Source organism: Paroedura picta, chromosome 2, assembly GCF_049243985.1.
Source record: "Paroedura picta isolate Pp20150507F chromosome 2, Ppicta_v3.0, whole genome shotgun sequence".
Taxonomy (NCBI): domain Eukaryota; kingdom Metazoa; phylum Chordata; class Lepidosauria; order Squamata; family Gekkonidae; genus Paroedura; species Paroedura picta.
In genome coordinates this window covers 168,742,995-168,886,676 of record NC_135370.1, presented here as the reverse complement: position 1 = coordinate 168,886,676, position 143,682 = coordinate 168,742,995, and the positions used below count along the sequence as shown (strand labels likewise).

At 46.7% G+C, this 143,682-nt stretch overlaps 2 protein-coding genes across 7 annotated transcripts; both read right to left on the bottom strand.

Annotated features, from left to right (window-relative positions):
- Positions 1 to 2,421: 2,421 nt before the first annotated feature.
- On the bottom strand, positions 2,422 to 25,807 carry TNFAIP2 (TNF alpha induced protein 2). Of its 2 annotated transcripts, none has more exons than XM_077323756.1 (12): positions 25,663 to 25,807; positions 17,526 to 17,919; positions 15,328 to 15,949; positions 13,064 to 13,178; positions 12,125 to 12,247; positions 10,725 to 10,825; positions 10,243 to 10,341; positions 9,128 to 9,254; positions 8,010 to 8,132; positions 6,880 to 7,035; positions 5,556 to 5,677; positions 2,422 to 3,667 (listed from the first exon to the last, which is right to left on the bottom strand). In XM_077323756.1, exons 2-12 carry the CDS (start codon positions 17,902 to 17,904, stop codon positions 3,526 to 3,528), a joined length of 2,109 nt encoding a protein of 702 aa, XP_077179871.1. In that variant the 5' UTR covers positions 17,905 to 17,919; positions 25,663 to 25,807; the 3' UTR covers positions 2,422 to 3,525. The 2 variants fall into 2 exon arrangements, with proteins under 2 accessions (XP_077179871.1, XP_077179872.1); XM_077323757.1 differs by having other exon boundaries at positions 17,526 to 17,875; positions 25,663 to 25,804.
- Positions 25,808 to 62,038: 36,231 nt separating this feature from the next.
- Positions 62,039 to 125,835, bottom strand: EXOC3L4 (exocyst complex component 3 like 4). Of its 5 annotated transcripts, XM_077323753.1 has the most exons (14): positions 125,587 to 125,835; positions 125,193 to 125,266; positions 119,461 to 119,898; positions 117,344 to 117,688; positions 114,860 to 115,517; positions 110,510 to 110,627; positions 108,778 to 108,903; positions 108,135 to 108,235; positions 103,617 to 103,712; positions 83,637 to 83,751; positions 73,768 to 73,902; positions 72,374 to 72,529; positions 70,802 to 70,923; positions 62,039 to 65,295 (listed from the first exon to the last, which is right to left on the bottom strand). In XM_077323753.1, exons 3-14 carry the CDS (start codon positions 119,843 to 119,845, stop codon positions 65,133 to 65,135), a joined length of 2,520 nt encoding a protein of 839 aa, XP_077179868.1. In that variant the 5' UTR covers positions 119,846 to 119,898; positions 125,193 to 125,266; positions 125,587 to 125,835; the 3' UTR covers positions 62,039 to 65,132. The 5 variants fall into 5 exon arrangements, 4 of the variants coding, with proteins under 4 accessions (XP_077179868.1, XP_077179866.1, XP_077179870.1 ...); XM_077323751.1 differs by lacking the exon at positions 125,193 to 125,266; XM_077323755.1 differs by lacking the exon at positions 125,193 to 125,266 and having other exon boundaries at positions 72,374 to 72,526.
- Positions 125,836 to 143,682: the final 17,847 nt, after the last annotated feature.

Here is a 143,682-nt window from a genome sequence, read left to right as displayed (position 1 = left end):
GAAGAAGAAGAAGAAGAAGAAGAAGAAGAGTTGGTTCTTATATGCTGCTTTTCTCTACCCAAAGGAGTCTCAAAGCAGCTTCCAGTCGCCTTCCCTTCCTCTCCTTACAACAGACACACTGTGAGAGAGGTGAGGCTGAGAGAGCCCTAATATCACAGAAGAAGAAGAAGAAGAAGAAGAAGAAGAAGAAGAGTTGGTTCTTATATGCTGCTTTTCTCTACACGAAGGAGTCTCAAAGCGGCTTACAGACACCCTGTGAGGGATGTGGAGCTGAGAGATCCCTGAGATTACTGCTCAGTCAGAACAGCTTTATCTGTGCTGTGGCAAGCCCAAGGTCACCCAGCTGGCTAAATGTGGAGGAGGAGTGAGGAATCAAACCCGGCTTGCCAGACTAGTCCACATTCCTAACAACTGCACCAAGCTGGCACTTGGTGTAGTAATTAGAAGTCTGCACTCCTAACCACTACACCAAGCTGGCTCTTTTGGCAAAGGGTCCGTGAACTAATCTCGTTCCTGGGAATATTCTTCTAAACTTTGGCAAGCATATGAACGTTTGGCTGAAGTATTATTTATTTGTTTTGGGATTTATATGCTGCCCCTCTTGGAATGCCATCTCGGGGCAGTTAACACAATCCAAAACCATAATAAAACCCATAAAATCTAAAATTTGCGAGACTGCCATTAATCACTATTGCACCAGGCATTACGGAGGGTGATTTATAACCATACTGGCCCACCAGATGTTGAACTAGGGAGGAATCAGAGGGGGAATCGAAGGGCAGAAGGGGTGGGAGGGAGGCCCGAGATTTCATGTTATTGTTGTTAACCAGCTGGCCTCAACTATAGGCCTGGCAGAAGAGCTCCATCTTGCAGGCCCTGTGGTACTCAGAGAGCTCGGTGCATAAATTAGGAGCTAGGGCCGAATCAATGTCTGTCTCCAAGATGGTAAGCAAAGATACAAATTTATTTATTATCTTTCTTGCTCAAAGCAGGTTACAAAGTATAATGGTAGTATTGGGGGGGGGGAAGCATTTGATTGCTTGAATGACTTTATTTGGTATCTCACAATGTCCCTGGAGCCATCTATGTGAGGCCCAAGATACTCCGATGCCTCAGGAAACAAATCTAAATAGCTCCCTCTGGTAGTAAAAATGGAATCATAAATTAAAACCTATGCTTAAGTGGCACCCTCAGCTGGCTGTACCAGTCTGCCCGAGAGGAGGGAGAGCCTAAGGGCAAAAGATGCATACCCCTGTTCAAGCATCATTCCCCCCCCCTCTCTGTAGTCCTGTCTCCAGAGTCCAGCACCCATTACACGTAGCAGAATGTACCATTAATCTCTTTCTGCTTAAATTTGTTCCAGCACACGGGATGTGTGTAGCATATTCTTATCTCATCAGATCTCGGAAGCTAAATGGGGTTGGTTCTTGGACGCGAGAACACCGGCGGTCTTCAAGCAGCGGCTGGACAGGTACTTATCCTGGATGCTTGAGGCCGATCCTGCAATGAGCAGGGGGTTGGACTAGATGGCCTGTAGGGTCCTTTCCAACTCTTATGGTTATAGGGTTCTCAAGGAAGACTTTGCAGAGGAATATAAGAAGACCCCTGTGGGATCAGAGCAGTGGTCCGTCTAGCACTCTTTGGCCAACCAGTTTCTCTAGAGTAGGGTTTCCCATACACGGTGCCAAGGTACCATTTTGCAAAGGCCCCTCAGTGGTACCATGGCCTGTGGGTTTTCAAAATGGTGTTTGGGGAGAAATCTTCCAACCTTTGAAAGAAAAAGGGTTAAATTAAAAATAAAAACTACTCTTATTTGGGCAGGTTGACCTGCTCCCTCCCAAAGTGGCCAATGACGGGCCTGGATGGGATGGGAAGGGAGGGGGGTCCCGGCCACTTAAACCTTTGCTGCCCAAGGCTCCTCTCAGTTCTGGGGGGAGGGGCGTGGTAGAGAGGCGGGGCCAGCTGACATCACTTCCTGGTACCTCGAAGCCTGAAAAATATTTCAGAGGCTCCTTCACAGTCAAAAGGTTCAAAAAGTCTGCTCTAGAGGGCCTAAAAAAGAGCAGAGAGGCCAAGGCCTTCATCTGATGTTGCCTCTTGACTCTGGGAATCAGAGGTTGACTGCCTCTGATCATGGAGGATCCCTTGGGTCTGCATGGCTAGGAGAAGCTGGGAAGGCAACGGCAAACCACTTCTGCTCAATCGCTTGCCTTTAAATCCCTATGGGGTTTCCGTAAGTCAGCTGCAACTTGACAGCACATTAAACACACAGACCCAACGGAACCAAGCCCTTTAAACAGAACCAAACCCTTTAAACAGAACAAAGCCCTTATCTGATCCTTCAGGTGTGTGTATGTGTGTTGAGAGCTGTCTGATGGCAGTGCGCCAATTATCTCTCAAGACACATATTACGAGCGCATATACATTTTATAGAAAAGTGTTGTATTTATTTAAGCCGCCTTTCTAGAAGAACAACTCAAGGAGACTCAAGACAACAATTTGAACTACAAAACAACAATACAAATGGGTATCAAAACACAGACTGATCTGAAAAGCAGAAATTAAAATAGAGGATTATTTACTAACTTCATTTATACCATACCTTTCTTCCCACTGAGTGATAATTATTCTCCTGTCCTCCATTTCATACGCACAACAGTAGGTGAGGCTAAGAATGACTGACCGGACCAAGGTCACTCCGTAAGCTTCCAGAAAGAATGGAGATTCGAACCAGTTTCCTAAAATCCTAGCCTGACACTCCCACCGCCCCCTGCACTGGCGCAGAGAGGCGTGTTCGTATCTTGAAATGGTTTGAAAGACACTGACAATATGATTAACAACTGAATTTTTCTCCTGCTCCAAGCAGCTCAAGAAGGCCAATGCCACCAATGTCCCCACAACAACCCTGCGAGGTAGGTTAGGTCGTGACAGTGGCTCAAGATTACGCAGAGAGCTCTGTGGCTGAGGAAAGGAACCCAACACAGTAGTCCATTACATGGCACCCTCTTTTCATAGCCGCTTGCCTGTAGTTTAGGAGAGCTTGTCTTCTAAGGAAGAAGCCCTTCTGCAAGGAAATCTCAATGAGGACATATCTCATGCTTCTGCAGTCCCCACCCAGTTAAAACAAATTCTCTCTCCAAAGGAGAGATCTTATGCAAACGCTGAGGTTCTCCTGAAAGTGCTTTAACAAACCACACACAAATGAAAGCGCATCGTTATCAGTACCAACTATATGAAGGATTTGTGTCCATTTCCCAGATGGGAAAACTGAGGCAGCCGAGGACCAGCCCTGCCAGGAGGCCGATGGGACAATTCCTCTGTTTCACCCAGCGAACCACCAGATCATGTCCATCCCAGTTTTTCTCTCTCTGGGGTTGTTAAAGGACAGGCCCCGTCGATCCCTCCAACCTGGGCAATATGAAAGAACCCCCAGAGTTTGTTTGGAACGGAGCGCTTGTGCAGTTGCTCCCCGAACGGCACCGTGGCTCATCAAGTCCGTGGTATGGAAACGTGGCCGGCCCAAGTCTAGGAAAGCTTGATGTCTGAGAACAAGGATGTGGGAGGGAGCGTTGCGCTTAAATGGATGTCCAGCACGCTCAGGATGCCTCTGGTCTCACTGGTGGATAAGTTGCCCTTGAAATACAAGATGGCTGCCAGGTGCTTTTTGCTGGAACGCATAAAAACATCAAGCGTTAGAAACACATAAGAAGAGTTGGTATTTATATCCTGCTTTAATGCTGGCAGGGGCTCATGGGAATTGTAGTCCATGGACATATGGAGGACCACAGGTTAACTACCCCTGGCGTAGTGGTTAGGAGTGTGAGCTTCTAATCTGGCGAGCCGGGTTTGATTCCCCGCTCCCCCACATGCAGCCAGCTGGGTGACTTTGGGCTCATCACAGCCCTGATAAAGCTGTTCTGGCCGAGCAAGAATATCAGGGCTCTCTCAGCCTCACCCACCTCACAGGGTGTTTGTTGTGGGGAGAGGAAGGGAAGGCGATTGATAAGCCGCTTGGAGACTGGGTAGAGAAAAGCGGCATATAAGAACCAACTCTTCTTCTTTTAGTATGAATGTACACTTGGATTTTAATGAGGCTATATTTTAAGGCTTGGGTTTTTAATTTCAATCAATATTAATATTCAATTCTACAACATGCTTTCCCCTACAGAGGCTTGAGCACATTTTCCTTATTTTGACCCTTTTTTGGGGGGGGGGGTTTCTTAGGGTGCCTCTACATGGATCTCCTGGCTGTGAAAGTATCAGGGCGAGAGGTCAGGAGACAGAAAGGGGCTGGGATGGAGGGGAAAAGCCTCCGCTTGGCATGCAGACCTTCCCAGGTCCAATCTCTGGTTGAAAGGACCGGATCGGAGAGACCTCAACCTAACGCCCTGGAGGGCAGCTGCCACTCTGAGGGGACGACACTGACTTGGACAGACCAGGGGTCTGGCTCAGGATAAAGCAGCGTCACTTGTCCAGCCATTCGGCAGCCCTGCCCAAACTGCTAACCCACGAGGAGCTGTTGCAATAACTTTGGGGATCCCCCCACCCTCCCAGGGAATTGTGCAAAGCATTGCATCAGCAGTTTCCCAAATGCCCTGCGGAAAAGGGCTGCGCCGTTCCAGGAAACCTCTCTGCAGCGGTGAAGCCAGAACCTGCTCGGCTGTGTTTTCCTGTCCTGCCACTCTGGTGTGGGAGGAAGTCAAAGGCATGCTCACGAAAACAGGAAGCCTGCAGTGCAGACCGAGGCTCTTTGGGCTGCTGCCTGGCTATAGAGGCACTGCCTGGATGACAGTATTTATAACCAATGGCGTCAGGAATTGCTGTGTTCCATCCTCACTCACTTAAGGGCTACTTCTAGACAAGCCCTCCTGCTTTAGGATGCTTTGGGCTGATCCTGCGTTGAGCAGGGGGTTGGACTAGATGGCCTGTATGGCCCCTTCCAACTCTATGGTTCTAGGATTCTAAGCCAAATTAAAGAAACTCCTTTAGGATAAAAATAAGAATGTATCCTATTTTATTGCCAAATATGCAAGATTAGCTATTAAATGCAGAAGTGCCTGGTTAAATAAGAGCCTCTTGTGGTGCAGAGTAGTAAGGCAGCAGACATGCGGTCTGAAAGCTCTGCCCATGAGGCAGGGAGTTCGATCCCAGCAGCTGGCTCAAGGTGGACTCAGCCTTCCATCCTTCCGAGGTCGGTAAAATGAGTACCCAGCTTGCTGCTAGGGGGTAAACGGTAATGACTGGAGAAGGCACTGGCAAACCACCCCGTGTTGAGTCTGTCATGAAAACGCTGGAGGGCGTCACCCCAAGGGTCAGACATGACTCGGTGCTTGCACAGGGGATACCTTTACCTTTATTGAAGTATTTTGGAACTTTTTACCAATCTTATGTTTTACTGTTTTGTATTTTGTACTGGTCGCTGATTGAAATAAATTGATTTGATTTGACCGACATGGGATCGCTGTGCGCGCCTTCCGATTGGCCCCTTGGCCCCGGATTGACAATCGGAGAGGCCAATCACCGTCAAGCAACATCACAAAATTCCTGCTCCCCACCTGATATCCGGATACTGACTGGCCAGGCCGCCCACTTCGACCATGATGGCATCTGTATGTTGGAGACGGATGATTTCAGCCAGCCTCGGGAGTACGGGTTCTAGCCACCGGGCGTTGGATCCCTAGCAAGGGGGAAATTGACATAAGAGAGCGATTCAGTTAGATCATCCATCATAAAGACGATGCGTACCTCCATGTGCCTGCTCGAGCTTTGCCCTAACTCTGGGGTCCCCAGCCTTTCTGAACCTTTGGGCACCCATGGAATTTTGAGAGGGGATGGTGAGGTTCACCCCAAAGTGGTTGCTCCAGGGGATGAAGCCAAATGCAGGATCTCCGTCCCCGCTTGCAAATTCCGAAAAGCCTTTCCTTCAAATGAGGCGAGCCAAGGACAAGCCCTGTCTTACAGTGTCTCCCCGCATTTTTTTGGAAAGCTCACTGAGCACCAAGGGACGTTTTAGCAGGTACCGTGGCTCCCAGGGGCACCACTTTGGGGAATAAGTTTGGGTTGCTAGCTCTGGGTTGGGACAGACCTGGAAACTTTGGGGGTGGAGCCAGGAGTGGGCGGGATTTGGGGCAGGGAGGGACGTCAGTGGAGTATACTCCTATGATGTTTACCCTCCAAAGTAAATATTTATGTCTCTATTTATATACAGCCACTCATGACTGGTTGTCGCATGGCGGTTTGCAACAAATGTTAAAATTGCAATACAAAACCCCATAAATCCCACGCAACAAAACATGAAGCAGCAACAACCGATGGCAGCTTAATTAAAACCTAAACTCAACTATGCCCAGCCCCACTGTTCCAGCCAACGGACTCAGCTGAAGACCCCAAGCAAGATGACCCGAGGGTCTTGATCGTTAGGAATAGGAATAGGCATAGGGAATAGGGGGGAGCCACAGATCAAAACTCCGGTCACCACCCTGGCCTCAACAAACGCCTTTTCTCCAGGGGAACTGATCTCTGTCACCTGAAGATGACCTATAATTCCAGGGGATCCCCAGGTCCCACCTGCGGCCTGGCATACTTATTGGGGAAACCTGTCGCAAGGGGCTGGGGAGGAGCAGAATGCCCACATGGAGCATCCCGTGCTGAAATCAGCATTTTAAGAGGGAAAAGGCTGGGTTTTTTTTGTTTTTTGTTTAAACACAACACAATCCTTTCCCCTTTAGAACTGGTAATAAAAGTGAGCCAGGTAAGCTTGAAGGGTTAAGTTGCCTCCCCCCTTACCATGAGGCCCCCCCAGCCCTTCCTTTGGAATTATGATTTCAGGACAGGCAGCCTTTGGCTTCTGAAAAGCACACGGAGAGTGATCTGACTCACGTTTTCCGTGCAGAAAGCATGCAGAGTGGCGGCGTTTGTCTGGATGACCTGGGACAACTGGCCTTGCTGCTCAGCAGACCTCAAGCTGACTTTCTTCTTGACCAGCCGGGCAATGTGCTCCCGGACCAAGTGGAGGTGAATTTTCTCCACGATGGCCTGAAGGAAAGAAGGAGTTAGTCTTCAGAGATCAGAGGCCAGAGAGAAAGAGAATCTCAGAGCCATAAAGCTGTCCAGAGACTCTGCTAATTCATTTAGCTGCTTTCCCCCCTTAAGTCTCAGTAGTTCTGCAGCTTCTGCATGGACAATAAGAACATAAGAGAAGGAGAATTGGACTTATACCATGCTTTTCACTGCCTGAAGGAGTCTCAAAGTGGCTTACAATCGCCTCCCCTTCCTCTTCCTGCAACAGACACCCTGTGAGGTAGGTGAGGCTGAGAGAGCTCTGACAGAACTGCTCTATGAGAAGAGCTCTAACAGGATTATGACTAGCCCACTGTCACCCAACCGGCTGCACGTGGAGCAGCGGGGAATCAAACCCGGTGCTTTCAACCACTATACCACACTGGCTTCATGTCGAAAAAGAAGAAGAAGAGTTGGTTTTTATATGCCGCTTTTCCCTACCCGAAGGAGGCTCAAAGCGGCTTACAGTCGCCTTCCCATTCCTCTCCCCAAAACAGACACCCTGTGGGGTAGGTGAGGCTAAGAGAGCCCTGATATCACTGCCTGATCAGAACAGTTTTATCAGTGGCGAGCCCAAGGTCACCCAGCTGGCTGCATGTGGGGGAGTGCAGAATCGAACCTGGCATGCCAGATTAGAAGTCCACACTCCTAACCACTAGACCAAACTGGCTCTCATGGATCAGGCCAATGGCCATCTAGTCCAAAACTGTGTCACACAGTGACCAAAACCCCTGTGCCATCAGGAGGCCCACCTGTGGGTCCCAACCTCCAGAAGCCCTTCCTCTGTGCCCCTTTCCAAGCACCAAGAAACTCTGCCCTGATCTACAACACCAGTTCTCCACTGTGTCTACATCTGCCACAGGGGCTTCCAGTTAGACGCCCAGTTGTTAGATCCTAGGAGCAGAGCATTCCATTCGGACTGGAACTAAAGCATTTGAGGTTCACTTCACCTGTCGAAATGGCTCCTTAAGGGTCCGTAAGGTGGCCATGTGGTTGCTGGCACAGCCTATGATCTCATTCATGATGCTGCTGCAGGAGAGCCATGTCTTCTGGGTAAACTTCTTAAAAAGAGCCTGAGGGGAAGGAAAGGCAGGGAGGTCAGACTTCAGGAGGCAGATTCTGTAATTTAGGAAGATCCAAAAGACTTTTCACTAGGGTTCACTAGGCGATCACTGAAGCCCGAAGCATCGCATAGGAGGCCAGTGCTACGGCGTGGAGAGGAGGGGTGGCAGTGGTGTGCCAGCCGGCAGCCGCACGCAGGCGGAGAGCTCTGCGTCTGCATGTGGCTGCTGGCTTGCGCGCCACTGCCACCCCTCCTCTCCGCGCCGTGGTGCTGGTGGCCACCTTGAGCTTTGGTGAGAGCAGACGTGGCTGAACCGCACCAAAGTGCACTACCCTCTTTCACGCTGTAGTCCTGGGCAGAGTTATGCCCTTTGAAACCTATTAACCTCAACGGACTAGGAGGTTTTCTTAAGGCAGGGCTCTTAAGCTGCTCAAGGACAGCCAGCCTGGTCTAGAGCCTGGAGCTCTGAACTTGGAAGGCTGGAAAGGGCCGTCAGGTTGTAGCCGACTGATGGAGACCTTGTAGGGTTCTTTCAATGCAAGAGGCTAACAGAGGAGGTTTGCCATTGCTTGGCCCTCTGTAGCCATCCTGGGCTTCCTTGGTGGCCTCTGGCCCAGTCCTAATCAGGGCCAGCCCTGCTTTGTTCCGGAGAGCTGATGAGATCAGGCCAGACCAGGCCACGGACTGGGAGGGCCCACGTTCAAATCGCAAATCCAACTTCTTAACCACCGGCCACGAATCAACTTGTTCACCTGGGGCCAGCCCACCCTGCTCAGCCCACTCTACCTCACAGGGTTGTCCTCAGGATAAAAACGGAGGTGATGAGACCCTGGGCAGCAGAGAGGAAGGGTCGGATATGGCTGCGATGGACCGATTTTAGGTTCATAGGCGGGGGTGTGGGTCTAGGCCCATTCCGCTAATCTGCCTTCTCCCAGGCTTCCGTGGGGCAGAGAGAAGGAGGAAACGAAAGCCACGGCAGGGGAGAGGGAGCAAGCCAGCACTCACCTGCAGCTCTTGAAACAGGCCTTGCAGGAGCACTTCAAACCCTGCATTTTGAATTTCATGAAGCACCACAGAAATCTGGTGTTTGACAGCATTCTGACCCGGCATTGTGTTTTCTTCAGTGTGGGTTCTGAAATGAGGATATCATCATCATCACCACCCCCAAAGGCTCAGAGTGGGAAATAACAAATATATAAACAAGAAATATAATCATAAAATAATCATAGAATCCTAGAGCTGGAAGGGACCTCCAGGGTCATCTAGTCCAACCCCCTGCACAATGCAGGACATTCCCAACTACCTGCCCATCCACAGTGACCTCAATTCCACGGCCAGATTATTCACCTCTGCCAAAAAAACAAACAAACCCCAGAATCTGTAGCCAGTCTGGCCTGGAAGAGATTCGCCTCCAAAGTGGTGATTGGTATTTCCCATAAGTATCTCCTAAAGTAGAGCGTTCCACTGAATAACAGTGAGGTTGAATATACAAAGCTGTTTGACCCTTAGGGTCACCAGGCTGCCTTTCCAAACCTCTTATTCAGTGAGATTCATGGCTGTGGGGATTTGAGCTTTATCCACTGGACCACGCTGGCATTTGCTGGCATGAGGTCCCAGGATTTCGTTAGTATGCAAAGGTGTTACAGCTTCATTCCCTCTGGTCATAGCGGCTAAAGTCACTGTATAAATAACTGCACTAGAAAAACTTTCAGCCTGCTGGGAGCTGGATTTCACCGCCTGTGGATGAATCATTTCAGGCCAGTTCAACCACGGCTGTGATTGTCTAAGACAGGGGTAGTCAAACTGTGGCCCTCCAGATGTCCATGGACTACAATTCCCAGGAGCCGTTGCCAGCGTTCGCTGGCGAATGCTGGCAAGGGCTCCTGGGAATTGTAGTCCATGGACATCTGGAGGGCCACAGTTTGGCTACCCCTGGTCTAAGACAATACAGGAGAGGACTCTGGGCATGTGATTGAAGTCCCTTTAGGCAAATTGCTCTTCCGGCCTCAGCCTCCTCCCTTCTGCAGTGGTGAGTTGATGACAGAATGTATAAGGTGCTTTGACCATTGAAAGCGCTACATAAAGGCTAAGGGTCGGTTGAGCGATTGGCCCGTCCTTACCGAAAACTCAGACAGTTGTTGATATTCGCAATGACTGTCGCCTCGAAATGTTGGCGCTGTTTGTTGTCCTTCAGGAAACGCTCCAGTTCCTTCTTGTAACTGCGGAGACGGCAAAGGGGGAGAAAGAATGCTCAGAAGGTTTGCCCAGGAAGAGAAGCTTGGAAGGAGACGGGATGCATTTATCCGTGAGCTCTGCAGAGCCTGCAAAACTGAGCTGTTGCACCGGGCCTCTGGTTGAGGCCAGGCAATGATAGCAGGAGATGCTCACCTCCCCACTGGAAACCTCCAACAGGGACCCCTCCGAACCCTGACAACCCCCCCCCCCCCAAGGAGAGAATAATAGGAGACGTTTTTTAATGCAGGGCTGTTTGACTGTTTTATTGCTTGTGGCGTGTGTTTTTAAAATGCTGTCAACCGCCCCGGGCTAAGAGGCAGGGGGCGGTATACAAATAAAGTATTTATTTATTTGTGAATGATCCTACCTCTGCAGAAAGGTCAAGAGCTCCACCAGAAGCAATGGTGCGATCTGCTTGCCCAGATCCGGCGTGATGTCTTTCGCTCGCTTTTGTCCTCCGTACACAGCCTAAAGCGCAAATACATAACTGGGTGACTCCTCAGTAGTATCCCCGGACGGGCGTGGCCACACTGCGGGTCTCCAGATGTCCATGGACTACAATTCCCATGAGCCCCTGCAGGCATTGGCACAGTTTGGCCAGGGCGTCGTTTCAATTACTGCCGTCTTCAGCTAAAAGGATTTCGGGTAGCGGCTGCTTCCCTCCCTCAGACTTCCCTCCTTCCAACTAGGGCAGGAGTGGCCAAACCAGGGGTGGCCAAACTGCGGCCCTCCAGATGTCCATGGACTACAATTCCCATGAGCCCATCAACATATGGTGGCAGGGGCTCATGGGCATTGTAGTCTATGGACATCTGGAGAGCCAGGGGATGCTGAGCCAGATGAACTGAAAGTCTGACTTGGTATACAAAGCAGCATTCCAACACTCATTTCTGACTCTCAAATAACACGACTTCTTGACTGTAATTTGGCAATGTTTCACATCCATATGAAGTCCTTGCAGACTGGTAGCAGATCTCCAGGGTCCCTGCAGGGGTATTCCCCATCCCCTACTGTCATATTCTTTAACTGGAGATGCTGGGGTTTGAACCAGGGACCTTCTGCATGCCAAGCAGATGCTCTGCCACTGAACCATGGCACTGCCGTGTATTACTGGCATCTACATGTATCAACATGGTCCTGATGTTAGAAACCAGGACTTTCAGTTCCACCCATCTTCTATTGTCCTCGACTGACCACTGAGAACTGATACGTTTTTTTTAAAAAGTATTTAAAAATAGTTTTAAAATCCACGAAAGGTGTAATTGCACACGTGTGATTCAAATATTTAAGATATACTGTTGCGTGTTGAAATATTTATTTATGGATTGCTTGTAACAAGATTTTAATTATTATTATTATTATTATTATTATTATTATTATTATTATTATTATTATTATTATTATTATTATTATTATTATTATTATTATTATTATTATTCGATTTATTACCCGCCAGTCCCTTGCGGCTCGTGGCGGGTTACAACATTATAAACCCCAATAAAATCCATTAAAATCCATTAAAATCCATTAACAACCGCTACAGTTCCTTATTGGTTAGCAAGCTAACCTGGCAAGATCGGCTAACTAATCAACTTCCCTCTCCTCCTACTAGCAGGTGGGGAGGGGATACTGATGGTACCAATCCTCAATCCCAATCCCAGGTCCCAGGTCCCAGGTCCCGGAGGGTCTGGGACCTGGGATAGATGCTGGAAGTTAGCAAACGGAGAGAGGATGGAAGGAAGGAGGATTGACAGCACCGTGTATTACCTGGATGGCATCGATGGACAGTTCACTGTGAAAATGCCCGTCCAGCTTCTCTGGTTCTCTGCCCTGCGTCCACCTTGTGACTTCCATTTGCAAACACCTGGCCAGGCAGCGCTTCAGAGATTCCTTGACAGAATAAGGAGAAAACACCAACAGAGAGATAAGCAGCTGGAGTCACAGGGCAGGCAGTACCCTGAGGCTATCAGCCCATCCAGAATCTTTCCTTATCAATTTAACAAGGTAGACAAACTGGAGCTAGTTTGAAAGAGGGCAACCAGGACAGAGTCTGAAAAACTGAATCAGTCTGGAGAACAGAAGACGGAGAGAAGATCTTATTTTCGATAGATTGATTTGGGTTTGTTTTTAGTCGCCACCCACTCAAAGGGTCTTGTGGCGATTTATAACACTTAAATGACATCATGATAAATAAATTAACAATTAGCAAAAATCGGATAATATAAGATAGTAAGGGTTTTTCCCTTCCCAATGAGATGGCAGGGAAGACAGAAGCATGGACAACCCACAGGTTTCCCCCCCCTCCCTGTTCCTCAGGTTGTCAATCAACGCACACCACCAATCCCCTCACAGCTGTGGTTTAGGGGGACTTCCTCCCCACTGAGTCCCCGAATTAATTTTTAAAAAATACATTTCCACGTTGCTACGGGATTATGCCACAACAATAAAACATTTTTCAAGATTTCTTTTCCCGATTCTTTGTATAGTGGTCTCTCTTTATATTTGGGTAGATTTCCGATAGGCTAGTCCAGGGGTAGTCAACCTGTGGTCCTCGAGATGTCCATGAACTACAATTCCCTTGAGCCCCTGCCAGCGTTTGCTGGCAAACGCTGGCAGGGGCTCATGGGAATTGTAGTTCATGGACATCTCGAGGACCACAGGTTGACTATCCCTGAGCCGGCTGCTGGGATCTCTTTGTATACTTACCAACTCATTAATCAGGTAAGTCTCTTCGAGATGTTTGATCTGTTTCAAGGGCAAGAGGGTTCCGAGGTTGGCTTCTTCCAGCTCTTTCTCTAAGACACGATGCTTTTTTATTTCACTGAAACAGGAGGAAAAATCACATTTCAGCCATGTCAGTTCATTGGGCCCAGATTTATACCTTGCTTTTCTCTACCCAAAGCAGCTTACAAACACCTTTCCCTTCCTCCCCCCCCCCCCACAACAGACACCCTGCAAGGTAGGTGGGGCTGAGAGAGATCCAAGAGAACTGCTATGTGAGAAGAGCTCTAAGAGAGCTGTTACAATCCAAGGCCACCCAGCCGGCTGCATGTGGAGGAGTCAGAATCAAACCTGGTTGTCCAGATCAGAGGCCGCTGCTACACAAAGAAACCCAATGAAAAGCAGATGTGAAAGAACGCCAACCATAAGCGTGAGAGAATACTTAGATGAAATTTGACAACCGCTCAAAACTTGGATCCAGTTGTTTAAAAAAACATTTCTTGGCTTGTCCACTGCCTGGAAGAACTGATACTGACAAATTCCATAGTGAGAATGCAAGTATAGTGTTTCCTACGAGCTAGCAAAACAGCAGGACGAACAGGGAGTTAGAAAGCAGTTTTCTGTAGACAGCTGCCAGGAGCTGCTCACATATTAAGAGTTCAACTATTGGGGAATCGAGGACCGCTTTTCTTTATGGAAAAAAAAAACCCTCATCAATTATAAACCAATACTGACACTGGAATATCCATTTCTTGCCATTGTTCTCGCAAAAGCACTAACATACACCGCAAATGGCAAGCTATCCAGAGCCAGTGTGGTGTAGAGCATGGGTAGTCAACCTGTGGTCCTCTAGATGTTCATGGACTACAATTCCCATGAGCCCCTGCCAGCAAATGCTGGCAGGGGCTCATGGGAATTGTAGTCCATGAACATCTGGAGGACCACAGGTTGACTACCCCTCGTATACAGGTTAAGAGAGGCAGATTCTAATCTAGTGAGTCAGGTTTGATTCCCTGCTCCTCCACATGTAACCAATGGGGTGACCTTGGGCTCATCACAGCCCTGATACTGTTCTGACCAAGCAGTGCTGTCAGAGCTCTCTTAGCTCCACCGACTTCACAGAGTCTCTGTTGTGGGGAGAAGAAAGGGACGGCGATTGTAAACTACTTTGAGACTCTTTCGAGCAGTGAAAAGCGGGGGTATAAAAATCAACTTCTTCTTCTAAAGCAGGAAGGGGCGTTCCTTTATGCTTCCCTTTCCCAGTCATGCCCTTAGAACCAACATGGGCACTATGATTAATCCCCCTGGTACACACATGCCAAAATAAATCAAGATGGGTAGTCATGATAGTCTGTCTAAAGCAGCAGAAAAGAGCAAAAGTCCAGTAGCACCTTAAAGACATTTGGTTGAGACCAGGCTAAGGGAGTTCTCGGGCCCCTCCTCCAAGTACCAATGGGAAACATGGCAGATGAGGGGGTCTGTGTCCAATCCCTGGGGGGCCGTCAGTATGTTATAGTGGATTTAAGATGTCATAGTCCCATTGTATACGGCACTGGTCAGACCACACCTGGAGTACTGTGTGCAGTTCTGGAGGCCTCACTTCAAGAAGGACGTAGATAAAATTGAAAGGGTACAGAGGAGAGCGACGAGGATGATCTGGGGCCAAGGGACCAAGCCCTATGAAGATAGGTTGAGGGACTTGGGAATGTTCAGCCTGGAGAAAAGGAGGTTGAGAGGGGACATGATAGCCCTCTTTAAGTATTTGAAAGGTTGTCACTTGGAGGAGGGCAGGATGCTGTTTCTGCTAGCTGCAGAGGAGAGGACACGCAGTAATGGGTTTAAACTTCAAGTACAATGATATAGGCTAGATATCAGGAAAAAAAATTTTCACAGTCAGAGTAGTTCCGCAGTGGAATAGGCTGCCTAAGGAGGTGGTGAGCTCCCCCTCACTGGCAGTCTTCAAGCAAAGGTTGGATACACACTTTTCTTGGATGCTTTAGGATGCTTAGGGCTGATCCTGCGTTGAGCAGGGGGTTGGACTAGATGGCCTGTATGGCCCCTTCCAACCCTATGATTCTAGGATTCTACAAGGTTCTCACCATCATGCTACTGTTCTATTGTTCTTTTGTCATCCCCGTATTGTTACTGTTCCACTACTGAGTTATCTGCATTGTTCCTTGTTTTACCTAAACCGCACTGAGCCTCAGGGGAGGGTGGTCTATAAATAAAACAAACAAACAAACACTTACTTAGGATAAATGTTCTGCACCCAGGTGAGGAGGAGGGCGTTGTCCCCGCTGCCCAGTTCAAACTGAGCAATCCCCTCCAGCTGGGAAGAGAAGCACTGGTAGTAGCACTCAGCGTAAACGCAGCACACTCGGAAGTCATTGGGGTAATGCGGCTTGATGTGCTGCACCACTGTGATGAGGTCGTCCTTCATCGCCTTCCCCATGTGCAGGAAGCTGTGAGCGGTGGCAGAAAGGCCTTCGACACCATCGAATGGAGGCACCTGCATGCGCTCCGTCACAGATTCTTGAATCATCTCCTTCCAAGCCTCCTTCCATAGCCTGGGCCGGACACTCAAAACGTTTGCCTTTTCTAACGCGGCTGTCTTGTCCTCCTTCACTTGTTCGGCGATGGCTCTCACGGTGTTCTGAAGTAACTCTGGATTCACGGGTGCCATTCTGACGGAAGTCTTTATAACGCGGAGGGCCTCTTGCTTCAAAAGGCCGTAGGCAGCTTCGATCTCGCTCCGAGCTGCCCCTTTTCCTTCTTTGCTCTGTTCAGCATAGGACGCCTTCTCCATCATGAGGAGATGCTGGCCGGCTTCAAATAACTTTTTCTCGTGAATGAGCTCTCTGATTTGGTCGACTGGGAAAAGAAAAGCAAAATATTTAATAACAACGACACACGGACACATGAAGCTGCCTTTCACTGAATCAGCCCACTGGCCCATCAAGGCCAATGAAACCCCTGGGAAAGGGCAGGGTATAAACCCGGGGTACACCACGAAAAGAAAGGACGGTTCGAAATTAATGTAACAGAGGACAGAACCTATCCTGGGCTAAACAATTTCACAATAAATATCAATAGACGTTTCTTATCTCTTATCAATAGACGTTTCTTATCTCCCATTTGAAAACGGTTCAATCTAGAGGCCGTTCTGGTTGTTCTAATATACACATATATAAAAGAAGAGATAAGAAACGTCTATTGATATTTATTATAAACCAAGGGTAGTCAGACTGTGGCCCTCAAGATGTCCACCAGGGGTAGTCAAACTGCGGCCCTCCAGATGTCCATGGACTACAATTCCCAGGAGCCCCTGCCAGCGTTCACTGGCAGGGGGCTCCTGGGAATTGTAGTCCATGGACATCTGGAGGGCCGCAGTTTGACTACCCCTGATGTCCACAGACTACAATTCCCATGAGCCCCTGCCAGTTTGCTAGCAGGGGCTCATGGGAATTGTAGTCCATGGACATCTTGAGGGCCACGGTTTGACTACCCCTGGCATAAACCAACAAATGAACGAATAAACAAACAAACATACTCAGACAGGAAGCAGATTTCTAAGGTCTGCAATAGAGGTCTTTCACATTACCTACTGCCTGATCCTTTAACTGGAGTTGCCAGAATTTGAACCTGGGACCCTCTGCATACCAACCAGATGCTTTACTACTAAGTCATAGCCCCTCCCTAATAATTCACACCCACATAATCTGTCTGCTGGGAGACCCATGTTGCTTTGCACAGTGTAACTGTCAGCCACAAAAACTAGCCTGTTTCCAATTCCAGGGACCACCAATGCGCTGAATCCCATCAGAACCACCCTACAGGGCAAAACACTACAAGGAGACACAAGGCTGCCACTGTAAATGGCAGCCCTTCCTTCTCCTTCAAAGTCTCCAGTACTACTTTGCTTGTATTACTGTATATTTTCCTTTCCCCTGTTCATCAGCACTGGCTGCTGCCAGAGACAATTACGAGACGCCTGATATAACAACCTCAGGACATATGCTGAGTGCTGCTACTTATTACAGAAGAAAGGAAAGGCAACATGGAGCTGAAACAGTTCCGCAGGGCCTGCAAAAGGGAGCTCTTCCGCCAGGCATTTGGTTGAGACCAGGGGACCAGCAATGTCAACGGGGCCCCTGCTCCCTCCCTCCCAGAAATCCACCCATGTGTTCTGCTCTGGGCCTGTTTGCAGCGTTATATTCTGTTACCTCTGTTAGATTTTAATGTTAATGTTATTGTGAAAAGCTGAGTTCCGCGTACTGTTTTCTGCGTTTTATGTAAACCGCCCTGAGCCTCAGGGGAGGGCGGTATATAAATGGAACTGTGGAACATAAACAAACAAACAAACACGGGGCTACCATTTTCAGCAGCAGCCATGGGTTTAAGCATAATTCCCCTCTGCCACAGGATAGGCTGACAATTTAAACAGTACCTGTGATGGGCTTGCTTTCTTCCCGTTCCTCGTTTTTCTTCTTGTGTTTTATTTTAGCTTTTCCAACCGAAATGGGAGACAAGGCATTGATGATTTTGCCTCTAATTCCTCTGCGTTTGTTTGGCTCAGGGCCTGAGGTTCCTTTCCCATTGACCTCTGAGGGAGAATCTCGTAGGCCGGGAGCGTCTCTTTGGTTGTGAGTTCTCATGTCGTCTTTGGGCTGAGCTTCATCTGACGAGGATTCAATCGACACGGTGTCGGGTTCCGATTCGGAGGACGCCGAGGGCTTTGGGGTGGCTTCGCTCTCCCTCCTGAGATCTTTATTGCTGGGGCTCTGCTTGATGGGCGTGCTGTGGAAAAAGTGCATCATTTTTATCATCTTCCTTCTTTCAGCCTGCGGATTACATTAAAAAGTTGTCAGGGACTCGCATCCAGAAAACAAACGCACAAATCATCTAGCAGCTGAACCTGATGGTTAAGAAGCTTAAATAGCCGTCCTGAGCATTTCTCTAGAGCCGTTCAAGTATATGCACGGCTCTTTTCTACCGCTGCAGACAAATTTAACGTCTTAGGAGCTTTCCCTCTCTCCTTTGAGTGGATAGGCAAATACGTCCTCCCTTGTCATCTTCTTCAGACATCCACCGCAGCCTGCTCTGTGGGCAAAAATAGCCTTCTTGGCTGAACACCCACTTGTGGAAACCCTGCCAAATTACTATCCATTACCGGTTTGTCGAAACTGAAAGTAGAGTTGACGGACCTGCTCGGTCCTTAACCCAGGGCAGCCGTGCTGCTTCATGCCAACGAAAAAGCCAGGCATCTTGTGGCAATCGATTGAAAACGGCATGGTGAGATTTTGGGAACAAATCCCGTTTCATCAGATGCCTTCTTGGCCTCATTTGGCAAATATAAATCCAGGGTTGCCAGCTCTGTATTGGGAAATTCCTGGGGATTTGAGGGCAGAGGTGGAGAAGGCACAGATCTCAGTAGAATCCACACTCCAAAGCTGCCATTTTCCCCTGGGGAGCTGATTTCGGTCATATGGGCTGACTCCGCGTGGTGGCAGCTGCACCGGTCTGCCACCAGTGGAGTACTGTGGAACATTAACCTCTGCAGTGTACTGTGTCCCTAGGGGGGGCATATTTCCGCATTGGATCTGCTCTGGTACTGAAATGTGTCCCCCTGGGAAACAAAGAAGCAGTGGAATAGTTTTACTCTATATGTGCATGGGGGGTGGTGGATTATTTTGCAGGATTATCTTCCACCTTCCTGCAAAATAAAAAATATATGGCCTGGTCTGTTCTGCCTTGCGGTGTGGCAAAGCACCATGAAACCGACCAGGGCATTCTTTGCCCTCTCTGGGCCACCGTAGGCCCATCTCTTCCCTGTCCACATGGGCTTGCCACGGGACAGGTCCTGTTGGCTCCTGCAGTGGGGTACAGGAACTTGGAAGAATCCACAATTAGCCCAAGGCCACTGAGAGCCCAATTTGTGGCAGGCCCAGGAGGGGCCTGGCCAGTGGCTGTGCCATGTGTCCCCGCTTCCATATGACTCCCCTCTTGGCCTATTCCGCCCATGTGGCATCGGCCATGGAGAGCAGTTAGAATTCCTCCGCCTGGATGCTAGCAATTCTAAGCAAACAGCAGAGACAAGAGGCTAAAATCAAGCAGGGGAGGAAGAAGAAGAAAAGAAAGAAAAAAAATGGGAAATGTCTAGAGATTTGGGTGGTAAGATCTGAGGAATGCAGAATTTGGGGATGGAGGGACTCCAATGGGATATAATGCCTCCACATCTGCTTTCCAAAATGGTTTTTATAATTGATTAATACACTAGGAAAATTTCCTGTGTGTTCAGCAGTGAATAACAAGACTAGATAAGTGTTGTCTGAGTTAACTGTTTAGACTGACCTGTTGAGAAGAAATCCTAATCATCATGAGTAATATTCTGCTAGCAAGGCAGAGAAACAGTCCTGAGTTAGGCAATCAGTATTTAACGTGGGTTTGTCAGGACAAAGGAGATGACGAAGCACATGCAAAACATTTTGATATTGGGGCATGTTTCTAGAGAGAGCTCGGAGGCATTAGGGAAATAACATTGTGAATATGTATAAACACTGATTGCAATTTGATTTGAAGAAGGCTTCTGTTTGGTGATTCTCTTATTCTGCAGCTGCTAACAGAGATCTTTTCTTCTCACATATGATCCTATTGGTTCATCAATTAATCAGTTGGTCAGATTATGGAGAGCACTGAAGAACCAAGTCACCATTCTAGAAATTTGTTAATGAACGCAACCATTTTCTGAGCTGTAAAACCGGGGGGTCCCCATGTCCCACGAGGAGGCTGGGACCTACTACTAAAAAAACCACTCTAGGCCAAAATGGTTTTGGTCATGTGGATGTTACAGATGTGTCACCATTACTGAGATCCATTAGATCATGGACGTGCAACTTCAACTTGTCGGTGCATTCGATGTTCTGAGCTTTTACTTGCATTCTATGTAAGTTGTTTTAATCTTCTGTTGTTGTGCACTAGCTCAGGTTTTCTCAGCCCTGGAAGGGTTTACTTGACAGCCCTGGATAAAGGTAATGGTAAAGGTGTCCCCTGTTCAAGCACCAGGTCATGTCTGACCCTTGGGGTGACACCAGCGTTTTCATGGCAGACTCAATACGGGGTGGTTTGCCAGTGCCTTCCCCAGTCATTACTGTTTACCCCCCAGCAAGCTGGGTACTCATTTTACCGACCTCGGAAGGATGGAAGGCTGAGTCGACCTTGAGCCGGCTGCTGGGATTGAACTCCCAGCTTCATGGGCAGAGCTTCAGACTGCATGTCTGCTGCCTTACCATTCTGCGCCACAAGAGGTTGTTGTTGTTGTTGTTGTTATGTGCGAAGTCGTGTCCAACCCATCGCGACCCCATGGACAATGATCCTCCAGGCCTTCCTGTCCTCTACCATTCCCCGGAGTCCATTTAAGTTTGCACCTACTGCTTCAGTGACTCCATCCAGCCACCTCATTCTCTGTCGTCCCCTTCTTCTTTTGCCCTCGATCGCTCCCAGCATTAGGCTCTTCTCCAGGGAGTGCCACAAGAGGTAGGAGTTAATATATTTTCTATATTTTTAAAAAATTGTTAAATATCTGATCACGCTGACCTGTCCCCCCCTCCCAAAATGACCAATGATGGGCCTTGGAGGGGGAGGGAAAGGGAGGGGAGCGGCTCCAGGGGGATTGATCTCTTTCATCTGGAGATCAGTTGTAACAGGAGATCTCCCTCTGATGCTCTGAAACATTCTTCATGCGTTGAAAATGCCAGAAGTGGCACAATCGTACAGATTATGGCTGGGAAGCAACACGGTATGCATACCCACCTAAGGCTCCTCCCCTTCCCACCCCCTCCAGGCCCATCATTGGACATTTTGAAGGGGGGGGGGCAGATCGACATGACCATATTTGGTCGTATCACCTGATAAACCACAATTCCCATGAGCCCCTGCCAGCAAACGTTGGCAGGGGCTTATGGGAATTGTAGTCCATGAACATCTGGAGGACCACAGGTTGATTACCCTTGGTTTAACACATTAAAAAATATATATGTATAAAAATTAATGAACTCCCACCCATTTGGGAAACCCTTCCAGAATCGTCAAGAAACCCCAGGATTTCATGAAACCCTGGTTGAGAAAGCCTGCACTAGAGAATTAAGGATTATACCCTTGCTGTGTTTGGATCAAACCAGTCCAATGAGAAGGTTTGCGCCATCAGTGACTAAGAAAGGTTGCGCATGAAAGCACTCATTTGTGAAACCACGGGCAAGTGACATCTCCACACCTTGATCTAATTATGGGCAGAAACAAACGTCCAACGCATGTCCTGCTTTAGGAAACCGCATCAGCCTACCAGGAGGAAAGCTGTTCAGATAACTTCACTGAAATCCGAAAGCGCATCGGGACAGACGAAAATTTTAAAGGTTTAAAAATTTAAATCTTGTTTGCACGCCCATGAAAAGTGCGTGCCCCAACATGAAGGTTTTATGCAAGGTCAGTCTTCAACAGAATGCCATGCTAAAATGTACAATAAAATCAGAGTCCAGTAGCACTTTTAAGACCAACAAAGATTTATTCAAGGCGTGAGCTTTCGAGTGCAAGCACCCTTTGTCAGAATAAATCTTTGTTGGTCTTAAAGGTGCTACTGGACTCTGATTTTATTGTGCTTCTTCAGACCAACACGGCTACTCATTTGAATCTATGCAAAAATGTATGCTAATCTATGCTAAAATGTAGTACCTCTCTCTCCCTCTCTGCTTCCTGTTTTCTGCCTGTGGAATTACACAGATCATTTGAGAGTCTGATGGGAGGAGGATTATTTTTGGAGGGACCGTGGGGGAGGGGGGCAAGGGATGGGGCTGGATGACTCGTCCCACGACACCCCTCCTGCAGCCCCATTTTTCTTTGCAAGTGGCACTTTCCGTGGACGTTGAACACTTCTGCATCTAACAGGACCCTGTTCCCGGAAGGCGTGAGCAAGCTTCCCTTCTAGAAATCTACCTTCCTCCAGTCATCACATCACATGTACACATAACCTTGTAACTGTGAATTGCACCGCTCTCCAATTATGCTTGGCTGCTGTTGCCCTTTTCATTGGCTCATTACACAAATAGATCCCAATCTCTGGCTATGCATGACGCTGTCTTTTATAGGGGCCCTTAGCATTTCTACAAGAAGGATCCCCAAGGCAGGACAGAGCCGGCTACCTCTAGCAGTGCAAAAATCTGGTCAATCTACTTGCTCAAGTTTAGTAGGATGGCCAGAGGGTCCCTGTTAGGGTTGCCAACCTTCAGGCGGTGACTGGCAATTTCCTGGGATTACGACTGATTTCCAGGTGACCCAGATGAATCCCCCTGGAACAGATGATAGGAATTCCTGCTGGCAGAGGCTCATGGGAATTGTAGTCCTTGGGCAACTGGAGAGCCACAGTCTGGCCACCTCTGCTCTAGGGCATTATGCCCCACTGAAGATCCTTCCCTTTTCCAAATCCTGCCCTTCTCAGGCTCCTCCCCCCAAATCTCCAGATATTTCCCAGCCCAAAGCCGGCAACTCTACTCTGTAGATTCTAAAATAGTTTATCTCCCTTAGCAAATGCAGGGCTCAATTTCAAGCTTTAGATCACAGAGTCTGGGTTTTTAATTTTTTTTTAATGGGGATTTTATTAGTAAATGGCTGCAAACAACAGGACACCATCACCAACACGGTCTTTAACTTTAAAAAGTTTCTCCTCAAAGACACTAAATCAATCAGTTTGGTGTAGTGGTTAGGAGAGCGGACTTCTAATCTGGCAAGCCGGGTTTGATTCCCTGTTCCTCCTCCACATGCAACCAGCTGGGTGACCTTGGGCTCCCCACGGCACTAAGAAAGCTATTCTGACTGAGCAGGAATATCAGGGCTCTCTCAGCCTCACCTCCCTCACAGGGTGTCTGTTGTGGGGAGAGGAAAGGGAAGGCGATTGTAAGCCGCTTTGAGACTCCTTCGGGCAGAGAAAAGCGGCATATAAGAACCAACTCTTCTTCTTCCTTCAGTAATATCAGGGCTCTCTCTGCCTCACCTCCCCCACAGGGAAGGCGACTGTAAGCTGCTTTGAGACTCCTTTGGGTCAAGAAAACCGGCATCTAAGAACCAATCTGTAGGGTTTTCAAGACAAGAGGAATTTGGAGGTGTTTTGCCACTGCCTGTCTCTGTGTAGCAACCCTGGAAGTTCCTAGAAGCCTCCCATCCAGATACTAGTTAGATCAACCCTGCTTAACTTCCAAGACCTGACAAGATCGGGCTAGCCTGGGTTATTCAGTTCAAGGAATACTTCTGCAGTGTCCGTGCACAAACAAATGAATGCTACCTGAAAGCCTGAGTATATGTGTCGTGAAAAGCTATCTACGTACTTTAAAATTGGTTCACTAGATCAGGGGTAGTCAACCTGTGGTCCTCCAGATGTGCATGGACTACAATTCCCATGAGCCCCTGCCAGCAAACGCTCATGGGAATTGTAGTCCATGCACATCTGGAGGACCACAGGTTGACTACCCCTGCACTAGATGATTTCACCAGGATATTATGGGTCTCAGCAGCCTGCACTGGATCAAAGACTTTTTAGGAATTTTGTTCGAGCCTATTTCATGTGTAAAAATATGACTTCAAAGACCGCATGTACTTTCCCCACAACATTCTTCTCTCTGCAGAGTAATTCTGTACGCACGAAACAGCCTCAAATATATAATATAAACAAAAGTTGAACAGATTGTGTGTGTGTGTGTGTGTGCTCAGTGAGAGATCAGCCTTTTGTGAAATAAGGATGACAGAAACACAGAGTTGGAAGGGGTCTCACTGGTCATCTGGTCCAACCCCTGCGCAATGCAGGAAATTGATAGCTAACTATCCAGAAGACAAAAACCTCCAGGTTCCCTGGGCCAATCTGACCTGCAGGAAAATTGCTTCCTAGAATCATAGAATTATAGAATCATCATAGAATCATAGAGTTGGAAGGGACCTCCAGGGTCATCTAGTCCAACCCCTTGCACTATGCAGGACACTCACAACCCTCTCCCTCATCTACTGTCACCTGCCACCCCCTTGAGCCTTCACAGAATCAGCCTCTCTGTCAGATGGCTGATTCTGTGAAGGCTCAAGGGGGTGGCAGCCTGTTTAAAAATCACCAAAGATGGAGAACCCACCACCTCCCGAGGAAGCCTGTTCCACTGAGAAACCGCTCTAACTCTCAGGAACTTCTTCTGGATGTTTAGACAGAATTTCTTTTGAATTAATTTCATTCCATTCGTTCTGCTCACTCCCTCTGACCCCAAAAGGGTGATTATTTTAAGCCTGTGGGTGAAGAAGCAGGAATCCCACAAGCATCAATTTCAGGGGAAGCGATCAAGCCCCAGAATTCTGGGAAATTCCATCAACACACAAAGTAAAGATATATCAGCAATCCTGGTTTTGATTCTAAGATTTTGAGATAATCTGGAATCATTTCGGAAATTTATTTAACGGAATCTCCAGACTATAGCTCATTTAAAAACATTCTTTATTTGGATGGAGACCTTTAGCTGAAAAATCTGACCTACGACATTGAATAGTTATCTTAGAGGATATTATCTTCTTGAAAGGGAGCTAACGAAATTATGCAAAATTATAGCCAATTGGTAGAAGCTTTCGCTTCCCCAATTATTTTCCCTTTTTTGTGTTTTTGGTTTGTGTCCTTTCACTTTTTTTGTCTTTATTGGTTAGAACAACACCATAATATGATGGCATTATCTCTATATTGGATATGTGGCTATCAGATGGCTTGGTTGCATTTCCTTGCTGTTGGCATTTGTTTTGTGTGTTTAAAATAAATACAATTTAAAAAAAAAACTTTAAAACTTAAAAAAAACCCCAAAGACGATACCCAGGAGAAATTAAATACTGTCAAATAGGCTTCTATTTTAATTGGTCCACAATGCAAAAAGCTGGCATTTGATTTCTGCCACAGATCTGCAGCCCTAAAAGGGTGCTCCGAAGAAAGAGGATGGCATGTGCCAGAGAATGGGCACCCACAGTAACATCAGCAGCACACTTGAAGTTTTATTCAAGGCATGAGCTTTCATGCGCATGCACACTAAAAGTTTTATTAAAGACAGAGCTTTCCTGTGCATGCACATTAAAAACTGTGCATGCACACTAAAGCTCACACCATGAATTAAACTTGGTGGGTCTTGAAGGTGCAGCTGGGCTCCCACTGGGTTCTGCTGCTTCAGACCGACACGGCGACCCACCAGGCAAAAGGAGGTGGATAGATCGGGGGTCCAGGACCTTTCCTAATTTAAAAGCCCCCGGGGGGGAATGATCCGCCGATGGAACCGGCACCAGGCGCTGCTGCTCACTGGCGCTGTCGACGACCCATCCGTAGGGGTTTGTGGCGCGATGCTCGTTGCGCGCCCTTGCCTGGTCTCAAGAGTTGGGACCCTCCTCCTGGGAAGGGCCCCTTGCCCGATTGTTCCCGGGAGACGAGGTCCCGGCGAGTGGGAAGCGGCAGGCGGCAGAGGGGAGGGAGAGGAGAGCGCAGAAGCCCCCCGAGGACGTGCCTCCGCGATCCACCAGGGGGAAGAAGGACTTACAGAGGCCGGCTGGCCGTGGCTGGGCTCGGCTGGACAGGCAGGCAGGCAGGCAGGCAGGCAGGTAGGCAGGCGCGCTCTAGCGCTCTCTCGCTCTCCACGCGGCTCCCCGAAGCGCCCTTTCCAGCCGCTCAGCAGGACGCGCTCGGCGCTATATAGCGGGCAGGCAGGCGGGCGGGAGGCGGAGCCCGGGCGGCCGTGCCTTCTCTTCCTCCGCGCCGCGTGGGTGCGCGTTGGGGAACTCCGCCTCGGAGGAGATGAGCCGCGGGGAAAACCGCGGGAAGGCGGAATTTCCGCGGCGGCGGGCGAAGCCGTCCGGACACGGGCGCGGGGAGGGGGAGGAAGGAAAAGGGGCAACAGGAGGCGAGGGAGGGGGAGAAAAGGCGCCGGAGCGCCCCGAGGCAGGAGACAGGGAGGGTCCCCCATGACCTGGGGTGGGATGCCGCCGCGGAGAGTCGGACATCGAAAGCCAGAAGGGAAAGTCGACTTTTCTATAAAGATGTACGGAGTGAATTCCGTACATCTTTATAGCACACGGCTAAAATGCTCCAGGTGGGGCCTGGAGATCTCCCGGAATAACAACTGACCTTCAGACTATAGAGATCGTCAGTTTTCTTGGGGGAAAGCGGCTGCTTTGAAGGGGAGGGGGGACTTTTTAACATTATACCCTGCTGAGGACCCTCCTCAAATCCCACCTTCTCTAGTCTCCACGGCCAGATCTCCAGGAATGTCCCAGTCCAGGGTTGGCAACCCAACTTTCCTGGGGTAAACATGCCACCCATCAAGTAGACTGATTAGGACTGCCCTTTTAAGTATTTTTAGATGCTACCAAAAGTACAGGAGTCTTTCTGGTGGGGCTGCCAACCTCCAGGTGAGGCCTGGCGCACTCCTAGAAATACAAGTGCCATCTCTAGATGGCAGGGATCAATTTCCCTTGAGACAATGGCAGCGGGGGAGGGGGGAGGTGGAATCTATGGCATTACACCTTGCCAAGGTCCCTCCTCTGAGTCCATCCCAAAATCCACAGGTTGTTGCCAACTTTACTTTCTAGATAAACGGTTAAATAAAGAAAAGCAGGTCACTATCTTTGATCCTTTAAATTCCCTAGTGATGCAGTCACATGCAGCGATACTCGTCTTAACCTGTTGATTTCACAGCCATTAGAACGAAAACTTGTTTGGTCTTAAAATTGCCCTTGGACCCTAGCTTTGTTCAGCTTCTTATGGTGTGTCTTACCTTTTCTGCTCATGGAAATCCTTCCCCACCAAAGAATCTGCTGGAACCTTGGTTGCAATAAATAACTTTGCAATACAGAAAAGTATAAATTAACCGAGGGCAAGGTCAGCGATAAACCCCGTTTAATAGGCAATGTAATAAAGTCAGTCAGTCCTAGAGGAGATCAGCCCTGCTCCTTAGAAGGCCAGATCCTGAAGATGAAACTCAAATCCTTTGGCCACCTCATGAGAAGGAAGGACTCCCTGGAGAAGAGCCTAATGCTGGGAGCGATCGAGGGCAAAAGAAGAAGGGGACGACAGAGAATGAGGTGGCTGGATGGAGTCACTGAAGCAGTCGGTGCGAACTTAAATGGACTCTGGGGAATGGTAGAGGACAGGAAGGCCTGGAGGATCATTGTCCATGGGGTAACAATGGGTCGGACACGACTTCGCAACTAACAACAACAAATAAAGAAAAGGTTGCAAACCCAAATAGAAATCCATGCATAACTTCACAAAATGAAAGTGATCATATATTTTTTTTCTTTTTAACGCATTAAGACAGTGGAACCTAAAACGGCCGGAGAGGGTTTCCTTTAAGGCTGTGCTAATCAAAATTGTTCCCCGCCTATTTGTCAAGCCTAGTTGAAAAGTGTGGGGCTTAAAACTATCAGCTCTGGCATCTCCAGTTATAAACCAGTTCCGCGCACAGACTGTACATCCTTAATTGGCTGGGATGAGCCGCCCTTCTAGCTTCAGGATTCCCTGGAAATGGACAAATATGTTTCCCCCACTAATGAACCCCCCACCCCAAATAAGCTCCTTTTTACTTGTATTTTTGTGACTTGAAAGGGTATGTTTTCAATCTGAGTCTTTTTGACCGAGAGAAAAACATTTGAGAAATGTTCTAAATAAATCACATTTACTGTTATTAGGGATGAAACATTTGTCAGGCAGTTTATCTGTGGTTGACCAAAGTTTATCTTAGTGAATGAGACCCGAAGCCTGGAAACCCCTCAGTTTACATTGCGCAGGGCTTGGGATGGAAACGAGCTGTCTTGCAAAGGGCTTTGATAGAGGGAATTCCGTTTGTTTGTTGGGTGGTACCGTTCATTACCAGGATAACATTCCTGAGGACATGGGGAGCAAAATGGAGCCCCTTCCCTTACAGGAGAAGACTGTATTTCAGTCAATTTTAGGCCTGGCCTCTGAAGACCTGGATGGTGGACTTCTGCTCTTCAGATGATATAGAAACTGTAAATATTTGTTTTTTCCTTTTCATGTATAACTCACTTTTCTTCCCAATACAGACCCAGCATGGATTACAACACTCTCTGCATCTCCAAACTATACTCTCGACAATGAAGAAGAGTTGTTTCTTATTTGCTGCTTTTCTCTACCCGAAGGAGTCTCAAAGCAGCTTACATTCGCCTTCCCTTTCCTCTCCCCACAACAGACACCCTGTGAGATGGGTGAGGCTGAGAGAGCCCTGATATTCCTGCTCAGTCAGAACAACTTTATCAATGCTGTGAAGAGCTCAAGGTCACCCAGCTGGCTGCATGTGGAGCAGGGAATCAAACCCGGCTCGTCACTTTTCTCTACCAGAAGGAGTCTCAAAGTGGCTTACAGTCGCCTTCCCTTTCCTCTCCCCACAACAGACACCCTGTGAGGTGCGTGAGGTTGAGAGAGCCCGGATATCACTGCCCGGTCAGAACAGTTTTATCAGTGCTGTGGAGAGCCCAAGGTCACCCAGCAGGCTGCATGTGGGGGAGCGCAGAATCAAACCCGGTTCGCCAGATTAGTAGTCAGCGTTCCTAACCACTACACCAAGCTGGCTGCCAACTTCCAGGTGGTGGCTTGAGATCTACTGGGATTACAACTGTTCTCCAGGTGACAGAGATCTCTTTCTACACACGTTGGATAATGCGTTTTCAGTGTGCTTTTGCCACTGGATTTTCCTGTGTGAAACAGGAAAATCTACTTATAAAGTGCATTATACGCGCATTATTCAACGTGTGCAGAATTAAAATAGTCACCTTGGAAGGTGACTTTGGGGCACTATACTCCCCTCCTCAAACCCTGCCCTCCTTAGGGTCCACCCTCAAAATCTCCAGATATTTTCCAACCCGAGGCTAGTAACCTTAACAACAAGCCTGTGAGGTAGGTGTCACCTTGGTTGAGGTCACCCAGCAGAACAGGGATTCAAACGTAGTCTTCCAGAGTCTTGTCCAGCATGCTAACCACCACTCAAGGCAAGACCTAGCGTGAGGCCTCCCCAATTGGGGAAGTTCCAGACATTACAATGACCTTCTGGTTGGATATCTGCTCCGGGTTTTCTGTGAGAGGAGAACTTCTCAATGGTCAGAGTCTTGTTTTCTCTCACACCCATTCTTACTCTTGGGTTGGGGCTGAGGGTCGGGACTAGTGGTATGAGTGCTGGAGGAATTATGAAGAGTATATTTATGAATCAGGAGCTGAGTCAGCTAGGACAGCATGCATAATTTTTAGCTTTGGTATGTGCAAACTGAACACTACAGTTTTGAGGGGTATGCCTTTGCACATGATAAATTGGTACATGCACAGGAAAACACGTTTGTTACCCCATTTACACAGAATGGTTGTTGTGTGTATTGGGAGGATTGTGGCTGGCACATGCTCCCATTACATATGGACAAAGCAACAAAATCGAGCATCTGAGCTGAATTTTTTTAATACCCTGCATTTCAGCACCCGAAGGAGTCCCAAAGTGACACACAAACACCTTTCCCTTCCTCTCCCCACCACAGACGCCCTGTGAGGGAGGTGGGATTGAGAAAGCTCTGACAGGACTTCTCTGTGAGAATAGCTCTAAGACAGTGCTCCCCAACCTTTTTATCACCGGGGACCAGTCAACACTTGACAATTTTACTGAGGCCCGGAGGGGGAGTAGCCTTTTGCTGAGGGACGTCGCTGCTACCGCCTGAGCCCCTGCTCCACTTGCTTTCCCACCGGCGCCCCTGACTTCTTGCCGCCCGCTGGGGGGCGCTGCCAGCAGCAGCTGCGCAGTGCCACACCAAGGGGGAGCCCCAGCCATGGCGGCCTCCGGAGAGCATCAAAGGTGAGCCAGTGGCAGAGTGGCAGGGCAGCCCCCGAGGCAGCAGGAGGAGGACGAGGAGGAGCCGCGGCTCGGTACCGACTGATCCACGGACCGGTACCGGTCCTCGGACCGGGGGTTGGGGACCACTGCTCTAAGAGAACTATAACCCAAGGTCACCCAGCATGTGGAGAAGGAGTGGAGACTCAAACCTGACTCTCCAGATTAGAGTCAATCACTTTTAACCATTGGACCATGCTGGGCTCTGAAAAAGACAGTAGTGAAACCGTGATAGTTCTTTTTTGAATTCTTTAACCAGTTTGTTAAGAAGTTGCTTCCTGACTATATATGTATGACTGATGACTATTACCGCATATTTGTGAGCCATTTAGTTCTCTTCTTTTGAACAATGGGCAACTTCTCAAACTAACCATCCCAGCCCAAAGGTTATCGTGGATGCAGTCATATATTCACAATGCTTGTCCTATTACTGGATTAATGTTTTGTTCTGGTGTTATTTTTTAAAGCAAGGTTAATAGGAACTTTCCAGTGAAGGATTATTTCTTTCCCCCGCTTGGGTTTTTCCTTAAGAAAATGAAAGGCATTTCTGTTTGGCTGGCACTGATCTATATTTAGGAGCCGGTCACTACTGAAAATGTGGAGAAAATAAGCTTATGAGTGAGAAATACAATTATTCTGAAATGCCTGCATTTGAAACAGCTTGGAGGGCACCCTGCAGACCAGGTGATCAAGCACAGTTCCTTATTGTTTCACCAGAAATAAAATGCATCATGACCTCAGCTGACCAGCTTAGAAACTCAGACTTGGAGTCCTCCGAGGAAGACTATGAAGAGCCAAAGCCCCCAACTGAGGAAGACCAGCAGGACCAGGAGGAGTCTAATAGCACCAGAGGCCATCTTGCTTGAGCCTGCAAGGGAGGACTTGCCACCACTCCTTGAAAGAGCCACAACGTCTTTTCTGGGCAGGACATGTACCTGGGCCCATAACCACTAAGGGGATGCTCTGTCTACTAATGTGGTAGTTCCTGAACCACACTGTTCTGCAGTGCTAAGGTATGCCTTTAGCTTCTATAATTTTGTAGGGTCTAACTATATGATACATTGTCCTTATATCTGTCACCTCCCCTTGTGTCCATCACAGGTCCTGTTTACTAGATATGCTGTTGAAGAACCATTTACAGAACTAAAGTCCTAGGAACACTGTGGAAGTTTGGAAATCCCAGACATGTGGATAACATTTCCAGCAATTTGCTTGAAGAATGGCCTGGGGAGGGCAAGTGTTGTGGATTCCGTGACTTCACAGCTTCCCAGGACCAAAAAATCCCTGGTTAAGACCAAGCATACATCTCTTGGGCCAGGGATCACCAGTCTGTTCATGTTGGCAGAGTGCAGCGCTCTTCGGAGGATTTAGTCAGCTAGGTGGCCCCACAGGTATGTTGGGTCCAGACCATGAATGGCCTTAAAGGTTAGTACCAATACCTTGAACCTGATCCAGAATTCAACCAGAAAACAGTGCAGTTGCCTGAGTACAGGCCAAATATGGGCCCTCCATGGTGTTCTAGTGAGGCCTCACAAGGACCTGTAAGGAGAGAGAGCTTCATAAGACGTACGTTTTCCCAGCTTGGCAAATAGTGACTAGCCAGGGCTATTTCAGGTTGGGGAAACAGCATGGAGTGGAGACTTAGGGCCCTCTCTCTCTGCATACCATGGTCCGAATGTGAATCAGGATCCCAAGCACCTGGGGGTTATAGCCCTGAGCATGGAACCCCGGGCACATGACTGGTGGGCAGGACTTGCAGCAGACACCTGGGGCTGGGGGTACACAAGGGCAGTGAACTGTATTATGCAGTGAAGTCCTTAATAATTGTGAGCAGCATGCTTTCCAAAGATACACTGGGCACAAAGCCAGCTTCCACACATTTCACGAATGCTCATAACCAGAATGGCACAAGCTCACACCCCAAGCACCACTCCTCCTTTGGCAAATGCAACTGCTTCCCTTCAGCTCAGCTTCCAGAGTTCTGAGGCCAGATCCCGTTCCAAGCTCTGTGGTTTTCAGCGATGCCCATTCCTGAAATTCACAAAGGACTGCTCAAGGGTTTGGAATGATCACTGCGGAATTCTTGGGACATTTAACTTTTGGGTACTTCCATTTCAAGGAGGACAGAACATCAGCCCTGTGAAAAAGACAGATTCTTCTAGGAGTTATTAAGAAATGTGACGAGTCTATTGTTAAAGTATTTATTCAGCAGATTTATATACTTTTTCAGTCGGGACCAGGATAAGGTAGCAACAAGAAATACAATACATCTATTAAAATCTTGATAATGTCATATAAATGGACGTCACATCTGCATTTGGAACACTGAGCACAGTTCTGGTGTGAACTCCAATGCTTCAAAAAGGATACTCATAAAACAGAAAACTTTACAAAAGGATGTCTAAAATGATCAACATGATGATGTAATTTCCGTTGGAAGACAGGTTTTAGGAGGCGGGACTTCTTGTCTAAAACAAAGCCAAACAAAGAAACGAGGCACCCACTCAAAAGAGATGATGTCTCAAAAATATTGCAATTATATTTGATCTGAAGAAATGTAAGCATGACATAAATCACTGAAAATCATACAAAGATAATATACAAACTGAAGAAGATGAAAAAATGAACCTTTATAATTGACTAGCAACAAAAAATTAGCTACAAAAACATTACCCTACCAAAAAAGAGATGGGGATTCAAAAGGTTCAATTTTTCATGTCCTTCATCATTATCAATATTATTCAATATTATCTTGGGATGAGTTTCAATGATTTACGTCATTTTTATATTTTTTCAGGTATAATATAATTTCAATATTTTTTGAGACATCAGCTCTTTTGATTGGGTGCTTCGTTGTCTGGCTTGATTCTGCATTGAGGTTCCCGTTCTCTCTAGTTTTGTTTCTCTTTTCATCTAAAATAACCCCTTGAGGGAATACATGGCGAGTGATAATGAAACAACAAACAGTATAGTGAGAGAGAACCCATGAATGTTATTCTCTGGCAACAAACTCAAATCCAGGGTCTTACAACGACTCTGCTAATACGTTCAGGGCAAATCAAAGGATTTATATGTTTTGCAGTTGAATGATGGAGCTCATTATTCTATTGGCTGCTGGCACAGATGGTAAGAGAGGTGCACAAATACGGATGCCAGTCCCCAGGTAGGACCTGGGAATCTCCTGGAATTACAGCTCATCTCCAGGCACAGGGATCAGTGCCTCTGGAGAAAATGGCTAATTTGGAGAGTGGGTTCCATAGCATTTTATGCCACTGAGATCCAACCCTCCCTCAAATCCTGCTCACTTCTGGCTTCACCCTCAAAATCTTCAGGTATTTCTCAACCCAGAGCTGGCAACCCTAAGCACAAACAAGATCAAAAAGGAGAAGAGTAGGTTTTTCTACCCTTAAGGAATGCCTAAGGAGGTGGTGAACTCCCCCTCACTGGCAGTCTTCAAGCAAAGGTTGGATACACACTTTTCTTGGATGCTTTAGGATGCTTAGGGCTAATCCTGCGTTGAGCAGGGGGTTGGACTAGATGGCCTGTATGGCCCCTTCCAACTCTATGATTCTATGATTCTATGATTCTATCTCAAAGTGACTTACAATAACCTTTCCATTCCTCTTCCCACATCTTGTGATGTTGGTGGACTTGAGACAACCATGAACGGCCCAAGGTCATCCAGCGGGCCCCATATATCTCAAAGCAGCTTACAGTCGCTTACAATCACCTTCCATTCCCTTCCCCACAACAGGCACCTTGGGGGCTGAGAGAGTTTTAAGAGAACTGGGACTGGCCCAAGGTCTCCCAGTAGGCTTCCTGTCGAGAAATGGGGAATCAGGCCTGGCTCTCCAGATTAGAGTCTGCCATTTTTTCACCACAATTGTTGGCCAACAAATTGTGACAAATGGAACCATAATTTTGATTCATGGATGCTGGGGAAAAGCAACTGGTGTCAATTTTCAAGTATATTTGTTTGGTTGCTGTAGAAAGTATCCTGCACATAGAGGTACCTGAAGTCTGGTTGAACAAGATGATCCTTTCTGTTCTTACGATGATATTTAAGTAACAGATCCTTGCAGAAAGTCAGGTCTGGTTGGAACAAACCCCTCTAGCTTGGTGGTAGGAAAACAGGGGCAACTCCTGCAGGCTTGCTAGCAGCAGCAGAATTCCATCAGGGCTGAGTTTGCTTCTCCTCTCCTTACAGGTGTTTAGCCTGGGTATGGCCAGATGTATGGTTGCCATCTCTTAGTTGGCAAATTCCAGTAGATTCAGGGGTGGAACCTACAGAGGGCAGGGTTTGGGAAGGGCAAGGGCCTCAGCAGGGTATTAAACCATAGACTCCCGGGCAACTATTTTCTACAGCCGTTATACCAATAAAGGTTTTATGAATTCTGAATTCTATTTTCTACAGGGGGACTGATCTCTGCCATCTTGAGCTATAATCCTAGAGGATCTCCAGGCCTCTTCTTGGGGTTGGCAACCTTAGCAGAGGTGTGAGCCTTTAGGTAGCTCTGTAGTCTTGTTCTTAGCCTGAGGCACAGGACCGGGAATATCTAAGGCTATTTGTTTTGTTGGTTTCCTTTATTTAACTGGCATCATATGAAACGATGGGTGTCCTTTGGGGAGTTTTCGATAAGATGCTTCAATTCCCTAAATGAATGAATGAACAGAGAAACCAGTGTTCTTGCTTTCCTCACACAGCACAGACTATCTGCAGTTAACTGCAGAAGAGAAAGTGAGAACTGATTGTTGACACTTTAAGAAGAAATGCCCTTTTTCCGTGAAGGATTTGAAATGAATTTTATGGTGGTTTTGTTTCTCTGTACAGGAGAGGAGGGGGTCGGGATATAGGGTCATATCAGCTGCCCTTTATAAAAATACCAACAGATCTACTTAAAGGCAATTGAATGGTCAACCTCCCTGCTTCTCCAAGCAGGGATCAGAGATTTTGGGGTTTTAAATGCTAAACGGACTCTCCCGGAAATACTTCTTTGATCCAGCTTGACCTGATCAGAGGGTGGGCAAAAACAGAAGAAACTCAAGGGAACCATCAGGAGAGACAGATTTCTTACCTGAGGTCTGAGGCAGGCAATCACTGGCCCTGTGGTACACAATATGAAAATCTGGTAGAGATCTATAATTTTTCAAGCCTGTTCTATATTTTAACATCTGATAGGACATGTTTACTGAGAGGGGCAGAACGATTGAGTTCAAACTTTATTACAGTCGTTCAGACCACGTTGTATGAAGTTAATACATAAAAGACCAAAAGAATATGATCATCATTTGATATAATGCAATTTAAAACAGATCATAAAATAGAACTTAAAATTATGCTACAGGATTCACTTTTTAATCTGATTTCTTTTGGAATCTCTTGCTCAGTGTGGTGCTGTGCTAAAGCTATGCTTGTAAACATTATCTTTTAAATAGATCCTTTATAAGTTTGGATGCTCACAGTGGCTCTCTGCACCACATAGACCTCCACCATCTCATATATGCCATTGAAAAAGGGGAGCCCCAGGACAGGGCGGGCAATCCCATATAAAGTTCAGTGGTGGTAGTGGTTACTAAAGAGAGAGAAGCAGTGGTTACTAAAGAGAAAGAAGCCTCTTCAAGAGTTGGGAAACCCTTGGAGAGGGCAGGGAGGAAAAAGAGCTGCAGGCCGAAACAGGCCTACTCCGCCACAGTCCCCATAGCTGCTATGCTGGTACTAATTGCTACAAAAATTACTTTAAGGTAAGCTTATATAACTAATAAGTGCCTCTTGTGGCGCAGAGTGCTAAGGCAGGCATCTGAAAGCTTTGCCCATGAGGCTGGGAGTTCAATCCCAGCAGCCGGCTCAAGGTTGACTCAGCCTTCCATCCTTCCGAGGTTGGTAAAATGAGTACCCAGCTTGCTGGGGGGTAAACGGTAATGACTGGGGAAGGCACTGGCAAACCACCCCGTATTGAGTCTGCCATGAAAATGCTAGAGGGCGTCACCCCAAGGGTCAGACATGACTCGGTGCTTGCACAGGGGATACCTTTACCTTTACTTTTATATAACTAATGCCATATACAGAAATCCCCAGAGCCTACAATCTGCAGTGCAGTAACTAGTCATCAAAGCACATATCTATGTAGGCACTTGTTCCGTCGTTGAGTATTACGGCTGGCTATTTAAATACTGTTTGGATTGAGTCAAACGGAGAGTTTTCACACCAAAAACCATCTTTTGGAACTGGCCTTCCGTCTGACAAAAAGCTACTGGCTTGCCTGGAACTGACTGGGGTGTCTTTGGTAATTCAGGCGTGCCGACTTCTGCTCACAAAAGGATGGAAATTAATGCCTTCCTTCTCAGGGGGGTTGATAATGATCTGACGGGAAGGAACAGTTTTTATGAGTGGAGCAAAGACTACCGCATGGTAAGGAAGAAGGGAAGTGACTACAATAGAAGGCTTGGGGTTTTAGAGACGTACCAATATCCTGCAGTGGGCTTTGTCTCTGCAAACAGAAATGCAGTTGTTTTCAGTAGTGGCATGTTATGGGAATGTCCTTTCCCTTGAGTAGGGTTGCCAACCTCCAGGTGATACCTGGTGATCTCCCACAATTACAGTTGATTTTAGGGTTTCCAGGTTCCTGAGGGCAGCCAATGAGAAATGGGGAGTCAGCTTACCAGGAGCTGGGATGTTCTTCTCAGCCATGTGCCCATTTCAGCCATGTGCCCACGTGACTTCCAATGTGACCGGAAGTGACATAGGCATGTCGGGGACATCTGGGAAATGTTCCAGTTTTGGGGCAAAAACTCTATGGTAGAATTAGCTTCTACCATAGAGTGTTTGCTCAAAAATTAGAATGTCACCCCACCATCCTCTATGTCACCCCAACATCCCCTATGTACCTATATCACTTTCTGGTCACCGTGAAGTCATATAGGCATGTCACTGAAATGGTGAGCATTCCTCCCTAGTTTTAGGGGTAGTTCCCCCCTGCACACACTGGCCAGCTGATCCATTGTGAAGAATTGGGGCCTAGCACTGGGGGACCGACACCTGCCTGGGAAGATCTGGCATCCTTAGCTGTTCTCCAGAAGACTAAGATTAGTTCCCCTGGAGAAAATGGCTGAGTTTGAGGTACTAGTTAAGAGCAGGGGATTCTAATCTGAAGAATTCAAATCTGAAGGCTCAAGGGGGTGGCAGGTGACAGTGGATGAGCGATAGGGATGTGAGTGTCCTGCATAGTGCAGGGGGTTGGACTAGATGACCCATGAGGTCCCTTCCAACTCTATGATTCTAAGGTTCTATGAACTGGCTTTGATTCCCACTCTGCCACATAAAATCTTTTGGTTGACTTTGGACCAGTCTAAATCAGGCTTTCTCAAGCAGGATTCCTTATTTTAAGATGTTCAATAATTGTTTTTATGCCCTGCTTTAAAAAAAATCTGGATTTTAATTGATAACTTCTAAAAGATTTTTCATTGTGTTTTATTTACATAAGGCTGCCTCAGACATAATTGCTTTTAAAAATAACTAAAATATAAGCAGTTTGTGTACACTTGATGGTGGGCTTCCCTTGTGTGATGAAATCCACGTGGTATATGTATGTATGCATGTGTGTGGGTGTGATGGTTCCTCTGGAGTCAGAAGACCGTGGTTATGTGAGGCAAAGTTCAAGTCAGGCCGCCTCACATGCTCCGAAAACCTCCAGAGTGCTAAGAAGGCAGTGCTGCCATTTTATATTTTAGGCCTTCAGGCATCTGGACATGCCTGGAGCATTCTGTGGAAATATTCCAGTTGCCACTGAAATATTTCAGAGTGGAATTGTTCGCTTCCACCCATCCCTATGGATTATGTGGTCAAGAATGCCCATGTGTCACAGACAGTTATTGCTGAGGGATACAGTGTGCCTCTGACTCTGTACCCATGCCATTTATATATCTTGAATGAAAGCTGTTTTATACTGAATCAGATCCTTAGTCCATCAAGGTCAGTAATGTCTACTCAGACTGACAGCAGTTACAAAAGCAGCACATTGCAAGCAACTATGGCTAGGCGGCAGGCAGACTACATGCCCACACATCAGCAGATGGAGTGAGATGAGAGCTTCAATGACTGCTCCTTGTTTCTGCAAAACACACACTGATCTGCTCTTCTTGAAGAAAGAGAAAGTGGCTGGGAGTCCAGCTATGTGCTTAGGATTTTCCCACTGCTTGCAGCTGCAATCCCAACACTGACCACCTAGCACCACTAGTGAGCACACAGGTACAGTTCAGCTACTTAAACAGCTTAACAACAGCCCTTTAGGGCTGACTTCACCAAACTACTTGCTGATTGCAATTCCAACAGGTAGGACTAGGTTTACAGAATAAATAAAATAAATCTTTATTTTTCTAGCCTGCCCTTCCCATAAGGCTCAGGGTGGGTAAGATCAGTCAGTAATAACATTAAACTTTAAAATCATATTTTACATTGTCCGTCCGTCCATCCGTCCGTCCGTCCGTCCGTCCGTCCGTCCCTCCCTCCCTCCCTCCCTCCCTCCCTCCCTCCATCCATCCATCCATCCATCCATCCATCCATCCATCCATCCATCCATCCATCCATCCATCCATCCATCTATCTATCTATCTATCTATCTATCATTTCTTATATTTATATACTGCCCCTATCCTGTGGCTCAGGGCGATTTTCATGGAACAACAAAGAACAATACAGTATAACTTGGTAGTAACATTGATAAAAGAGAGAACAGAGTTTAACAACTTCAGCATTTTAAGAGTTTGGGAACATGAACTTTTTAATAGTCCCAAGGTCAGTTCAGGGTGTTTGCTTTATGGGGAGGGATTTAACCCCCCCCCCCATAGATGTTGTTAATTTCAGTCAACCTCAACCACTAGAACATATTTCAATATCCCAGCCCATCTGTCCACTAATTGAGTACTGAGGAGGGTATAATTTTGAGCAAGCATAATCACCCTTGATGTTCTGGTGGATATTTCCCCAAGGGACGCCAGCCAATTAGCTATTGCTGGATATCATATTCCCAGCCCCAACCACAGGCCTGGTGGAATAGCCAAACTAGTGGGTGGGCAGGAAGGGATGTGCCAGTGGGCCTTTCCTTGCATACCCAGGGAATGGCTGATTGCCACTGTGGGAGGGGAGGTGAATTTCCTCCAGGTCAGGCTGGATTTTGGAGATTTTTGATAGTGTGTGGGATCACTTTGGCATGAAATTGGGGTCACTGTGGGTGGGCAGGTAGTTCTGAGTTCCTGCGTTGAGCAGGGGGTTGGACTAGGTGACCCTGGAGGTCCCTTCCAACTCTAGAATTCTATGATCACGCCCTCAAGGCATTTTCACATCCCTTTCAGATGGCATTGTTGGATCCACGAACGCCATCACATTGAGCTCCATCCTGAGCCAGGTCTATTATACCACGCTGAAAGTGGATTAGAAGGTAAGGACAAGGCAGTAAAAGCAGGAGACTCCTATGACAATCACTGCAGTGGACTATTCCATTGTAAAGATGTCCTTCTGGGATGTTCACTCTACTATAATTATAACCCGTTTTTAAAAAAGAAATGCCTTCTTGTAAATTACTGTTTTGCACGGATGTGTGGAGGCCTTCCTGACCACCTCCAACTGGCTGTCCCACAAGGCATGAGACACTATGGAGAATACATTTGAACGGACAATTGACAATTAGGATTACCAAATTGACAATTAGGATTACCAAACTCCAGATAGGGTCTGTAGTTCCTCCAGAAGTGCAGACTACAAAGATCAAGTACCCTGGTGGAAATGGCTGATTTGGACCATGAACTCTGTGGCATTGTATCCCAGCTTAGCTCCAATCCCCTTCCTAAAGTCTGCCCCTTTGCATGTTTCACTAGAGTGGAGATGTTTTTTTTTTGGGGGGGGGGCTAGCCTGGGAAGGGTGGGATTTGAGGAGGGATCTCAATAGGGTATAATACTCAATGTTTTTATAGTATTAAATGTTGGAGGCTGATCCTGCATTGAGTTGGGGTTGGACTAGGATTCTAAAGTAAAGGTAAAGGTATCCCCTGTGCAAGCACCGAGTTATGTCTGACCCTTGGGGTGATGCCCTCTAGCGTTTTCATGGCAGACTCAATACGGGGTCTTTCCCAGTCATCTAGGATTCTATGATGCTATAAATCAGTGGTCCCCAACCTGTGGGCCGCAGCCCAGTGCCGGGCCGCAAAGGTCATGGCGCCGGGCCGCGGCTCCCTCTCCCCGCCCCCCCCCGCAGTAAAAAACTTCCCAGGCCGCAAGCTTGCGGCCCGGGAAGCTTCTTACTGCGGGAGGACAGGGAGATGGAATCAGGGCCGGGCCGGTGCGCGGGTGCGGCCCACGGGTGCGGCCCGATGCGTGGCCGTGGCCCGCGCGGGCGCGGACCCCGCGGGCGCGGCCCGATGCCCTGCCAGTCCCCAGTCTCATAAAGGTTGGGGACCACTGCTATAAATTCCATTCTTCAGAGCTGCCATTAAATTGACCTTGGTCATCATCAGCTGTCATAACAGGAGATATCCCGGTGGGACCTGGAGATTAGCAAGCAAGGCTATACTCTGAAATCTTCTGGAATTTCACAGCCGACAGCTGGTGGATACGGGGATAACAACCCAGACCCATTTTAGAGGGTTGTTTCCGGGATTAGCAAGATTAGGTATTTTTTAAAACTTTAATCTAGTCATTCTATTTGCATATGGCCCCTCGGGGCGGTACGAGTGGTCACAAGTAGTCCAAAGTATTTGTCAACGCTTTTGACTCATGCTACAGTCCTTTTACCACTTTTAAGAAAACATCTATCCTGGCTGTACTGATTAACTCAGTCTAAGGCAGCTACGATGCCCCCAAACCTTGCTGAAATTAGTTGCATAACACGGGTCATTTCTCTCAGCAAATGGTCACCTTTTTAGAGGTGAATTCCCCCAGAGCTGTTGAGAAATTTAAAGATTAAATGCTAATTTTAAAGGGATAAATTTCCCCTCTCTTATTAACTTTTACTGCTTCCTTTGAATTCCTTTTCTGAAATAAAATATCATTTGATATGTGTAGGGCACACCCTGGCTTGCTTCTTCTGCAAAGTCGGGGAAAAGGGGGAAGAAATAGAACTAAAATTTAGGGCACAGCAAAATGTGTGAACACGGAAAGGTCATCCAACCTCTCTCTGGGCTCAGCTGGGGAATCCCACCCGAGTTCCTGGCACTGCCGTGATTGTCTTCCCTGGCGATTTCAGAGTCACAATGGAAAAAGAGGCAGAGGCAACAAAAGTGTTGAAACATTGTTGGCAAAGAGGAGAGAGTTTTTCTCAGTAATGGGAGAGAACAATCCCGCAAAAGTACATAACACGATGGGGGAGCGATTATAGAATGCAATTAAATGCATTCTTTATATTGTCAGAGGTAGGGATGCCAACTCTGGGCTTGGGAATTCATTTCTATAATAGAAGAAGAGTTGGTTTTTATACCCCACTTTTCATTACCCAAAGCCATCTCAAAGTGGCTTCCAATTGCCTTCCCTTCCTCTCTCCACAACCGACACCCTGTGAGGGAGGTGAGGCTGAGAGAGCCCTGATATCACTGAAGAAGAAGAAGAAGAAGAAGAAGAAGAAGAAGAAGAAGAAGAAGAAGAAGAAGAGTTGGTTCTTATATGCCGCTTTTCTCTGCTCAAGTAGGCTTACATTCGCCTTCCCTTTCCTCTCCCCACAACAGACACCCTGTGAGGTGGGTGAGGCTGAGAGAGCCCTAATATCACTGCTCAGTAAGAACAGCTTTATCAGTGCTGTGGAGAGCCCAAGGTCACCCAGCTGGCTGCATGTGGAGGAGTGGGGAATCAAACCCGGCTCTGCAGATATAAACACTACACCAAGCTGGCTTTCTATGACATAGAATCTACCCTCAAGAGTTGCCATTTTCTCCATAGGATCTGGCCTCCTTAGTCTGGAGATCACTTGTAATTCTGAGTGATCTCCAGGCCCCATCTGGATATCAAGATAATCAAGATAACAATGTGAAAATCAAGATAACAATGTGGAAACACATGTGAGGATGTGTACACCATGTGGCTCAATACTACGGTTAACCAGAGTTTAACCAGAGTTTAACATTAAGCGCAAAGAGAAAATCTTGTCTTCAGAGTCTTTAATACCATCAAAGCAAGACTAGACTCCCAGGTAATGTCTAGTTTCATTGTGAAACTTCTTCAGCTTTGTAATTATGATCATTACCATGAAACCCAAAAATGTATACAGAACACAAGGTCTCTTGGGAATGGAATAGACCTTCTCTAGTTCATGGGTTATGCTACGAGGGGCTCATCTATACGCCAAATGTCTTTTTTCAGATTATTATTTAATTTATATACCGCCCTTCCATGTGACTCAGGGCAATGTACAACATACATTCACATCAACAAAACATGCATCTTAAGAACCTTAAAAACAATAAATAAATCACTGTTCAAATCTCAGCATCCCAGTACCAGCAAGCAGTTTCCCAATATAACTTATCAGAGGACATTCTCCATAGGGGGTTGTTCAGGGGTGGGCCATTTGATGTTATTTGGATCACTGGCCCAGCCAAATGCTTGGTGGACGAGCTCTGTCTTGCAGTCTCTGCGGAACGGGGACAGCTTTTACCAAAGTCCCATTCACCAGACTGTGTGGTTGCTGGGCAGTTTCTCTTCTGCCGCCAACAGGAACTGTTCCCTTGCACAGTTGCCTGACAAACATAAGGGATTCATAAGGTAAAGGTAAAGGTATCCCCTGTGCAAGCACCGAGTCATGTCTGACCCTTGGGGTGACGCCCTCCAGCGTTTTCATGGCAGACTCAATACGGGGTGGTTTGCCAGTGCCTTCCCCAGTCATTACCGTTTACCCCCCAGCAAGCTGGGTACTCATTTTACCGACCTCGGAAGGATGGAAGGCTGAGTCAACCTTGAGCCGGCTGCTGGGATTGAACCCCCAGCCTCATGGGCAAAGCTTTCAGACGGCTGCCTTACCACTCTGCGCCACAAGAGGCTCATTAGGGGATTCATAGTGGAGCTTAAACAGTTCTGTAGGGCCTGCAAAAGGGAGCTCTTCTGCCAGGCTTTTGGTCGAGGTCGACCTGAATTGAATCACTTCCCATTGGCCCCTGAGCCCCCCTCCCATGGAAACCACCACCGACATGTCCATCCTACGGGGGCGTCAGTATGTCACAGTTAAAATTGGATGTTCTCACCATGTCTGTTCCATCATGTTACTGTCCTTTTGTTAGGACTCTTTAGCTATTGTTCAATTTATCATGTTACCTGTACTGTTCTTTTATTCCACTTCCATATAAACTGCCCTGACCCTTAGAGGAGGGCAGTATATAATTATAATAAATAAATAAACAAACAAACAAATAAAAATAATGAAGAGATGTCCTTATAATGCCACCCACAAGCTTCCAGAAATGTCACTCCCTACATCTCCTTGGGGATTGGGAGTCCCACACAGTGGGAGCCATGACAGAGAAAGTGTGTGCCCACATTGTGAGGAGGAGGACAGGAAGGGATAGGGTCCCCCCCCCGGCCACCGCTGGGGAATGTGGGGTAGTTGCCAGATCCAGGTTGGGGAACAACTAGAGATTTGAGGACGGAGTCTTGAGAGGACAGGGACTTTAGTGGGGGTACAATGCCATAGCATTCCATCCTCCAAAGTTGCCATTTTCTCTAGGAGAACTGATCTCTGCAGTCTGGAGATCTGCAGTCTGTGGAATCTCCTGGTCTAATCTAGAGGTTGGCAACCCTAGGAAGGGATACATTAGTGCCTTGCTCTTGTGATTCTTTCTTATATGCTCAAGATAATGCCAATTGCCAGTTTGAGGTCAGGTAGGAATTTTCCTCCAGGCCGAGAGTACTCAAATAACTTTCCAGAGAACTTGCACAGCCCTTGTCCATCATTTTCGGAACCTCTGGAGATGTCCCGGAGGACTGGAAAAGAGCAAACGTTATTCCGATCTTCAAAAAATGGAGGAAGGATGACCCAGGAAACTACAGACCAGTGAGTCTGACCTCTGTTGTGGGGAAGATAATGGAGCAGATATTAAAGGGAGCGATCTGCAAACATCTGGAGGACAATTTGGTGATCCAAGGAAGTCAGCATGGATTTGTCTCCAACAGGTCCTGCCAGACCAACCTAGTTTCCTTTTTTGACCAAGTAACAGGTTTGCTGGATCGGGGAAATTCGGTTGATGTCATTTACTTGGATTTCAGTAAAGCTTTTGACAAGGTTCCCCATGATGTTCTGATGGATAAGTTGAAGGACTGCAATCTGGATTTTCAGATAGTTAGGTGGATAGGGAATTGGTTAGAGAACCACACTCAAAGAGTTGTTGTCAATGGTGTTTCATCAGACTGGAGAGAGGTGAGTAGCGGGGTACCTCAGGGCTCGGTGCTCGGCCCGGTACTTTTTAACATATTTATTAATGATCTAGATGAGGGGGTGGAGGGACTACTCATCAAGTTTGCAGATGACACCAAATTGGGAGGACTGGCAAATACTCCGGAAGATAGAGACAGAGTTCAACGAGATCTGAACACAATGGAAAAATGGGCAAATGAGAACAAGATGCAATTTAATAAAGATAAGTGTAAAGTTCTGCGTCAGAAAAATGAAAAACATGCCTACTGGATGGGGGATACGCTTCTAGGTAGCACTGTGTGTGAACGAGACCTTGGGGTACTTGTGGATTGTAAACTAAACATGAGCAGGCAGTGTGATGCAACGGTAAAAAAGGCAAATGCCATTTTGGGCTGTATCAACAGAGGCATCACATCAAAATCACAAGATGTCATAGTCCCATTGTATACGGCACTGGTCAGACCACACCTGGAGTACTGTGTGCAGTTCTGGAGGCCTCACTTCAAGAAGGACATAGATAAAATTGAAAGGGTACAGAGGAGAGCGACAGAGATGATCTGGGGCCAAGGGACCAAGCCCTATGAAGATAGGTTGAGGGACTTGGGAATGTTCAGCCTGGAGAAAAGGAGGTTGAGAGGGGACATGATAGCCCTCTTTAAGTATTTGAAAGGTTGTCACTTGGAGGAGGGCAGGATGCTGTTTCTGCTGGCTGCAGAGGAGTGGACACGCAGTAATGGGTTTAAACTTCAAGTACAGCGATATAGGCTAGATATCAGGAAAAAGTTTTTCACAGTCAGAGTAGTTCAGCAGTGGAATAGGCTGCCTAAGGAGGTGGTGAGCTCCCCCTCACTGGCAGTCTTCCAGCAAAGGTTGGATACACACTTTTCTTGGATGCTTTAGGATGCTTAGGGCTGATCCTGCGTTGAGCAGGGGGTTGGACTAGATGGCCTGTGTGGCCCCTTCCAACTCTATGATTCTATGATTCTATGTTTGCCCAGGGATCCTGGAGGGTTTTGTTTTTGCCTTCCCCTGGGCATAGAGCAAGGGTCACTGAGGAATGGGAGGGGGTTAGACTAGATGACCCTTATGGCCCCTTTGAGCTCTATGTTTCATCAACATCAGGTGGGCCACTTTTAATTAGGGAACAACTGGGCAGGGGGGGGGCACTCTGAAGACCATGCTTGGCTCATGGAGACATTCCAGAGACTGTCCGTTTGATTTGTGGGGCTCATTTGTGAAGAACTGAATTCTATGGAGCCACAATTCCTGGGGGCAATGCTGGCAGAGGGACTGTCCATCCATAGGGGATGTTTGAAATGTACCAGATCCCTGAGGGTCAGTAATATGAAGGCAGATTACTCTTCGTGAATAGCAGGAAAGCATTTACATCACTCAGGGGTCTGCTCGACTCTGTATACATAAACAAAAGCACAGACTTCTAAGACATGTCTGCGCATCTTTAAAAGCCAGCACCAACTATTTCCGCTCAGGAAAGTTCCAGGAACTCGGGTGTGGGGGGAGAACAGCTGGGAAATTCTAAAGCCGTGTCTGGCTCTGGCCATGCTTGTCTGCTGCTTTCTTCGGGATCAGATGGGTGACCTAGGGTAATCAACCTCCAGGTGAGGGCTGGGAGTTCTCCCAGAATTGCAACTGATCTCCAGACCACATAGAACAGCTCTAGGGACATTTTTGTGGTTCAGTGTGTGGTTCGTAGATAAACCATGAACCGGACTACAAACTGATATATTTAAGCCCCTGTTTTCTGCTCCCCACCAAAAGTGGTGGGGAGCAAAAAGCAGGGGGTTTAAATGGCTCCAGAAGATTTAAACCAAACAGCTGAAGGATGGGGAGCTCCCCATAGTTCAGCAGAAAACAAGGTCTAAATGGCTTGGAGCTTTCTTCTCTTCATGAACCGCCACAAACTGCGTCAAAATTTGTGGAAGTTCATGAAGGCTCTTCAATTTGCAGTCATCACTTTGCGAACCACAAACTGGCCAAAACTCAAGATGAACTTTAACCAGTGTGCTGGTTTTTGCCCATCCCTCATCAGTTCCCATGAAGGACATGGCAGCTTTGGAGCGTGGCATCTATAGCGTTGTGCCCTACTGTGGTCCTTCCCCCTCCCCACATGCCGCCCTCCACAGGCTCTGCCTCCAAATAGCCAGGAGATTCCAAACCTAGAGTTGTCAGCCCATAAGAAGGGTCTCTCCAGTTGCATTGGCCATTCCAGTTGAGAAGGGAAACCATCCCCCAACCCTGCATAGGGTGGGCAGAGAGCTTCCTGTGCAATCCTGTACAGAGTTCTACCCTTCTAAGTTCACTGACTTCAGTGGTCCCTGGAAGGTGTTAACTCTGCAGAGGACTGCACTGTCTGCCCACTTCCGAAGCAAACTGTAATCCGTTGGAATGGCCTGTGAGTCATTCTGGGTGACTGTCACAAGCTGCAGAAGCTTTTGTGCTTAATCATCAGGCAAGCCGCCTAGTTAAGCAGAGGATTGCTCCACAGGCAGGTGTTTAATTGGGCGAGAAGAATGTGGGGGTCTTTAGATTAAGCACAAACACTGCAAGCGGCCCCCCCCCCAGCAAAATATATTATTCAACAACAAAGTTCCCATCTTTATTACAACACAGGGTGCATGAAGACTGAGCAATTCTCTCTCTGTGTGTGTGTGTATACACACACACACACACACACATATATTGCATAGGAATGAAAGATTGACATCTGTCAGGGGGTGGGGCAAGATGGCAGAGAGCTAAGAATCCTTTTTGAGTCTTCTGTAGTCATGTGTGGGCCATTCCACGTCATTGAATGGCAGAAGTATATGTACACACACACACAAACACACAAACACACACACACACACACAGAGTCATATTTATAGTCCACTCCTCTTGACCCGTTCATCTTGGGGTGGGTTTCATCATGTAAAAATACGGTATTTTATAAAACACACAAAACCAGTTAAAATTCAATAAACATTCCTACAATTTGTATCAATTAAGTTAAACGAACAGCTCACAAACCTGGAGTTGGTAATTATGCCGAAGTGATTATGTGATGAATCCTGGGGGATAGTATTGGCAGGAGAGGTCTGCCAATGTTTAAATATTCAGTGCTTTAAATATTTAAATGTTTAAATATTCATTGCTTGCTGGCCTCAACCGTCAGCTTGGCTTTTGAACCTGGGTTTCCCAGATAACCCAGGAATTCCCAACCAAGAGTCTATGGGAACTCCGGAGGGGGTCTGTGGCATTTCCTCTCCTGTCTTAATTGATTCGGCTACAAGCTAAGGAACTGGCCAGTGTGGAACTGTGATAGTTCCACCAGGCAGGGGCTAGGGACAAAAAGGCCCTGGCATTCGTCAAGACCAGCTGCAGTTCTTGGGGATGGGGATCACACGTTGGGTGGCCGTGGCCAACCAAAGTGTTTCTCGGGGTACGTACACAGAGAGGTGGTTCCTCAGGTATATACAGATAGATAGTCTCTACCCGAAGGGGTCTCAAAGTGGCATACAATTGCCTTCCCTTCCTCTCTCCACAACAGACACCCTGGGCGGGAGGTGGGCCTGAGAGAGCTCTGAGAGAACTGTGACTGGCCCAAGGCCACCCAACTGGCTGCATACAAAGGAGGCATGGGGAAATTAAACTCCATTCTTCAGACTAGAGGCTGCCTCTCTTAACCACAACACCAAGATGGCAATGGAAGACATAGAAACAGTGATATTCGTGTCCAGCAGTCTCTTCCAGTACATTTCTTGGCCTCAATTTGTAAAGTATCAGGTTTCCCTTGGGAGCCTTGACTCTTGAAAACCTAAACCTCTCCACCAAAAAAAAAAAATTTGATCTCGAAGGAGCTAAGGGACTTGAATCCTCCTGCTTGACAGCAGAGCAACATGAGACTGAAGTCAGAACACAATGCAATTAAAAAGGAAAACAGTGCAAATGTAAAAAGGTGCTGCATAAGCAATGCAGAATGTGGGAATTAGAAAGGGATGGACTAGGCCACCAATGGCCACCCTGGTCCCTGTGGGAAAGTGACCGATCCCAGTTTTCTGCTGCCAGAGTGGAACTTCAGTTGACCTGCACAGAACACCCAGGAGGGTTCACACTTGCTGCAAGAGAGCTTCAGAAATACCAGCCTGCATCCAGGCCCAATCACTGAAGGAGCCTTTTCTTAAGAGGAGCATTTGTTGCCTCTTCCCTCTGTCGATCCTCACACTACTGTTCCAGGTGGTCTGCAAAGGAACAACATTTTGGGGGCTCAGTGGACTCAAGTGTGTGTGGGGGGGATCATCAGAAATCACAGAAGTCTCTTAAGGAAGGGCATTTCTTAGCAGGTGTGATATTACTGCTCAGTCAGAATAACTTTCTCAGGGCTGTGTGAGCCCAAGGTCACCCTGCTGGCTGCATGTGGGGGAGCGCAGAATCAAACCTGGCTTGCCACGTTAGAAGTTGGCACTCCTAACTAGTATACCAAGCTGGCAGGGGAACGGTAGGATGTGACATCACAATTGCAAGGATGTCACTTCCGGGTAAAACCCAGACATTTTTATTTATTTATTTTATTTCGATCCCACAGCTGATGCAGATCTGGAATACTTCAGTCAGTTTGTCTTATTCTGATTTTAATTATTTATAATTGTTGCTGTGAACCACCCTGAGTTGGTTATCTCTGAAAGAGGTGGTATTAAAATCTATAAACACACAAACAAACAACAACAGATCGGACCCCTCTCCCCGGAGGGGGGAGGCCAGCACTAGACTGACCTGGTTCCCCAGATTGTTCCACCTTATGCCCAATTATCCATCCGTTCCCTTCTGCTCATCCAGTGGGCCTGTACGGGAATAGTTTTTTAATCGCCATCATTGTGACTCAGTCATTATTTTAATGGGGTTTTAATGGGGAATTTTAATGGTTAATATATTGTATTTGTATTAAAACATTGTGAACCGCCGCGAGCCGGTTTCCGAGAGCGGCGGTCATACAAATCAAATAAATAAATAAATAAATAAATAATAACAAAAACAAATAAAATATGCCATGTGGGCACAATGATGGGTAGCTCTAGGAATCGCCTGAAACTCTATGATAAAACCATAGCCTTTTCACAATTCCTAGAGCTACGCACTGTCATTCTTTCGTTTTCCCTAGAAGTTGCATCATCACATCTATGACACTGCCTGTCCTCCCTAGTCTTCCCACCCCAATTGGATGAATGGTGTCAGTAAGAGAAGCAACGAAATAGCAGTTTCTCCTCACACTTCCTTTTCAAGTTTTGTAACATCCAACCTGAGGAAGAAATCCAGTGAACTGAACAAGTTGTATACAGTTGTGTGCCATCATAGCTGGCCCTCATAGAAGGTCTTGCATGGACTGTGGTTTGTTTGTGGGGATAAACGTCTAAAGCGAACAAACTGGCCAACAAGCATGCAAGCTGACATCACTCAGTTTCTGAGCGTTCTTTCTGAAAGAGCTGGCCTTTCCCGTTAATTTGGTTAATGCCTTCCACATCATTCCTTCAGAATGCCTTGAGAGGCCTGAGACCACAGGGGTATTTCAGCAAAGGACGTTTACGATGTAATAGGAAACAGAACACAGAGCGAAAGAGGCAGAAAGGCATGTGGAAACAGACTCCGTTCTTTGGTTCATAAATTTGTCAGGGTCAAACAGTGGTTGAAAGTTGCACCATTGGATTCTTGCATAATAATGTACTAAAAGCACTGGGCTGCTAGTTTATTTGCCTGGGAAACGTCTCCCTATGGGAAGCACTTTTGCATTATCTTAACTGGATCTGCATACATTTCCCAGGTTGAAATTCATAATACGCCTTCTACATATGAGTCTGACAAAGGCAGCCTCCTATCATGTTTTTCTCCCTTCCCCTTTTCAACACTCCCCTCCCTGCAAAATGGTGCTTGCTCACACCTTTCTTTCAGTTGTGCCGATTAATTCTACCTTTCTGTGCCCTTTATCACCTCCCCCTTTCCACCCAATTTTACTGTATTTTTAAAATGGATTATTGTGTTACAATGCTGTTGCAGTGCAATGTGGAGGACTGCTGCTATTTTTTATTGTTAGGAACAGTGTTGTAACACCATAACCCCCAGTGTTTTATATTTAAAAAGTCCCATTTTCAGGACCGAGGGAGAGAGGGGGTGGAAGGGAGATGGGAGGGAGGATGGTGACGAAGAAAGGGGCATGCCCAAAAGACTCAAAATCCAGGCATGGGGGAAAAACAAATGCATACATTTCTCCACTGGGCAACCCCAAATCAGATTACATCATGACAGGTGACATTGCGGTAACTGGAAATGTTCAAATCACACAGTAAGCAAGAGTGCTATTTGGAAGCCGCTTTGAGACTCCTTCAGGTAGAGGAAAGCGGCATATAAGAACCAACTTTCTTCTTCTGTCCTAAAAAAAAATCCGCTTCAGATCTTGAACACAGAAGAGACCAAAAACTGCCCTGAGACTCCTTAAAGTAGAGAAAAGCAGGGCATCAAAACCTACCCTTCTTCTTCTTAAACAAGCTTTCCTGCTCATCCTCCATTTGGATGGGGCCAGTGGTTCAGTGCTAGAACATCTACTCTGCATGCAGAAGAAGGAGAAGTGTTGGTTCTTATATGCTGCTTTTCTCTACTCAAAGGAGTCTCAAAGTGGCTTACAGTCGCCTTCCCTTTCCTCTCCCCACAACAGACACCCTGTGAGGGAGGTGAGGCTGAGAGAGTCCTGATGTTACTGAAGAAGAAGAAGAAGAGTTGGTTCTTCTATGCCGCTTTTCTCTACCAGAAGGAGGCTCAAAGTGGCTTACAGTCGCCTTCCCCACCACACAGGTGGGTGAGGTGGGTGAGGCTGAGAGAACCCTGATATCACTGCTCAGTCAGAACAGCTTTATCAGTGCTGTGGCGAGCCCAAGGTCACCCAGCCGGCTGCATGTGGGGGAGTGCAGGATCGAACCCAGCATGCCAGATGAGAAGTCCGCACTCCTAACCACTATGCCATATTGGCTTTCTTACATGCAGAAGGTCTGAAGCAGCTCCAGTTAAAAGGGATCATGGGACCTGAATAGACCCCAGTGATGGTCTGATTGAGCATACGACAGCTTCAGGTGTGTTCATTCAGATTAAGGGCCTCTTTGGTTTATTTTTAAAGCTGTGTGAAAATCTTTTTAAAAGCTGTGAGAAAAAACACAGACAGATGCAGTTCATGCTTTACACGATTGAGAACACATTTCCTTTGCATGACAGGAAACAGCTACTTCAATGATTTCCCCTGTATGCTTGTAAGTGAAAAGCAGATCTGGCCCTTTCATGTGGGATGGGGAAAGGGTGTGCCCACAGAATGTATTTCAACCCGGGCAGCGCCTTAGAATCATAGAATCATAGAATAATAGAGTTGGAAGGGATCTCATGGGTCATCTAGTCTGGTGGTCCCCAAGCAGGGAAGCAGGGCCGCACATGTGCGCTTGCGCCATGCATGGCCGCAAACATGCACGCGCATTTGCAGCCGCGCATGGCGCAAACGCGCATGCATGACCCGCCCGCGCATGCCATGCCCTTCCTGCCGCCGCCGGTCCGCAGCCTCCAGAAGGTTGTGGACCACTGATCTAGTCCAAACCCCTGCACTATGCAGGACACTCACATCCCAATTGCTCATCTACTGTAACCTGCCACCCCTTGAGCCTTCACAGAATCACCCTCCCCATCAGATGGCTATCTAGCCTCTGTTTTAAAATTTCCAAAGATGGAGAACCCACCACCTCCCTAGGAAGCCTGTTCCACTGAGGAACCGCTCTAACTGTCAGGAACTTCTTCCGGATGTTCAGATGGAATTCCTTTTGAATTAATTTCATCCCATTGGTTCTGATCCGTCCCTCCAGGGCAAGAGACAACAACTCTGCTCCATCCTCTATATGGCAGCCTTTTAGCTTCTGAATTCTTGCAAGATTGGACAACACAATTCCGTCCCACGTTCCCCTATGTATATTTAAAAAAACAAGACTGAACCTTTAAAAAAAAATTAATTGTTCTCCAATCGCATAACAAACACTTGACAAATTGCCCCTCTGGAGACGTTAACTTTTTATAAAATCAAGCCGCTATCAACATGGGCAAAACAAACACGAGCAACAATAGAAAAGGGAAGTGTGTCCGTATCCATCATATGCATGAACAGGGTCCAAGACAGGCGGATGATTTGTGCTCACCTCTGTTTTCGCAATAGTGCCAAGAGTCTCATGGCCTTGCCCGGGATCTCTCTCACACAAACAATACTTGCACAACCAATCAAGTTAAGTTGCATCTGCCGGAAGAACAAAGCTGTTTGCTTCTAAGAACAGGATGGCTGGCCCTTTAACCCGCTCTGTGCTTCTAATGCTCCTGTTCAGCCTCCATCCACAGTTACTGAATAAGCACTAGAAGAATTTCAAGAGAGACGGCATTAAGAGCATTCTCAATGGGAGGATTAAACATGGATGCATGAAGCTGGTCTATGCTGAGTCAGGTCAGTGCTCTTTCAAGGTCCGTATTGTCTACTCAGGTGGACAGTGACTCTCCAGGGACTCAGACTGGAGTCTTTTCCATCACCTCTCCTGTTACGCTCTGTGGGAGCAAATTTATTGGTCATACCCGGCCCCAGGGAAGTGTCCTTGGCCTTGACCGGGGGCAGGGCCTTTTTGGTCCTGCACCCTACCTGGTGGAACAAGCTCCCGGAAGAGCTGTGGGCCCACGGGAGCTTTTGGGCTTCCACAGGGCCTGCAAGACCCTGCAAGAACCAGGACTCTTCCGCCAGGTCTATGAAGAAGAAGAAGAGTTGGTTCTTATATGCCGCTTTTCCCTACCCGCTCAAAGCTGCTTACAGTTGCCTTCCCATTCCTCTCCCCACAACAGACACCCTGTGGGGTGGGTGAGGCTGAGAGAGCCCTGATATCACTGCCCGGTCAGAACAGTATTATCAGTGCTGTGGTGAGCCCAAGGTCACCCAGCTGGTTGCATGTGGGGGAGCGCAGAATCGAACCTGGCATGCCAGATTAGAAGTCCGCACTCCTAACCACTACACCGAACTGGCTCTCTATGGTTGAGTCATTCTATTGGTGACTGGAGATCCTTCTCCCATGTCCACCCCCCAGAGGTGTTATTTTACGGGGGGGGGATTCTTAGTTGTTTTTACGCCGCCGTATTATATATTGGACTGGAGAGGAGATTCTGGATTGTATATCTTTTAGGGAAAATTTTATCCGGGCTTTTATCTGTTGCAACCCCCATGAGCCTTGTGGGAGTGGCAGGTTAAAAATCGAATAAACTAAACTAAACTCCTTCCAGGTCCTTTTAACTGGAGATGCGGGAGATTGAACCAGGATGTCCAGACCACTCTGGATCAAGCTGAGCAATGTGGCGATGAATGACGACAGGTGTAAGTCTTAGTCCAGGGTAGGAATGGGCACAACAACAGTTTTGAAATTCAGTCTGTTGTTCACGACTGAACCAATGACTGAACCATGAACTAATACATTGGGTCGCTAACTGAACCAGTTCGTATTGGTGTGTGTGTGACCTTGTGCATCCCGGCTGCTGTCAGATGATGGGCTGTTAAAGGGAGAGCTTCTCAACCAATGAAACCACAGGCTTTGCCTTAAAGGTGCCCACTGTGTGGCCACTTGGGCGCATTGACACTGAGGGTGGGTTAGTGGCTTCTGTTGGGGAGTCCAGGAGTTGTTTAAGTCCCTGACACCCATTTATTAAGGGCCCTTAATAAATTGGGGCTTTATCCCCTCAAGGCAATTTTCAAAATTCTTTTGAACAGAAGGCCCATCTTCTAGACGTACATTGGGTCCATCTAGCTTGGTGTTCTTTGCAAGACTCACAACATGAATACCCATGCAGTTGCTTTATATTGGATCTGAACCTTGGTCCATCTGAGTCAGGATTGTCTATTCAGACTGGCAGTGGCCCTCCATTGTTCCAGATGGAGGTCTTTCACATCACCTACTGCCTGGTCCTTAACTGGAGATTCCAGGGATCGAACCTGGGACCTTCTACATGCTAAACAGATGCTCTGTTACTGAGCCACAGCTGCTCCCACAGCAACCAGCAAGCATTATATGGTCCAGCAGGAATTGACCTATGAGTAGGGTTGCCAGCTCTGAGTTGGGAAATACCTGGATACTTTGGGGGTAGAGTTGGGAATGGGAAGGATTTTAGGTAAGGAGGGACCTCAGTTGAGTACAATGCTATGGAGTCCACCCACCCTCCAAAGCAGCCATTTTCGACAGGGGAACCGATCTCATTAGTCCGGAGATAATCTGTAATTTCAGGAGATCTCTAGGTCCCACTTGGAGGCTGGCCTCCCTACCAATGAGCCACTGGTGGTTCTCCATGCTCTTTCTGCTTATTTCTATGGTATGCACTGTCTTGGATGGCCCAGGCTAGTCCCATATTGTCAGATCTCGGAAGTTAAGCAGACCTGAGTAGTATTGGGATGGGCAGCCACCAGGAGTCACTATGTAGAGGCAGGCAATGGCAAACCACTGCTGTTTCTGTCTTGCCTTGAAAACTCTCATGGAAGTTGCCATGACCTGAAGATGAAGAAGACTTGGGTTTTATGCCCCCTCCTTCCCTTCCTCTCCCCACAACAGTCACCCTGTGAGGTCGGTGAAGCTGAGAGAGCTCTAAAAGATCTGCTCTGCAAGAACAGCTTTATCAGCGCTGCGATGAGCCCAAGGTCACCCATCCGGCTGCATGTGGAGGAGGAGGAGTGAGGAATCAAACCCAGCTCACCAGGTTAAAAGCCGCTGCTGATAATCACCAAACCGCACTGGTAGCTGTTCTAGAAGTTTACGGCACCTTGTGATGGCCGTGATTTTGAAGTTGCAGAACCAAAACAGAAATAGATAAATAAAATTAATAAATCAACACAAACAAGGGATCCTCCTGTAAAGATCTGCTCTGTGACACAGCGATCCAGCAGGACCCCTGCGAGATTTCCATTGTGCTTAGCTCACAACTACATTGTAAAAGAAGTTCCAACAAGAGGACTCCTACGATCTTTAGCAGTTCCTTAAGAGATGAATGTTGGGCTTTTCCCCCATGCTTCTCATGCTGAAGTTTTCCTCCTGAAACTCTGGAAAACCCTTCCCTGTTAATAAGTGTCTTTCTCCATGGAAGCTCTCTTTCTTTGTGTTATGCCTCTGCAGAGAAAGCCGGTTCTATTTGTTATGACAGGCGGGAGGAAATTCCCTGGGGCGTGAGTCTGCAAAGCCATTGAACACGGATTTGGCAATCGCCATGAGGACATAAAAAAAAAAGGGAAAAAAGAAAAAAAAGAGAAGCTTTTCTCTCTCCTCCCCAAGCAAAATTACAAACTGCAGGGAAAGCAGTTTAAGATTAACCACTGCAAGGGGAGGATTGTGAGTCAGGAATTTTCCGGATTGCCTGAATGTTTCGTTTTCATTCCCCAGTTTTCCCTTTTGTTTCCTTGTATCCAGACTAGGAACATCTTGTTGGTCTCTGTTCTTTCTTAGACTTCCTTGTGTTCCCCACCACCAGCACCACCAGCACCATTGCAGAATGAATTCACAAGAGAGCCTCTTGCCCATAAAGGGTGAACTTGGGTGGCAAACTTAAAAAAAAAAAAATTGTGTGCCAGCACTGAAACCTGTGCTGAAACGAACAGCCAGTCCCTTTGGGAGGCCCGACTCCTGCAGCTGATCCTTGTCTCTTTATTCTCTCTGCAGCCTGATCTAATTGATGCATTCCTGAGTGCAGGCTCTCTCAACCAGGGTTTCGGGGAAGCCTGGGATTTCTTGACAGCCCTGGAAAGCTTTCCTGGATGAGTGGGCATATATAGAATCATAGAATCATAGAGTTGGAAGGGGCCATACAGGCCATCTAGTCCAACCCCCTGCTCAACGCAGGATCAGCCCTAAGCATCCTGAAGCATCCAAGAAAAGTGTGTATCCAACTTTTGCTTGAAGACTGCCAGTGAGGGGGAGCTCACCACCTCCTTAGGCAGCCTATTCCACTGCTGAACTACTCTGACTGTGAAAAATTATATATAGAGATAGATATGTTTCAAGGGTTTATCAATAAAAGTTGAGAAAGGCTGCAATAATGGCAGCAGATTTCAAGGAGCTCGGTGGGGCTGTCCCTTGTCAAAAGCCAAGAGCTCTTGGCCATCATTGAAGCATGAAAGAGTATCGTTGGGCTGAAGACCTGAGCTGGGCTTTGGTGTGGATGAATGAAGAGATTCTCCTGGGAGAGTTGTTACCCTAGAGGTAGCCCATAATGGAAGGGTGCCTCACATAGAGACACCTTCATGTACAGACTATGGAGTCAGTAGGGCCTCTCAACCAACCTAGGAAGCCAGGCCAGCTCTCCATCTTGTTTGGGCTTCACTGGATTTCTTACATTTCCTCCTTGCCCAACTGACTGAGCTAAATGTGCACGTTATCTAAATCACCCCCCACAGCCAAAGACCATTAGACTATCTACAGGAAAGGAATATCCCTTCCAGGTACTAACTGCAACTTCTTTTGTCTCTCTTGCCCAGTGTAACTTCTGCCTAGCAGCACCTCTTATCCCCAAATGTCTTCCCCCAGTCCTTCCTGATAAAACAAAGACAGGGCCATTAGCAACACATTACGCCTAGCCAAGGCATTGTTCTACTTGATGAGATTACTCCACACCTCCCACTCTAGTGGCCTCACAGTTCAAACCCACCTATCAGGTACTCATAATATCAGAGACCAATCAACAATCACGGACCTCGCAGTGGGCAGTCTCTGGGGCTGGCCCGGGAATTTCAAACATTATATCAAGCCTTGCGCACAACTTGTGCGTGTGCGTGTGCGTGTGAGTGTGCTGTTCCCTCCACACCCGGCATCCTGTCCACCCCTGATGTCGTGAACCCTGTGTTTTGGCTGCTTGGATCCAAGAAAGGTGCAGCATCTTGAACTTGTCCCCCTGTAGAACTTTGTGTATGTATGTTTTTGCTTCTGTGTGTGTTTTGAATGTAACCCTGATATTTTCCCCAAATAAATCCCCTGAGTGTAAGCTTAATTGTCTTCTTCATTTAAGAAGGGTTTCTTCCAGGGAAAGGACCCCGTAAAAATTGGTAGTAAAGATCCTGCGTTACCCTGCCTCTTCCTATATTCATGATTCCCCAGCAATTTGGGTAACAGAGCTGCCCCTGCTCTGCCCCAAGTTGGCCGCTTGGCAGAACAAAGTGAGGAAGGGGCTTTCATGGAGCAAGAAAGCAGTGTTGTGAACACCAACTGTTCTTATTTTGTATACATCTGTGCAGAATTTTTTTACTTCCTCTCCTTGTATGTCAGGACTGAACAGACTTTGGGAACTGCTTACGCAAACGTGCCTGCCCAGTAATTAAAATCAGATTGGGTACATTTTAGCAGAGGAACAGAAGGATTGTGTTTCATCCATTTTCTTTGGCCTCTTTTGCTTAACTTTGCGCTGTGCTGATGATCTGCTTTTTGAACCCTGTCCTTTTAATAAATCTTTCATAAATTTGAAGTGGGCCGTGGTTCTCTGATCTGCGAAATGCTCACCCGTCTTGGAAACGCTAGCCCAGTGCAAAGGGAAGCCCCCAGGGCCAGGGGAGTCAGCTTGGCAAGCAGCTTCTCCTCTAGAGGGGTGGTCCTTTACAGTAACTTGTCTCCACAGAGCTCACAGGCTGGGCCTGTGAGAGACCACAGAGGCCAGGCCTCAGTTGTGAAAGAGGCAGCTGGGAATCCTGGTTTCCCCAGCTGCGAGCCTGTATTTTAACCATGTGGCGGCAGTGAGTGTTACTCAGAGAGCCCCTTGTGCCACCTGGCTGGAGTTGGCAGCCAACTATAACAGGGGTTGGTCAAGGCGGAACTGGGCCTGCAAAGCAGAAGCAGGCTGGTTCTGTCACACTCCCTCTAGTGGTCACTTCAATCTCCTTTTTCATCTTAAAGGTGCTCGTAAGAAATAGAGAAAAACTACGAAAAAATCAAAGCGAACGCTCAAGGGAGTAAAACACACACATGGAAAGAAAGACCAACATCACAGTCCTGGCATGCAACCGATGGAAATACATGCATAGGGAAAAGCCCATTGTCAGTCCTTTAATGTCTTAATAAATCTATCAGTCTTGAAGGTGGGACAAGATTCTATTTTGTATTACTGGAACGGAATTAAAAACACAACTAACCCTCTGGAGTATTGCTCTCACAAAGCTGAAATGTCTCCTTGTGCAAATGAGTCCCTGCTTCTGTTTCTCGGTAAAAACAGAAGAGTTAATCAGGGAAGTTGCCTGTCTTTGACAGGCTGTACTCTTGAACTTTTAAGAGCAACATGGCAACAGAGCCAGTGTGATTAAGAGCAGCGGCTTCTAATCTGGTGAGCTGGGCTTGATTCCCCCGTTCTCCACATGTAGCCAGCTAGGTGAACTTGGGCTAGTCACAGCCCTGATAGTACTGTCCTGACATAGCAGTTCTGTCAGCGCTCTCTCAGCTCCTACCAACACCTACCTCACATTGTGTTTGTTGTGGGGAGAGGAAAGGGAAGGCGATTGTAAGCCACTTTGAGACTCCTTCGGGCAGTGAAAAGCCAGGCATACAAACCGATTCTTCTTCTTCTTCTTCTTCTTCTTCTTCTTCTTCTTCTTCTTCTTCTTCTTCTTCTGCTTCTGCTTCTGCTTCTGCTTCTGCTTCTGCTTCTGCTTCTGCTTCTTCTGCTTCTGCTTCTGCTTCTGCTTCTGCTTCTGCTTCTCTCTCTCTATCTCCCTTCCTCTCCCCTCTCTCCCCCTCCCTCCCTCTCCCCCTCCCTCTGGAAGCCCAAAAGCTGTACCTTTTACTATTACAGGAACAGGCTAACTTTTCTTTTTTAAAAAGATCGCTGCCCTCTGTTAGCATTCATACAGGATAGAAGATTAGTTGTTTGCCTACCTCTCAGAAGAATATGACTGTGACATGTAATTAAGGGGAGGGATTTGGGGAATCAAGGGGCCTGACAGGTGAGTTCTCAGTTGATCACTTGAATTTCCCTAAGGGATGACATGGATGCTCAAAATGTTCTCCATAGGCAGAGACAACAGAGGACAGCGTTCTCGTCCTTGAAACTTTGCACATTACCTGTGCCAGGTGTCCCATTAGGACAGGAGAATTTCTTCTCCACTGTTGCTGGGCACAGCAACGAGAGCAAAATATTAATGCAAAGTTGTGTTGCGGAATGTGTCATTCATAACTGGAAGGGACATCCTGGTGCTGCTTCTTTTATCATCCTGCCCACCCACCAAAGCTTCTAGGTGCTACTAACCGATAGCTGATGACCCTAACGTTAGCCCTTTTCAGACATTCCATGCACACCTACTGGGACCCTCCCAACCATGCACAGAATCTCTTCCTATGTGCTGTTCCTCTGTGTCTGAACAAAGGCAATGGACCTGTTTTGCATGTGCACAGAGATGTGGGACAGGTGAACTCTAGCCACAGTATATTGAAGGGTCCTGGCTCACGTGTACCAAGGCTTGCCCAATATGTGTATTCCCATTGTTCGGACAACTTGTTGATGATGCTTGTCAGCCTATCCTGTTGTGGGGACAGTGTGCTGTCTACCATCTACACAAGCACTTCAGGGGTCATGGGAAGATGGCAACCCCTGGCTATATACCTTTAAAGATCCTGCCTAGTGACAACCAGCCCACCGGAATTGTCTTAAGTCTCTGCACCTGAGTAATTGCGGGCATCTGGCCCTTGTTAGATCATTAGAAGGTAAAGGTATCCCCTGTGCAAGCACGGAGTCATGCCTGACCCTTTGGGTGACGCCCTCTAGAGTTTTCTTAGCAGACTCAATACAGGGTGGTTTGCCAGTGCCTTCCCCAGTCATTACCGTTTACCCCCCAGCAAGCTGGGTACTCATTTTACTGACCTCGGAAGGATGGAAGGCTGAGTCAACCTTGAGCCAGCTGCTGGGATCGAACTCCCAGCCTCATGGTCCGAGCTTCAGACAGCATGTCTGCTGTTTTACCACTCTGCGCCACAAGAGGCTCTGTTAGCTCATTAGGTCATCTTAATTGCCTGTGGTTCTCTACACCAAAGAGCCTTGTGGGTATATCTACCTGGCTATTCCTTGGGATAGATTCAAGTGGGTAGCCGTGTTAGTCTGAAGTAGCACAACAAAATAAGAGTCCAGTACCACCTTTAAGATTGCTTGCCTGCTGATTATCAGGGAAAGAGCCTGCACTTGGAAGAAGAGGTGAGCATCCATCTTGGACATGGAGTTCTTAGTCTGAGGAAGAGTCCTTGCACTTGAAAGCTCACGCCTTGAGTAAATCTTTATTGGTCTTAAAGGTGCCACTGGACTCTGATTTTGTTGGCTATTCCTTGGTTTGGGAACATCATTTTGAGCCAGCCATGAGGACTCTGCTGCAATGGACCCTGACTTTGTGCACAAGGGGTAAAGTATTTCTAGAGAGATTAGGAATTTAGGGGAAGGTTGGAAACAGATTGGTTGTGTTTTCCTTTTAATCCCGACGCACTGTTTTAATTGGTCTATGCTGTTTGTGTCTGATGTAGCTGTAAAAGATCTTTGATAACCCTTTTCTATAAATGCTTGGCTCATGTGTGACTACTGACAACTCTCAGTATCATGTGGAACTCATGGAAGGGGCAAAAGAGGTTACTCCGAAACCTCAGACATGGGTAGAGAACATGTTCCTAATACACACATTTGCTGGGCTCCTTTGACCATTGGAAAAGGGCTTTAAGACATCTATTTCTTTCTTTCTTTCTTTATAAATCTGTATCCCGCCTCTCCTGGCAAATGTCGCCTCGAGGCAGCTTACAGAATAAAAGCCATAAAACAGAATAACCAATAAAATCCCCTTAAAACATTAAGAGAGCATTATCCCCAATTTCAACAATTATATCAACAATCTAATACTTTCCAGACATTGATGTAGACCAGGAGTCTCTGACCTTTTTGAGCCTGTGGGCACCTTGGGAATTCTGATACAGGGTTTTGGGAGCAACCACAAAATGGCAGCTGTAGGAGGTGGAGCCAATCAAAATGGCTGCCCCAGGAGGCAAAGACAATCCAGAATGTTAGGGCATGAGTTTACGCATCATTATCCCTCATTTCAGGCAGAAGCTCTGCTTAACAGGATGCTTTTAAAAAAGAGCACAGGGTTTTAAAAAACAATTTCCTTGCCAACCAACAGCTGACCTTCAGCCATGTACTGCTATGTACAATGTTGTTGAATCTACAAAACCAATGTGATCTTCAACAGCCAATCAGAAGCCCTACTGAGCAAAAGCCCTACCTTATCCCACCCACTTTCTGAAAACACCTCTGTTGGTGGTTTTCTTAGTGCAAACGGATGCCATATTTGGGATTTCTGAAGTAGGCTATCTAAATGGATTTTGGGAATTTTAATGGGTTGTTCCCCCCCTCACTATTTTGTGTTGTTTTCCCCCCTCAGCTTCCCCCTCACTCCTGCAGAGCACATAGCACAGATCAGGGCTAGTCATACTGCGGCCCTCCAGATGTCCATGGACTACAATTCCCATGAGCCCCTGCCAGCATTCGCTGGCAGGGGCTCATGGGAAATGTAGTCCATGGACATCTGGAGGGCCGCAGTTTGACTAGCCCTGGTAAAGATCTTCCTGAACTGGAGCACTTCGGGATACAGAGGGGAGATTACGACCAAGAATCCCTGAAAATACCAATCCAGCATCAATTCTGGGTTTTATTTCTCTCAGCTGTATTCCTTTGCTGCATGCAAATTTGGGGGTTTTCTGTGGGGGGAAATTGCATCACATGACGGACCCACCTGTAAGGTGAAATGTGGCAGAACAGGAATCGTATTGTCTGCTGCTGTGTGAATCATGTGCTTTCCTGAGATCTCTAAAGGGATAGAGGTTCCTCTCTTTTAAAAAGTATGCAAAACTAAAGGTCACATAATATCTTTTAGTGAGTGTGTGTGTGTGTGTGTGTGAAGTTGTTGCTGACTTACTGAGACCCCAGCCAGAAAAAATGAGAACGTGTTACGTAGGTGGAAAATTAAACTTCTAGGCAGCCAAAACGTTGTCCGTATTAAGGTTACCCGTTTTCAAGGCCAGTCCCTTGTCTTCAGTGACTATTCCTTCTGTTCTTATCTATCCATAGTAATTTTTCTTTGGGTGGGCAATCACCTCTGAATATACATTGGCCCAATGGCTCATACGTCTTTTGGGGGATCTATGTGTTGCTAAATTTAATTTTACAAACACAGCACCTTGTACATATAAGAAGTGTGGGAAAAGGTTTTTTTTTTTTTTTGCTTTTTTTGTAAACAGGCTTATTGAATGACACAGTAAATTACATTGAAAATCATAAGAAAATGCATTCCTTTTTTCGCCTACACACAACTTTCTCATTTTTTTCTGGTTGGTTTCCATGGAAAGTGGTTTGCCCTTTTGCTTGGATTTACTGAGATCCCCTTCAAGAGAGCCAGTTTGGTGTAGTGGTTAGGAGTGCGGACTTCTAATCTGGCATGCTGGGTTCAATTCTGCGCTCCCCCACATGCAGCCAGCTGGGTGACCTTGGACTCACCACAGCACTGATAAAACTGTTCTGACCGAGCAGTAATATCAGGGCTCTCTCAGCCTCACCCCCCTCACAGGGTGTCTGTTATGGGGAGAGGAATGGGAAGGCAACTGTAAGCCGCTTTGAGCCTCCTTCAGGTAGGGAAAAGCGGCATATAAGAACCAACTCTTCTTCTTCTTCTTCTTCTTCAAGACACATGAGAAGCAGCAGTGGTTGCCATGGCCTTCCTCAGCAGACTCTTCCTTGAAGTTCTGCCCCCCAAGTACCAACCCAGCTTAGCTTCCGAAATTTGACAAAATCAGGCTACACCCTGCTGGCTTCTCTCCCAAACCAAAACATCAAAAAAACAGTGTGTAGACTTTCTAGTTCTATGTAACATTCAAAAGAATGGTGGGAAGAAAAATAGATTTTGGATCCCCGTGGTCTTTTCTTCATTGGTGCCTTCCAGTCTGATTATTCTTCCCTTCTGCATTCTGCGTTCCCCTCCTCCCCAGTTTTCAAGCAATTGTTTGTCAGGCTGATTCTGAATCAGCAACACGGGGCACTGCCGATGCATTGCTGTGGAGCTGCAATCTCTACAGGTTTTTCTGTCCCCACAGGGGACACATTTCAGCACTGGATCTGCTCCAGCACTGAAATGTCTCTGTGGTGGACACATTTCAGCGGGACACCCAGTCCACCACTGAAATGTGTCCCCCTGGGGGATGCAGCTGCAGCAGACAGGTTCCACTGCACGTGGGGCAGTGAAGGGGTTATTTTGCAGGAAGGTCGGATTGCACGAGAATGCAAACCCGCCTTCCTGCAAAATTTTAAAAAGCCTTGGTTCTCCCCGTGGTGCTGCAAAGTGCTGTGAAATTGACTGGGGCATTTTCTGCCCCCTCCTGGCCCCCATAGGCCCCTGTCTACATGGACCTGTTGTGGAATGGGTCCTCAGTAGCCTTGTGATGAAAAAGGGAATACAGACTCAGCACAGGTATACTGAGGGCCTGATCCACTGTTGGCCTGGGAGGACTCCGGCCCAGTGGCAACATTGTCATGTGGATTTGATAATTAGTCCATATGAGCACCCTTCCGGCTTTTTCTGCCCATGTGGAATCAGCCTCAGAGGGTTTTTTCCCCTCCATTCTGCATTTTTTTTCCTGTGCTTCAGGGTTTAGCACACATTCCATTAGCTGTTTTCCTGGTGTTTTAAAAAGAGCTGTTGTCCTGATTTTGTCCAACATTTTCACCCTAAAGCCAAAGTAATTTAAAAAAATGGCTGGTGTGTAGGATTCCCAACATCCATCCAGTGACTGGAGATCACCTGGAATAACAACTGATCTTCAAGCAATAGATATCGGTTCACCTGGGAAGGTGGACATTCTGGTATTATGCCACACTTCCCCAAATGTCCAGGTATTTTGCAACCTGAATATGGCAACCCTGTTGTGGAGTCTGGACTCTATGGCATTGTATCCTGCTGAGGACCCTCCCTAAATCCTGCCCTCTCCAGGCTCCACCCCTGAAATCTCCAAGTATTTCTCAGATAGGTAATAGGTAGCTAGAGAGAGAATAGAGATTTGGAGTTAGTAAGTACTAGAATAACTTCTAGAAGAAGCTTCTGGAGACTTCAGGAAAAGTTTCTTTGACCAAGCCTGACCTGGGCAGTATGTAGAGAAAAGATAGAAGACAAAACTCCTGGGTGCAAAGAGGAGTGCTGAGTTCATCTGAGCAGACAGAACTCTTAAGCCACATCTGGAGGAGTTGGCCATTGCCCCGTGATGGCCTGTACAGCTGAAGGAAGCTGCAAAGTCGTGGAAACATTGTAGAGAGCTTGTCCTATATTTAACATCTGATAGGGCATATATAGAGAGAAGGACAGAGGAACTGCATTTTACCCATTTCTATTGAATCCCTTGCTCAATCTGGTGCTGTGCTAAAATTGTGCTTGTTAACATTTTCTTTTTATTAAATACTGTATAAGTTTTGATGCAAGTGGTTGTTCTCTGTACCACATAGACCTCCTCCATCTTGGACATGCTATTTTAAATAGACTATCAGGGGGAAGGCAGTCAGTTGGCAAGCTGGTACTTTGCTAGATGATAAATAGCCTGCTAAAGGAAGCTTCTTATAATATTCATAAACCCATGGAAACATTAAACATCCAAGCACTACATTTCCTCTCTTGCTGGTTTTTCAAAAGCATTGGATGGTGTTTGGAAGTTCAATTTCAGCAAACAGTGTCCGGTTGGATTCAGTTTCTAACCCTTCTGATAGTCCATCGATCTGGTCGGCCATCGATTGTTTCGTGTTTCGCCACCATCCTCGGAGGCTAAGAAGAGCCAGAATGTGCTCTCTTCTGTAAAATGAAAGGAAAATGAATTCTTCATGAACATACTCTTTAAGTATTTGAAAGGTTGTCACTTGGAGGAGGGCAGGATGCTGTTTCTGCTGGCTGCAGAGGAGAGGACACGCAGTAATGGGTTTAAACTTCAAGTACAACGATATAGGCCAGATATCAGGAAAAAAAATTCACAGTCAGAGTAGTTCAGCAGTGGAATAGGCTGCCTAAGGAGGTGGTGAGCTCCCCCTCACTGGCAGTCTTCAAGCAAAGGTTGGATGCACACTTTTCTTGGATGCTTTAGGATGCTTAGGGCTGATCCTGCGTTGAGCAGGGGGTTGGACTAGATGGCCTGTATGGCCCCTTCCAACTCTATGATTCTATGATTCTATGAAGAAAAAATACATATGTCAAATGGACTGGAAACAACTCATCCTCTGCAAGGATAACAGCAAACCTACTGCCAACATGCCTTGGCAAACATCCCTCCCCAGATGAGCCAAAAATAAGCAAGACTGGAAACTCCCAGTGTGAGAGAGACTATAGGCCAAGAGCTTGTAATGTGGGCAGATGTATATAAACAACAATGTTGAAGTGACAGCTGTAATTTTCTTGTCCTGTCTAGGCAAAATCCAGCCAACTCTGCCTGTCTCCCGTGCATCTTAAGCCCTTCTTAGATTACAGGGATTTAGCAAGTGTAATCACCCATACTTCTTGAATCTTATATATTATTTATATATTTCATTTGATTGATTTTTATCCTGCCACTTCCCCAGCAGGCGGGGCTTGGGGCAGTTAACAACATAGATATATAAAACATAAATAAAACACAAATATTTTATCAAACCATCTAATACACTGGCATGACGCTCGCAGAAGCTGATCGTAGACCTGCTAATACTGCCTCAGTGGAACGCCTGGAGGAATAACTCCATCTTCCGGGACCTAGACAGGTCCTGCAGGGCACAGGTCTCTTCGGATGGAGCATTCCTCCAGGTTGGGGCCACTATCAAAAGCCCTGGTTCTGGTTTATTTATTTATATTTATTTTTTTTCATCTTTATACTGCCGCTCTTCCAGTGTTCTCACAGCGGTTCACACAATTTAAAACAGTAAAATACAATAAAACCCCATAAAAACATCCCTTACAATAGTAAAGGAAGATGGATAGATAGATGGCATTGGCAACCTCTTACTCAGCATTTCCAATCCTCTCCCTCCCTCCCTCGCTCCTCCTCCTTCCCCCATTCAACCGGAAGGTCAAGTTTTCTTCTGCTGGGAGCAAGGAGCCACATCTAACAGGCATCAAAAGAGGGGGCGGGGTCCTCTGACTCCGCCCTGGCCTCAACCATATGCCTGGCGGAAGAGCTCCATCTTGCAGGCCCTGTGGAAAGTTGATAGCTCCAGCAGGGCCCACAGCTTACTTTGGCCGCTCTGGTTGAAGTTAAACAAGATACCCCAAGCATTGCAGCAGGTCATAATGGGATAGGAGGTTCTTAAGGTATGACCTTGAAGGACGTGAGAAGTGTTGGGAAGCTGCTACTGATGCGGAATGCAGCACTCAGCCTCTTGGAGGAGGTGGGAATCATAGAGTTGGAAGGGGCCATACAGGCAATCTAGTCCAACCCCCTGCTCAACGCAGGATCAGCCCAGAGCATCCAAGCCCTAAGCATCCTAAAGACATCTGTCTAGTGACAGTATCTTTACTGGAACACTTAGTTAGTACTGTTCTGCCATGCCTTGACTTATCAATGGCAAACCCTTCTGTTCAAGGTCATCTGTAGTCTTCAGGTAATCTTCAGGGGGCTACATTTCATGGGCAAGGATGTAACCCTGAGACTAAACCCACAAGCGGCTGGAAGGCAGGGATGAGGGTGGATGGCTGACATATCATCACAATCACTCTGCTTCACCTGGCGGTGGTGAGGATTCAGTGAAGGAGGAGGGGAATTATGTGAAAAATTGCTCTAGATCTCTGATCAGGGAGAAAGGCGAGATAAAAATGTAAATAAGATAAACATAAAGTAAGGGATTCTCCCTCTCTACTGACAATCTCAGTGTCCCAAAAGAAAAACATCAGTCAACCACAGAAGGAAGAAAATGAAGAAACGAGGAACAACAATGGCTTTCTAATAAAGGGCTATTCAAAGTCACAAAAGTTAAAAAAGCCTTTCTTTATATATAATATAACAGCAGGGCTGGATTTGATTTGTGAAACTTCTTTCATTGTGTAAAACAAACTTGGCAGAAATGTCAATGATTTGATGTGTAAGATCTTTTCGGGAGCCAGTCTGGTCGACAAGAGATTCATTAACTTTGCCAAGATGGTGTCATGGTTAAGAGTGGTGGCCTCTAATCTGTTGAGCCAGGGTTGACTCCCTGCTCCTCCTCCACATGCAGCCAACTGGCTAGTCACATCCCTGATAGTCTTGTTCTCACAGAGCATTAACATCAGGGCTCTCTCAGCCCCACCTACCTCACAGGGTGTCTGTTGTGGGGAGAGGAAAGGGAAGGTGGTTGTAAGCCACTCTGAGACTTCTTCAGGCAGTGAAAAACGGGGTACACAAACCAACTCTTCTTATTTATCCTGCCTTTCTACAGGATGCATCAGAAAAGAACCAATGATCCGTGTGTGGCCAATATCTGTTTATGCAATAAAGGGTAAACAATAGAAGAAGTCTTGTTTATTTCCTGTTTAAATCTTGTTATCTTGTTATGTAATGAAAAAAAGGAATTAGTCAAAGAAAAATGTTTCCAACAAGAAATGCTGCACAAATACATCCACCCAGCAATGCTGGATAAGGTTCCGGTACTTGCTCCTTTCACCAGATGCTTTTTCAACGGCAAAGCCTCTAAGCAATATACAGGGTGTTTCCGCACAAGGACCAATGTTGCCAATTGGTCCCACAAAGCAGAAATGCTATTTTTAAAAGTGCAAGCTCTGCATTACACATACCTGCTTTTTTAGTGGAATCCAGTAGCGTTTCATTCGTTTCCCACAGGTTTCCGGTCTCGCAAAAATCGCTAGACAGGAAGCAATTTTTTCTGTGCTTTGTCCTGCCCCTGGCCATCAATCAAACGTACAGCCAATGGGCGGTTGTTATCATGCCCCAGGAAAGCCCCTTTCCCTTTAAGAACAGGTTTAAAAAAAAAACACGTTGCAACGAATATGCCTTGATTCGTTGCAACAGAGAGACCAATCTAGCTGGCAGCTGGCATGTGAGCTGGCGATTCATCGCTACCACGCCCCCCTGAGTGAAAAGAACCCCCCCCCGAGCGGGCGCAATTTTCGGCCGAAAATAAGGGGAACTTGCAAACGGGGCTGTGTTGTGCTTGGGGACTTAGGGGAGCTTCAAAGCACTTCTGTGGAGGGACTGTAGCCGGAGAAGCCTCGCTGGGTGAATGAAGGCTCGCCAGTTCTGCTCGCTCCGAGAAAAAAAAAAAGGCGATTGCTTCGCCGGAAGTTCAGAGGAGAGAGCCAGGGGGAGGGACTTTGTTGGAACCGCAACAATGGGAACGCACAGGTCTTTTTTGCTAGTGTTGCAGATTGTTTGCAAGAGTGTAGCGCTTTTCGGAGGGTGAATCCACTTTTCCCGATTTCCCTTTAAGCACTACAACGAATTGCTTTTTGCGGGACTGTTTCAGGAGTGTGGCAGATTGTGTGCGACGTCTTGCGGAACTGCAAATTAGTAGCGTTTACAATTTGCAAGCCTTCTGCTACATTAAAGTTGTGTGGAATTGCCCACAGAATTTCCAGCCCTGAAATGGGACCATGCTCAACTGGCTGTATTTTAATTCTTTTTTGCTAAGGCAACCAAACTGAGGTACTTCTGCCAGTAGTTCACCTGTGCAGCATTGTTTGTTGGAAACATTCTTCTCTTAATAATTTCTTCCGGATTATTTTCATTGCATCCCAAGTTATCAAGATTTAAACAGGAAATAAACAAGACTTCTTTTATTATTTACATCTTGAATAAACAGATGTTGGCCACATGTGGGTCGTTGGTCCGTTTCCGTTTCAAATTTTTTCGTGGGTTCCTGTGCTGTTCCTATTGATCTTCAACATGATGCAACATTTTGAGAAGTAGATCTTAAATCTATCAATATAAATCGCTGAATGGCAATGCAACGGCATGACCAGATAACCCGAAAGGATCTGCAAGACAACCAGCCGAAGGTCCAAAAACAGAACAATCTATTGAAAAATTGAAACCAACAACAGCAATTACCATACTATAAAAAGCAATTGGTGGTTTCTAAATAACCAGTATGTGGTTGAGAGAGCACCAAGGAATATCAGGGTTATGATGTGGAGATGAGCGATGGCAAATGACCTCTGACCTTCCGTTGCCTTGGAAGCCCACTAGGAATTGCCATGTCAGATGTGGCTTGGCGGCCAAATAAATAGCAGCTTCAAGATCAAATCAAGCCTAAGCTGTTCCTAGAAGAAGAAGAGTTGGCTTTTATACCCCCCTTTTCACTGCCTGAAGGAGTCTCCAAGCAGCTTACAATCACCTTCTCTTTCCTTTCCCCACAACAGACACCCTGTGAGGGAGGTGGGACTGGAAGAGCTCTGAAAGAACTGCTGTGTGAGAACAGTGCTATCAGGACTGTGACGAGCCCAAGGTCACCCAGATGGCTGCATGTGAAGGGGCAAGGAATCAAATCCGGTTTGCCAGATTCGAAGTCTGCACTCCTAACCACTACACCACACACACACAGAGACCCAGCTTCAGTAACACACAAAACCCCAAGACAACTACAATAAAACTACAGGCCTAGCATGAAAACAACCTGTTGGGATTCAGCTCCCTTCAGAAACCCTCTGGAAGGGAATCGGCAAAGAGGCTGTTTCCGAGCTCACTGCAGCTTAGTGAATTTCTTCACTTCCAGCCTTAGCTTCATGCCTCAAATGCCTGCTGTATGTGTGGGAAATATCCCGCCAGGTTAGGCAACTGGTGAAAGGCATACACTTGGGATGCTTGAGGATTAGTGTGAACAGGGCTTGGTTGGACCTGTCTGAGGTGGAGAGCTTTCGGAAGAGAAGCAGGAGAGTGGGTCCCAAAAAATTAGGTTGAAGAGGGACAAATGGGGGACCCTCGGGGAATTTCTTGGTGCTCCACTTCTGCAAAAGGGAGCTCTTCTGCCAGGCATGTGGTTGAGACCAGGCATAATCAACAAGATCTGCAGGGCCCCTCCTTCCTCCCTCCCAGAAATCCATCAATGCGCTCTGCTCCTGGACCTGTTTGCACTGATGCACTGCTACAACTATCAGTTAGTAGTATTAATGTCATGGTTATTTATATGTTATGGATTTTTCTTGTATTGTTTATACATTTTATGTAAACCGCCCTGAGCCTCCGGGGAGGGCAGTATATAAATATAATAAATAAATGAGCAGATAAGGTGCAGGAATTATGTTGTAACCTGTTAGTAACACCCCAGAGAAGAGACAGTATTCATAAATGTAGAAGGAAGGTCACTCTCTCAATTACTACAGTTTGTTACAGGCGAGTACAGCATACCTAATATCCGGATAGTCCTGAGACAAGTTTTTCAGGCGGTCTTTGATTCTTCGTTTTTTCTTCTCGCCAATTATGTCTGCAATGTGTAGAATGGCAGGGAAGAGCCAGTCAGAACTGGAACCCTAGTAGAGACAGTTTGGAAGGCAGATTTTTTGAAAACTTGACACATGAAGTTGCCTTATACTGAATCAGGACATTGGTCCATATCTACTCAGATTGGCAGTGACCCTCCAAGGTCTCAGATTGAGGTCTTTCACATCACTTACTGCCAAACCCTGGACAGATCCTTATCCTGGATGCTTGAGGCTGATCCTGCACTGAGCAGGGGGTGGAACTAGATGGCCTGAATGGACCCTTCCAACTCTATGGTTCTATGATTACATGAAAGCTTGATTATTCAAGACCAGAATATCTGGAATGCTCAGTTAACTGACAAGCAAATCCCTTCTCTTTATTCACCATGCCCCTTCACTTCCCTTCTTCTGCCTCTCCAGTTGACTGGCTTGAAATATTGGTTAGTGCTTCCCCTTCCAATTAAACCATGTTTAGGCATCCTAGGGCATCTGGATGGGAAAGGTTGGCAGAAGAGTCCACAGGATTTGATCTAGCACACCTCTCCTTATATTAAATTGCCCTCCAATGGGGTGCCTCTCTAGTATCAAAGCCAGAAGGTCAGAAGGAAAGCAAAGCGAAGCTTTATTACCAACAGTTTACTACCAAGCTTAATTCAGGAAGTAAGTTTCTGCTGATTCCTAAGTGAGGTTCATTGGCTGTTGCCTTAGGGAGATTGGACTCATGGTACTAGCACCTCTAGTACAAACTTTAAAGAAGATTCTAGAATGGGTCCAATTGGGGCCCACATTGCAGAATGACTGGTGAAGTATAACTTTGGAGGTCTACTGGATTTTAATCCAGCAGCATCTTAGAGACTAACAAGATTTTGGAGATATGAACTTTTGAGAGTTGAAGTGCCCTTTGTCAGAGTAACCCAGCCTTTTCCAACCTTTTCTCTGTGGAGGAGCCCCTGAAATAATTTTTCAGACTTCAAGGACCCCCCGGAAGTGACATCAGCTGGCCATGCCCCCGCCACGCCCCTAGAAGTGACATCATTCCCCACACCATTAACCCTCCTTCTGCTCCCTCCAACTGCCTTTACTACCACTATGGTGTCTCTGCCTCATGTGAGCCGGAATGAAGAGTAGTAGCTCAAAAGAGAGTAGAAACTCAAAAGAGAGCATGAAGTACCATGCCACTTCAGAGCTCCCACAGACCCATGGTTGGGAATCCCTGGAGTAACCATAACTGGGAAACCTGAATTCAAAACCCCGTTCCACCATTGTCTCATGTTTTAGAAGCCTAAGTTACCTCACAGTTTTAGCCTAAATTACCTCACAGAGGATAAAATGAAGGTGAAGAGAACTATGTAGGCCTCTTTAAGTTCCTTGGGGGAAGGGCAGAATTTTTTTTAAGTTAGTTAGACAATGAGCAGAAATCCTGAAATTGAAACAGCTTTGGACAGTTTCACATCATTCTGTGTCCACACCCATGACACAAACAGCGGCATTTACCCACCAGGTGTTTCATGCTATTATTTATAATTGAGGCGTCTTGCTTCATCAGCTTGCTGGCCTCTTCCCTTTTTCTTCTCCCTCTTTTGCTCTTCGACTTCAGGGTTTGCGTGATGTATTCTTTCACCAGGTACTTGTGAATCTCATGGAGAAAATCCTGCTAAAAAGACACAAGGGGAGAACTGGTCATTTATCGCCGCTCAAGCTGCAGAAGGTACAAAGAACTCCTGGAAATTTTAAAGGGGCTGGAAAACTGCTTGGAATTTTTTTCACATTTGGAGTAACTTAACAGTTGGTAGAGTGCCCTGACCTGATGGCCCAGTGAAAAGGGGAGGGACTTTGCCCATACAAATCCTTGCCGGCTGAGACTTGTTGCACATGGTTGCGACTGGAATCCAGGATTAAGTGATCCCATTTGAGCTTAACTGCAGGGGGAGAGGACAGAGTGGCATAGGCACACCCTGGCTCTGTTTCTGCAGGCTCCCTTTGGTGAAGAAGAGCAAACTGGCAGCCAGCCCAGAGTGCAGGAATGGTTCTGTTCACAAGGCATCTGAAAATATTTCTGTGATATCACTTCCTGTGCTGCAGGAGTGGCCCAGTGATGTCACATCTGGTAGGAGTGTCTGGGTGATGTAAATTCTGGTGGCATGTGACGTCAGAAGGCTGAAGAATGTTTTAGGGGTTCCTCAATGGCAAAAAGATTGAGAAATGTAACGGTAGAAAGTACTGACCCTGACAGACCAACAGCATCACTGTGAAATAATAAAAATGTACCACCAAGTTGCAGCCAATTCATGACAACCCCATCGATGGGGTTTTCAAGGTGATAGATGAGCAGAGGGATTTTGCCACTGCCTTCCTCTAAATAGTAACCCAACCTTCCTTGTTTGGTGTAGCCAGTTTGGTGTAGTGGGTAGGAGCGCAGACTTCTAATCTGGCATGCCAGGTTCGATTCTGCACTCCCCCACATGCAGCCAGCTGGGTGACCTTGGGCTCGCCACGGCACTGATAAAACTGTTCTGACTGAGCAGTGATATCAGGACTCTCTCAGCCTCACCCACCTCACAGGGTGTCTGTTGTGGGGAGAGGAATGTAAGCCGCTTTGACTCCTTCGGTTAGAGAAAAGCAGCATATAAGAACCAACTTCTTCTTCTTCTTCTTCTTCTTCTTCTTCTTCTTCTTCTTCTTCTTCTTCTTCTTCTTCTTCTTCTTCTTCTTCTTCTTCTTCTTCTTCTTCTTCTTCTTCTTCTTCTTCTTCTTCTTCTTCTTCTTCTTCGTGGTTTCCTCTCCAAATGCTAACCATGGCTGACCCTGCTTTAGCTTCCAAGCTCTGACCAGATCAGACTAGTCTGGGCTATTCTGGTGGCTACATCACTGGTAGTATCATTCTAATATTACCTTATGAAGGGGTTCCTTCAGATGAGCTAGGGGCTTAGAAAATTCTTCAGTGGTTGACACCGCTTTCTGGATGAATGAGTCAAGTGTTCCGCTATATAAAATCCACCGTTTGCTCAAGATGTTCTTAAGCATTGGCTGGAAAAACAAAAGAGAAACAGAGACACTAAAATACAATCGCATCACTAAAGTACCCCTTTTGATAATAATCTGTAATCTGGTATTGTGAAAGGCTGACACTACCGCATAACAGTGCAAAATCAAAAAAAATCTTGATCCCAATTTGTGACTCATCTAACCCCGCCTTTCTCATGATGTGCTCCGCATACAAGTTAAATAGGCAAGGCGACAGTATACAGCCTTGCCGAACTCCTTTCTCAATTTTGAACCAATCAGTGATTCCATGCCCGGTTCTCACTGTTGCTTCTTGACCTGCATATAGTTTTTTTCAAGAAACAGATAAGATGCTCTGGTATTCCCATCTCTTTAAGAACTTGCCACAATTTGTTGTGCTCCACACAATCAAGCAACACACCTCTTGGGCCCCTTGCATTTGCTGGCAGGGGCTCATGAGAATTGTAGTCCATGGACATCTGGAGGGCCGCAGTTTGACTACCCCTGGGCTAGGGGGTCAGGCCTAGCCACATGCTGTTCCAGGCTTCTCTGCAGATAGTCACTGAAGACCAACACTTTCCTTTTCCTTTGAATGACATTTCCTCCTGCCCCCATGCCCTCTTCACTCTCTTTGAATTGGTTTCGATTCCTCCTCTGCCCTTGTTGCTGCTAACATCTCCTACGAAGGGCCTGAAATCTATTTCTGAGCTCCAGTGGCTCCCAAGTGCCCTCTTGCTCTCTATCTTCGGGCTCCTGTCACAGCAATAAAGGGGGGGGTCTCCATAGGGAAGTCAAACCCCTTCTGCCATTCTCCTTTGTTTGAAGGAGTATTAATGATTTCCTGTTTGCTGGGGCTGTGGAGTTCTCACCAGGCACACCTCAGTCTAATGTAACTTGATCTGTTTCCTTTTGTTCTTTTAAAAAATGGCTTCGGGATTAAGGGCAGGCTGTTTTCCACTCAATTTTTCATTGCAGGTGATTGTAATTGTCCAATTAGGGAAAAAGAAGTGGTTTTGACAAACTGCCAAATAATACAACAAAATCAGAGTCCAGTAGCACCTTTAAGACCAACAAAGATTTATTCAAGGTGTGAGCTTTTGAGTGCAAGCACTCTTCCTCAGACTATGAACTTCCATCATGACAGTGGGAATATAAAGCAAAAGTTAATTTTTTTAAATATGAAAACTGTGTCACAACATCCAAATACAGCCATATGATAATTCTTTGCTAAAACACCCAATCAGCCCCCTCAAATTCATTTGTAGTTCAAAAAAACATAGGAGAAATAAAACTAGGTTAGTGATTAATGGCTTTCACTTTACCATTTGTTGCTGGTCCCATCACTCACCACCCAAATGTGAACCATTCCTGCAAGTTAAAAGCTGTGCTGGCAACTTTCTGGTCCTGAGACCAGAGAGTTAAATTCGAAATTACATTACATATTACTAACATCACCTTACAGTCACATTGTCCCAAATAAAATAAATTGTGAGGAATTTGCAAGCTGCTTTGAGACTCCTTCGGGTAGAGAAAAGTGGCATATAAGAACCAACTCTTCTTCTTTAGTAATATCAGGGCTCTGTCAGCCTCACCTCCCTCACAGGGTGTCTGTTGTGGGGAGAGGAAGGAAAGGTGATTGTAAGCAGCTTTGAGATTCCTTTGGGTAGAGAAAAGCAGCATATAAGAACCAACTCTTCTTCTGACTGTAGAATTTGGGCTGTAAGATTTACAGTGCAATTCAAGGCAGAGTCACAACCTTCTAAGCCGACAGACTGGAGTCGGAAAGGCTTCATCCTGTTTAGGTTGGCAGTGGAGAAATGGTCAGTAGGGAAAGGGTCAAACATTTCCTTCCTGCAGAAACTTTTTCACTCTGAATCACCATCTTCTGAAGCAGCTTGCCAGTTTGGTGTAGTGGTTAGGAGTGCGGACTTCTAATCTGGCATGCCGGGTTTGATTCTGCACTCCCCACATGCAGCCAGCTGGGTGACCTTGGGCTCACCACGGCACTGATAAAACTGTTCTGACCGAGCAGTGATATCAGGGCTCTCTCAGCCTCACCCACCCCACAGGGTGTATGGTGTGGGGAGAGGAAAGGGAAGGCGACTGTAAGCCACATTGAGCCTCCTTCGGGTAGAGAAAAGCGGCATATAAGAACCAACTCTTCTTCTTCTTCTTCTTCTTCTTCTTCTTCTTTAAAACTGGGGGTCTGTTACATGCAATATGCTTGCAATAAGACTGTTTGTGGGTGGGTCAGGGGGCTGCCCAGGAAGTACTGCAAATTTAAAGCATAAATGTCCTGGATACAGACCTGGGCTGCTGGAGGAGAAAAGCTTCAAAAGGGAGTGCAGCAAAGATCTCTGCTCATCGTCAAGGATGGCATGCCCAGATTTTCAGCACATGCGTCACTTAATTAAGGGATTGTGCACGGGTGGGTCGTCTTCCTGTATCCTGGCTCTCTCTAATCCCTAAACTGTATTTCCCTAGATGAATATAAGCCCCCGGCAGCATCTGGCAAAAGTATTAAGGAGGAAGAAACAAATTAAAATGTAAATCAAGGGGAAACCAAGTGGAATAGGAGTGCAGGGCAACAAACTGCAAACAATCCCTCCGAGATGCTGAGCATTCTCTATGCTCCGTCTAAGAACATCAGCAGGTTCTGCACATTAGCAGAAGTGTGCGTAGATGCCAATTAATAATGACCATGCATTATTCGGCCCATGTATCGGAAGCACAACAGCGTGGAGAGGCATATCACAGAGGTGCAACTAACCTGCATGATGTGCTGGACAGACACATGCCAATTTCTATGCTCAATTGGAAGGAGCGCTAGCACAAGGAGATATGATGACAAGCTTTCCTCCTTAAAGAGGCACAGTCTTGCTGACAAGATATCCTCCCTTGGCCGATTAGCATAGGGGTAGTCAACCTGTGGTCCTCCAGATGTTCATGGACTACAATTCCCATGGGCCCCTGCCAGCAAATGCTGGCAGGGGCTCATGGGAATTATAGTCCATGGGCATCTGGAGGACCACAGGTTGACTACCCCTGGATTAGCAGAACCTGAATCCATGGTCTTTGCTTTAAAAATGGCACAGCGCTGGATCTATTTAGAAAGGCAGTATGTGGTGTCTCGCAATATATGAAATAGACACAAATAGAATGTAATATTACCAAAAAGAGGGAATATGGAAAACTAACGGGTTTCAGATCAGGAGATAAATGACTAGAATTACAAGTTCTTTCTTCTACAGCGTGGTTTCTCCAGATAAGGATGTTTACAGCCCATCCTGCTATCAGCATGTTGCGCTTAACTGAGGCCTGCAAAAGGGGGAAATGATGCGGGTAATGTGTACTGTGACACACCACACATTGCCTTTTGCTATTTTTACTGGAAGTAAATACAGTGGTTGTCTGACTGAGTGGATGGAGGTGGTGTATGGCTACTTTCAAAGAAGAAGAAGAAGAAGAAGAAGAATCTTCTTCTGTGCTGCTTTTTCTCTACCCAAAGCAGTCTCAAAGTGGTTATTCACCTTCCCTTCCTCTCCCCACCACAGACACCCTGTGGGGTGGGTGGGGCTGAGAGAGCCCTGATATTACTGAAGAAGAAGAAGAGTTGGTTCTTATATGCCACTTTTCTCTACCCGAAGGAGTCTCAAAGCGGCTTCCAATAATCTTCCCTTCCTCTCCCCACAACAGACACCCTGTGAAGAGGGTGAGGCTGAGAGAGCCCTGATATTCCTGCTCGGTCAGAACAGCTTTATCAGTGCTGTGGCCAGCCCAAGGTCACCCAGCTGGCTGCATGTGGGGGAGCAGGGAATCAAACCCAACCTGCCAGATTAAAAGTCCACACTCCTAACCACTACACCACACTGTCTCAATGAAGGGGTGGAAAAAAGAAGAAAGCCATTTCCCTCAAAAGCCGCTCAACCATGCTTTGCTAACCCAACACAAGTGGGTTTGTATGAACAGGTCAATAAATTCCGCCAGCAGCCAGCTACTCAAATGAGTCTGTCTGAAATGACAGGGAGAAAATGCATGAGCAACCAGTTACTAAAACGGAATACAGAGGCAGTCTGTAAATGGCCACAGTGAAATGCAAAGTACATTGAAAGTGGATTGGAAATACACTATTTAGTGTCTGTGAATATTATGTATCTGTGCATTCTGTCCAGACTGCTGTTGCCAGTCTCCAGGTGGAGCCTGGAGAACTCCCAGAGTTACTCATAGAGAAAATGGCAGCTCTTGGGGTGGATGCTGTGTCATAAAAACATCCCTCTCGAGCTCCCCATTTCCCAGACTCTGCCCTCTCTGTCCCCATCCTCAAATTTCCAGGAATTTCCCAAACCCAGAGTTCACAACCCTACCTCCTACACTGGAGGTTGGAGACCCCTGGCCCTCATGAGGTGTGCCTGACCTCGACCAGGGCCAGGGCCTTTACAGTCTTGGCCCCTGCCTGGTGGAATGAGCTCCCAGAAGAGCTGAGGGCCCTGACGGAACTAACTTGGCTCCACAGGGCCTGTAAGACAGAGTTCTTCCACCAGGCATTGGGTTGATGCCAGACTGAGGATGATCTAATGAGCCTCTTGTGGCGCAGAGTGGTAAGGCAGCTGTCTGAAAGCTTTTCCCATGAGGCTGGGAGTTCGATCCCAGCAGCCGGCTCAAGGTTGACTCAGCCTTCCATCCTTCCGAGGTCAGTAAAATGAGTACCCAGCTTGCTGGGGGGTAAAATAGTAATGAGGAATGGCAAACCACCCCGTATTGAGTCCGCCAAGAAAACTCTAGAGGGCATCACCCAAAGGGTCAGGCATGACTCGGTGCTTGCACAGGGGATACCTTTACCTTTACAAAGTCTTGGTCAGGGTAAAAGACTTGGGCGTGGTTGAGAGGGGAACTGTAGTTAAAATGTTCTATTGAATTTACTGTACTTGTATTTTAATGGATGTTGTAGCCACCGTAAACTAGCTGGCTAGGAACGGCAGCCTAGAAATCAAGCAAGCAAATAATTAATTGCACTCCACAAGACGAGGGTGCTTCACTCCCCCATCTCTGTAAGTACTTTTTCTGAATTGTTCTCGCCCATTGTTAAGAAAAAAAACCCCTCTCTCCTCTTTGCCAGGAATATTTTGACACCTTTCGCTGCCTCTGCATCCTTTTCCATTGTGACTCTGACATCTCCTGGGAGGACAATCACCACAGTGCCAGGAACTCGGATGGGATTCCCAAGCTGAGCTGCGGGCCAGACAAGATTCGGAGGTTTGATGACCTTTCCGCATTCACATGTGTTTTACTCTGTTCTAAATTTAATTCTATTTCCCCTGCCCACCCTCGCAGTTTCTAGAATAAGCAATTTAGGTTACGCTGCATACCTAGCAAACAATATTTTTTTCCCCCAGAAGGAAAGTTCAAAGGAAGTTAATAAGGAAGGCTTGTCTCTCTTGGGAGATTTATTTACTGCACTTCTTATTGTGCTTCTGTGACTGGGCAAAGCTGTCTGATTCACCATCTTTGCCATATAGACTACATGGCTGCCGGTCTATTTCTGAGTTCTAGTCAAGGTGCTGGTTCTGACCTTTAAAGCCCTTCACAAGCTGGGACTCACATATCTGAAGGACCATCTCCTTCCCTGTGTCCCCATGTGCCATGGCCTAGCTCTTTCACCACTCAGTGTGGCCCCTCTGGATTAGACCAGAGCCCAGGCCTTTCTCATCTTGGCTCCAGCTCTGTGGAATGGGCTTCTGTCAGAGGCGAGAGGTGAGATGTCCTGCTGGGACATCTTCAGGAGATGCTGCAAGACCTGCTTGTCTGCCTGGACTTCTGAGGGGGTTTGAACAGCAGGTACCTTTTAAATGCCCCGGAGAGACAGACCAGATCCAATGGCATGAAATTAATTCAAAATAAATTCCGTCTAAACCTCCGGAAGAAGTTCCAGACAGTTAGAGAGGTTTCTCAATGGAAGAGGCTTCCTTAGGAGGTGGTGGGTTCTCCATCTTTGATCTAAGGTTTTAGCTGAGGATGCTTTAATTATTATTATCAGCTGCCTTCCAAGAGGAAAGGCTGGACAGAAATGTCTTACTAGATAAATAAATTAAATGCAAATCTAGTTACAGACCCCTTTGATGGCATGTACTGAATTTCTTAGCTTCTCCCACTGAGTGCTGACTTTGGGAAATGTTTTAAGTCCATCACTCCCTTCAGCAGGTTGGTCTCATGGATGATGTGATGTCTACAGCAGGGTTTCCCCTCCTTTTGTTCTTTATACCTACAGTATTCTCATCTTGGCTTTGCTGGAAATCAGGGTCAGCAATGAGGTAATGAGTGCTCGGAAACAAACGTGAGGTCACCATTTGTAAGTCTTTTCCTGAGAAGGCCTTGTGGGTTTGTGTTATTCCTCCACTCAAGATCTCACAGCAGGTTCTGCATGCAAGTTGGTTGAATTGTGGTTGAAAGTGAGAGTTCACGTTCACATCTGCCAGCAGAAGGGACTTGGTTGCGAACTTGTGATCGAGAATACAGGTATGAACAGTGGAGTATTTTGCATGATCTGGCCTAACGTAAAACCCCTTCACTTTCTGGGGTTTAAATATGTTCCTGGTTACAGACGCAGCTGTGAAGTCGTCTCGCTGTCAAAATTAGTTGTGTTTAGGCAATTGGGAATCAGACTCGCCATGTGAATTCGAAGCACTCCAATATCCAACTCTTTGATGATTCTCAGTATTTATTTTCTCAGTGTGTGATTAAAATGGGGAATTGGCTGTCAGAGGAGGTAGTGATGAGCACAGTCTTAAAAGGTAAAGGTATCCCCTGTGCAAGCACCGAGTCATGTCTGACTCTTGGGGTGACGCCTTCTAGCGTTTTCATGGCAGACTCAGTACAGGGTGGTTTGCCATTCCCTTCCCCAGTCATTACTGTTTTACCCCCCAGCAAGCTGGGTACTCATTTTACCGACCTCGGAAGGATGGAAGGCTGAGTCAACCTTGAGCCGGCTGCTGGGATCGAACTCTGAGCCTCATGGTTAGAGCTTCAGACAGCATGTTGGCTGCCTTATCACCCTGCGCCACAAGAGGCCTTAAGCACAGCCATAGATGGCTTTAAAAAAGGGATTAGACATTCACAGAGGATAGATCTAACAGTGGCTACTATCCATGTAACTAAAGGGCAACTCCATATTCAAAGGCAGTAAACGGGTTGGCATGAATACCAGAGCCTGGTGGCAATATAAAGGAGAAGAAGAAGAGTTGGTTCTTATATGCCGCTTTTCCCTACCCGAAGGAGGCTCAAAGCGGCTTACAGTCGCCTTCCCATTTCTCTCCCCACAACAAACACCCTGTGAGGTGGGTGAGGCTGAGAGAGCGCTGATATCACTGCTCGGTCAGAACAGTTTTATCAGTACCATGGAGAGCCCAAAGTCACCCAGCTGGCTGCATGTGGGGGAGTGCAGAATCGAACCTAGCATGCCAGATTAGAAGTCCGCACTCCTAACCACTACACCAAACTGGCTCTCAAGGGAAGGCCTTGGCAGTGTCCTCTTGTTGGACCTCCAGAGGAACTGGTTGGCCACGGTTTGAGAGGATGCTGGACTCGATGGACCCTCGCTGGTCCGATTCAGCAGGGCTCTATTTATATTATCCTCCCAACAGCACCGAGGAGTAGGTTAGTATGAGAAAAAGAGGCAGGCCCAAATGCCACCATACCATACTTACTTTCCACCTGGACACAGCTGGAACTTCTGGGATAAGTTCAGATGTCTGTAACCTGGGAACTATGAAGAACTTTGGTCCATTCCAGAGAGATTTCAGATAATCAGATCTCTGATAGTCTTTTAACTCTGTTGGAAACCTCCTTTGATATATCAGACTCATCGCATTTGAAGGAGCCCCTGCTCAGTGCAGGATCGGCCTGAAGCATCCCAGACAAGTGCTCATCCTGCCACTGCTTAAAGCAGGGGTAGTCAAACTGCGGCCCTCCAGATGTCCATGGACTACAATTCCCATGAGCCCCTGCCAGCAAAATCTGGCAGGGGCTCATGGGAATTGTAGTCCATGGACATCTGGAGGGCCGCAGTTTGACTACCCCTGGCTTAAAGCCTGCTAGTGCGGGGAGCTCATTGCTTCTCTAGGGCAGCCCATTCCATTGCTGAACTACTCCTATTCCTCTGCTGCCAACAGGAAACTTTCCCTGCCCTCCTCTAAGTGACAACCTTTCAAATGCCTAAAGACAGCAATCCTGCCCCCTCTCAACCTCCTCTTCTCCAGTCTGAACCTCCCCAAGCCATTCCTTGTAGGGCTTGGTCTCCTGAAAGTTGTTACTAGCTCACTGAGAGCACACATAGAATTATAGTGGAGGTTTAGTATTAAGAATCTTTAAGGCCATTTACTTAGAAGAAGAAGAGTTGGTTCTTACATGCCACTTTTCTGGACCCGAAGGAGTCTCAAAGTGGCTTACAGTCGCCTTCCCTTTCCTCTCCTCACAACAGATACCCTGTGAGGGAGTTGAAGCTGAGAGAGCCCTGATATTACTGAAGAAGAAGAAGACGTAGTTCTTATATGCTGCTTTTCTGGACCCGAAGGAGTCTCAAAGTGGCTTACAGTCGCCTTCCCTTTCCTCTCCCCACAACAGACACCCTGTGAGGGAGGTGAGGCTGAGAGAGCCCTGAGATTACTGAAGAAGAAGAAGACGTGGTTCTTATATGCTGCTTTTCTGGACCCGAAGGAGTCTCAAAGCAGCTTACAGTCGCCTTCCCTTTCCCCTCCCCACAACAGACACCCTGTGAGGTGGGTGAGGCTGAAAGAGCCCTGACATTACTGCTCAGTCAGAACAGCTTTATCAGTGCTGTGGCGAGCCCAAGGTCACCCAGCTGGCTGCATGTGGGGGAGGAGCGGGGAATCAAATCCAGCTCACCAGATTAGAAGTCCACACTCCTAACCACTACACCATGCTGGCTCTTATCCCTCTTTGATGACATTTAGATTAGGCAGACAATGACAGAGATGAATTTTTGCCATAATATAAATGGGAGTTTGTTGCATTCTGGAAGCAAGCAGGGAGGAAGGATGCTCAAAGGAGCAGGAAATCTCCTATTGAGCCAATCAGGACGCTGGATGAGATTATTTGAGAAACATCAGGAAGTTTCTATTCCAACTATGCTAAATACACATGTCCTCTGATGCTCCCTGTTGGATATTCTTCATATGCCTTTGAGTCATATACACTAGCGATCCCCAACCTGTGGCCTCCGGACCACATATGGTCCGTCGGCTAATTGGAGGTGGGCCGCGAAGGACGCCTTCTCCCCCCCCCCCCGGCCCTTTACAACACACTTTGGGTGTCATTATCTCCCATCGCTCCTAGATGGGACTATCTCGTTGCAGAGAAACAAGCTCAGGGTTCCCCCCCACCGGGCCGCAGTAAAATTGTCAAGCGTTGAGTGGTCCCCAGTGATAAAAAGGTTGGGGACCAGTGATATACACTACTCATCTTACATATTCCACACTCACAGGTGCTTGAATACCTAGTATGAAAACCTTCTGGATGCCCTCAATCAACCTGTGCTTGTTTGGTGTGTCAGTGGAGGGGTAAACCTGCAGAAATCGCTTAGCAGAAACAAGGTCCTCTCTACCAGACATGGGTCAACAGAGACAGTCCCTCCCACCTTCTCCCTCTCAGAGAGATGGCACCATAACCGAGAACACCAGCTTGAATTGCTGCTGTTGAATGCCGTCCACCAAATTATGCCCCAAACCCTCAAGTGTTCCTCTTACCTGAGTTTTCTGTCTTAGTTTCTGCAAAAAACATTTCTGGAAATTCAGTACCACATCTTTGAGGGTCTTTTCAAGTTCTTGGCAGCTGACGCTAAAATTCCTTTCTAAGCCTTTCCTGTAGCAAAGAATACTGAGTCAGTTGAAATGGTAATAGATAAATTTAGAGAACAAGCATCCCCAATGAAGTCTTCTGGTTTGTTCCCTACTACTCTGTCTGGTTCATGGTGGGGTATTCTTCCAGAGCAAGGAGACACTGTCCAAATTGGGGAGCAGGGATCTTGTGTTGGAGAGAGGTCCAATAAGAGCTGAGTTGAGAAGTAGGATAGAACGCTATATTGAACAACATTCCCACTTCCTGAGCTTTTATCTATCATAAAGTGTTGTGGCTTAATACCAAGGATGTCACATTGAAGCCAGTTGAATAATCTTATTTACTTAGATATTTATACCCTGCTTATCCTCCCAATGGTACTCAAAGCAGTTTACAACACTGCCCTCCCCTCCTCCACTTTATTCTCACGAGAACCATCTTGGTGAGATAGGTTAGACTGAGAGAGATTGGCATAAGTTCACCCAATGAGCTTCCAAGGCAGAATGGAGATCTCAAATTGGGTTTCCTGGATCTCAGACTGATACTCTAACCCAGCCTTTCTCAACTTCTTTATTGTTGAGAAACCTCTAAAACATTCTTCAGGGTTCAAGAAACACCAGAAGTGGCACAATTGTGCAGAATATGGTTAGGAAGCATAGCTTTGTACACCTGGGGTCCCTCCCCTTCTCACCCTTTCCAGGCCCGTCATTGGTCATTGTGTGGGAGGGGCAAGTCCACATGACCATATATGGTTATATCACTCAATAAATGTGTAACAAATTTTTAAAATATGTATTAATTAATTAACTCCCACCCATTCAGGAAATCCTTCCAGGGCCATTGAGAAACCGCATGGTTGAGAAAGCTTGCTCTAACCACTGCACCAAGCTGCCAGTTTACTCTACTTCTCGATGTACAACAAAAAATTCTCCTGACAGACAGGCTTTCAGAGGGCATGTGGGACACATATCTGCTCTGAAGCTACTTGGGCAGTGTCCCCTCCCTCCCTCGCAAACACACATAATGCAGAGTACCTTTCCTTCCCCCCTTACCAGTTGATTTCCCGACCTCCTCCTTGGTCCTTCCCTCCCTCCCCCCCCACATATTCCCTTCCCTTCCCTTCCCCCTTTACTTGTTGGTATCCCAACCTCCTTCTTGCTATCCTAACCTCCTTCTTGCTTCCTCCCCCCTCTCTTACTCGCAAACACAGACACACAGGGACATCCTCACCTTCCCCCTCCCGTTTCCCCCTTTAATTGTTGGTTTCCCAACCTACTTACCTCCCTCCCAAGCAAACACTCCCCCCTCCCCCTCCCCCTCCTCCTGCTTACATACTCCTCTGCAGCTGCCTTGACCACCTCAGCTACCAGAGCAGTTGTCTAGGCCCCCAGGGCCCCACTGCGAAGGCTGGGGGCGGGGCAGTGGCTGCCTTGGCTCCTGCAGGTCATGAAGAGGCTGTCTAGGCCCCTGGGGCTGGCATGGCCACTGGCTGGGCCCTTCTGGCATGCTTCATAGGTGGGACTATGGACCTCACATCCGTCTACATTTCCGTTACACAAGGTGTGCCAGAAGATGTGTCCCACATCAAAAACTCCCATTATTAAGAAGAACAAATCTAGGTTTTCTCAAGGGTCATTTGTTTGCTACATATTTTTTCCCCCACTGGTTATTATTTTTTTTCTGATCTAACGCTCCACTGTTTTACCTAGACCTTCGACATAGCCCCAAAGCATCTGTTCTACCACCTGTGTCAGGTTAACAGCCTATTATGAGCAGTTGTTAGAAACAGAAGCAAGAGTGCAATTAAAAACTTTAAATTAAATTGTATTATCTTGGATGCTGAGAGCCTGCCAGACCTATTACGGCATGTCAGTAACCATTAGCACAAAGTAAAGGACATGCATATGTCTCTAACCTTTCAGCAAGGGATGAGCAGATACATTAAAAGGAGACTAATTAAAGACTTTTCTACTTCATTAATCATCCGGCTTGCAATTCATCAACCAATTATGAACAAATCTGTATACTGCCCAAATTTCAATTCAGGATATTTTGAGATATTGGAGGGATTTGCAATTTTATAGCAAAATGGTAACACATTGGGAGGGGGGAAAAAGAAGAAGAAGAAGAAGAAGAAGAAGAGTTGGTTCTTATATGCCGCTTTTCCCTACCCGAAGGAGGCTCAAAGCGGCTTACAGTCGCCTTCCCTTTCCTCTCCCCACAACAGACACCCTGTGGGGTGGGTGAGGCTGAGAGAGCCATGATATCACTGCTCGGTCAGAACAGTTTTATCAGTGCCGTGGCGAGCCCAAGGTCACCCAGCTGGCTGCATGTGGGGGAGCGCAGAATCGAACCCGGCATGCCAGATTACAATGCCTAACCACTACACCAAACTGGCTTGATTTGCCTCTCCTTTAATTCTTGATTACAGTGAGAGGCAGGTTTGAGAGATACAGAGAAGCTTCCTGATCTTATTTCTGCCCTCTTTCCCCTTCCCAGTCCTTATCCCTGCATCCTGCATCATGGGTAGTTCAGCACAATATTGGACTGAAAATTACTGTGATTTGCCTGCTTTTTCTTTGTCACTCACAGCAAAACAATGGGGGTGGGGGTGGGGAAGAGAGCATACAGTGTTATGGTACAAACATAAGAAGCAAAGAACCACTGTATAAATAGACCTGACTTCTGCTATTGTGGTCTCCTGAGGAAGTGACATATGGTGAAACAGAGGTTTACCGGGTCTTTGTATGGATGTCAGTGGTGAACCTATAATCTGTTGAAAAAAATTGGACTATACTTGTACTTTCTTAAAAGAATATACACATTAATTTTGATAAAACATGTATATCTGGGTTGGATTTAATTGAATTGGACTGATTTATACAGTAGGTTTTGTTTTTTGCTTGTTGTTCTTCCTTGTCACCAACAGCCAATGGCGTGTGTCAGGGGGCGGGACAATATAAATAACAGTGATGTAACGTAGCCGTTTCCAACCTTTTGATGATGGAGGTACTGCTGAAATATTTTCCAGCCATTGAGGGGCCAGTAAGTGATGTCAGCTAGCCATGCCTCCCTGACACACACCCCACACACAATTGAAAGTGTTGCATACAAAGGTTTAAATGGCTAAAGTTCCTCCCCTTTCCACTCCCTCCCAGCCCATCATTGGCCACTTTGGAGAGGGGCAGGTCAACCTGCCCAAATAAGGTTGGGATCTTTTAAAAATGGGAAAAATAACCCTTCTTTCCTCTTCGCGCAGAGCTGTAAATGGCAGCGACAGGGTGGGAGGGTTCTCCCCAGCCGCCATTTAACCCCCCCCCCCCCATGATGCAGTACCATTGAAGGGCCTTCATGGTACTGTACGGCACTGTGCTTGGGAAACCCTGATCGAACACACTGCTGGGATGGAGAAAGAAATTAAAAGAGCCAAGGGCTAAGCTTAGTTATGGATCCCCTATCTTCCTTTTCAGACCTGGCCCCAACCTGGTGGAATGAGCTCCCAGATGAGATCAGGGCCCTGCGGGACCTAAACCAGTTATGCAGGGCCTGTCAAACGGAGCTATTCCACCGGGCATATGGTTGATGTGAGAAATAACATCTAGCAAAGAAGGCTGGACTCACAGCTGGGGGGGGGGAGGGGAGATGGAATGTTGAAGATCAGCCCCTGCCAAAAACTCCCCCCACAAATTACAGGAAATAATAAATTATAATTTAAACAAAAATTAAAACTTTGCATTTGTTTTAATGTTGTTACCCGCCCTGAGCATTGGAAGGGTAGGATATGAATAGAATTTACTACTACTACTACTACTACTACTACTACTACTACTACTACTACACTACTACTACTACTACCCCATTAATATCCTGGACCTGGCTGCCAATACCATAGGATGAGATGACAGGCTAAGACAGAGCCACCACTGGCCAGGTCTGAACAATGTACAGGGTGCCACAAGGGGCTGCACGGTTCAGGGTAGGGCACCAGCACTGGAACAGAGGAAGCAACGAGAAATCCCAAACCTTCCAGCGCCACTGTCTGTATTTGAGGAGCACAGCATTTGCCAGCACAGCTGGGGCTCAGATCAGCTTCTTCCTGCCCACCAACCTCTTTCTCGGGCAGGGGTGACCAAACTGTGGCTCTCCAGATGTCAGGGAGACAGCGGGTAGCTTTTTTTAAAAAAAAAAAGGATTAGTAGCTGGAGGTTTATGTAGGATGATCCCAGACTCCAGGGCAGAGTCTGCACTTACTTTCTTCATTGTCAATCCTGTTGAATTCAGATCGCTTTGAACTCGGATCTTCCTCTTCCCCCTCCTCCCTATTGAAACAGGAAAGTCTTCTGCACGTGGTTAGGGAGGCTCAGAAGGGGGGGGGGCTTTTTCTTTCTTTTCTTGGAGGGGAGGGGGAGAGGATCGAAAAAGGCAGAGGAGGGAGGAAAAATCCAGGACCGACAGAAGTTGAGAGAAGTTAGGGGCTTCTCCTTTAAGGCAAGCGTGTCACATGACCAGGTGTGGCCTATCAGAGGTTCTCTACCACGGAGCTTTCTTTATTCAGGATTTTCAGCACTCCAAGATATTGCACACTAAAGGTAAGGTCACTCCAGATCAATCCTTCTTGCTGCAGAAGGAAAATTAAAATCGCCCCAAATCCAAACGGAAATCGCATTCTGTGTAGCGGGCAGGGACTGAATCGATCTGGGGCTGGAATAAAAGCTCCGTGCAGTTTACACCCAGGTTTCTCAATTGGGTGGAGTTTACATGACACCCTGAAGACCTAATTAGGGTTGCCAGTCATGGCTAGGCAACTGGTAATAGAAAGGGGGCATAGGGAGCCAGAGGGCGATTAAAATGTGGAATTCACTGCCAGAAGATGTAATGATGGCCATAAGATTAAACAGTTTTAAGAGGGGATTAGATAGATTACTGGATTAGATAGATTCATGGAAGATAGGGCTGTCAGTGGCTACTGGCCATGGTGACAGTGGGGAACCTCCACATTTAGATGCACTAAACCAGAGCCAGGAGGCAACATCAGTCACTATGCCCTGTTGTTGGCCCTCCAGAGGAACCGGTTAACCACTGTGTGAGAGAGGATGCTGGACTAGGTCAACTACTGGCCTGATGCAGCAAGGCTCTTCTTATGTTTTTAGGTTCTTATGAATCACTGGAAACGCTGGTAAAATCACAGGGGACTTCCGCACATTGAAAAATAGCATTACACCAGCCCAATGGTGTAATGCTAAAAAATAAGGCGTCTCCGCCGATTCACATTCTGGATCTCTTGCTTTCATCTGCCGCCTTCTCGTGCTTCTTAGCACTCCACATGCCTGCTTGAAATGGCGGAAGAGAGCAACGCACTTTGCGTGTGACTCTCCTCCGCCTGTCAATCAAGCCAGACAGCCAATCACCTTTCTCCATGTTGTAAAAGGCTTGTGATAGCAGATAATTTTTTTTAAGTAAAAATTCTGCATTGAAACGCCTATGCATCTAATCATAGATGCATAGTGCTTTTTATAATGCTGCCATTTTTGGAATCATGAGCATTGAATCTTTTAAAAATTAATCTCATTCCTGATTTTGCGGGGGAGACTTTAGAGAGGAATGCTTTGTGTTTTAACTCAGGGAATTTTTTTTTGCTTTACATGCATGATTTAATGCCTATTTGTTGCTCCAGGCAGTTTGCTTTTAAAAAAAAACATCCCTAGGAGAAGGGAGAGGGAGGCAGGTGTGAGGGCGGAACATTGGAGACAGAGATAGAGCTTCTTTGGCTCCACACATTTACTTAGTGTGTGGTTTGCTGCTTTCTCCCCTTTAGCAGGTGCTAAAGTTGTGGGAATCCACTTTAGTTGTGGGAATCCACTTTATGCGATTCCCCAGCTAACGCTTTAAAATGAAGGATGTAGCTGCCGGTTTGCTGCTTGGACGCTGGATGTTGCTGACGTTGTGCAAAACGCTAAAAATATGGTGTCCGCATAAGGTGAGTATTTCACTATATTTATCGGGGGCGGAATGGCCCACAGAATTTCCAGTGATTCCAAGAGAGGACTGATGTTACTTCTATTTAGTGGTTTAGTGGTTAGGAACGGCAGCTTCTAATCTTAACGATCTGGGTTTGATTACTGCTCCTCCACATGCAGCCAGCTGGGTGACCTTGGGCTAGTCACAGCCTGAAGTGTCCTGTTGCAACTGAGCAGTCCTGTCAGAGTTCTCTCAGCCCCACCTACCTCCCAGGGTGTCTGTTGTGGTGAGAGAAAGGGACTCCTTTGGATAGTTAAAAGCAGTATATGAAAGTCAACTCTTCTTCTTCCTCTTCCTCTTCCTCTTCTTCTTGGTACAGGAAACAGAAGTTGGGGGCAGGAGATCCCCGATTCGCTCTGCAACACTGGCAACCCTGCTCCTACAGGAGCCATTGCACAAAAGCCTCATAGTATTTGGAGTTTCCTGCGATTCCTTTTCTGGTGTTGGGTTACAGCATAAAACCATCCATGGAAGAACTGGCTGTCTGGCAGGCAGCCTTTCTACCGGCCAGGTCAAAAAAGACATTAGTAAGCCTTGGTTCTATTTCCCAAAGTGTACTTTAGCCTTAGAAAGCAGCCTCTGAGAGTCTTGAGTTGAATTGAAGCTGTGCTGCTGAGACAGGTTCTTGGTAGGCAATATTCCTTGTCTCAAATTTCTGTTAGCCACAGTCAAGAAAAAAGACAGACAACCTCATCGAACCTGTCTGTTTTCCTCTACTGAACTTGTACGTACCCGGTCAAGAACAAAGACAGGCACCCACATTGTATATGTTTTCTCCTTGCAAGCTTTTATTATATCTAGTTGCAAAAAAAGGCAGGCACTCACACTGTACTTTATCTCCTTCCCTATCTTTCATTATCTCCAATCAAGAAAAAAGAGCCATCCACAATGTATGTATCTGTGTGATTCCCTAGCAAGCATTTATGGTCCCCAGTTGAGAAAAAGACAGGCACCCCCATTGTATCTGTGTGACTCCCTACCAAGGCCAATAGCAATTTGGGAAGGCAAAGACTGACCCCCATCTTCAATGTCACAGCCATAGCCTAAATTACATGGGGAGAGATCCAATCAGAGAAGTGCAAAATACTGCATATTCTGGTCCTCAGGAAAAACATGAACCAGTTCTCTTTTGGGTGGCAGTGTCTAGAAAATGCATCGTTTTACTTCCTCCTTTGTTTACCGTCTAGAAATGAGCAAGAAAGGGAAGGTATCGCTTTGACTTTTTGTTTAATGAAGATGACAAAGATCAGCACAGGGAAGGTTCAGGGAATTAGCAAAATATGCCATCTACTCTGCTTTACAAATCTATGCTCCCAAACCCAACTTAGAGCTTCTTTATGCTCAGCCTTCCATCCTTCCGCGGTCGGTAAAATGAGTACCCAGCTTGCTGGGGGGTAAAACAGTAATGACTGGGGAAGGGAATGGCAAACCACCCCGTATTGAGTCTGCCATGAAAACGCTAGAGGGCGTCACCCCAAGAGTCAGACATGACTCGGTGCTTGCACAGGGGATACCTTTACCTTTACCTTATGCTATCAGCAAGATTAGCTGGCAAAATGATGGCTTGAATTGCACCCTCTTGAGTGCAGGTAAAAACGGGGATCTTCAAACACTCTCGCTCCTGATTCCACCCTTCTCTGATACGCACATGCAAGGACGTAAAGAAGGGCCCTGGGAAATCAAACTAGCGGCCCATGAAGTCTAGTATCTTGCTTCCCGCACTCGGCAGCCAAATGCCTCCATGATAGGGAGCGGAGGTGAAAGCTTCACCCTTGGATTGCCACGAACAGCCACTCAGAGACATAGTATGACTATGGAAGCCCCTCCAAGGCTTATTCCACACGGGCAGTGGCTGTGCTATGCTGTACCGCTGCCGGTGCAGTGCAGTGAAACATAAAGCTCAGTAGTTTACTGTGTTCCCGTCAGCAGTAATCTGTCACTGGCTCAGTTCTGGAACTTCAACTATCTTTCTGCATTGTTTGTAATTTTCCATGCGGGGAGAGTTTTAATTGTGTGTGCGTGTTTATGTACCTCTGTTAGGGTTGCCAGCTCTGCGATGGGAAATCCCTGGAGACTTTTATTTATTTATTTATTTATTTATTTATTTATTTATTTATTTATTTATTTATTTATTTATTTATTTATTCATTTATTTATTTATTTATTTATTTGGGGGGGGGGCAGAGCCGAAAGTGGATGGGATTTGCAGCAGGGGGAGATGTCAGTGGAGTACCCTCCAAAACAGCATTTTCTCCAGGGGAACTGATCTCACCTGGAGATAAGCTGTAATTCCAGGGGATCTCCAGGTCCCACCAGGGGACTGGCATTCCTTATATATGTTCTACCTAGAACGAATGTGCTGTGCATATGAATGGTTAGAGAAGGTTAAGGAGTAGACTGAATTAGATATGTTAACAATATTAATGATGAAGAAGACGAAGACGAAGACGACAAGTTGGTTCTTATAGGCTGCTTTTCTTTACCAGAAGGAGACTCAAAGTGGTTGACAGGGAGGTGAGGCTGAGAGAGCCCTGACAGAAATGCTCTGCCAGAACAGACACCCTGTGAGGTGGGTGATCACATGGTAGATAGTTTTATAATAATCTGGGAGCCATTTCTAAATTATTTTAAAAGTAATAAGGTATTACTATTGGTTATGCTGAATCAATTAGTTAAGAGAAGGATGGAGTATACCTTTATCAGAAAGAAGAGAGTAAAATGTATTCTAAATTAAAGATTTAATAGATGCAAATATGTATTTCATTATTTTATTATTTTTAACTGACATTTATAATTTTGAATGGCCAATGAAAGATATGATTGTGAAATTTTGATTTCTAATAATATTTTTTGTGCATGTGGTACTAGAAAACTAAAGAACCTGATTTGTAGATGGTTGGAGGTCTTTTAAAAATGTTTTTGTCATTGTATGTTTTTGTTTATTGGGGAAGGTGTTTTTATTATTATTTCTCGTTGGGGGGTTATTGTGTTGGTGCTGGTGGGAGTATTTCATAGGTTTTGTGTCTTTTTGTTGTTGTATAAAATTTTCTGCAAAAAAATGCAGTCTGCAAGGCAAACAAACCGCTCAATCCTAGATCAGCCCTGCCTGCTCCTTAGAAGGCCAGATCCTGAAGATGAAACTCAAATACTTTGGCCACCTCATGAGAAGGAAGAACTCCCTGGAGAAGAGCCTAATGCTGGGAGCGATCGAGGGCAAAAGAAGAAGGGGACGGCAGAGAATGAGGTGGCTGGATGGAGTCACTGAAGCAGTCGGTGCAAACTTAAATGGACTCCGAGGAATGGTAGAGGACAGGAAGGCCTGGAGGATCATTGTACATGGAATTGCGATGGGTCGGACACAATGTCACAATTAACAACAACAACATAAAATTTTCAATAATAATAAAAACAATGAACTGAAAGAGAAAAGAACAAATGTCTGTGCCTGCCACGCCATTTGTATGGCTATAGTTAGTTTTTCCTGGTTTTATAAGCACAGACTGATACAACTGACCTTAAAAAAAAAAGGGGGGGGGAGAAGGGATTTGCAGTGACTTGTCATGCTTGGTCGCTATTTACCTGACAGTCTAGAAAAACCTAAGATTTTAAACAAAGAAGCCATAAATAAAGCAATCAAGCATTAAAAAGCCGTTTAATGAAGAACACGGAAGTATAATAGAGAACAGGATTTATGGCACGATTCCTGTTTAAATGGTAAACTTAGGAGTGTTGATTTATATTTCTCACCATCAGGGGAGAAAAAGGAACAAGTTTCAGGAAACGGGCATAAACATTCTCCTGGAGTTCAGTAAGCCACCCAAATCTTATATTAAAGAAGTTCTGGTAAAGTTTCCCTTTATGTCACAATTTCAACATTGTATAATATAACAGTCATTCCGAAAGCCAGCAATGTAATACTGAGGGCCAAACGAGAAGTGACTGAAGTTTCTTTCCCTGTGCACATGCTGTGGGGAAAGGTATTTTAAAAGATCATTTTAAAGGTGCAGGATCTGGTTGCTTGAACTGAGAATCAACACAGGAAACAGAGCAAGCTGAAGGCACTGTTTGGTTGCGGAAACCTGCACCTGTTCTTTGAGCCTTTGTTATGTAAATGAGTTAAATCATCCCAAATAGAGCAAGGAGCACATCAAGAGGCATATCCCTCCATTTTCGGCAGTCATCTTGCCAGATTTCTTTTAGGAAGCAAGCAGCAAGGTGTATGATTGAGAACATGGCCTTTCCCCCATCACACTCAAAGAATCATAGGGCCATTTCCCACGGCTTAAAAATAGCACAATGGTTGCTAATTGAAAACGCTACTAATTTGGCATTACCCACGACGTCGTAGACAATCTGCAACACTCCTGAAACCGATCAGCAATAAGCGCTTCGTTTTAGCGCTTTCAGGGGAATCCAGAAAAGTGGATTCACCCTCCGGATAGCGATACACTCCTGCAACCAATCTGCAACACTAGCGCTAAAGACCTGTGCGTTACCATTGTTGCTGGTTCTTCAAAGTCCCTCCCCCTGGCTCTCTTCTCTGAGCTTCCGGCGAAGCGATCGCCATTTTTTTTTCTCGGAGCGAGCGGGGATAAACGCACCGGCGAGCCTCTTTCTGTTTAGAGGCTTCCCTGGCTTCATTCCTTCACCTTTAGTCACTAAGCACAAACCACTTAAAAGCCCGTTTGCTGAAATAAAGTCCCTTTATTTTTTACACATAAATTCAGCTGAAAATCGAGCCTGTGAGAAGGGGGGGGGGGAATTTTTTTTTTATCACTCGAGGCAGCGTGCAAACGATCATACAATCAAACGACAGCTCACATTAGGCAGCTGGATGGGTCTCTCCGTAGCAACGAATCTACACAGATTCGTTGCTATGGGTCTGTTTTTTTTTTAAAAAACCTTTCTTAAAGGGAAAGCGGCTGTTTGGGAGCATGCTAACGGCTGCCCATTGGCTGCTTGACGGCCAGGGGCGGGACGAGCTTGGCAATAGCGCTTCCTTTCTAGCGATTTCTGCCGAGACCGGAAGCCTGTGGGAAACGCTAAAAAACGCAACTGATTCCACTACAAAGCCAGGTGTGCAAAACGACGAATTCCACTATTTTAAATGGCGATTTTTCATTCCGCAAACAATTTGCAACAAAGATCCCTGTGCGAAAAGGCCCTATAGAGTTGGAAGGGACCTCCAGGGTCATCTAGTCCAACCCCCTGCACAATGCAGGAACTCACAACTACCTGCCCACGCATAGTGACCCCAATTTCATGCCCAAGTGATCCCTCCCCCTCCAAAAATCTCCAGAATCCGGCTTGGAAAAAATTCACCTACCATTCCACAATGGTGATCAGCAATTCGTTGGGTATGCAAGGAAGGGCCACAAGAGACAAACACTGGCACATCCCTTCCTGCCCATCCACTCACAATCTGCCTCAGTTCATAAAATCAGCCTCTCCATCAGATGGCTATCAAGCCTCTGCTTAAAAACTTCCAAAGGAGAACCCACCACCTCCCGAGGAAGCCACTGAGAAACCTCTCTGTCAGGAACTACTTCTGCATGTTTAGCCGAAAATTATTTTGAAGAAGAAGAGTTGGTTCTTATATGCCGCTTTTCTCTACCCAAAGGAGTCTCCAAGCAGCTTACATTCGCCTTCCCTTTCCTCTCCCCACAACAGATATCCTGTGAGGGAAGTGAGGCTGAGAGATCCCCTGATATTACTGAAGAAGAAGAAGAAGACCTGGTTCTTATATGCCACTTTACCTGAAGGAGTCTCAAAGCAGCTTACCTTCCCTTTCCCCACAACAGACACCCTGTGAGGTGGGTGAGGCTGAGAGAGCCCTGATATTCCTGCTCGGTCAGAACAGCTTTATCAGTGCTGTGGCGAGCCCAAGGTCACCCAGCTGGCTGCATGTGGGGGAGCGGGGAATCAAACCCAGCTAGCCAGATTAGAGTCCGCACTCCCAACCACCTCACAGAGTATTAATTTCATCCCACTGGTCCTTGTCTGATCCTTTGGGGCAACAGAAAACAACTCTGCTCCATCTTCTCTATGACAGCCCTTCAAGTACACTGAGAGGAGAAGTTGACGGCAGTGTGAAAAGAGGAAGACCACCATGAGACAGATTGACTCAGTCAAGGAAATGAAGTCTCTCAGTTTGCAAGACTGTTAACAACAAGACATTTTGGAGGACAATAATTCATAGGGTTGAGAAGTGGCGCAAGCCACTTGGTGGCACTTAACACCCACACAAATTAGGATATTGGCAACAACAGGCTTGGAAGCTCCTGTCTACCTCATGCTATCTAGTTTTGCCCGTAGATGTGCCAGCAAAGAATCTTCTTGACAAAGAAACGTCTAAAGTTTTTGACTCACCATCAAGTAAAACCTCTTTTGACCCTTTGTGGCCTCTTGTCCCCAAGAACTAAGGTGGTCAGGCTGCTGTGTGTTTGCATATCCTAGCCCCACTACTAAAAAAAAAGCTACAGAAAAGTTATACAAGATAAATACGCTGTCAATTGGTGTGCACTGCAATGGCTTAAAGAGGGAAATGGAATGGATACATGGAATGAGTACAAAATTGTCTTGCTTGTCCTCTCCTGTTCTGTAATCCCTGCCTGAAAACATTCTGTATTACTAGAAAGCTTTGCTGTTGGATTAAGATGTTATGATAGCTTGTAATCGGCACCCTGATGGCCTGAATGCTATCATATTTTGTAATCTGCTTTCTGATTAAATGAGAAGCCTTTTTGAAATCATACTTCCATTTAAATCCATGGGATATTTTTTTAAAAAGAGAGGAGCTTAACATTGGCTGGATTCTATCCCATAGGTCAGGGGTAGTCAACCTGTGGTCCTCCAGATGTCCATGGACTACAATTCCCATGAGCCCCTGCCAGCAAACGCTGGCAGGGGCCCGTGGGAATTGTAGTCCATGGACATCTGGAGGACCACAGGTTGACTACCCCTGCCATAGGGGACACAAGAAAGGCAGGACTGGAATGAAATTTCTACTCACCTATTGCTCTCAGGCAAATGTAAGCAAAAGAGAGGGCAGCAGAGGTTTGCAGTCAGTCAAACTTAGAAGAAGAAGAGGTGGTTTTTATACCCCCTTTTTCATTACCTGAAGGAGTCTCAAAGCGGCTTACAAGCACCTTTGCCTTCTACTGTCCATAATAAACACACCTGTGAAGTAGGTGAGACTGAGAGAGCTCCAACAGGACTGCTCTGTGAGAACAGCTTGAACAGAACTGTGACTGGCCCAACAGGACTGTGACTGGCTGCATGTGGAGGAGCGGGGAATCAAACCCAGCTCGCCAGATTAGAGACCACTTCCCTTAACCGCTACACCACATTGGCATATCATGTCCCTACTTGGGAGATATCATGTCCCTACCTGTGCAACTCATTTTTTGGTGTTATAACATACACGGAGGAAAGTGGGAGGGGAGAACTTGGACAAATGGAATGCCACTAAGTCCACTCATGTTCCCACTTGTGCCCTGCTCGCTCCAGGCCCTCTTGCCCAGATTTATTCCTGACCTTTTGCAGGCTGGAAGATCTGGGCTGAATCTGCACAGAGCTTTTATTCCAGTCCCAGATCGATTCTGTCCCTGCCGTCTACACTGGGCGATTTAAATTTTCCCTCTCAACAAGCATGATTGATCCAGAGTGACCCTGCCTTTCCCCCATGGTACCCAGGAGTGGATATAATCCTCAATATTTGAAAAATCGGCATGAGTAAAGGTGCAGCTCTCTGCTTTTCCAGAACTAACTTGTTGCCTCGAGCCTCCAATGGTGTAGAAAAGCCCTTGTTGGCCAGGGCGTCAGTTAAAAGGCTTCCTCGTTCCCTGGTTGCAAGTCTTCCCTTAAAGGGGAAGCCCTAACTTATCTCAGCAGAAGCTCCAGAAATCCTAACTTCTCTTGGCTGAGATTTTCCTCTTGGAATTATTCCCTCTCCTCTGCTGTCTCCAATCCTCTCCCCACCCCCACTCAAGAAAAGAAGAGGCTCCTGCTGCATTTGGATCACACACCCCCTTCTGAGCTTCCTTAGTCATGTGCAGAACACTTTTCTGTTTCAATGGGGAGGGGGGGATAGAGGAAGATCTGAGTTCAAATCAATCTGAATTCAGCAAGATCCACAACGGAATAAACAAACTACCTAAGTGCAGAATCAGCCATGGTTTAATTCTATATGGAGTAACTTCACATGTGATGATTATACAAATCGGGGGGTTCTATGACTTTGCACAGAACTGGAGAATGTTTACTTAGCATCAAAGGTTTTGTAAACATTCCATTTTCTGGAAACCCTCCTGTAGTGACTCACCAGGCAAAGATTGCCTATTCCATCTAACTCCGAAGGCTTGCAGGGAATTCTTCTACTTCTGCTGGGCCTTGTTTGAACTGGTTGCTTGACTGAGAACACACCCAACGTTTCCCCTGCATCTATGCATTGTAGAGAGGATGTTGAGCACTGGGGAACGTCTTTTGGGGAATTTTGTTCTTCGCTCTTCCCTTTTACATTGAGGAACAGTGATACAATTCCAATATTTTCTCATTTAGAGAAGCAGACAATGACTTCTAACGAGTCTAAGCTAAAAAAAAACTTCCTGTGAATATTTCCTCCTCTTTGGCAATTTAGCTGGTGTGGTTTCGTGGTCAAAGTGTCCTCGGGGACACGAGTTTGAATCCCAACTCTGCCGTGGAAGATTGCAGGAGCAGCCTTGCGCCGCTCAATCATTCTCAACCTAACCTACCGCAGAGGGTTGTTGTGAAGATAAAATTAAGGTGAAGAGAATGATGTCAAGTCACTCTGGATATAGACTGGGAAAAAAGTAGGACAGGAATGTAATAAACAAACTAGCTTCAAAGCCCGTTCCTAAGTTGGGCCTTGAATGGGTCCCCTCCTCTAGCCCCTGGCCAGGCAGCTTAAGGTAGCTTTGGGCCGCAGCTCACAGCCGGATCAACTGGGGTGGGCGGGGCTCGTTAGCAGGGCCGGGACAGAGTTACTTAGCAGGCAGTCAGCAGGCCGGGAGGCCCTCGTTACCAGGCCCTCCACCATGATCCTATGCCCAGGGCCCTCTCCCCTTTCCTGCTGCTGGCTCCAGGCATTGAGGCACGTCTGAGAGCAAAGAGGCTAGAATTCAGGGATGGAGAACAGGAGCTGCAGGGGCAGGGCCAATCTGGGAGCAGGCAGCAAAGCTGTCTGCACCCTGATTGGCCCTATTCCAACTTGGACAGCTGGACACGTTCCACCCCAAGGCTGTTTCACAAATATATAGAAGAACAACAATGGATAAGGATGTATACTCTGCTTTTCTCCCCAATGGAGATCCAAAGCAGTTTACAACGCCACCCCCACGCATCCATTTTATCCTCACAAAAACAAAAATTGTTGTTAGTCTTTAATAAGGTCCTACTGGCCTTTCGTTCTTTTATACTGCTAGAGACAGACCAACACATCTTCCCATCCCTTGACCTATGAATGATCCTGGAAGCAGTGCCTTTATACTGTGATTTTGTTCGATTTCCAAGGCAAATTGGACTGGGTATCCAGTACTGCAACTTCGTCCTGATGTCTGTTTTGAACCCTGATAGGCTGGAATTGCCTATTGAGACCCAGAGTCACATAGTGGTCAGAGCAGGGATAGCTCCCCAGGGTTACAGGGCCTTTCCCAGAAGTTTGGATGGCCACTGACATCATCAGACACCACTGGAGACCACTCCCCCTGTTCCTCTGCAGGCCTAGTCTCTTTCTCTAGACTGGAGACATTAAAGGTTCTATTGATTGATTGCCTGGCTCCTGCATCTTATTTCCGTGCTCACTTCTCTGAAGGGGCATGTCACTAATTACGGAGTTCCTTGAAGCTTGAAAAATACTTTAGGGGTTCCTTCACAATCAAAACTTGAGAAAACCTGGATTACAATGTCAAGCTAGGATCTGGGAGACTCTGGTTGAAATTCCAGCTCTGCCCTGGAAGCTCACTGGATGCCCTTAGAACTTTGCTTGGGGACCCCGTTCGGGATGAAATCAAGGTATAATTGAACAAAAATTCACCCAGGAAGAATACAACAATAGGGGATGGGGGTGAGACCGAAACAGCAGCAAATAGCAGAAACCGTGTCAGCAAACATGGTAGGGAAAAAAGGTGGACATTGTCACAAGGGAGGAAATATTTCCGCCCCTTCAAAGGATTGTTTTTGAAGTGGAAGTCAAAATGCGAAGACATTTGGCACAGCCGTAACATAAATCACTTAAGAAGCTTGTCTTACAAACGAGAGCTAATGCTCAAGGAGATAATTAAGGGCAGTTGCGAAATAATGAGCCATGCTACAAGAACGGGGCTTACTTTTCAGAGTTCCTGTGCTAGCCACGGAGTTGGATTTCCCCCCCCCCCCTTTTACCATCCTGCTAATTATTGGAGGTACCCTGCCACCTAGAGGCATTACAATATTAGTGTTCGGTTGGATCCTGAAAAAACGCAGTAGAAGAGCACATCTACAACTCAGAGCGATCACAGAAGAGAGTTTACTACACCAGACCCTGCAGGATTGGGGTGTGTGTCAATTTGGCAGTATGCTAAAAATACTGTGGGCTCGCTTGGGAGGCTGGTATAAATGTCAGGTAGGTAGGTAGGTAGGGATAGATTAGATAGATAGATAGATAGATAGATAGATAGATAGATAGATAGATAGATAGATAGATAGATATTTTATTAGTATTATTGGATTTATTGCCTGCCACTCCTATACTAGCTGGCTTGCGGCAGGCTACAAAATAAAACCTCCACAATAAAACCACATTAATCCCAACCATTACAAACCGTAGGGCAGTGAAAATATGTTGTAACTCCCTACCCCCACACTCCTCACCTTCCTATCCCTTCCCTCAGGTCAATGAACCCCCAACCTATGCCTTGAGGTGGATGTTAATGGGTGTTAGCCTGATGTTCCTGCTATTCCGAGAAGGGACCCCCATCTTATCTGCCCCGGCCTCAACCAAATACCTGGCGGAAGAGCTCCATCTTGCAGGCCTTGCACAACTGTGGGAGCTCCGACAGATCCATCAGCTCTTCTGGGAACTCATTCCACCTGGTCATGGCCAGGAACAAAAGGGCCCTGGCCATGGTCGAGGCCAGGTGTACTTCTCACGGGCCAGGGATCACCAAGAGATTTGCACCCACAAAGCGAAGGGCCCTGTGGATGGATGGATGGATGGATGGATGGATGGATGGATGGATGGATGGATGGATGGATGGATGATGGCGCGTCACCCAATACAATGGGTGACCGATGTGACAACAAGGAACTAATGTTTTCAGCAGGCTGGATTTGGTTCATGAGTGCAAAGTGGGGCTGGAGGAGGAATTCCAGCTTTCCCCTCTATAATGTTTTCTAGAGCTGAAGGCAGAACATGTTTGCTCCACTGTGGGCCTCTATGAGTAGTGACCCCCTACCCTGACTCATGTTATGCAGATCACTGAGTCTAAGGGGGAAATGTGGACTCTGGTTTACTAGAAGAAGAAGAGGCCCTGAGGAACCAGCGTGGGTATTTGTTTAAACAGCAGAACAAAACCCTGTTTTGCCCTCCTGGTGCTGACAAGGAGTCAGGGAATCACCATGGTCTCAGTAGAGACCCACGAGGATTGTTGTTCACTCTGGGGGCTTGTCCTTCTCTTGAGAGCCAACCATGGACTCTAATCTGGAGAACCAGGTTTGATCCCCCCAGCAGTGGTTTAAAGGTTTGTGAGGCCCGTAGCACCAAAGCCAGTTTAAGGGGCTTTCCGCATTAGTCCAAAATAGCACAATGGTTACTAATTGAAATCACTACAGTTTTGCCGTTATGCACAACGTCGTTGACAATCTGGCACACACCTGAAACCGATCCGCAAAAAGCGCTTCGTTGTAGCGCTTTCAGGGAAATCCCAAAAAGTGGATTCACCCTCCGGAAAGCGCTACACTCCTGCAACCAATCTGCAACACTAGCGGGAAAGTTCTGTGCGTTACCATTGTTGCGGTTTCTACAAAGTCCCTCCCCCTGGCTCTCTCCTCTGATCTTCCGGCGAAGCGATCGCCATTTTTTTTTTCTCCGAGCGAGCAGAGATCAACGCACCGGCGAGCCTTCGTTTAGCCAGTGAAGCTTCCCCGGCTGCAGTCCCTCTGTTTAAAGTCACTAAGCACAAGCAATGCAGAAGTCCATTTGCTGGTTTATTTTCACTTTATTTTTCACACTGTTTTCGGCCGAAAATCGTGCCCGTGAGGAGGGGGGGAGATTTTTTTTTTTCACTCGGGGGGAGTGTGGCAACGATGAAACGGCAGCTCAAACACCACCTGCTAGCTGGATGGGTCTCTCCGTAGCAACGAATCAACGCAGATTCGTTGCAACGTGTGTGTGTGTGTGTGTGTGTGTGTTTTTTAAACCTTTCTTAAAGGGAAAGGTGCTGTTTGGGAGCATGCTAACAGCCACCCATTGGCTGCTTGACGGCCAGGGGCGGGATGAGCTCAGCAATAGCGCTTCCTGGCTAGCAATTTTTGCCCAGACCGGAAGCCTGTGGGAAACGATAGAAATGCAACTGGATTCCACTACAAAGGCAGGTGTGCATAACGACGAATTCCACTATTTTAAATGGTGATTTTTCGTTCTGCGAAAAGCCCCCAGGTATTCACGAGGTCTAGTAGAGTACAATTTTGGCGGGGGCAGCCAGACTGGGGGTAGAGGGATCCCCTACAGTGGAAAGAGGTATCTTTCCAAGTGTCCTTAAAGACAGAAAAAGGGGAAAGGGAGAGGCTATGGCCTGATCCATGGGGGTGAAGGTACTGTGTGGGTCCTCTAGCACACGGGTAGTCAACCTGTGGTCCTCCAGATGTTCATGGACTACGATTCCCAGCAAACGCTGGCAGGGGCTCATGGGAATTGTAGACCATGAACATCTGGAGGACCACAGGTTGACTACCCCTGCTCTAGCACATGCTACATGGATAAACTGGCCCTGAATTCCCTCAGTCCTCCTCCACATAAGCCCTGACCTAGAAAGGCAAGGCAAGCCCAATCTCCTCAGATCTCAGAAGTTAAACAGGGCTGACCCTGGCTGGTATTTGGATGGGGGACCTCCAAGGATATGGGTGATTGTTCCTCCGAGAAGCTCTAGGGGTCATGAGGAGGAGGCAGGAAATGGCAGAATCACCTCTAAAGGCCCCTTGCCTGGCAGCCAGACAATCCTCAGACCTGCTGACTACACTACACTCGCCATATGATAAACCAATAAATAATCCTCCCCATAAAGCCTGCTGGGTGATTTTGGACCAGTCACAGTTCTCTCAGAGCTCTCTCAGCCCCACCTGCCGCACAAGGCGACTGTTGCGAGGAGAGGAAGGGAAAAAGATTGTAAGTCACTTTGAGACTCCCTAAGGTACAGAAAAGCAGGGTATTAAGAATGACGCTTCTTCTTCCTCTTGAAACCTGCTGGGTGACCTTGGGCCAGTCCCAGTTCTCACAGAACCCTCTCAGCCCTCCCTGCCTTGTTAGATGGCTGCTGTAGAGAGAGGAAGGTAAATGTAAGCTGCTTTCAGACTTTCTAAGGTAGAGAAAAGTAGAATATAATTGTTCTTCTGCTACTACTCATTTGAACTCCTGAAGCTGAGCATGGAAATTCCCCCTTGGCTGGATGCTTCTCATCTGTTTCCCTTCTCTTGCTAATTAGTCCATTTAGGTTAAAACTCACAATAAATTATCACCTCAGCTCTGAGATCTGTCCCATGCATCCCCTTTAAAAAGTAAAGTTATTAATGTATTTGGAATATTCCCATCCTGCAATCTCAGGATATCGGTTCAGGAATCAGCATCGGATATATATTAAACAAAAAAACAAACTTACAACAAATCTTGGAAGTCGTTAATGTAGGTCACCATAAGTTCCACAAACTGCGGGTGGTCATTTTCCTTGTCCCATTCCAGAAATGCTTTCTCAAAGCTGTAAGGTAATCATTTTTTTTAACAAAATTGCTTGCAACCAGGCATAAACAACACTCCCTAAAACTCACAAATAAAATAGGCATGGGTGCTTTGGAAAAAATAATTGCCACTCCAAGGGACAAAGAACAGGGAAAAACACAAATGATTGGTTGTGGGATCAGAACAGTTTTGTATAGTTAGCTTATGAAAAACACGTTATTTTACAGAGTGCATAAAAAGACTTGTATAAGAAGACTTATCAACAGAGGCATCAGATTGTCAAAGTCCTGCTTTATACCTCATTGGTATAAAACCTGGAGTTCTGCATGCAGTTCTGGAGGCCTCACTTCAAAAAGGATGTGGATAAAATGGAGAGGGTGCAGAGGAGAGCGACAAGGACGATTTAGGGCCTGGGGACCAAGCCCTGTGAGGAAAGGCTGAGGGACGTGGGAATGTTCAGCCTGGAGGAGGTTGAGAGGGAACAGGATGGCTGCCCTTAAAACATGAAAGGTTGGAGGGCAGGGAGTGATTCCTCTAGGACCCATAATAATGGTTTAAACTAGTGGTCCCCAACCACCGGGCTGCGGCCCGGTGTCGGGCCGTGAAGGCCCTGGCAATGGGTCACGGCTCCCTGCCTCTGAAGGGCTGTGCCGGGCCGCGCATGCACGTTTGCGCCATGCGTGGCCGCAAACACACATTTGCGGCACTCATGCGCATGCGCACATGCATGGGTGTGCCGCGCATGCGCGGCCGGGCGATTGCCCTCCCCGCCACCGCAGGTCCACAGCCTGGAAAAGGTTGCGGATCACTGGTTTAAACTACATATTGAACAATTCTGGCTAGATATCATGGGAAAAAATCTCACAGTCTGAGTAGTTCAGGAGTGGAATCAATTGCCTAAGAAGGGGGTGAGCTCCCCCTCACTGTCAGACTTCAAGCAGCAGCTGGACAGTTTTGGTCCCCACCTCTTAGGAAAGATATTACAGCATTGGAAAAGGGGCAAAAAAGGAAACTAACATGACTCAGGAGATAGAGCACCTTCCCTATGAAGGAAGGTTCAAGGTTCCTTAGCTGGGAGAAATGACTGAGGGGCAACATGACAGAGGTTTACAAAATCATGCATGGGATCAAGACAGTAGAGAAAGAAGTGTGTTTCTCCTTTCTCACAGTACAAGAACTCATGGGCCCGCCAGGACATTCATGAGCAGCAGGCTTAGAACAGATAAAAGGAAATACTTCTTCACCCAAAGAGTAATCTGCTGGAGGAAGTGGTGGCAGCGATGACTACAGAGAGCCTCAAGAGGAGATTGGAGAAACAGATGGAGTCTAACAGCGGTGAATAGCCCCAAGGCCTAGATGGAGCACTCTGTATTCTTGGTGCTTGGAGGGGCCACAATAGGAGGGCTTCTGGGAGTTCTGGCCTCCTGGTGGACCTCCTGAGGGCATCTGGGCTTTGGCCACCGTGTGACACAGAGTGTTGGATTGGAAGAGCCATTGATCTGATCCAACATGGCTTCTCTTATGTTCTTGTGTCTGGGGCAGTGGTGCTCCATATTCTTGGTGCTGGATGGGGAACATTGAGAGGGCTTCTGGAGTCCTGGCACTGCTGGTGGACCTCCTGATGGCACCTGGGTTTCAGCCACTGTGTGACACAGTGTTGAACTGGATGGGCCGTGGGCCTGATCCAACATGGCTTCTCTAGTGCTGTGAAGTCACAGCAGACTTATGATGACCCAGCAAAGGGCTTTCAAGGCAAGTGAGAAGCAGAGGGGTTTTTTTTCATAGAATCATAGAGTTGGAAGGGGCCATACAGGCCATCTAGTCCAACCCCCTGCTCAACGCAGGATTAGCCCTAAGCATCCTAAAGCATCCAAGAAAAGTGTATATCCAACCTTTGCTTGAAGACTGCCAGTGAGGGGGAGCTCACCACCTCCTTAGGCAGCCTATTCCACTGCTGAACTACTCTGACTGTGAAAATTTTTTTCCTGATATCTAGCCTATATCGCTGTACTTGTAGCTTAAACCCATTTTGACCCTGCCTTCCCTTGCAGAGTCTTCCTTGGAGATCTTCTTTGCAAGTACCAACCCTTGCATTTCCACCCCAGGGCTAATATATTGAAGTAGTAGAAGAAAACGAGTTGTATTTTATACCCCGCTTTTCACTGCCCAAAGGAGTCGCAAAGCAGCTTACAGTCGCTTTGCCTTCCTCTCCCCACAACAGACACCCTGTGAGGTAGGTGGGGCTGAGAGAGCTCTGACAGAACTGCTCTGTGAGAACAGCTCTAACAGGACTATGGCTAGACCAAGGTTACCCAACTGGTTGCATATGGAGGATGAGTGGGGAATCCAACCAGGCTCTTAACCACTACACCAAACTGACTTTCTTGTAGAAGTGGCCCAAAATACTTCCGTCTCACAATACTTGGTTTGTCTACGGGTCCATATTATACAATTCCAAAAGTACAGTATCTCAGCAAGATTGAACAGGAACTTTTAAAATTGTACGTCTACACATGCCTAATAATGTAGATTGGCTGGGTCTTGCTTAATGCATTAGGGGTTAATTATATCTACAATCCAAACGAAAAGTAAAACTCGAGATTTATCAACTCAATCTGATCCGTTAAGCTAATTACACGCTTGCACTCCCTGTAACATTTCAGAAGTGCTGTAAGTTCATCACTGAGAGCATGCCATGCTCCTTCCATTCTGCCATATTTGATTGCGCGGAGCATTTAATGGCAAACATCCCACTCTGCTCGGCTCTTAGCAATGTGAGAAATTTCAAAGGTTAATGCAAAATTATTTTTAGGCTTCTCATTTGGAGCCGATTCAGATGGAAAGATCCTTCTTTGCTTTTCTGCTTTCCGGAGCGCACGGGTGCGTGAGGTTTAGTTCCAATTCGAAAGGCACCAGGAAATGGAGTTGGAAGAAGTAAATACCCACCGTGGCATAAGGAAACGCTCTCTGCTTTCTAACTGTGGCTGGGTGAGCCCAGGGGAATTGGATTGATGCCCTCCATCAAGGAAAATAAAAAATATAAAATATATAAATATAAAATAAATAAGGAGGTTTTACATTTCCCTTAGAACTTATCTAGGAGGGTCAGGACATCAGCCAGAGTTCATAGCCAGCAGTGGAAGGGGCTGCCTCAGGAGGTGGGGAGCTCCACCTCACTGGCGGTCTTCAAGCAAAGGTTGGACAGATCTTTCTCCTGGAGGCTTGAGGCTGATCCTGCATTCAGCAGGAGGGTGGACTAGATGGCCTGGATGGCCCTTTCCAACTCTGTGGTTCTAGCAGTCTAGTTCAGCAGTGGAAGGGGCTGCCTAAGGAGGTAGGGAGCTCCCCTTCACTGGCGGTCTTCAAGCAGCGGCTGGAAATATCCTTATCCTGGAAGCTGGAGGCTGATCTTGCATTGAGCAGGGGGCTGGACTAGATGGCCTGGATGGCCCCTTCCCACTCTGGGATTCTGTGAGTCTATTTCTGTCTCACATTCTCTGTGCCCTCAAACTCTCTTGGACGTTGCTAATCAGGAAGGAGAGAGTTGGGGGAAGTCTGCTAGCTGTCTGCCTAGGGACCAGCTCTTGCACATTCCTCCGGGCCAGCCCACAAAAATCCACCCGTTTGGTTCACTTTTTCTTTGCCAATCACGAACGGGAAGCTGATGTTCTGACAGACTGTTCATCTGTTCAGCAAGCTGCTCCGATGGTTTGTTCCTAACTGTACAGTACAGACCAACTGAATTTTTCGCGCAAGGCCTAAGTGAGTTCTACACCCTCCCTAGCAGAGCTACCGCTCCCCTCAGCCAACAATTGTTTAAATTTATAGCTAAATCAGACACAGAGCATACCAATTAGTCACCAGTTAGCTTGGTGTAGCGGTTAAGCATGGCGGCTTCTAATCTGTTGAGCCGGTTTTGATTCCCTGCTCCTCCACAAGCAGCCAGCAGGGTGACCCTGGACTTGACACATCCCTGATAGAGGTGTTCTGGCTGAGCAGTAATATCAGGGCTCTCTCGGCCTCACCTCCCTCACAGGGTGTCTGTTGTGGGGAGAGGAAAGGGAAGGCGAATGTAAGCCACTTTGAAACTCCTTTGGGTAGAGAAAAGCGGCATATAAGAACCAACTCTTCTTCTTCAGTAATATCAGGGCTCTCTCAGCCTCCCCTCCCTCACAGGGTGGCTGTTGTGGGGAGAGGAAAGGGAAGGTGAATGTCAGCCACTTTGAGACTCCTTCGGGTAGAGAAAAGCGGCATATAAGAACTAACTCTTCTTCTTCTTCAGTAATATCAGGGCTCTCTCAGTCTCACCTCCCCCACAGGCTGTGTGCTGTGGGGAGAGGAACGGGAAGGCAATTGTAAGTTGCCTTGAGACTCCTAGTAGAGAAAAGGGGGGGGGTATAAAAAACAACTCGTCTTGTTAGTTTAAAGAAGCAGAAATTACCGGGGCATGAATTCCATCACTTCTTTCAAACTGACTTCAAGTGTTGCAGCTCCCAGGCTCTCACAAATTCTTCCAGAGACCCCCATGTGTTGTCCGACTATCTAGACAAATAAAAAGGGAGCTTGTCAAATAAACACCAACTCTCACTCTCTCATTCTCTCTCCCTTTCTGGCTCCTATAAGCCCAGAAGCAATTCTTCCCCTTCCCGACTAAGTGTCTTTTCTAATAAACCTTTATGCCTCTCCCCATTTCCAAATAACTCTAAAAATCAGTTGTCTATTACAGGGGTAGTCAAACTGCGGCCCTCCAGATGTCCATGGACTACAATTCCCAGGAGCCCCTGCCAGCATTTGCTGGCAGGGGCTCCTGGGAATTGTAGTCCATGGACATCTGGAGGGCCGCAGTTTGACTACCCCTGGCCTATTACACCTGTGATGCCATTGACAGCCCACTTGATTGGTAGCTAGGAAACAAAGGGCGGCAGTGTTAAAAACCGTAATAAACCACACTCGCTAATGCGTTCTACGAGGACGTGACTGACATAAATTAACGCAGTAGGCAACACCTACATGCCAGAAGGAAATGCTTCAGTTCCCTTGGAATCAAAGAAAAGGCCTGTATTAGGCGCAATCTAAGCAAATACCGTTTGAATGAAAAAAGAGAGAGACAAGCACGGTTGGTTTGGCAGAGCTTCCGGCTGTTCTTCCAAACCCCATTTCTTCTGGGTTTCCAGCACCAGAATGTTGTCGAAGTATATCTTTGTTTGCTCCTGCAAAGAGATAAAGAGGTTCAACACCAGGGGTCTGCAGGCCAGGACTGGCCTGTCCAGGACTCCTATCCAGCCCCTGAACAACTGGTGCTGTTCTCAGTCCATAAGGGAAAAGTGAGGACAAGCCCCCCCCCCAAAGAAAAAACAACAACCCCGGAGGACTAGTGTTGAATTCATTTTGTAAAGACTGGTTCTCTATAATTCATTTAAGTGTGGCTAAAAGTCTTTGGAAGCATGTTAGTGGCACACATCATATATAAGCAAGGTAGAAATTAGATAGACTATTTAAACATCTTTATTGTTCTTTGTTGGACTCCATCAAGGCATTGATTTCTACATTCTTGAACACCTGGCATTTGGTTGAGACCAGGGGACCAGCAACGTCGACAGGGCCCCTGCTCCCTCCCTCCCAGAAATCCACCCATGCGTTCTGCTCTGGACCTGTTTGCAGTGTTATATTCTGTTACCTCTGTTAGATTTTAATGTTAATGTTATTGTGAAAAGCTGAGTTCCGCGTACTGTTTTCTGCGTTTTATGTAAACCGCCCTGAGCCTCAGGGGAGGGCGGTATACAAATAAATAAATAAGCAAGTAAATAAATAAATAAATAATGGATATAATTAATATAATATAATCTTTGTTGGTTAATTATAGCCACTGATGAAGACATTGATCTCCGAAAATTAGATACCCATTGAGACTCACTCTGGCTTTCTTTGAACTATATGAATAAAGAGTTTTATGATTGATTGATTGATTGATTGATTGATTGATTGATTGCTCACGGCGGTTCACAACATATATATGAAAACATAGTTACATAAAAAATAATCTTATAACACTAAAAGACCCAAATCTTAAGCCAATAGAATAAAATACAATTGAACAATAAAATACAATAGAACCAGATGGTGGTACACTAAAGCAGGTGTAGTCAACCTGTGGTCCTCCAGATGTCCATGGACTACAATTCCCATGAGCCCCTGTCAGCATTTGCTGGCAGGGGTTCATGGGAACTGTAGTCCATGGACATCTGGAGGACCACAGGTTGACTACCCCTGCAATAAAGCATCCCCCCCAGCTTCCAATGCAGTTGACTCAGTGGGCTGGAGTGGTTAGGGATGTGGACTACAACAGGGAAGTTTGAACCATGGTTCTATATAGGTCTAATACCCAAGAACTGGGAGAGGGGGTTGAAATTCCCCAGTACTCATCGTGTCCAGCCTCAACCAAACGCATCCAGCCTCAACCAAGACACACATCAACTTGTCTCTTCTTCTTCACAGCCCTCCTAGAGTCTGGCAACCCTAATTTACATGCATGCATAAAATGAAGAAAAATTGGCTGGTTTGTAACTGGACAGTGGCTTTCACTCACAATACATTTTGGAGCCCTTGTTGAGATCTACATTCTAGAAATAGACCAGTGATTGGTGAGCCACAGAAACGAAAGGGAGAGATTATCTTCCCGCATCAGCATATTTCCTGTGGGGATGTCTAGCTCACAGCATTAGACTGCTGAATGGAAGCCATTAGTGATCAATATTAGAACTGGTGACACCATTCTCTCTCAATACTTGCCTGAAAATTGAGAAAACAAAGTATTACCTTTACAGAATTAATGTAATCACTTTTCAGTTTAGCCAAGGTTTCCGGAGTTAGCAAACTGGGCAGGTCTTCAGTTTTTATTTCCGGTTGGAGATCCAGATGTCCTAAGAACTCTTCACTGAAAATAAATCAATAAATTATGTTCAAGAACATGCCTGTTTGGGGTTTGGCCACTGGCAACGCTTGAGCTGGACAGCCCAGGCTAGCCTGATGTCCTCAGATCTCGGAAGCTAAGCAGAGTGATGGGATGAGAGACCACCAAGGAAATAAAAGCTCACTATGCAGAGGCAGGCAAGGATGTCTAAATATGCCTCTTGCCTTGTCACCTCTATGGGGTTGCCACAAGTCAGCTGCGACTTGATGGTGAAAAAACACAAAGAAACAACCGTTGAGCTACCTGCTGAACCCAGCCAGGTAGGCTATGCCCAAGAAATCAGAAGGAGATTGAGACTGGGAAGAGCAGCCATGAAGGGGCTAGAAATGATTCTTAAGTGTAAGGATGGGTCTAAGGATGGTGACCAAGATCAAGTTACTTCATGCCATAGTGTTCCCCATTACTATTACTGACTGCCTGAGGAGATGGGGAGCTCCCCCTCACTGGCGGTCTTCAAGTGGCAACTGGGCAGATCCTTATCCTGGATGCTTGGTGCTGATCCTGCATTGAGCAGGGGGTGGACTAGATGGCCAGTATGGTCCCTTCCCACTCTAGGATTCTTATCCTGGATGCTTTGGGCTGTTCCTGAATTGAGCAGGAGGTTGGACTAAATAGCCTGGATGGCCCCGTCCCACTCTAGGATTCTTCTCCTGGATGCTTGAGGCTGATCCTGCACTGAGCAGGAGGCTGGACAAGATGGCCCGGATGGGCACTTCCAACTCTAGGATTCTTATCCTGGATGCTTGAGGCTGATCTTGCATTGAGCAGGAGGTTGGTCTAGATGGCCTGGATGGTCCCTTCCGACTCTATGATTCTATGATTATGGGAGCGAACGTCAGAAAAAGGAGAAAGCTGACAGGCAAAAATTTGACTCACTTGAAATGTGATGTCAGAAAAGTTTTACAGAGACCGTGGACTGCCAAATGAGTGGGTTCCAGATTAAATCAAGTCTGAAATCTCCCTATTGAATTTTGGTCACATGGGAAGACAAGGCCAATTAGAAACGACAATAATGCTAGGAAAAGCAGAAGGCGGCAGGAAAAGAGGAAGAACCAACAGGAGAGGGATTGATTCAGTCAAGGAGGCCATGGCCCTCCATTTCCCAGACCTGATTTGGAAGCGCTGGACACACATGCACATGGTCCTTTTTAGCATGCAAGATGGGGGAGTATTTTAATACGCAGTTCCCTTTCACTCCTCCAGCAAAGTACGCCCGGCTATGCCATTTGCGTCAAAGAGGCCTGTGAGTTCCATTTATTTATTTACGAAAACGCCCAGGCAGCCTTTTCATTTTCGGAAAGGCATCCAATCTGAAATTTTTCTCCAGGTGCTTCCTTTCCTTGCTCATTGCCAGTTCATGCTGTTTCCATCATACCTGACTGAGTTGAGTGGCAGGATGGTCCTTGCTCCAGCCCGCCACTTGATAATAAAACTGGAGCGAAACATGAGGCTTCTAATCTGGCCTGCCAAGATTTCAGAGCAGATGCTGCGTTTTGCAAAATGTCTCTGTGTCATGTGTACGTTGGGGGGAGGGAGGGAGGGAGGTAGGAACAAAGCTGGGTTGGCAAGGAAGTATTCAATAGCACGTCAGCCCAGGAATTTAATGAGAAGAGAGAGGAAAATTGAAGGAATTGACTTGGCAGCTGAATCACGTGGCGCTATCAATGGCCTTTCTTGTCTGCAGGGGGTCTCCGCCCCCCCCCTTTCTGAAAAGGACGCGTTCTACTGACAGCGTGGGGGTATCGCTTGCCTAATTTCACGCAGGAAACCAAAGAGAAAACTGCACACCCTACTTCCTTCTTGAGGCTCACCAATGCCAAATGATTCTTTGGAAACGTTTCAGTTCTTTGAAAGAATAAGCCCGTAGTAAACTGCAGCAGGGCAACCTAAATTTTAAACATTACCTCTCATTTCTTCTGTGCTATTTGGCCGGATGAAGTTAGCAGTCACAAGGAGGGGCTAAAAAGGCAGGCGGAGCAAAATGAAGATCTAACCCCTGAATCTCCAGCCAGATTCTTTGGGTGTCTGAGCCTCCCCCAGCGTATTTTTTCAAGCATATCTGAGGCTAGCCTTTTTTAACCTTTTGACCATGGAGGTCAAATATGTTTAAGGTTTCGAGGAATCTCGGAAAGACCGTTTATGCACTGGAGGATTCATGCTGGGCTGCAGGCTGGAGTTTTAGTCGTGGCAGGTTGCCCCACCTCTTCCTGCACCCACACAGGGGAGCATTTGGCCCAGTGCGCCTCATCCACCCCCTATTTGTGTTCCTGCATGGAAGCTGAGGCAGTGAAGTTCCCAGTGCGTAAACGGTCAAAGTGGTGACATGCCCCTTCAGAGGAGTTGGCGGAGAATTAAGATGCAGGAGCCAGCCAATCTATCAGTCGATCACTTACCAGTTTTTTTCATTGGGGAGAAAGAGACTAGGGCAAAGTCTGCACTTACTTTGTTTATTCCATTGTCAATCCTGTTGAATTCAGATCGCTTTGAACTCAGGTCTTCTTCTCCCCCCCGCCCCATTGAAACAGGAAAGTCTTCTGCACGTGGTTAGGGTAGTTCAGAAGGGGGGGGAGGGGAGGCAAGCCTCTTTCTTTCTTTTTTTGAAGGGGGGGGGGAGAGGAGCCAAGCAGGGAGCCTCTTTCTTTTCTTGGAGGGGGGTGGGAGAGGATCGAAAAAGACAGAGAAGGGAGAAAAAATCCAGGACCAACAGACGTTGAGAGAAATTAGGGGCTTCTCCTTTAAGGCAAGTTTGTCACATGACCACCTGTGGCCAATCACGGGTCCTCTACCACGGAGGAGAGCCCAGATTCAAAACAGCCTTTAAATATTGAGGGTTAAAAGCACTCTAAGATATCGCACAATAAAGGTAGGGTCACCCCAGATCAATCCTTCTTTCTGCAGAAGGAAATTTTAAATCTCCCCAAATCCAAACAGAAATCGCATTCTGTGTAGAGGGCAGGGACTGAATCGATCTGGGTTTGGAATAAATGCTCCATGCGGTTTACACCCAGGCCATAGAGCAATAGGAGAAGGGCCCCAGTGACATCTAGTGATCACAGCTGGCATCCAATCTTCTGGGAAAGGCCATGTAACCCCATGGGGACTCAAGGGTTCCCCGGAATGCCACTCAGAAATCCCACGGCTAGAAAATTGTGGTTTTTTTTGGGAGGGGGAAGTGGAAGCAGAGCTTCTCAGGAAGCTATATTCTGTGGCCACTGCTACATTCTACAGTTTCATTGTACTTCCACAGAACAACATCATTTACACCTTTACTAGCATTGGCCCACCAAGCCTGGCAATTGATGGGAGACCTGGGGGCAGGAAGATGGGTGGATGTATGTGAGATGATGGTGAGATCACTACATCTCTTCCAGGTACAAACGAGAAGTGACAAAAGATAGCGCTAGGAATTGTAAAACCATAGAGCTTCTGTTGATTCCTAGGGCAACCCTATGTTTCTTCTGGGTTTGCCTGGAAGTGATATAGAAGAAAAGTTGGTTCTTATATGCTGCTCTTCTCTCCAGGTGTCTCAAAGCAGCTTACGGTCGACTTCCCTTTCCTCTACCCACAACAGACACCCTGTGAGGGAGGTGAGTCTGAGAGAGCCCTCATATTACTACTCCTCTCCCACCGCTGCCTGCAAAGTGCCCACCGAAGCTTGCAAAGGCATCAGCGGGCACTTTGCGGGGCAGGGAACCACCAGCAGGGAGCTGGCCCCTGCTGCCACCAGCTTCCAAAGGCCAGCTGAAGCCCCTAGCAGGCTCAGTGGGCATTTGGCAGTGCTGGGCTGGAGCTGCTTGGGGCAGGAGCACCAAGACCATGGCTGGCTGGCTCTGCCATAGGTGAGCCTTCCGGGGAGCCCAAACCTGCAGGGGCTGCTGCCCTCCCAGGCAGGAATCGCATAGGCAGGCACTGCAGGGACCTGGAGGCTCAGAGGGAAGTGCAAGGAGAAGGTGGTAGTCAGGGGTGGGGGGTGAAACGTGATTGGCTTCCCATTGGACGGGCAGGGAATCCAGTTGGAGGAGGGGGCACGCAAGAGAGGGACAGCTGCCCTGAGTGGCAGCTAAGCCATGATATCAACTCCTCCCACCAGCCCTTACCAGAATTATATAGTGGTACAGATACAGATGATTCAATGGGGTTACCAGCATAGAGGGAAGTCCAGCAAGCCTAGTCCTTTCCCGATAACATACTCTTACCTGCGATATGTGTTAGTGATCCAGTTGAGTAATGTGTACAAGTCACTGAGTGTCAGGCTGTTCTTTCCCCAGATGTCATGTACGTGAACAGAGATGGCCTTGTGGAAGGCCCCAACGTACGTATCGCATACATCATAATCCCGTGGATAACATTTCTGCACGTCAAGCTTGACTTTGAGCAAGTCTTCTTTTACAGCCATCGTGAGAAACCCTAAGTGCTTCGAGAGCCATGACTGGTCATCGTCCTTCAAAGGAACTGGCACCTTGCAGACCCTTCCCTTGGCACTGTGATTGACAGCTTCTCTCCAGAGCTCTCTCCAGTTCCTGGCTGAGCCGAGGGCTGCTGGCCCAGAGGAGACGGGGGCCTCTGAGCCCGCAGGGTGAGCTTTCTCTTCCTCTTCAATTAAAGTCGCCAGGGAAGCCAATGCCTTCTTGTCGACGCCGGGGAGATCCAGCGTTTCTTGTACGATTTGCCAGGTGACCTTCGAAACGTGATCGTACAAAAGGTCAACATCCTTAGCCTTCATGGCGTACTCCATGGGGTTATCTACATATTTCTTGACATCTCTTTCAGCCAGAAGCTCCATTTCTAAACCCTTGATGTTGTCAAAGGCGTCCAACAGTTGCCTTGTCTGAATAAGTTTATTTATTTCCATTACTAAAGGAGGGGGGAAAAAAGGGGGGGGGGATAGAAAAGGAAGAAGAAGTGTTGGTTCTGTTCATTTTATAAGTTCGACGTCTGTGTGTCAGCCCTCGTAAATCGCAGTGAAATCCAAGCATGGGGATGTTCTTCCTTACAGGCCCAACACAAATCCCTTTGTCAAGCCGTACAGTGGACATAAAATATCCTAGAAGCTCAATTTACCTCAGAAATGTCCCGGTTTTACCACAGAAGATGTAATTCTTCCTTATTAAAGAAATGGCCAGGGTTCCCTACTGTTTTTAAGTTGCTGTGTACCTACTCTGTTCCTGGCAAATAGATGGGGAAGAAATTGAGATAGACAGATTTTATTTTCCTGGGCTCCAAGATCACTGCAGATGGGGGCTGCAGCAAAGAAATTAAAAGACACTTGCTCCTGGGGAGGAAAGCTATGGCAAATCTAGACAACATCCTAAAAAGCAGAGACATCACCCTGCTATGGTATTCCCAGTTGCAATGTATGGCTGTGAAAGTTGGACCATAAGGAAGGCCGAGCGTCAAAGAATTGAGGCTTTTGAACTCCGGTGCTGGAGAAGACTCTTGTGAGTCCCTTGGACTGCAAGGCGAACAAACCGGTCAGTCTTAGAGGAGATCAGCCCTGCCTGCTCCTTAGAAGGCCAGATCCTGAAGATGAAACTCAAATCCTTTGGCCACCTCATGAGAAGGAAGGACTCCCTGGAGAAGAGCCTAATGCTGGGAGCGATCGAGGGCAAAAGAAGAAGGGGATGACAGAGAATGAGGTGGCTGGATGGAGTCACTGAAGCAGTCGGTGCAAACTTAAATGGACTCCGGGGAATGGTAGAGGACAGGAAGGCCTGGAGGATCATTGTCCATGGGGTCACGATGGGTTGGACACGACTTCGCACCTAACAACAACAACAACCTACTCTGTAAGTTTTTCCTATGGAAACGAAACCAGAGATGGTTTGCTGAAGATTCGGCTGGGGTTGGACCCAAACTTCCTCTTCTGAAAAGGGAAATGTATATCAATCCGCACAATTAGGAAAGGTTTCCCCTTCCTGCTGCAGACTCATCAACTCCCACGCTATTTTTGAAGGGCCCAACCTGCCGCATGCTTATTAGTACTGGTGGTAGTGATGATATTATTTATATAATAATGATGATAATAATGTTAACAACAACAATTCTTATTATTTATACCCCACTTTCCCCATAACCAAATAACAGCTATATATGTTTGTAAGCTGCTGACCCTCCTGGTTTCTACACCTCTTACTTTTCTTATGGGGAAAAGGAAGGATAAGAGTTGATTTCAACTCTTAAGCATCTGACCTCAATTCATTGTCCCATTCCCCCACCCCCCACCCCAACACTACCGAAACAGAGAGGCCACTTGTAAAGTTTCTCTAGCGAAGCAACATGTTTTTCGGATGATTGTAGATTAGCACAATGGCTACCTTTTTAATCCCGAGCTCTCTGAGGAGGGCTGTTAGGAGATGAGGCAGGATTTGGGATCGTGAGCCAACCAGCCTCTTAAAAATGTATCAATTTAGTACAGGACAAGGGACACACCGCTGACCACCGCTCCCCAGGCCAGGAACTTGGGGGGTGACCTTGGATGCCCCACTGACCATGGAGGCAGAGGTCAAGAAAGCAACCCACCAGGCATTTTCCATCCTCGTCAGGCATGGCTACTAGCGCCCTATCTGTCCTCTAACTACCCAGAGCGCTCTAACCAATGCGGAATAGAGAGGTTTTATAACTTCTCACAGACAAGAAAATCAACACCAGCCCAGCATTGGGCAACAGCATCCAATTCTTACCGGATAATGGTTCTTTTTTAATACCCGTGCCTTCCACCTTCTCACTTTCCTCTGAAGTGCTTCCGCTTTCTTTGTGTGCATGGACACGATCTTCTAGCCACTTGTAGCTTCTGTTTGCAAACCGTTTGCTGGTCCTGATTATTCCAGGCTCTTTCACTGACATGGTCCTGACGGATTTCGAGATCTCTCTGCCAAAGCTCAACACGGCGGAGAGAGGCCTGCTTGGGCTTACAGCCTCCTTTCCCTCTTGGTCATTCGAAGGTGAAGAATTTAACTGGCCCTTGCAATCGCGGTCTTCACTCTCTGCACGTTTCTCCGGAGATCCCAAAGGTCCCTTTTGATGCTCTTAGAAAAGAAGATTTATTACAGTCAAACTCATATGGAAAGAGACTGGATAGAGATATTCCATCCCTCCCAAGAAAAGGGTCGCCCAGGGAAATGGATCGACAGGCTGTAGGTATTAAATGGGTGGAAGTTAGTATGTATTCGTACGCCCAATTCATTTATGGAATGAAATTGGGGTCTCTGTGGGTGAGCAGGTAGTTGTGAATTCCTGCATAGTGCAGGGGGTTGGACTAGATTACCCTGGAGGTCCCTTCCAACTCTATGATTCTACCCTTAGCTATCTTTTAAAACTGGGATAGAAGGGTGGGTCAATCAACTGCTACATTTCAGAGGCAATGTTTACTGACTAGCATACTTACTAGCATATGCCAGAGATACCAGTATGTATCGGTTGTGTCTGTAATTCTGCCAAGGACCAAGCTTGATGTCCAAGGCGGGATTGCCAGCCATACTATAATTGACCAATCAGTGGCTAGATCCTGTCTGCCGGATCCAGTCAGTTTAATGTGAAATTGACCAATAGCATGCACTGGCGGGAAGATCTATTGTGGGGCTTTTGTATATAAGTTGGGGTTCATTGTATGTTCTTTGATTCAATTTTTATTTCATTCATTCATTCATTCTATTTATTTATACCGCCCTCCCCTGGGGCTCAGGGCAGTTCACAGAAAATGCAGAAAACAGTACATGTAACTCAACTTTTCAAATATCAATAACATTAACATTAAAATCTAACAGAGGTAACAGAGTATAACAATGCAAGCTGTTCCAGAGCAGAACGCATGGGTGGATTTCTGGGAGGGGCCTTGTTGATATTGCTGGTTAACTGGTCTCAACCAAATGCCTGGTGGAAGAGCTCCCTTTTGCAGGCCCTATGGAACTGTTTTAGCTCCACCAGGGCCCTGATCTCCTCCAGGAGCTCATTCCACCAGGTGGGGGCCAGGACAGAGAAGGCTCTGGCCCTGGTTGAGGCCAGGCGGGCTTCTTTAGGGCCAGGGATCATTGGCCAGTTGGTGGTGGTGGAGCGTAGAGCTCTTTGAAGGGCATAGGCAGGGAGGAAATCCCTGACTGTGTATGGCCTTAAAGATGATTACCAGAACCTTTAGCCTGATCCGGAATTTAAGTGGTAACCACTGTAATTGATGGAAGAATGGGTCGAATGTGGGTCCTCCATGGTGTTACTGTGAGCTAGGGTTGGGTGCTTCGGTGGCCGAAGCGCCCAACTCTAATGAGGACCCTGGCTGCTGCATTTTGGAATATCTTGTACCGTCATGCTGGGGTCACAATAAAGAGCTGAAATGAACTCCATTGTTCTGATCTTTGAACCCATGGATCTAACAGGATCCTAACACTTCATTCAGCAAAGAACATCAGAAGAGCCCTGCTGGATCAGGCCAGTGGTCCATCTAGTCAAGCATCCTGCCTCACACAGTGGCCAGCCAGTTCCTCTAGATCAGGGGTAGTCAAACTGCGGCCCTCCAGATGTCCATGGACTCCAATTCCCAGGAGCCCCTGCCAGCATTTGCTGGCAGGGGCTCCTGGGAATTGTAGTCCATGGACATCTGGAGGGCCACTGACTACCCCTGCTCTAGATGGTAAGCAACAGGTCATAGATGTCAAGACCTTCTCCTGATGTTGCTTCCTTGCTTGGGGATCTGACTGTGGCGGTTCTAAGTATAACAATGTACATATCCATTTCCAAGACCAGGCGCCCAGTTTTGCAAAGCCAAGGAGACCAATAACAACCCAGTAACGACACCTTACACTCTTACCAGATGGTGGATCTTTTTTAATTTTATCATCTTTAAACTCCCCACTTTCCTCTGGAACACTGCAGTATCCTTTACTGGCATGTACATCATCTTCTGCTTGTTTAAAGATCCTCTTTGAAAACCGTTTGCTGGACCTGAGGATTCCAGGCTCTTCTGCTGATATCTCTTTGGTGGATTTTGGAATTCTTCTGTTGAAGCTCAAAACTTTAATGGAATCCTTCTTGGTGCTTTTGGTCTCCTTGTCTCCATTGTTCAAAGGTGGAGAATTGAAGTGGCCCACACCATAGCTGCTTTTGCTCTCCGCGCATTTCTCTGGAAACCCGGATTCTGATGGAGACTCCACTTTGATATCTGCCTCTTGCGTTCCTGTTGTATTGTCATCCATGTTAGTTTTGTAGCAAGCGACTGTGAAAAAGTCAGAGGTGGTGACTGTGACTACTGAAAAACAAAAGCAATGGGTAGGCTGAGAGACAGCAACTAGCCGAATCAGGACGACTTACTCTTGCAGTTAGGTATTTAAAATATTTTAGTTGCCTTTCTACCTTGCAGAGCTCAAGGCACATTAAAATGTAAATATATATGAAGAAGGAGAGTTGGTTTTTATCTTGACATACTTATTTCCTTCACTATTTCCAAATAACCTCGCTGCATGTCTTATTTGGCTCAATGGAATACTTCTCTTCTTACGCTTTCAAAAAACACACCCAGCACTGAGCTGATCAAAAGAGAGACCAAGCACACCACACAATGGGGGGCACTGGAGGAACGGCCTCCCAGGGATGGGGAAAGGTGGTGGAGAGAGATAATCTGATGGAATCCTTATGCTTGTGAATTGCCTTCACCTTTGGAACAAAGAAAGGGGAAAAAACCACAATAGCACTTCTTTAGAAAGCTTGAGATACAGCAAATGGAAAATGAACTGAGCACTGAAGGAAACAAAGTCCATGCAGAAGGGGAAAGAAAGCATGACACAGCTGCAAAGCGAGCTGGCATGCAGAAGAGAAAAATTCACCGGATGGGAATGTACGGAATAAGCAAAGGAAAACACCGGTGTGTAAAAAAAGCAGAGATCAGGGCCATCCGAGTCATAGAATCATAGAATCATAGAGTTGGAAGGGGCCATAGAGGCCATCTAGTCCAATCCCCTGCTCTACGCAGGATCAGCCCTAAGCATCCTAAAGCATCCAAGAAAAGTGTGTATCCAACCTTTGCTTGAAGACTGCCAGTGAGGGGGAGCTCACCACCTCCTTAGGCAGCCTATTCCACTGCTGAACTACTCTGACTGTGATTTTTTTTTCCTGATATCTAGCCTTTATCATTGTACTTGTAGTTTAAACCCATTACTGCGTGTCCTCTCCTCTGCAGCCAGCAGAAACAGCATCCTGCCCTCCTCCAAGTGACAACCTTTCAAATACTTAAAGAGGGCTATCATGTCCCCTCTCAACCTCCTTTTCTCCAGGCTGAACATTCCCAAGTCCCTCAACCTATCTTCATAGGCTTGGTCCCTTGGCCCCAGATCATCTTCGTCGCACTCCTCTGTACCCTTTCAATTTTATCGACGTCCTTCTTGAAGTGAGTCAGGGCATTATAGGTAATGTTGCCATATTCTTCTCCCAGATATCTAGGAAGCCTCATTTGTATATGAAGATGGCCAGTAATGCTAATTACATAATAAGCAATGGGGACCCAAAGTAGCTTACAACCCTGCTCCCCCCTCCCCCACTTTAACCTCACAACAGCCTTGTGGCTGAGAGTGTCTGATTGGCTCAAAGTCACCTGGAAAGCTTCCACGTCAGAGTGGGGATCTGAAACGGGAGTATCCCAGCTCCTACTCCAGCACTCTAACCCAGGGATTCCCAACCAGGGGACCGTAGGATCGCCAAAAGTCGGACTCAATTGAATGGCTAACCTCATCCTCATCAACCATTGCCATACACTTGTCAAGTTCTTATTTCCCGGTGTTGCCACAGAGCTGATTCACGGATTTGTTCCAGCCTCCCCCTTCCCCTGACTGATGTCCGGATCGACACCCAGAATACAGTTATTCCTTTTTCTGCAGTTAATTCATGGCGTGTCTAACCTTCTGCTCAGCTCTGCCCCTCTGGGATAAAGGCAATCCTGGGTTAAACATATTCATTGCAGTAGCCAAGCATCTCCCCGACCCACCAAAAAAAAAAAAGGGAAAGAAGAAATTCACTCCTGGAGCTGTGAGCTGCGAACGGCGACTTCATCTCTCAAAGTGTTCAATGGTATTTAAGATGGAAAAATCTTCAAGGGTGTCAAGAGGGTCACGGAAAGCCCAAGGCTGATTTCTTTCTTCTGCACTGCTTATTTGCCCTAATATCGAGAGTGGTGCGCTCCTGGCGCCTGACCCACCATGTGAACCCATTGTTTGCGTGTTCCGCCTCGGCTACGGGAGGTCCACGGGGGTCGCTCAATTGCTGAAATTTCTGAAAATCAGAAATGCTTGGATTGCCATGGTTACCATTTTGCAGATACGAAATGTACTACATTGCCACAAGTTCCCATAAAAACGCCACTTAGAAGACTGACCCAGATCCAGAGGAGGATAGGGTCCCCAGACCTTTAACACTTGTATAGAAGAGACAATTTCCAAACGCCATTCATCAGGGAGGAATTCAGAATCTACAGAAATTTCCATTGCAAAGACCTTTCCTGTTTTGCATCACTACGCTTTCGTCTCTGCCCCTTGTGTGTTATATAGTTGGCATCCCAACCTGTTTCTTTCTTACAGGTTTCTTCCACAACAGCTGTCTGACAGGTAGATATGCAACAGGTAATGCTCCTGAGCATCACCCATAGACCTCTGCTGGTCAGATGCCTGAAAACAACACAGAATTCCAGTAAAGAAAAAAAGCAGGCAAGAAGAAGAAGAAGAAGACGAAGAAGAAGACGAAAAAGAAGAAGAAGAAGACGACGACGACGAAGAAGAAGAAGACGAAGACGAAGACGAAGACGAAGACGAAGAAATGTTGTTTTTAATTCCTCAATTTTCAGTGCCCCAAAAAGTCCCAAAGTGGCTTACAATTGCCTTCCCTTCCTCCCCCCGCAACAGACACCCTGTGGAGTATGTGAGGCTGAAAGAGCTCTGACAGTCCCAAGGTCACACAGTTGGCTGCATGTGGAGGAGTGGGGAATCCAACTAATTTCTCTAGATTAGAGGCCACCACTCTTAATCAATATACCAGCCTTTCCCAACTTTATTTACCATTTCTGGCTAATGTAGAAAACCTGTCTTTACATGTAGGGAGGTGGTGAGCTCCCCCTCACTGGCAGTCTTCAAGCAAAGGTTGGATACACACTTTTCTTGGATGCTTTAGGATGTTTAGGGCTGATCCTGCGTTGAGCAGGGGGTTGGACTAGATGGCCTGCATGGGCCCTTCCAACTCTATGATTCTATGATTCTAAGTACTTGGGAAAACCTTTTCCATGAATGGATTTGCTGCTTCCATGATACTATCTGCTGGGAAGATAAAGGCATATCTGCTTTTTCCTTGACCGTGACCACTTGTATTATACAGATAACTTGCTGTAGTTACTATAAAGTATAACGGCCCCCTCCCCGCTACCAAATTTTCCTACCTTCTAAAGGGCACATTTTAATTCTGAATTACAAGAGGAGGAAGTATTCTTGAATGAATCATATCTATCCATTGCAGCCAGGAAAAAACAAATACACCGGGGGATGTACGTCGTGGAGTTGGAATACATTTGCAGATCTGATACTTTGGAACTTGGACTGAAGAGCACCTGAAGCAGCCAGCTTCCCACGTGAAGGAATTGTTCTTCTTTACAGACAGCTTTACCACTCAGCTTCACCAAACTTTTGAAGCTCTACCGATGGTTTAGCAATCCCCCCCCCTTTTCAAACCAGCAAAACTGAGTTATTTTGTAGAGCATGAGGAGCAATTCTGAATACCAGGTATGTGTGGGTTTTTTTCCCTTTTTTGGGTGTATGAATAGGATCCTTGTATTGATTATTCAAATGTCCTTGAAATGCAACACCAAGAGCATTTCCGCACCTGCTAAATGTAGTGAAATGCTTACGTTATGTAGTCATTATATTCCGGCCCCTCCATATGGGCCTACATCCAATGTCTGGGCAGTAACCGGCTGGCTACGTCATCCATTTTAAAGCGCTATTTGGGGAATCGCATAGGCCTATTATGCATGGCCACTGAAACAGCGGCATGGAGAACGAGGAGGAGGAAGAAGCGAAGCAAACCGATTACGCACGGGACGGAACGCAACGGCGGCAAAACCCAGAGTATCCGATTATGCACACGGATACTCTGGAGCTGCTTCTGGTTGCACCCTGGTCCCGGGAAGCTCCACTTTCTTCCGCATCTCGCTAACGTGGCTTTTTCGGCGGCATACATTGACTCTGCACTCGGTTGCCGTCTGCAGCGTGCATAATTGGTGATTTTAGCCGCCGCCATTCCACCCCGAATGCGGACTTTCCACTCCGTGCATAATGGGCCCTAAAGTGGATTCACCAGCTTATTTAGCGTGAGCTATTGGAGAGCAGCCAGCAGGCAACCAGCAGAGGGAAGGTATGGAGGCTCAAACGTGCAAAAGGCGCCTGCCTTATCCTGCCCTCGCACCTACCTCCCTCTCCCTTGATCCTGGGGACGGGAATGTCTTTTAAAAAATGTCTAACATCCCAAAGCAACGAATAGGCAGACAAGCATGCAGGTGATGCCAGAAATAAAATAATCCCCCCCCCCCCAATATGTAACACAAAGCTTGCCTCTCTAAAGTTCCCGACCCTCCAAATCAGGAATGAGATTAATTTTTAAAAGTATCAAAAGACGTGATTCCATAAGGGGTGGTATCTATGATTATATGCATAGGCATTTAAACAGAGAAGTATGAATTATAAAAGAAAAAAAATAGCAGGCATTGTGGGACCTTTAAACCAAGGAGAAAGGGGATTGGCTGCCTGGCTTGATTGACAGGCAGAAGAGAGTCTCGTTTAAAGCGCGTTGCTCTCTTCCGTGGTGAAGCAGTTAAGAGCAGTGGCTTCTAATCTGGTGAGCTGGGTTTGATTCTCCTCCACATGCAGCCAGCTGGGTGACCTTGGGCTAGTCACAGTCCTGATAGTGCTGTTTGCACAGAGCAGTCCTACCAGAGCTCTCTCAGCCCCACCTTCCTCACAGGGTGTCTGTTGTGGGGAGTGGAAGGGAAGCCACTTTGAGATGGCTTTGGGTAGTGAAAAGTGGGGTATAAAAAACAACTCTTATTCTATTATAGAAATAACATTGTGTGTGTGTGAGACAGAGACAGACAGACAGACAGACAGACAGACAGATAGACAGAGCAAGAGAGAGAGAGAGATCACATTCAAATAAAAACCAGACAGACCTTAAATACTTAAAGAAGTACAACAACAACAACAACAAGCCTTTAATAGCATATAAAAGTACAATATAAGAAGGGAAAGTGCAAAAGGATCCACTGCTAGTGAAAACAAATGCAAAGATCATTCACGATTTCTCATGGCAAGATATAAAAACTTTGCAACTGGTTCAATTATATCAGGGTTCTGGGATGTCAAAAGAAACGGAAGTATTAAGAAGATCAATCGTATGGATTCATGATTTTTAAGGGAATTTGAATGCATTTTTTAACCTATTTATCAATCATATTTATCAAAGGGCTATTATTTACATGCACACACAGAGAGAGGAAGTGAGCGCTTGTGTGCTTACCAAGTTGGGAATCTTTTTGCAGTAGATTCGGTTTGTTCCTCAAATGGGCTAGGCAGCTCCAAGTTTGGAAATTCCTGGAGATTTTGAGAATGGAGCTTGGTGAATGGAAAGTTTGGGAAAGGAAAAGACCTCAGCAAGCTATAATACCAGAGAGTCTCCCCTTCAAAGCAGCCATTTTGTCAAGGGAACCATCTTCAAAGCCTTGAAACCAAAGCCAGTCATAATCCTGGGAAATCTGCAGACTTCACTTGGAGGTTGGCAATCCTTTGGCAGGTATAAGTTGGATTCATCTCCTAAGGTGCCCTAAGGTGATCCCTCACTCCCAGATTTGTCTTGCTGGAACCTGTCAGAGACTGAGAGAGGCCCTGTCATTGCTGCTGTTTAAGCCACTCACCTGGACAGCTTTGGCTGTTCCTCGAACTCTCCTTCCACAAACCGTGTCAAGAGGCTCTCCCCACCAAGGCAGGGCAAGAAGTCATCTTCTCCCGGTTTGCTTTGGGAAGAAAGGCACCATGTGCTGAACTCCTAAAGAAGGTCCTTTTGCATTCGGAGGTGAATCCAGATCTGTGCATATACGGAAGGGGGAAAATATTCCAATTTCACTTTCTCTTTCTTGCCACTCAAAAGAAGAGTGAATGCTGGAGAAGAGAGACAAAGGCCCCAGGGGGGAAATTCCATTTATAGGGGCTTAATGATTTACAAGACATCTGAGAAGAGAAGCGACATCCTTTTCATAAGAGCGTATTACACAAGCACAAGGAATTTCCCCCCCGTTCTTCGTGAGATCAATAAGCAGAATGGTTAAGGGGACAAAGATGACAGAATGTTGTTCCTACGGTTCTGGCATTTTTCTTCCCTTGTTTGTGGATTCAAACATACGAAAGATCACGTGGTCATATCTAGATTAGACTGCTGCAATCTGCTCTGCCTGGGGCTGCCCAAGGAGAATGTCCCAAATGGCATTGGTATAGAAAGCTGCAGCCAGAATGCTGACTGGAGTGGGTCACAGAACCCTCCTCCCCCCAGGATTGTTGCACTCTGGCAGGCTCCAATTTGCTTTCTGGCCCAGTTCAGGATGCTACTACTGACTCTTCAAACCGCACATGAATTGGGACCAGCAACATAGTTTAGGGCAGGGGTGGCCAAACTGAACAGGGGCTCATGAGAATTATAGCCCAGGGACATGTGGAGACCCGCAGTTTGGCCACCCCTGCCTTAGGGCCTGGCTTCTCCCACAGAACCTAACCAACCATTAGGGTCATTTTCAGAGGCTATGCTTTGGATGCCCCTGCCAACTGAGTCTAGGCAAGTGGCAACCCAAGAAAGAGCCTTCTTTGTACTGGTGCAAAAATTCTGAAACCCCCTTCCCAGGGAGATTCATCCATTCCCCCCTATTATTGCATCCCACCAGTTGGTTAAGACATTTATATTTGGTTTGGTACCATTGGTGAATCAGATTCAGTTTTGCCTACTCAGACTGGCAGCAGCTCCCAGGGTTCTCAAGCCTGTTCCTTTTAACTGGAGATTCTGGGGATTGAACCTGGAACCTTCTGCGTGGCAATGGGATGTTTTTCCACTGAGCCACAGCCCTTCCCACAATTCCCTCACAGTAGCCCTTCTTTGTGTGTGTGTGTAGATTTTATTTAATGTTTTGAAATGTTTTGTACCGTGCTTTGATTGTTGCTGCCTTGGGGACTATGATTCTGGCGGAAAGCAACATACAAATGTTTTATATAAACAAATTCCTCCTCAGTGGGGACCCAAAGCAGCTTACACCATAATCCTCCATCTTATCCTCACAACAACCTTGTGAGGTAGGTTAGGTTGAGTGTGCAGTTAGCTGAAGATCGCCCAGCAAGATTCCATGGCGGAGTGAAGGGCCTAATCTGCACACAAGAGATAATGCACTTTCAATGCACTTTAGAAGTAGATTTTCCTGTTCCGCACAGGAAAATCCAGCCGCGAAAGCACACTGAAAGTGCATTATCTATTGTATGCAGACTAGGCCAATATTTGAACGTGGGTCTTCCATAGGGATGGAACCTGGGGATTCCCTAGAATTACGGCTCATTGCAAGGTGTCATGAGTTGGCCTCTTCCTTTGTGGTTGAGGACACAAAGAAATCAAGAGCTGCACCAATAGAATGCCTGGCTGAGTAGTTGGATTTAGAGGCAGAACCTGGAAAGAAGCCTCAGGGGGCAGGGGCAGTTCTTTCTGGCAGGAATGGAAATATGTGTCTCTTACCTGCTGAAAGATAAGATGTATAGCTCCGGAAAGATACCGGAGTGCCAGTCTATTAGCAGAAATGGAGAATCTCGTGCTTTTAAAGCTCATCTCCAAACGACAGAAAAGATTTCCCTTGGAGAACATGCCTTCTTTGGGGGGTGAACTTCATAGTGTTATATGCCGTTCAGGTACTTCCCCACCCCAGACCCCTCCGACTCCCAGCTCCACCCCCAAACTCTACAGGTGTTCCCCAACCCAGGGCTGGCAAACCTAAGCTGAGTTGGTGTGGGAGCAGGGACTCATATGGTGGGTTTGATCACTGACAGAGTTTTATTTCTCCTATGTTTTTGTGAACCACAACTGAATTCCGGGGGATTGATTGGCTGTTTTGGCTGTATTTGGATGTGTGACACAGTTTACTAATTTAACCGAATTAATTTTTGTCATATAGGGAGTTCTTAGTCTGACGGAGAGTGCTTGCACTCGGAAGCTCACGCCTTGAATAAATCTTTGTTGGTCTTAAAGGTGCGACTGGACTCTGGTTTTATGGAGCTAGTTTTCAATCATTAAGATAAGAAAAGCAGAGAAGCAGGTCGAGCCATTTGTAGAAGCAACTTTTGCAAACATGGTTCTGTCTTCCAAGGCTTTTGGCGAAACAGTACCCTCTCTGCCTTGTCACTAATTGTGTTTATTTTTCAGAGAGAGAGAGAGAGAGAGAGAGAGAGAGAGAGAGAGAGAGATACCTGCCTTGCTTGTGGACCTTGAACTCTGGCCCTCCCTGCTTACTAGGGCAGAATAGCTGACTCCCCAATCAGTTATGGCCTGGTTGGCTAATTCTGCTTGGTTGATTATTTTATCAATGTTGTAAATGCCTCTGAGCCTCCTGGAAACTCCTCTGGGCAGAGTTAGAGGGACAAGCACGGGCCTGAATGCGACGGCTGATTTATTTCCTGGCCTGTGTGAGGCTGGAGGCTGTGACAGCACCAGAGATCAGTTCCCCTGGAGCGAATGGATGCTTTGGAGGGTGACCTTGCACCCCACTGAGGTCCCTCTTCTCCCCAGGCTCTACTCCCAAATCTTCAGGAGTCTCCCAACCTGGATCTAGCAACCCTACCTGTTCTGTCTTCTACCAGTGGTCCCCACTGACCACCGGTAAAAGATAGAAGGGGTAGGGTTGAATCTGCTTCTGCTTTTGTCTTCGACCGGTGGTCAGTGGGGACCTTGCAACTCATCTCTCTCAAAATCCTAGCTCCACGCTCTAAATAAATAAGTATGTGTGTTTGTGTATAATTTTTATACTGCCCCATCCCTGTTAGCTCAGAGCAGTTGACAAGATTCTAAAAAACATACATCATCATCTTTAAACCGCTCCTGTGGAGCGGATTAAATAAAAGGGTAAGGGCTGTGGGGAAGGAGTTAGGGCGGGCCCTGTCCGGGATAAAAACTCAGAGGGGCCAATCAGGAGCCCCTCCGAGTGTCCGTCCAGGGCCCAGCAGCCAATGGGGATGTCCTCCGACAATGGGGATGTCCAGGGCCCAGCAGCCAATGGGGATTTCCCCAATGGGGACGGTGAGTCCTCTGACCGGGGTCTTCCTCCTCCTGCTTCTCCTGGCTGCAGGAGTAGCTTCTGCCAGGCCCAGGCGCTGACTCGCGGCCACGGCTGGGGGGGGGGGCCTCTCAGGCTTCTCCCGGTCGGAGGAGCCGGGAGACGCGACGAGGCCGCTCCTGCGGCCTGGAGAAGCCCCAGCCATGCTCCGGGGTCGGGGCCCCGATCTCCGCCCGTCCCAGCCCCCCACCCCCCGGGAAGCCTTCGCCCTACCGCCCATTTTATTTCAGAATAAAAACGGCCTTTATTTCTAGTAAACAATAAATCAACAATCCTTCATTAAAAACCACCTCCTGATATTGTCTCCCTATGGCTTCTGGAGGGGTCCCTGTCGGTGAATGTTTCAAGTGGGGAGGCCAGCATTATCATGATGTCATTGCCTGTCCTCGGCCATAGGCCGGACAGCTCAGTTTTGCAGCCCCCCTGGAATTGCGTGAGATCCCAGAGGGCCCTGATCTCTTCAGGCCAGGCTCAAGGCTGCAAAGGTCAAGGCCAGTTTTATGTTCCTGGGGTGAGGGGCCCTAAGCAGATTTTAGCTGCTTGATCTTAATGTTCCTTGGGGTGTATAGGGGAAGAGGCAGTCCCCAAAATGCAGGGTCTTGGACAATAAGGGGTTTCCCCGGCGCTTGCTTATGGAGGGTCTTGAGCTGGAGTTGGGCTGTGCTTGTGACAACCTGTGCCCCGCCCAACCCACATGCTACCACCTGCCATCACATTCTGACGCACATGAGATTACACTCTGAGTACAGAACTTAATGATAGCGAAGAGTGGTGACTTTAGGGACATAACATAGCAATTGGTCTCCAGAAAGGATACAATTTATACATTACAGATCCCGCTGAACCATTCAGCTATACATTATAGAGAGTTCTATATAGGTATATTTATATAGAGAGTGTATTATTATAATCTTGACCACTGAGGAAGACCTGGAAGGGTAGAAACGCGTTTGGTCCTTGGTTCTATGTGCTGTTAGTTCGGTATAGTTTTTAAGAAGTTTTTATTCTGTTTTTAATTGTGCACCATAATAAATATTTAACAAGTTTTACATTATTTTTTATTGTTCAGCTCGACTTGTGAGTTCCTACCTGTTAAGGTTGGGTTTTGTTCCTTTTTTGGTTTAGTATTCTAAACAGAAGCCATTTGCCATTAATTTTACCGTTTTAACGTAATTTAAGAAGTGTTATTCATGTGTATTTTTATCATGCCTTGCACGCCAACCAGAGCTGGCTCTCCGGGATGGGCGGTGCAAAAGCCGAACAAATAAATAAATAGATAAACAAAACACAAGACCTTTATGAGTCAGCACAGCACCCTTCCTTCTCTTCCTCAGTGCTCCGTGGATATTCTCTGAGTTTATCTAACTCAGTCCGTGTGGCCTTCTGGATCACAAGAGGCTGACAACGATAATTTTCGCACTGCTTCCTGCAATGCTAATTTTTCCATCTCGTGGAAAGTCAGGATGCAGTGCCAGCTCTTGCTGACTAAAGTGCCTCCGTCATACATTCAAGGTGTCAGGAATACAGGGTCCTGCTGGCGCCAGCGAGCTGTGGGCGATCACATAGATGGGACCATGAATGCTGTGGGAGGCGACAGACAACAGGCTCCACATGCTGCCAGCCAAGCTAGAAGAAGATGCCCTTTATCCACAAGCCCCTTTTTGACTGCTCTTACGTAGGTGGAAGCGTGGGAAAGGATAAAGACCAGTGCTTCCTGTTGCCTTGGCAGAGTCTGCACTTACTTTCTTTATTCCGTTGTCAATTCTGTTGAATTCAGATCACTTTGAACTTGGGTCTTCCTCTCCCCCCCCTCCCCATTGAAACAGGAAAGTGTTCTGCACATGGTTAGGGTAGTTCAGAAGGGGGGGGAGCCAAGCCTCTTTCTTTTCTTTGGGGGGCGGGGGGGGGAGAAGAACAAAAAAGGCAGAGAAGGGAGGAAAAATCCAGGACCGATAGAAGTTGAGAGAAATTAGGGGCTTCTCCTTTAAGGCAAGCTTGTCACATGACCAGGTGTGGCCTATCAGAGGTTCTCTACCTCGGAGCTTGGTTTCCCAATCCGGATTTGAAAAATATTGAGCATTAAAAGCACTCTAAGATATCGCACAATAAAGGTAGGGTCACTTCGGATCAATCCTTGCTGTAGAAGGAAAATTTAAATCGCCCAAAATCCAAACGGAAATCGCATTCTGTGTAGAGGGCAGGGAGTGAATCGACCTGGGATTGGAATAAAAGCTCCGTGCAGTTTACATCCTTATCTTCGGGTGAGTTAACCTGCCGTTTCTCCTCCCATTTTGTGGGTCTGAACAGGTCCCTGATCCATCTCTCCTTTCCCTGCTGGTGAGAAGATCATCTCTCATCTAGAAAGAAGCCACTCTGCAGAAATGGCCTTGTGGGTTTCCATAGTGACTATGCCTGAATTCAGATCGAGTACTTTCATTTTTATAGTTGTTAAAAAAAACAAAACCCAAGGGTACAGATAAACCCTTGGTAGCAAGAGGTCTTTCAAGTTCATGCTATCAACTCTGTGGGAAGGTTTTATAAGGCAAACATGATTTCCCATTATCCTTCTCAATGCCACTGGCTCGCTGTTATGTACTCAGCTGTGCATCCATAGCAGTCTTTCTCAATTTTATTACCGCGAGAACCCCCTGAAACAAACGTCAGGCCTTGAGAAACCCCAAAAGTGGTACAGCCATGTAGAATATGGCTGGGAAGCAGAGCTGTGTACATGCCCCCCCTGAGGCCCCTCCCCTTCCCAACCCCTTCAGGCCCATCAATGGACATGGGGGGGGGTAAGTCAACATAACCGTACATGCTGATATAACCGGATAAATGTTTAACAAATTTTAAAAATATATAAGTCACAACCTTATGGCAATCCCAGCAAGGGATGTTCAGAGCAAGTGAGAAGCAGAGGTGGTTTACCATTATTTTCCTCTGCAGAGTCTTCCTTGAAATACTTCCATCCAAGTATTAACCCTGCATAGATTTCTAGATCTGATGAGATAGGGTTATACCATTTATTTGTTTGTTTATTATATTTATACTAGCTCAATTTGTTCATTTAAGAGCATCTCAGTTTTATGAGTGATGTCATGTACACTGCAAACATGTGACTTTTGGGGGTGTGGCAGGGAGGCATGGCCAGCTGGCATAATTTCTGGGGTTTCTCAAAGCCCGAAGAGTATTTCATGGGTTACTCCATGATCAAAACGTTGAAAAAAGGCTGCTCTAAGCTTTCTTCCCTTCACTCTGTGGGTCCCCATTCCCGTGACTGGGCCATAGAATTTCTAATTATGATTCCTATTCATACCAAAAGGTTCAGATTACCTATCTGGCCGAAAGAGAGCCCTTTCTTGGCTTTCTGATGCATCCACACTGTTTGGTCGCCTGCTGGTATTCTTTCTATTGTGCCATATTGACTCCGATACAAAGGGGGAGGGGGGAGAATAAACTAGCTGCTTAATTATAAATAGGCACGGCTTTTATTTATTTATTTTACTCCTCATACCTGAAGGTCTTTCTTTGAAATGAGGCCAATATCTAGCACTTTTAACATCTGTGTGTGAAGATCTCATCTTCCAATGGCTGTAAGTGTTGACAAGCGATTACCGTCGAGTTCCCCCACAGGCCTGTCACACATCCATTTACGGAGGACAAAGTATTGGCTGGTCCCAAGGAATCAACCCTGTTAAGTGGCCAATCCATTCCACAGAAGCAGTTTGGAATGATGTCCATTTTCTTGGGTTTTTTGAACATGGAGTCACAGTGACAGTAAAAGAAAAAGATTTCTTTTAACCCCCAGGGCATCTGTAATCTGAAGAGATAAATCCTGCCCAGCTTTCAGGAAATTCTGCTCTGAAAACGCGGCTTAAGAAACTTATATAACAACTAAAGTGCCCTGTTTTATCCTCTGACTACTTTAGTCATTTACTTCTTCAGAACAGAGAGATGTTCTGGCAAAATGCTTCTTGTGAGAAAAAAAAAAACCTCTCATAGGTTTCACAGATTTCTTCTCGTTAATGTGGTAAGAGAAGGTTTGCCATAATGTAACCCAGCCTTTCTCAACTTTTGGGTTGTTTTTTTTTTTTTTAACATTGGGGAAATCCTGAGACATTCTTCAGACTTCAAGAAATCCCAGAAGCGGCGCAATCGTTCAGAATAAGGCTGGGAAGCATAGCTGTGGACACACCCATTCAGGGCCCCTTCCCTTCTCACCCCCTGGAAGCTGGCATCCCTTGCTGTTGTTAGGTGCGAAGTCGTGTCCGACCCATCGCGACCCCATGGACAATGATCCTCCAGGCCTTCCTGTCCGCCACAATTCCCCGGAGTCCATTTAAGTTTGCACCAACTGCTTCAGTAATTCCATCCAGCCACCTCATTCTCTGTCGTCCCCTTCTTCTTTTGCCCTCGATCGCTCCCAGCATTAGGCTCTTCTCCAGGGAGTTCTTCCTTCTCATGAGGTGGCCTAGAGTGGTGAAAAAGGCCAGCTCGATCCTGTGGATTATTAGGTAAGGAACTGATGATGAAACAAAACAATGTTATAATGCTCTTGTACAGATCTATGGGATGGCCTCGTTTGGAATATTGTGTGCCATTCTGGTCTTCATATTTCATAGAATCATAGAATAACAGAGTTGGAAGGGACCTCATGGGTCATCTTGTCCAACCCCCTGCACTATGCAGGACCCCCCTGCACTATGATTCTATGATTCTATTTCCAAAAGGATATTGCAGAACTGGGGAAAGGACAGAAGAGGGCAACCAAGATGCTTCATGGGGTTGAAGTACCTTCCCATGAGTAAAAGCTAAAGAATCATAGAATCATAGAATTGGTATGGGCCTCCAAATTCATCGAGTCCAATCCCCTGCAGAATGCAAGAAATTGACAACCACCTGCCCACCACGGTGACCCCAATTCCATGTCCAGATGATGCTCCCTCCCAGAAAATCAGAATCCATGGCCATTCTGGCATGAAGGAAATTGGTCTCCTGACCCCAAAGTGGCAACTTGCATTTCCCTGGGCATGCAAGAAAGGGCCACAAGAGCCAAGCATGGACACAATCCCTTCTGCCCGCCCACTTATAATCTGCCACCACTAAAGGGGGGCATGATCATTATCGATAAAACTACGCATGAGGCAAGAGAATGGACTGGGAAGACTTTATCTCCCTTTCCCCAAGTACTAGAACTCAGGGTGCCCAATGAAGTCAATGGGTTGCAGATTCAGGATAAATAAAAGGTAAAATAAATAAAAGGTAATACTACTTTACTCAGTGAGTAAGCAAAGTATGGCATTTGCTGCCAGAAGACGTAGTGAGGGCCATAGGCATAGTTGTATTTAAAAGGTGACTAGACACATTCATGGATGAAAGGTCCATCAGTAGCTACTAGCCATGGTGACTAAATGTCACCTCCACGTTTTGCAATAAGTACTGATCGGATACCGAATCAGATTTAAGGCGTTAGTACTCACCTTCAAGACCATATGTGCTCAGGGTCCTGCATACTTCAAGAACTGTCTACTTGCCTATACTCCCTGCTCTATCCATTCTAACAAACTGGTGAACCCTGACCCTAAAGAGATCTACCTGTCCTCAACCAGATCCAGAGCCTTTTTATCTGTGGCCCCATTCTGCTGGAACGAGATCCCCAGTGAGATGAAGGCCCTGTCAGAATTCAAAGAGTTCTGTAGGGCCTGCAAAACAGAGCTCTTTTGCCAGGCTTTTGGGTGAGGCCCACCACGAGAACCTCCCCACTACCTGGTCCCATTGCCAGGCAACTCTGACACCCAATATGTCCCCAGCCTAAGGCTTCTGTTAACTCTTAGCTGTTATTTTTTGGCTCTGATTGATGTTGACTGCTTATGACTGTTTGTGTTCTTCATTTTCAAATTGTTCTAAATGTCTCAATGTATCTTCTCATTCCCATTGTTCTGTGTTTACTGCCCTACGACATCATCATGAGGGGCGGTATATAAGCCAACCAACCAACCAATGTTCAGAGGCAGTAAACCTCTGAATACCAGTTTCTCAAAGGAAATATTGGGAGAAGGCCTTGGCCTCTATGCCCTGGTTTCGACACTCCATAATAAATGTTCGTCCACTGTGAGACCTCTTGTGGCGCAGGGTGATAAGGCAGCAGACGTGCAGTCTAAAGCTCTGCCCATGTGGCTAGGAGTTCGATCCCAGCAGCTGGCTCAAGGTTGACTCAGCCTTCCATCCTGCCGAGGTCGGTAAAATGAGTACCCAGCTTGCTGGGGGGTAAACGGTAATGACTGGGGAAGGCACTGGCAAACCACCCCGTATTGAGTCTGCCATGAAGGCGTCACCCCAAGGGCGTCACCCCAAGGGTCAGACATGACCCGGTGCTTGCACAGGGGATACCTTTACCTTTACCACTGTGAGACAGGATGCCCCACTGTTCTGATCCAGCAAGGCTCTTCTTATAATCTTAGCCAGAGTGGTTGCATCCCAATGTCTTGACAAATGGAAATTATAGTGAGATTCGACCATGCCCGTGACATGCACTACCTGGTAGCTGTCCTCACACATTTGAAGGGTTTGTTCAGATCCAGTCTGGAATATTCTGGCTGGTTTATTTTAATGTTCTAGCCTCTTTTTAATATTGTCAATGGCCCTGAACTAAAAATAAAGAGCAATAGATAAAATCATGGAGAATAGTGCGGCTGGCCATGGCCCCGGTCTGGTGGAACAAGCTGCCAATTGAGGTCTGGGGCCTCACAGAACTACCTAAGTTCCAAAGGGCCTTCAAAATGGTACTCTTCCACCAGGCCTTTGGTTGAGGCCAGAACAAGCTTCCGCCAAGAATAAATATATATGGTCATGTCGCTCAAGCCAGTTTGGTGTAGTGGTTAGGAGTGCGGACTTCTAATCTGGCATGCCAGGTTCGATTCTGCGCTCCCCCACATGCAGCCAGCTGGGTGACCTTGGGCTCACCACAGCACTGATAAAACTGTTCAGACTGAGGAGTAATATCAGGGCTCTCTCAGCCTCACCCACCTCACAGGGTGTCTGTTGCAGGGAGAGGAAAGGGAAGGCGACTGTAAGCCGCTTTGAGCCTCCTTCGGTTATTGAAAAGCGGCATATAAGAACCAACTCTTCTTCTTCTTCTTCTTCTTCTTCTTCTTCTTCTTCTTCTTCTTCTTCTTCTTCTTCTTCTTCTTCTTCTTCTTCTTCAATAAACGTTTAACACATTTTAAAAACATATAAAACTAACTCCCAGCCATTCAGAATTCCCTTTCAGGGCTGTCAAGAAACCTCTGGGTTTCACAAAACCCTGGCTGAGAAAGGCTGCCGTGACATGACCAACACGGAAGGTGCTCCTGTCTTCCGAAGATACCAAATCAGCCATCGTCCTTGATCCGTGGGACAACTCCGGCACTGTGTGGGGCTGGACTGACCATGTTAAAATTGCTTCTCGTTACCATGCCCTACCCAACTGGCCAAGCGATTTGTGAATCTGCCTTGAGTAATGACGGTAGATTTTTCCTTCCGATTGCAACCCAAGGGCACCGATCTCTTCCTACGAAGTTTGTGACAACCTTCCTCTGAAAAGGCTGGCTGAGGGGCATGAATGAAAAGCCACGAAAGCGAAAAACAAACCCCAAATCCTGCTGTGGCATCATTACAGCAGAGCAAAGCACCACTCTCTCCTCTCGTCTGTGATGTGTTATAAGCAGACGGAAAGAGGCTGAGGGATATCATTGACTGGAGGGAACGGTTGGCGAACTCGAGTGTCAGCTTTGCAGGCTCTTGTCCGGTTGTAGAAATGCATTGCGGGAGGTGCAGTCAATTAGGGGACCTTAAGCCCGAGCTTATGCACTCCTTGAGTGCTCAAACAATGGGGAGATTTGGGTCACCTTGGCGACAGCTGCATGGCTTTAGCACATCAAAAGCGAATTAGCAGTGCTTTGGGCAGCTGGAAGCCTCGTGCATGCTGGTGCTGACTCCACAGGAGAACCTGTGGTAAGCATGTATCTCATTTTGGCTCTTACCTCTCCATTATCCCTCCACAGGTCTCTTTGGCCTGCTGCTTCCCATCGGAGGATCTGATTATATTCCTCCCCGTTCAATCTCCATTAAGAACACTTAGCATTCATACGGATCATTTCGAGGGGACATGAGCCAAGAGTGTGATGCAGTTGCTACAAAGTCTAATGCGGTCTCAAAAAGAAGAAAGAAGTTGTTGTCGACTGCGCTGGTCCAGAAGCAAAAAACCCAACAACCCAGGACGCCGATCCACATGATACAGTCTACTGGGGGTGGAAAGAGCAATCAAGTCATAACTGACTTAGGGCAACCTTGTAAGGCAGCCTTTCTCATTGAGAACCCCCTGAAACATTTTTTCAGGCTTCGAGGACCCCCAGAAGTGGTGCGATCATGCAGAATATGGTTGGGAAGCAGAGCTATGGACACGCCCACCTGAGGTCCCTCCCCTCCCCACCTCCTCCAGGCCCATCATGGCCATTTTGGGAGAAGGTGGATGGGTCAACATGACCATATATGGTCATATCACCCGAGAAATGTTCAACACATTTAAAAATATATATATAAATTAAGTAACTCTCACCCATTTGGGAAACCCTTCCATGGCCATCAAGAAACCCCAGGGTTTCATGAAACCCTGGTTGGGAAAGCCTGTTGTAAGGTTTTCAGATCAAGAGCCATTCAGAGGTGGTTTGTCATTGCCTTATTCTGCATAACTACTAGGGTTGCAAGTTCTAGGTTGGGAAATACCTGGAGATTTTGGGGGTTGAGCCAGGGGAGGCCAGGGTTTGGGGATGGGAGGGATCTCAGCAAGGTACAGTACATAGAATCCACCCTCCAAAGTGGCCGTTGTCTCCAAGAGAACTGATTTGGGTTGTCTGGAGAGCAACTGTAATAGTGGGAAATATCCGCTTGTCACCTTGAGTTTGCCAATCTGAGTAATAACCCTGGGCTTCCTTGGTGGTCTTCCATCCAAATACTGACCAGAGCTGACCCTACTTAGCTACAAGATTGGACTAGCTTGGGCCATCCTAGTCAACGCTACCTTCTACTAGGACCAACCGAATGGGTGCAACCTTCCGAGTTCTCCAGAATTCTTTCTCAGACCGGATGTTACAAAGAATAAAAATTAGGAAAAGGAAGAAGCTTCAGGACATGGCATACAATCTTGGCTTGCTTTGCATTGTGCTACAGATGTTAGAAGCAGAGCTGATGTGTTCACGTGATGACACCTTGCATTTTATCAGCAATGGGGCATGAAATAGTCGGGTTCCTCAGAAAATGGCTCTTGTGTCTCTCTGCCTAGCAAGAATCGATTTCTCTTTTCAGTTTAGAGAGCAAGGACAAGTTCACCTCAGGCAAGAGTGGCATTTGTTGAATTCACTTCAGGGCTAAATTTAAGAGGTAATATGGGCTATAAAGTCAATTCAACCCAAACCATGTATTTCTAGCTCATTTTGCTGTCTCACAGACAAAGACGTTTGCTTAGGATTCATCTCTTATTGCCCTGGGAAATTTTAAGGTATATACATGATTTGTGGATTGTAACATGGCAAACCTAATGGTAGCTAGTCCGGAGGTCCTCCATACAGTGTCTACGGGCTCCATGGTATCTCCTGACACCTTTTCTGGTGCCCAGAAAATGTTTTCAGAAAGTGGGTGGGGCAAGTCTTCTGATTGAGTCTTGGGAATTTGGTTGGCTGTGCAAATTTTTAGAAATTTGGCTTTGGCGGCAGCTGTCACCGAAGCACATGATCTTCACTGCGTGGCTGAAGGTGAGCTGCAGCAGCCATTTTGTGGCTAGCTCCACCTCCCATGGCAGCCATTTTGTGACTGTGCCCCTCACACTGTATCAGAATTCCAAAGGTGCCCGCAGAATGAAGAAGGTTGGGGACCCCTGATTTAGTCCGGCAAGCAACGTAGGCACATCCTGTGAATTTCTTGTGAATTCACACTTCTCGTTGCACAATGGCATGGCATTTCTTACATGCTAATCTATTTCCAGCACTGAACTGGAGTATTATTTACGGAAGTCACTGCTGGGTCTCCTGCAACAGCAGCTCTGATGATGGTCCCAGGGAGATCAGCTCTGAGTATAATGGAAGAACCTGCTTGGGCCCCTTAAAGGAGCAGCCAAGGGAAGATGGCAGCCTCCACAGCCAGAGAAGCCTGCACAAGGGCAAGGATGCCCAACAGCAGCTCAGGCCTAGGAGAAGCAGAGACTGGGGAAGCGGAGGGCACTGAGGGCTGGCAGCCTATCCCCACCAAGCCCTGGGCAGAGGGGAGGAGCCATCCAGCAGGCCAGTAGGAGGTATAGAGGAAGAGCAAATCACTGCCCCCCCCCACTCAAGGAGTAGTGTTGCCAGGTCTCCCCCCCCCCCGGGTCCTGGCAGGGGATGGGGGGTAAAGTTCCCAGAACCAGGATAGAAAATACCTAAAGGTTTGGGGATAGAGCCATGAGAGGACACTGACGTCAGTGGACTACAGTGCCACAGTCCACCCTCTGAAGCATCCATATCTTCCAGGAAGACAGATCTCTGTACTCTGGAGATGAGCTGTAATTTCAGGGGGTCCCCAGGTCCCACCTGGAGGCTGGCATCCCTGTCAGGGACAAGACAAGTACCCCCCAGGAAAGGAATGGGGCTATTTGGGCCTTTTAAAGGCAGGCTTCTCGGGAGAGACCAAGAAAGGAAGGAGGGCAGAGATCTCAGTAATTGAGAGATAGAGAGCATGTGAGTGAGTGATGTTGACCCAGGAAAGAGAGAACGAATTAGATCATGGACTCCATGGACTACAGTTCCCATGCTGGCAGGGGCTCGTGGGAATTGTAGTCCATAGACATCTGGAGTGCCACAGTCTGGCCACCCTGAAGGAGACAGAGCAACCCCCTTCCCCTCCCCTTTCTGAGGCAAAGGGAGGCCTGCTCCCCTCACACAGCAAGGTGGCTTATGGAGTGGAAGGGGGTAGTGGTGGGGAAGCCTCACGGCCAGGACACCAGAGAACCTCCCACAGAGTTAGATGATTCAAATTACTCTCCCGGCTGTATAAAATCAGAGTCCAGGAGCACCTTTAAAACCAACAAAGATTTATTCAAGGCGTGAGCTTTCGAGCGCAAGCACTCTTCGTCAGACTAAGAACTGACCATCATAACAGTAGGAATATATAAGCAAAAGTTAATCTTGTTAATAAACTGTGTCATAGCGAATTATTTAGATATTTGACAACAGCGGCAAGGATAGTCTGGGCAAAAAAATGGAAGTTAAAAGAGACGCCCACCATATTTGTTTGGCAGTTGAAAACATTGGGGGCCTTTTCGCACAGGGATCTTTGTTGCAAATTGTTTGCGGAATGAAAAATCGCCATTTAAAATAGTGGAATTCGTCGTTATGCATACCTGCCTTTGTAGTGGAATCAGTTGCGTTTTTTAGCGTTTCCCACAGGCTTCCGGTCTCGGCAGAAATCGCTAGAAAGGAAGCGCTATTGCCAAGCTCGTCCCGCCCCTGGCCGTCAAGCAGCCAATGGGCAGCCGTTAGCATGCTCCCAAACAGCCCCTTTCCCTTTAAGAAAGGTTTAAAAAAAAAAAAAACGACCCATAGCAACGAATCTAGGTAGATTTGTTGCTACGGAGAGACCCATCCAGCTGCCTAATGTGAGCTGTCGTTTGATTGTATGATCGTTTGCACGCTGCCTCGAGTGATAAAAAAAAAAAATCCCCCCCCCCTCTCACGGGCCCGATTTTCGGCTGAATTTATTTGTAAAAAATAAAGGGACTTTATTTCAGCAAACGGGCTTTTCAGTGGTTTGTGCTTAGTGACTAAAGGTGAAGGACTGAAGCCAGGGAAGCCTCTAAACAGAAAGAGGCTCGCCGGTGCGTTTATCCCCGCTCGCTCGGAGAAAAAAAAATGGCGATCGCTTCGCTGGAAGTTTGGAGGAGAGAGCCAGGGGGAGGGACTTTGAAGAACCAGCAACAATGGTAACGCACAGGTCTTTAGCGCTACTGTTGCAGATTGGTTGCAGGAGTGTATCGCTATCCGGAGGGTGAATCCACTTTTCTGGATTCCCCTGAAAGCGCCACAACGAAGCGCTTTTTGCTGATTGGTTTCAGGATTGTTGCAGATTGTCTACGACGTCGTGGGTTATGGCAAATTAGTAGCGTTTCCAAATAGCAACCATTCTGCTACTTTGAAGCCGTGCGAAATGGCCCTGGAAATTGCTCAGGTGGCAAAATTGACAACTTACGTCGAAGATAAACTAATAACAAACTTTAAGACAAAATGGAACTTATGGATAGAGTATATTAGAAAAAAGTATAGTTGTGGATTTATGACTATTGGTTACGATTTTAAAATTTATAAGGGGAAATGAGAATGGATTGAAATTTTGCACAGGAGAATTAATGGTTTTTTCTTGTAAATTCTTTAACAAATACAGTTGGAAGTTATTATTTATAAATGTAATATAATCTATTAACATGTAATTTTGGAGATGGCTAAATGTATTTTTCTTGTAATGGATTATAAATAAAATTTGAAATTATTTAAAAAATAAAAAAATAAATAAAACAGCATTTATGACCAATTAAAAAAAAAAAACTGTGTCATAGCAGCTGTGTGACATCTGAACTGCAATAAACTTCTCCCACCAGTGGGAGAATCGTTAAAGGGCATCGCAGTCCTCTCTGACCACATTGCAGTCTCTCCCCCGCCCAAAAAGCACAGAAGTCGGAAGATCTGAGGGCCCATTAAGATTCCAATCAGTTTTATCACAAGCTTACATGGCAACACCCAGCCCTCGGGCGCATAGACCTGGAAGTTCTCCGGCCCTCCCTCCCTCGACCGATGATCCTGTGATCCAGGATTATTCTGAAGCAAGCCAGATGTCCTCAGCTTGGGGAAGGCAGCAAATGAATTTTGAGCAATCGCGGCACATCTGTTTCAATTCCTTATTTAAATCAAGCTGCTCTAAGTAATAACCAACAGCACCGATGCTGGACCCCTGTTGCTCATTTCTCCCTAGTGCGCTCTCTGCTTGCCACGCGGGCGCCTTCTCAAGGATGAGAACTTGAAAGCACATGAGGGAGCAAGCCTGACGCCAATCTCAATGAAGCAGAAAATGGTGCTTGGGGCCTCCTTTATCATCACCTGCTTGGATGCTTAGTGTGGAAGGTTGCAGTTCTTTGACATGCCGAGGATGGAATTTATTTATGGGCTTATTTATTCGTTACAAATCCCCCCTGTTCCTTTCTGCCATTTCGGGCCTTCCCCTAAATGGAAAATAACCAGTAATAATAATTTTTAAAAGGACAGTAAAAGAATTAAGATTGAGGGTTTTAAAAGTTTCTAGATTTTATCCTTGTGGGGTTCATGATTGATTGTAAACCACTGTGAGACCGTCCCGATAGCAGCGGGACATAAATCCAATGAATGAATGAATGAATGAATGAATGAAGGAAGGAAGGAACCAAGGAACCAAGGAACCAAGGAACCAAGGAACCAAGGAACCAAGGATTGAAGGAACAAACAAATGAGCAAACAAATGAATGGAGAGAAACAGCAAGGGGGGAGAGGAAATCTCCAATTAATAACCTTAAACAACAGCAGCAAAAATTCACCTACTGAAAAGATTCTTAACCTGATGAAGGTCTTTAATGGGTATTGAAATGTCAGCACCGTCTTTGGTCCTTACCTCCTTTTCTACCTGCATTAGATAATTCTGCTCATGAAAGTGGGGGTAGGAAATTTTTGCCAGTTTCCCCATCTCCCTGGGTCCACTCAAAGATATTCCTGGAGGTCACCTGAACACCTGAAGCTGCCTTATAATAAATCAGGCCAGGCTTTCTCAACTGCTGCAAAGAACAACAGCCCAGAGCTGCAAAGAAATGGGCGGTATAGAAATCTAAATAAATAAATAAAATAAATAAACTGGGGTTTGTGAAACGCTGGGGTTTCTTGAAGGCCCTGGAAAGATTTCCCGAATGGGTGGGAGTTAAGTAATTTTTATATATTTTTGAATTTGTTAAACATTTATTGGATGATATGGCCATATATAGCAATGCTGACCCGCCCCCCCCCCCCAAAATGGCCAATTATGTGCCTGAAGGGGTGGGAAGAGGAGGGGCCCCAGGTGGGCCTGTACACAGCTCTGCTTCCCAACCATGTTCTGCACAATGTTCTGCTTCTTCTGCGGTTTCTTGAAGCCTGAAGAATCTTTCAGCGGTTTCTCAATGGTAAAAAGGTTGAGAATGTCTGAAGCAAACTGTTTGGTTGGTTGGTTGGTTGGTTGTTAAATTTCTAGTCCAGCCTCCCCCTTGGACTGAAGGCAGATTACATAACAAGGTCAGTATTGTCTACTCTGGCAAGTTTTGTTGGAATATTGCAGGATCTGTAGTGCGCATGACTTAGAAATGTATGAAGAATGTCCTGCAGGTGGCGTTGGAGGAGACTTGTAGTTAGCATAGTTAGCTTGACCCAGGCTTTTTAATTGAAGTAGTCCATCTTATAAAGCTGTACTGCCTACTTTTAGCCTAAAGGCTGTTCTGTACCTACCATTTGATGTTCATCGTTGTTTTTATGGCTTGTTTATTTATTTATTTGTTAGATTTGTATACCACCCTCCCTGAAGGCTCAGGGCAGTTCACATAAAACACAA

Coding starts and splice junctions, on each gene's coding strand:
- TNFAIP2 (XM_077323756.1), bottom strand. CDS start 17,904: ATGATAAAAATGATGCACTTTTTCCACAGCACGCCCATCAAGCAGAGC. Junction 9,255..10,242: donor AACAACTGTCTGAGTTTTCG/GTAAGGACGGGC, acceptor TCCTCATTTCAG/AACCCACACTGAAGAAAACA. Junction 3,668..5,555: donor AGTCAGTATCCGGATATCAG/GTGGGGAGCAGG, acceptor TATGCGTTCCAG/CAAAAAGCACCTGGCAGCCA.
- EXOC3L4 (XM_077323753.1), bottom strand. CDS start 119,845: ATGGATGACAATACAACAGGAACGCAAGAGGCAGATATCAAAGTGGAG. Junction 115,518..117,343: donor TAAAAAAGAACCATTATCCG/GTAAGAATTGGA, acceptor CCCCTCCTTTAG/TAATGGAAATAAATAAACTT. Junction 83,752..103,616: donor AACGACTTCCAAGATTTGTT/GTAAGTTTGTTT, acceptor TCTTTGCTACAG/GAAAGGCTTAGAAAGGAATT.